This window comes from Telopea speciosissima, chromosome 6 (genome assembly GCF_018873765.1).
Source record: "Telopea speciosissima isolate NSW1024214 ecotype Mountain lineage chromosome 6, Tspe_v1, whole genome shotgun sequence".
NCBI lineage: Eukaryota > Viridiplantae > Streptophyta > Magnoliopsida > Proteales > Proteaceae > Telopea > Telopea speciosissima.
Window position 1 is genome coordinate 13,686,164 of NC_057921.1, and position 144,179 is coordinate 13,830,342.

The 144,179-nt window shown below is 41.2% G+C and overlaps 4 protein-coding genes and 3 long non-coding RNA genes across 10 annotated transcripts; 5 read left to right on the forward strand and 2 right to left on the reverse strand.

Annotated features, from left to right (window-relative positions):
• The first annotated feature begins 33,332 nt into the window (after positions 1-33,332).
• LOC122663990 lies at positions 33,333-43,575 on the forward strand. Its single transcript, XR_006333258.1, has 2 exons — positions 33,333-33,381; positions 43,326-43,575. It is a non-coding gene; the product is annotated as an uncharacterized LOC122663990 (long non-coding RNA).
• Positions 34,565-52,015, reverse strand: LOC122663989 (inactive poly [ADP-ribose] polymerase RCD1-like). Of its 4 annotated transcripts, XM_043859656.1 has the most exons (8): positions 51,924-52,006; positions 46,193-46,352; positions 44,872-46,092; positions 44,012-44,253; positions 43,398-43,498; positions 40,511-40,699; positions 40,315-40,410; positions 34,565-34,744 (listed from the first exon to the last, which is right to left on the reverse strand). In XM_043859656.1, the coding sequence occupies exons 3-8, from the start codon at positions 45,984-45,986 to the stop codon at positions 34,691-34,693; spliced, it is 1,797 nt and encodes a 598-aa protein (XP_043715591.1). In that variant the 5' UTR covers positions 45,987-46,092; positions 46,193-46,352; positions 51,924-52,006; the 3' UTR covers positions 34,565-34,690. The 4 variants fall into 4 exon arrangements, 3 of the variants coding, with proteins under 3 accessions (XP_043715591.1, XP_043715592.1, XP_043715593.1); XM_043859657.1 differs by lacking the exon at positions 46,193-46,352 and having other exon boundaries at positions 51,924-52,015; XR_006333257.1 differs by lacking the exons at positions 34,565-34,744; positions 40,315-40,410 and adding an exon at positions 41,598-41,772 and having other exon boundaries at positions 40,568-40,699.
• On the forward strand, positions 44,587-45,091 carry LOC122663991. Its single transcript, XR_006333259.1, has 2 exons — positions 44,587-44,695; positions 44,827-45,091. It is a non-coding gene; the product is annotated as an uncharacterized LOC122663991 (long non-coding RNA).
• Positions 52,016-52,841: 826 nt separating the features above from the next.
• Positions 52,842-55,019, forward strand: LOC122665459. Its single transcript, XM_043861608.1, has 3 exons — positions 52,842-52,850; positions 54,002-54,406; positions 54,657-55,019. Exons 1-3 carry the CDS (start codon positions 52,842-52,844, stop codon positions 55,017-55,019), a joined length of 777 nt encoding a protein of 258 aa, XP_043717543.1.
• Positions 55,020-57,976: 2,957 nt separating this feature from the next.
• Positions 57,977-58,654, reverse strand: LOC122665460 (golgin subfamily A member 6-like protein 2). The gene has a single exon (XM_043861609.1). It carries the CDS (start codon positions 58,652-58,654, stop codon positions 57,977-57,979), a length of 678 nt encoding a protein of 225 aa, XP_043717544.1.
• A 23,732-nt stretch (positions 58,655-82,386) lies between these two features.
• On the forward strand, positions 82,387-86,062 carry LOC122665461. Its single transcript, XM_043861610.1, has 4 exons — positions 82,387-82,536; positions 82,828-83,431; positions 83,533-83,553; positions 85,932-86,062. Exons 1-4 carry the CDS (start codon positions 82,387-82,389, stop codon positions 86,060-86,062), a joined length of 906 nt encoding a protein of 301 aa, XP_043717545.1.
• Positions 86,063-92,652: 6,590 nt separating this feature from the next.
• LOC122663961 lies at positions 92,653-111,235 on the forward strand. The gene is made up of 4 exons (XR_006333252.1): positions 92,653-92,664; positions 100,661-100,753; positions 110,679-110,685; positions 111,226-111,235. It is a non-coding gene; the product is annotated as an uncharacterized LOC122663961 (long non-coding RNA).
• Positions 111,236-144,179: the final 32,944 nt, after the last annotated feature.

Sequence of the window (144,179 nt, forward strand, 5' to 3'; positions counted from 1 at the left end):
CGTAGAATACCCTATTCATCATGTCCATGAATGCAGCTGGGGCGTTGGTTAATCCAAACAACAACACCAAGAATTCATAATGTCCGTATAGAGTTTTTAACGTAGTCTTGTGAATGTCACTGCTCTTGATTTTCAACTAGTGGTACCCAGACCTAAGATCACTTAAAGAAAACTCTTGCACCTTGTAATTGATTGAACAGGTCATCGATGCATGGCAATAGGTATCGATTCTTGATCGTAAGTTTGTTCTTCACAAACAATATGGGTGCTCCCCAAGGAGACACAATTGGTCGAATAAGTCCCTTCTTCAACAAATCTTGCAATTGGACCTGCAATTCTTTTAATTCTATAGGTGTCATTCGGTAAGGTGCCTTGGATACAGGTACTGCACCAGGGATTAAATCGATCATGAACTCTATTTCACAATTAGGTGGTAGCTGGGTCAAATCTTCTAGGAAGACGTCAGGACGACGTTGAGTTCTTCTAATGGATTAATCTTTGCTTCAGTATCTATTACCATGGCCAACTAGCCCTAACATCCTTCATTTAATAGTTTTTGTGCCTAAAGGACGGATAAGATTACCCTTTTGGACTTTTTCATCGGTTCACTTTGGTAGGTGAAAATCGAGCCGTCATCCAACTTGAATGTGATCTTCTTTGCACACATGACATTCGCTCTATAGGTGGATAGCCAATCCATGCCTAGTATCACGTCAAAGTCCTTCATGTTGAACTTGATTAGTCGGGCAGTTAAGTTCTTCCCGTAAATTTCCACTAGACAGGGGTCGTAAACTTCCTTCAGGCTCACGACACTGCCAATTGGTGTGCTAACTACTAAGTCGTGCCCTATGTTCCATGGTTGGATTGTCATCCTATCCACAAAAGCATTAGATATGAAAGAGTGGGATGCACCCAAGTTGAATAACACTCACGCAGGGGTGCACAAGATAATCAAGGTACCTAGGGTTTGTATAAAATAAGGATGCAATTAAGTTTTCTTGCATCCTTAAGGTGATTCCTACAATTTAGCAGCGTTAGGTGGACTTACCTGTCATCACCTCAGGATTCACTTCCGCCTCTTCATTGGTCAACGCAAAAACTTTTATCGCGTCCGATTGTCCCATGGTTGGAAAGGTCGAGTGTGGGACTGGATTGGCGGGTATGTGTTGTATCTGTGTTGTATGCATTCCCTGGCCATGTGTCCTGCTTTGTGGCACACATAGTATTTGTGGACAATGCGGCTGGAGAAGAGGCCTAGCTTGCTTGGCTCATTACAAGTTGGGACAGTGCAGCTGCAGTTGTCGCTTGGCTTACAGTGGGTTGGGCAGGTCGGCTGTAAGAGGTGCTGAAAGGGGTTTGGTCCACATCTTACCGTCGATGTTGAGTCGGGTTGGGGCTCGAACAAGCTCCTTGAAAAACTTTGTTTGGCCACCCAAAATTTTGATAGTTGCTTGGCCTTTTGCCCGAGCCAGGAGACACTGTAGCCTTCTCTTTCTCTTTCAATCTGTCCTCCATAGTCTACATCTTGTCGACCATTTGACATAGTCTTGGATGTCCAGGACCGATAGAATAGACCCGATCTCTGGTTTGAGTCCTTTTTCAAACTTCTTTGTTTTACTAGCTTCCCCCTTCATATGCTTCGGGGTGAAATGAAACAAATCTTCGAACTGTTGCTGGTAATCCAGCACGGTCTTGGATCTTTGCACGAGAGCAGAGAACTCGGCTTCCTTCTTATCTCTAAAACTCTTAGGGAAATAATTCTTAAAGAAGACTTCTTTAAATTGCTCCCAGGTGGGATTAGGATGAACTGCTTCCAAATTAGGCTTCGTTGCCTTCCACCATGCTTTCGCCTTGTTTTGTAGCTGGTAACTGGCACATATCAATTTTTGCGTATCCATACATTCAAGTACATCGAATGCTTTCTCCTAGGCGCTAATCCACCTTTTTGGTTGCATTGCCTCAGAATTTAGTTTGGAAAATGCAGGCGCTGGAGCTTCTTGAATCTGTCCATCACTTTAGTTGTGGAGCTTTCCGCTGTGTGTTGGGGCACAGGTGGTGGAAATTGTATGGGTCGGTTGGGTGGTCGTGGTGGTACTACTCGATGTTGTATCATGGCCGCGAATTGTGTATACATTTGGCCTAACAACTCATGTTGTTGCTGCATGGTTCGCATCATGGTGGTCATGATGGTGTTCACCTCTCCAGCTGCCATACATAGTTGAGGTGCAGTAGCAGTAGCTTGGGCAGCCATCGGTACCAAATTTGGGATGACTCGTGGTACCCTCAGCGAAGTAACTGATACTTCAAAATTCTGAGCTTCGGCTCCATCCGGTAGCTCAACTTCTGGAACAAATCGAGGGCGTCTCCCATGATGACCACCCCAGTTGGATCTAGTATTGACCATGATTGATTTCTGAAAGGAGCTTTGTGTTCAATATTCCCATACCCTTAACGGGGAAAATTTTACAATTTTCAGCTAACACATATAAGTTATCATTTCTACAATTCTAGTGTGATAATGCTAGCATTTCAGTAGGGAGTGATTACTACCAAGACTGTTCCCTACTAAGTTACTGTTGCTAATAGTTTCATGTATGAAATGTGTTTTATGTGATGGTATTTTATGTAAGGTGACAAATTAAAGGTTCATGTTAATGAGCAGTTGTTTGGTCTATACCTGTACCTAACATGCCAGTCGCTCCAGCCTCTTTTTGGTCATAAAGGCCTGAATGTATAGGTATCCTAAATCACTCCTAACCTTGTCTGCTAGGGCAAGGTAAATGGCTCGATCCTCTGCACCACTAGTATCTGCGAGTGCCAGGTAAACAATCAGTTGCTTCTCTGCCCGAGACTGAATTTCTCAAATCCAAGATAAACACTTTCTCAGTCACCTAACGTAGAGCATGTTGCTGGGGTCTCCAAGCCCGAACAACACAATCAGACCCTGCCATGGAGAAGTTCTGGGTATTAAGTTTCTATGGTAACCTTATCTCATTAAACATACTTAACACTACAGGAAGTTAAAACAACATAATTAGGAAGTTAAATGGATCAGCTCAAGGTTGTACACAAAACCACAATATCCTATCGAGTCTAACACACCACTCAGGTAGGAACATGTCCAGTGAATAAACCATCTATTTCTCCCTATGACTTATTGTGCTTTAACCTTAATTCAGTTAGACTATAGGTATGGTATGACCTATATGTAGGGAGAGTGTATCTAAAAAAAATTTTGTAATACCACCACTGCTTATGACCATACATCCCCATGTACCTATGTTTGAGTTTCCATACATATCACCCACACAGAGGTTCATACAACCAAAGTTATATACATTACTTATGTATAATATTTATACCCGTATTAGGTTGTAAGAACAAAAAAAAAAAGTTTCCTTTTTGTCTTGCATTTGCTTAGTTATCCGACATGCTTCTTATTATTGCCTAATTACTTGTTCATCATTCATTATATGCATAAATGTATATTAGTATTATTATTTATATTATAATTTTTTTTTTTAAGTTTATCAATATTAACAGCGAGGTGCCCCCAAGGGACCCAATATGCCTCCTTAAAGCAAGAAATCATAAGGCCATACAGTGAAACATCCATTTCTACTGTTTTTTCATTCTCTGGGTGTTTTACTGAGCATTTGGCTCAATCACCCAATGCATCGCCCAGAGAATCAGGGCACAGTTATAAACAGTCCGAGAGCTCATCTTCTCATTTCTATTTTCATTTTGAAGCTCTAAACCTCCAAGGGGGTGTTTAAGAGTGCTACTAGGCTACTCCACTTTCATTTCCAAGCATCCAATCAAGTTTCCCTGCGCACATACGCAAGCCCTAAGTAAGTTTTACTACATTTCTACTTCTATTTGCATTGTTGTCCTCATTTCCTCTTTCTTTTGTTTGATTTTTAATGTATATGCCTTAATTCCCTGTTCTCCTTCTTCTTGCCATGTTGCATCCATGTCTTCAAGTGGTAAACACAGCAAGGCAAGGAAGGCAGTGACCTGCAAGCGCCTACGGTCAGACCCATTGTCGCCATCTCCATCGGCAGTGCCATCTCCATTACCCAAAGATGATTCTTCTCCCGAGGAACTGAAGTTTGATAGATACTAGTTCTCCCGGTACGAGCATTCTCAGGATTGAGTGAAGTTCTCTTCCAAGAACATAGTGAATGGTAGGGTGGTGCAAGTAGATGATTTCCATCAATTTGGGCTCTTTACGAAATTCAATGCCCTAGTTTGGGCACCGATATTGTTCCCTACACTGCCATGTTACCTGAACCTGGTTTGGTACTTTTATTATAATCTTGTACCAGCTTATGGGGTACAAGGATTTGGTTTAGAGAGCAGGGTCAAAGGGGTGGATGTGAAGTTCACTCCAACCACTTTGGCCAAAATTTTGGGGATACCAGATACAGGTGACAAGTGCTACTACAAGCCTGGGTTAACATTTCTAACATGTTTTCATTGGAGACTAGGAGAATGGTCTTCAAGGCTCTGACTGGGGTTGAAAGGACTCCAAAATCTGAGGGGGATTACAAGCCAATTGTGAGGATTTTGAGTAGGTGCATCTTCTACAACCTCTATCCCAAGGGTGGGGACCGGGGCAGCATTTTTATGCTTCGAGCATATATCACCTATTGTTTGCTGAGAGCAGGCAAGGGGGTCCAGTGATCAACCTTCCTTATCTACTTATGCAGATCATGCTCTATCATACCCAGAACCCTTCTGATGGGAACCTGCCTTATAGGAGATTCCTGACCCAGGTGTTCCTGCATTTTGGGGTTTCTCTTGGTGGTGAGTATGAGGGAGGAGATGGGTTGAAGCCTATCAGCAAAACCTCCATCAAGAAAATGAAGATGTTAGGGGAGCCAGAGAAAGACTCAGAGTTCGAGGAGGAGGAGATGGAGAAGGGACACGAGGTAGTAGAGGGAGCTAGTGGGTGAGTAGCAAGGTAACCTAGTGGATCCATGCACACAGTTTAAAGATTTGTCTCCCTATGACCTTACGGGAGCTTCTAGTTCACAGGTGCCACCTCAGGCACCTGAGTCTTATGGTTGGGTAGACATGATGGCACAGTTCTGAGGTCTTGACACTCAGCTTGCCCAGATGTCTACGCGGATGGACTAGGGTTTCACTTCCCTGGAGGGGAGAGTAGGTTCTGTTGAGCAGTGTCTTGATTTCTGGGATTCCTAATACCAGGTTGACTCGTGACAGGCTCAGCCTCCACAGAGCGATGATCCTCCACAGGAGTAGTTCCTCTGGCTTCGGTGTCTTGCTTAGGACTTGGTCTTTTACTTTAGCTTTACTTCCTACAGTTTTTTTTGTCATGTTTTACGTAGTTTTTTTTTATCAGTTCCTATCTTTGTTTGTTTCCTACTGGGTTTTAACTGGAAGTAGTACTTCTAACTTTGGAAATCATTGTAATGGCCTTTGCCATATTTCAAACTTTATAGAATGTTACTTGCTAGTGTTCTATCTTTCCTCATTGTTTATTATTTACATTTTGTCCCCCTTGTTAATTATATTATCATATGTTTAGCTTCTTGCAAGTTATTAATCCTATTCCGCTATCTGTGAATGTAAGAAGAGCTTCTCGCTCTGATACCAAGCTCTGTCACACCCCAAACCACCCCTTGGGAGGATTAGGTAGGTGACCCAAAATGCTCCACAGCAATCCACCCCCAAGGATCTAGAAGCTATTAATCCATTCACAAACACACCCATCCACAATAATGCAAGATGTAAAGCACAGAGTGTTGTGGAAAGCTAATATTTACATTAACCTCTTAAGAAAAGCCACAGGGAAAGCATATATACAACCATCATTGTTTAGTTATCTCTCTCTCTCTCTCTCTCTCTCTCTCTCTCTCTCTCTCTCTCTCTTTCTCTGAACAATAGCAGTCACAACTCTATCCAACCCAGCTTTACAAAAGAATATAAACAGGGCAAGCAACAAAATGAAGCTATACAAAAGAGGGATCCCTAGTATAACCAGAAAGAAATCCCACAGTTCAAAATAGAGTCAGTTGCACACCCATCACGGGTCCTCGTCAACTATCACCAAAAAGACTCGCACCAGAGGTATGACCCCCGTCTGGGTCCACACCAATACTGTCATAATAACAATAGCCCATCTCCGCGAGATGAACCTCCCCGCCACAAAGACATCCACTTGCAGGATCATCTAACAAAAGCATATACAAAAGAGTATGAGCTCCACCGAGCCCGTGAATGAAATATAACCATGTAAGCACATGCAATCACAACCATATGGGTCCTACATGAGGTGCAGTTCATTTTAATTATTAGCCACCTAACATCACAACTAAAGCGGGTAAGTGCTACTACAATCCCCAATACATGTATCCCTGGTGCGGGCTTTTAACCCCTTTCCATGATATACCCATTGAGTTGTCGGAGAGGACCGATCAGCTCCCGCATCATTCACCAAGGTCAGCCCGAGCAGCCCTCTGGGATTTACCTGTGAGGCATCCATCCTCATTTCAATATAACATATTTCTTTTGCTGGCTCATAGCCTCATAACCACCCTTTCGGTACATAACATTTCCATCTCTTGTATCACGGGAAAGGGTTAAAAGCCCGAACTGGGGATACATGTATTTGGGATTGTAGTAGCACTAACCTGCCTTAGTTGTGATGTTAGGTGGCTAATAAATAAAATGAACTGCACCTCATGTAGGACTCAAATGGTTGTGCTTGCATTTGTATGCATGGTGATATTTCATTCACGGGCTCGGTGGAGCTCACACTCTGTTATATATGTTTTTGTTAGATGATCCTACAGGTGGATGTTACTGTGGTGGGGAAGCTTACCTCCTGGAGGCGAGCTATGGTGGTTATGACGATATTGGTATGGACCCGGATGGAGGTCATACCGTTGGTACGAGTATTTTTAGTGGTAGCTGAGGATGACCCGTGAGGGGTGCTGTTGACTCTGTTTTGATCGTAGGACTCCTTTTGCTTTTGTTTGAGATCCCACCTTTTGTACAACTTTACTTTTGGGGCTCGGGTTACCTTGCCTTGTTTATATTCTTTTGTATAAAGTTATATTTGATAGAGTTAGGAGCTGCTTATGTTCTGGGAGTAAGAGAGAGAATGAACTAAAACACTATGATGTATATATATTTTCCTTTCTTTGTTCTCCTTTTTAAATGTTTAATGTAAATATAGCTTTCCGCAGCACTCTGAGTTTTACATTATGTATTATGGTGGATGTGTATGTTTGTGAATGGATTAACTACTTCTAGATCCTTGGGATTTGGCGGATTGCTGCAATACAATTCGGGTCACCTACCTAATCCTCCCAGGGGTGGTTTAGGGTGTGACATTGGCTGCATGCAAGGCTTGATTTACATATATTTGCATGAAATAAGACTGGTCTTATGCTAAGGTGTGAAAGAATCTTATTGCATGCAGAGATCCATGCCCAGACAGCATGATCTGGGTGCAAGTCTATAGTGCAACACTTCACAGAGACTGACTTCAGTCTCAGCTGCAGAAACCGCAGCATATCATTCCATTTTATGATCAGATCTTGCATGAATGCTTATGCATGCAAGATCCCAAGCTTCCCTAGGCATCCAAGTGGTACTCTAGGCTCTACTATTCATAGACACACCAACCTGGCCAGAGAACTGTGGTCTATCACAGTGAACAGCAGTGTACAGGGACAGAGATCTTACCTTTGATCTTGTATGCAGGCTGAGATCAATAGCAAAGGCAGCTCTGGTCTCTCCTTCCTCTCCTTTCCTTTTCTTTCCCTCTCTTCCTCGTCCTTCTCCTTCTCTTTCTCTCTTTCTATTTCAGTAGCAGCAGTAGGAAACAAATGGGAGCTGGTCCCTTCCTATTTATAGTTTTAGGACAATTAGCGCTTGTTTGGCCATAGGTCCCTATTCCCAAGAATGCATTTTTTAGCGCATTCTGGCTGCACTGGTGGGGTCCACATGATTCCAGAGATGGGTAATGATTTCTAAAATTCCCATTTACCCCTAGAGGGTGTTCATAGGCTACATGCATGGTTCTCATGGGTCTGGAGTCCAATAAGAGAGTTTCAGGCACTTTAGGCATTTCACTGGGCCTTTGGGCCAATCGCCCAATGCATAGCCCAAAGAATGCAATCTTGTTGTTTTTTCCTTGGGCTTACATAGGTGTCAGGCCTATCACGGGCATTGCACCAACACCCCTTCCAAGGCCAGTACACATCAGAACAGGTGTGGGCCCCACATATTTGGGTAGGAGAGAGAGTACCTGGAGCTGGAACTATACATCAAGCTATGAGCAGTGTCATTGCATGGGTCTGCAACCCATCTTCTTATAGGTACACTAGATGACATCCTCAGAGGTTCTCCACAGAATTTAACCACTGGGGTGATGCTCTACAGTGTGTTTAGGTGACTGGTCACAGGTTCCTGTCCTTCATTCAAAATCCCAATCAGTCTGGGGCAGGTTTAACAGTACGCCAAGTTTAGTAAGTGTGAATTTTGGCTACACCAAGTGGCATTCCTAGGTCACATCGTCTCTGAGAAGGGTATAGAAGTTAACCCAGGGAAGGTGCAGGCGGTACTGGATTGGGATCACTGAAGAATGTGGGGAAATTCGAGGTTTCCTTAGATTGGCTAGTTATTAGAGGAGATTCATCGAGAATTTCTGTCGCATATCAGCACTGATGACTAGACTGACTCGAAAGGGGATAAAATATGAATGGTCAAAGGCATGTGAGAAGAGCTTCCAAGAACTGAAGAAGAGATTTATCAGTGCCCCAGTTCTGATACTTCCATTAGGTACTGGTGGCATGACTGTCTACAGTGATGCATCTAAATTGGGGCTTGGATGTGTCTTAATGTAAAATGGCAAGGTGGTTGCTTATGCTTCTAGACAACTTAAAGACTATGAGAAGAACTACTCTACCCATGGCTTGGAGTTGGCGGCGGTAGTGTTTCCTTTGAAAATATGGCGTCACTACTTATATGGCAAGAAAAGTGAGATTTTTAGCGACCACAAGAGCTTGAAGTACTTCTTCACTCAGAAGGAGTTGAACATGAGACAGAGGAGATGGTTAGAGCTGATGAAAGACTATGACTGTACTATCTAGTACCATCTAGGCAAGGTGAATGTTGTAGCTGATACACTTAGTAGGAAATCACAAACTTTCTCCCTAGCAGCGTTGACAGCCAATGAGCGGCTTATAGAGGAAGCCAGAAGGATGGAGTTGGAATTATTAGTTGATAGTACCACTATGTCACTTGTCGCCTTGTCAGTATAGTCCTCTTTAGTAGAGAGAATCATGGAAGCTCAATCCACCGATGCGGAGCTACAAAAGTTGATGGATGGTATTCAGGGAGAGATGCAAGAGGAATCATATTTTACCTTGCCTGGGGATAGAACACTTTGATTCAGAGGTAGGTTGTGTATACCCAATGATGACCAGTTGAGGAAATAAATTTTGAACTAAGCCCATTGTTCTCTGTATTCTGTACATCTCGGCAGCACCACGACGTACAAGGATTTGAAATTACATTTTTGGTGTAGAGGAATGAAAGCTGACGTGGCAACGTTTGTGTCGAAGTGTCTCACCTATCAGAAGGTTAAGGCGGAGAGACATCGACCCTATGGGCTTTTACAATCACTTCCAATTTTGGAATGGAAATCGAAACACATCACCATAGACTTCATCACTGGATTGCCCCGAACAGGTAAGGGGGTTTATGCCATTTGGGTGATTGTTGATCGGCTCACCAAGACCGCATACTTTATGTCGATAAAGGTGACCTATCCTATGGACAAATTAGCAAAATTGTACATGGACAATGTTGTTCGCTTGCACGGAGTCCCAGTGAGCATTATTTCCGATCGTGATCCCAGATTCACATCAAGGTTTTGGGGTAGTTTCCAACAGGCTGTGGGAATACTACTGAATTTTTGCATGGCCTTCCATCCACAAACCAATGGTCAATTGGAAAGGACTATACAAACACTGGAGGATATGCTCAGATCTTGTGCCATCGATATGAAGGGTAGCTGGGATGAACATATTTTACTCATTGAGTTTGCTTACAACAACAGCTACCAGGCTACTATTGGTATTGCACCGTTCGAGGCATAGTATGGTAGGAAGTGCCGAACATCATTGTACTGGGACTAAATGGGTGAGCAAAGGATATTGGGGCCTGAGTTGATATAAGCTACATGTGAGAAGGTAGACTTGATTAGAGCCCGAATCAAGGTGGCATAATCGAGACAGAAAAGCTATGCAGATTTGAAGCGCAAGGATCTCGAGTTTAGTGTGGGTGATAAGGTATTCCTTTGAGTATCGCCAACAAAAGGAGTGTTATGATTTTACAAGAAGGGGAAGTTGAGTCATAGATACATTGGACCATATGAGATCCTAGCAAGAATCGAAACCATGGTATATAGGCTGGCCCTGCCCCCTTCATTGGCGGGTGTTCATGACGTGTTCCACGTATCGATGTTGCGGAAGTACATTCCAGATCTGACCCATGTCTTGACTTATGAACCACTTGAACTCTCTGAAGACCAGACCTATGTAGAAGAACCTCTGAAGATTCTCGAGAGAAATGAACACAATCTCCACAATCGTGTCATCTCTTAAGTGAAGGTTCAATGGAGTAACCACTCTGAAAGGGAAGCATCTTGGGAATGTGAGAGCGAAGTTCGAGCAAAGCACCCTCACTTATTTTACATGACAAGTAAGTCTCAATTTTGAGAATGAAATTCGGGGGATGTTAAATCCGCGCCCAAAACCCGGTTTAAGGCCCGGTCTAACCTATCTAATTGAACCTGTGTAGAATCGACAATGGCATACTCTTAAGAACTATGGGTGATGATACTTAAGCCGTCTCACAAGATCATTGACCTTGAGATGGGGGAGGTTGTCGAGGATAGGTTCATCAACAAGGACAGGGGGAAATTTTTCGATAAAGGCATATTCTGGGCATTCCCTCTACAGGTGAACCCGTAAGGCCCACACCGGTTCCCTATACCACTTTACGACGACTGGGCGTAAGCTATTATTCATGTGTTCCACTTCAAAAAATAATTAATATTACATATAGTTAGTTGATTGGGCTTGGATATGTAATACCCTTTTTTAATTTAAGAATAGAGGTGGCCTATGGGCCTCATTGAGTTGTAAAGCCCAATGACCTAAGCTAAGAACCAAAGTCTATGCCTACCCAAACATGCCTTATCTAAATAAGACCTAAGGCCTTAGACTTAACCAAACACACCCTAGATGACTATGTGAGATAAATAGAGGTAAAACCACTATCCCCTTCTCATTCTAACCTTAAATCAATTTGGGGAAGGAAAAGAAGAAGAGAAGAGAAAGAATGAAGAGAGGAGGGGAGGAGGACCTACTCTAAGGGTGTCAAAACAAAACCGAAACCGTTTACCGAAACCGAACCGAACCATTTAAACCTGAACCGGCAGACTGTTTAAATAAATGGTCCGGTTATGGTTCTGAAATGCCACCATTTAACTAAACGGTTCAGTTTAGTTTTAACCGGTTACTCCAACGGTTTTAGGCCAATTAATCAGATTACAATCGATTATAACCAAACCGTTTTAAAACTTTTTTTTTTTTTGGTACTACTGTTTTAAAACTTAACTACTAAGTTACTAACCACCCTCTCCACATCTCCACTTCTTCAATAAATGCTTGCCTTTTTTTTTAAAAAAAAAACTACTAACTAATTAGTAATTAGTAAATGGAATTATGGAAGGTAAACAGTTTTCAATCAAAAATAGAAAAAACTGGGTAAACCGTAATTCTCTAAAGTCCTAAATGGCCTAAACAACAGTGTTCTTCACTTCTTCATCCGTTCCTTGCCCTGTGGCGTTGCCGCCTTGCCGGTTGTTGTCTACACTCTACACTACACTCTAGAGTCTTGACTCTACACTTCTACAATCTACTGCTCCATTGCCGACTTGCCACCGGGAAGGTATGTCTCTCTTTTTCTAGTTTTCTACTTTTTTAAGACTATGATTTCCATTCTCAATACTTCTGAAATTCAGATTTGAGAGTCTCTCAACTCCAAACCAGTAAAGCCACGCTGTTCTACTTCTGTTTTTTTTTTTTTTTTTTTGTGAATATTCTCCTTGTGTTCATGTGTTTGTGAGATGCAAAAATCACTAGTGCAAGTGTGCAACGTAGTTCTTCTTCTCTCAATCTTATTATTTCTTCTTCTTCTTCTTCTAAATATGATATGCAGTGTTTAATTGTATTATTCCAAAATCCATATCAGAATTCTTACCCCACATATGTACTAATGAACCCCACCCACATGCTATTTTTTAGATTTTCTTTACTATTCATCGATTTTCTTTAAGAGATTGTAGGCTTGTAGGTTGTAGCTATTGCTTTATGTTCTTATATTTTGACCAATAGTATTGGCTGAAGATTGTATCGATTAAAGAGTTCATGAGGTCAAATTCTATTTTGACCAACATTATGGCTAAATATGCTGACTAACATTATTGGCTGATATGTACCCCATGAAGTAATTTTCATGGCCCACAATTGCAGGATTTGCAGGTTCTGTTTTGATTAGTTTTTGTCTATCGAGACAAAAGTCATACATAAAAAAATGGCTTTGATATCAGCCCTAAAATTTGGTTATGTTCTGATCAATATTTTATTAATTCTTTATTTTGTTTTTTTTTTCACTCAATTTTTTTTCTTTCTTGACGATCTGACTAGTCTATTCTTTATTTAAAGGCTTTCCAACTTAAGTATTGTGATTCGTGTTGGTATTGTCTATTGAGATTGTTGTTAATTTTTTAATAAATTTATAATCATTTTGTAGGTGTTTCACATATTTTATTATCTAGCAATGATGAATACTATAGATGAAGAGTTTGAAGTTATTGAGTCAATTGGTGGTACTTCAATACCACAAGAGCTCCCTTCCATTGGCTTAGGGTTAGACTTAATGGAGGATAAAGGTGGAGGTGGGGATGGAGGTAATATCAATAAAGCTGGAGGTAGTGTTACTATTGGTGATTCTAAGAAAAGGATCAGAGCTAAGACAGCAGCATGTTGGACTTCTAATTTTTTTAAAGAAATAGATGCAAAAGATAGTCCAAATGGAAAGTCAAAAGCTCAATGTAATAAGTGTGGACAGATTTTCATGGCTGATCCTTCGAAAAATGGGACATCAACCTTGAACAATCATATGAAAAGATGTCCTAAATGTGAAAGCAAGGACATAAACCAATTGTTCATGCAAAAATCTAGTGGAACAGTGATTTTGAGGGATTTAAAGATTGATCCCAAAGTTGTGAAGGAGATGGTCTTGACCTTAATTGTGAAGAATGAACTCCCTTTAAGATTTGTTGAATATGAAGAATTTAGAAAATTAATGTTATATGTTTATCCGGATTATAGTCCCATCAGTAGAGGAACTCTATTGAATGATATTCTGAAAATATTCAACAAGGAGAAGAAGACATAAAAAATTCTTCTGGGAGGATTTCAGTTACCACGGATTTGTGGACTTCCATCTCAAATGATGGATACATGACACTCACGGCCCATTACATTGATAGGTCGTGGGTTTTGCACAAAAGATTGATTAAATTTACTGTTTTGACTCCTCCATACTCAGGTGCACACATTTCTGAGACAGTTAGTTAGATATTAATGGAGTGGGGAATGGAAGGAAGGTTGTTTTCTGTAACTGTAGACAATGCTAGTGCTAATGATTTATTTGTTTCTTAGTTGAGAACAAATCTGAATGGTAAGAAGGCATTGTTGTGTAAAGGAGAATTTTTCCATGTACGTTGTTGTGCGCATATTTTAAACCTGATAGTGCAAGATGGCATTAAATTGATAGATAAAACAGTTCAAAAGGTTCGAGACAGTATCAAGTTTGTTAAAAGTTCTCAAGCTAGGAAGGTGGGGTTTGCAGAGAGTTGTGAGAATATGGGATTGACCACCAAGAGGGGTTTGCATGGTGATGTGACTACAAGATGGAAATTCCACATTCCAAATGTTGGATGATGCTCTGTTTTATAGGCAAGCATTTGAAAACTTCGAGAACTTGGACACTAACTGTAAATGTTGTCCTACATATGGTGAATGGGATAAGATCAAACAACTTTCAACATTTTTGAAACCTTTTGATGATATTACAAAGTTGTTGTCTAGATCAAAATACCTAACAGCCAATTTGTATTTCTCAAGTGTAGTGAAAATTCATATCACTTTACAGGATGAATATTTGTTTGGGGGTGATTTTGTGAAGGAGGTGGTATATTCCATGAAGGAAAAGTTCAATAAATACTGGGAAAAGTATTCATTATTTTTATCAATTGCTGCTATTTTGGATCCACGCTACAAGATGGAAATTGTTGAGTGGGCATATGATAGGATCCATGGTGGAGATAGTGCCTTAGTTAATGAGGTTGTTGATCGTGTGAAATCATCTTTGGTCCGACTCTATGGTGAATACAAGAGCATGCCAAAGGAGCTGTAGTCTTCAACTATTGATGTTCAGTGTTGTTCAGATCAAATTGATGCGGTAAATTAATATTTCTGATTTCATTGACATCTTTTTTTATAAATTTTAGTTATTGTATTTTTTATTTAAATGCTTGTTCATTTTTCAGGAATTCACCAGTTGGTCACAAAAAAAAAAATATCAAAACCAGTGATAAATCTGAATTGGATCGATACCTTGAAGAACTAAGAAAACAATGGGAAAAGGATTATGATGTTCTAGCATTTAGGAAGTCATCTGCGATCCAATTTTTCGATTTGTCTCGAATGGCCCGTGATATCTTGGCGATTTCAGTGTCCACGGTTGCATCTAAATCAGCATTTAGTGCTGGGGGTAGGGTGATTGATAAATATCGAAGTACATTGCTCCCTAAAAATGTTGAAGCTTTGGTATGCTTGCGTGATTGGATGTATGATGCAACTTTTGGAGGTAATCTTGTAGCATCTAATCTCATATTAAATTCCTATGATTTTGTTAATTTCATATTCTAAATACTTGTTTCCTTCCTTTATATAGCTGATCCAGATCAGGATGGAGAGGACTTATTTGAAGCCTTGCAAGATGTGATTTCACAGCCTCCTACTCCTCCAATACTATCACCATGACTAGTTGATGTGTTTCCTCCAAAGAACTTGGTATCCACATGAACTCAATACCCCATTTAAGTCTTTCCTATTGCTTATTTCTAATTTTATGAAGATAACAATTGAATCTTTCCATTTTATTTTCTGTTATGCAGGGGAGTACAATTTAGGTCTTTGCAAGATATTAGTTGAAGAGGATATTTGTGTGGAGAAGAAAACATCGATGCATGCTATTGGTTTTTTTTCTTCCAATTCCTTGTTTGGTTATTTTATTTGTGGAACATGTTAGAGGATTCTCAATCAGGTTTTTAAAGACGATGTTTATCAATATAACAATATCTTTGTTAAAAAATGCAGCAGGTTAGGGATTGTTGAAGAGAATGCTGATCAATATCTTTATTGGTTGATGGTTTCTTCTTGGGAAAGCCTCTTTCTTAACTGGATAGTTTTGTGATCATGAACTAGCCTTGTCCATAAGTTTATGGGGTAGAGCATCATTTGCATATCAACTTGTTTACTTAGCCTATGAAAGGAAATCTGCTTCTTTTAATGGGACCCAACTCAATTTAATAATGGAGGATGCAAAATTACAAATTGTAGCATTTTCATGGGGTCCATAAGTCCATTGAAAGATTAATAGAAAGCCCAATTTTGATTAACAAAATGCACGAGGTTTGGTTTGAAAGCTATAAGTTATTTAGTAAATTAGGAATGTTATTCATAATCAGCTAGCCTAAACCGTGTAAAACCGCGTAATAACCATGGAACCGAAACCATGTAAAACCGCGTAATAACCATTTAACCGAAACCGTTTTAAAACTATATAACCAAAACCATTTACTAAATGGTTACGGTTTTGGATATGCAACCGTTTAGTTAAATGGTCTGGTTACGGTTTCTACCCTCAAGCACTCAAAATCGAACCGAATCAGACCGTTTAACCGAAACCGCACCATTTAACACCCTTAACCTACTCACCTCACCACCCCATTTGGTAAGTCCCTCACCTAACCACCATCACCCCTTTTCATTGCCATCAATCTCTACACTTCAGATTTTAGGGTGGTGACCTACCATTAATGGTTTCACCAGCCTATTGGAGGAACCATTAATGGAAGGTGCTAATGCCTTCTTGATGGGGTATGTGACCATAGATGCTCCATTTTTCCCCATTAAATGACCTAGACCATCAATACCAACTCTAGCACAATAATGAGGAAGCTAAGGTTTATTGATTTCAAACCCATCACCCATTTCATGTTTAAGCTTGGGTTTATAAACCCTCTTGATTAGAAGACCTAAAACCCTAGATTAGGGTAATATTCCTAGCGATAATTGCATGGTATAACCCTAGAATATACCCATTTGAGCCAAGAAACCACAACCCCAAGCCAAGTGTTTAATATGAGCTTATTTATGTAAAAAGGTAGATGCAGTAGGGCAAAAACGGTAGGAGCAGCCCAGGTGCCTTCCTACCTTTTTATGCCCTGCCTTCCTACATTTGTCTCTCGGTTAAAAATGGTAGGAATAAACAGTAGGAACAGTTCAAAAATCTTCCTATCGTTTTATCAAAATGTTCCTACTGTTTTACAAAAAATTACCTTTTTGGACCCCTATTGATTCTTATCCTTTTGGGGACCTTAGTTGTAGTCTTTTGTGTGTCTGAATATGTATTTAGGGCACCCAAACATGGGGGTCAACTCACATTTTAGAACGCCGGATCACTCATGGCTCGATCGAACCAAAACTCAAGATGAGGAAATCGGATACCCAAACCTATTTTGAAATGTGTTATACTTCATGGTTGTGGTTTACATATATGTACATGCTTGAATGATTGTCGAGATTGATTGATTTATGGACCATGTGTTGTAAGGAACATGTTGACTGCAATGCTTGCATGTTAAGTGTATATGCTAGGGTATATTTTAGTTTCAATCTTTCTACTGCGATGCGACATTGGAAATGAGAACATGCGGTGTGTGTTGATATGGATAAGGATATGTGAGGAGGATAATCATAGTAATGTGTGTCAAGAGGGCATGGATGTGTGATGTGGACAGACATGGATATGCATGAATGAGAATGAATTGGTTATGTATGTGAGAATGGATGTGGTTTTATAATGAAAAGCGGGAACAGTTTAATGATTATAGAATGTATGAGAATGACAGGATCCAAGTGTTGTAGTGTGCGCCGGGCTTGGGATCAATAAATATATTGTGATTGTATGTGTGCGTATAAAGCTAGAGGGTCTGAGAGGATAGCGAGAATGGCGGAGGGACTATGGACTCGGCCCCTGGCCTACACGTGTGCATACCCCTTTTAGGCATTAGATGTTGTTGGTTAGGTCGATGTCGTACCCCGTGCTACGACCCTTGCCAACATGGATTTACATGTTGGATTATCCTCCATAGGGAAACCAATGATTCCGACTGAGGACTGGGAGCGATGATTCTGATGTAGAATCGGAACAGTGGCAGTGGGATTAACTTTGGGGGTTTGCCCAGGTAAACCAGTGAATTCCGATCGAGGTTCTGGGACCAGCGAGTCCGATTGAGGACCAGGACCGGCAGGCTCCCAGTGCAACTCGGGTTTGACATTTCCCAGATAAGCCATCCACGTGTGAGAGATGGAGGGCCGGGGATGCTCCTTAGGGTGTTGCAATAGTACTATACCTGACTTAGAGGTTAGAGTTAAGTACACATGTAATCATTGCTTTCTTGGATCATAATATTATCATTCATGCATGTTGTAACCCTTTACATGATTTAATTTGCTCATTGGGCTTAGTGGAGCTCATCCCTCGTGGAAACTTCTTTTTATATGGTTATACAGGTATGGTGGAGCCAAGTGGCTCAGAGATTATGGCCCTTGAGGGCAGCAGTGGCGAAGACTGGTGGACCGCTAAGGAAGGGGAGCATGGACCAAGTTGCTACTGCGAGGCTTACTACCTGGGAGAGTAGCTTAATGGGATATTAGGCCGGTGGCCCCTTTTTGGATATTTTACTCTTGATTTGGATATTTTACTCTTGACTTGGATACTTACCATTTATCACTTTGGGGTCCCGTTATGAATGATGTATTACTTATATATTAATTAATACATAAGTCCTGATGAGAAGATAATTTGGATTCAAATATTGTTGTAACCGACTGATGAACATGGATAATCAACGACTACTATGGTATTTATATTTATCATATAGTATTTGGATACTCTGAATTATTATATTTATATCTTCTCTTACTCTATTATGTCTTGTGTGGTGTGGATGAGTTGGCTTAACTATTGCATCTGTAATCCTGGCAGTAGTGCAAGAGTGTATTTGTATGCTTCGATCACATATTCAAGTGGTTCAGAAATCAGGGTGTGACGAAAGCAGTTAAGGAACTTGAAGCAATTGAATCTCAAAGAACAGTGGAGGCCTCTTCAGTTCTCAAAGAAATTGGAAAGAACTAGAATAGAATCAAGGACATAACCCAAGAACTAGACCATACAAAGGAACTGGAGAGCAAACTGGCTACTACGATTTCAGATGTTAAAGTCTTACAGAATGAATTGCAACTAGTTAAGCAATGGATCAAAGGGATGAGAAGACTGAATAATCAGGTGATTTCAGAATACATGAGGGAAGGGAAGAGGAATCATAAACTTCATTATTGCAGTCAATTACTGAAGAATTTGATACAACAAAGAAAAAATAAGCCCATATCAAAGAAGTAGGATATCAATTAATGGCCTCCATGGATATCATACGAGATGAACTCAAGCAAGTGTCTGAAGAAAGTGCTCAACTGAGGACTTTAGAAGGGAAAATAGACTCGCTTGTTTAGAACCTAAAATCTAAGCTCCCGAAGGGCAAATCCAAGTTGGAAGATGCATATAGAGTTGAAGATAAGGCAAAAACAATTGTGTCCAATCCTTCAGAAACACTACAAAAGTTACAAACAGAAACAAAGGATGCAAACAAAAAGAGGGAACTTTTTTATGAAGAAGTTGCAAGAAACTGAACAGAAATTTAAAAGATTGAGAATGATAGTAAATTAACAGAGGTTATGTTACAAGCTGCTATGAAGGAGCTTAAAGTGGTCAAAGCATCAGAAGCTATAGCTCTGGAGAGTACAAAGAAAATCATGAAGGTAAGAGCATTAGAATCTCAACTTAACTCTTTAATAACCATCACAAATTTTGAATACCAGTACTTCACTAGCTGTGCCAAAGGTGTTAAAGAAATTGCACATAAGAAGGTTACTGCATCTCAAGCATGGATTGAAGAACTAAGAACCTCCGAGTCAAGTTTTTTGCCAGGAAGAAAATAAAAAATCATCTCTAATCATTGTTATCATATACAGGGGCTCTGGTTTGCACTCTAGACCGGTAGGGGAGAGAGGTTGGAGCACGGTGTTTGGTTCACAGAAAATACCAAGAGTGTGAAATCCGTTCACAGTAGGGTATCGCCGATAGACCGAGAGAAGTTCGTAGCAGGGTCTCGCCGGCAAACCGAGGGAGGTTCATAGCAGGGTCTCACCGACAAACCGAGGGAGGTTCGTAGTGAAAACCTTGCACTCACAATGGCAACAGTTTAAGAGAACCCATATAGTTGAATACGGAAGATCTGCAAGCAAAAGGTGAGAGACGAAACTGACTGCATTGAGACAAGAGTTTGAATTGAAGGCTTCAAAAACCAAGCGAATTGGGACCCTTGAAAGAGGAATGGAAGGATTTAACACTTGGAACTATTGAAGAACCTACAAAATCAAATCTATTCTGACTGGTAGAAGTAATGCTGAGATCAAAATCAAAATCAAAGTTGAACAAGGAACTATAATAGAGTCATATTCTTCTCTCCCTGTGTTAGAAACTGAGATCAAAAAACGTAGAGGATAATGAGATTGCCTAAGTCGAACGATTAAGTTCTGTCCTTAAGATAGTATTTGTACCCTTATTACTACACTGGGTTACAACAAATCTACTTCCCAAGATAAGTCAGGCTTGATTGATTACTGATTTGCAGAGACAGTAATCACTTGAAACTATGAGAGAATGATTTCTTGTTACTGCCAAATGGCTGAATTCCTTGGCTATATAGGGGCTGGCATATGGCTGATATTGGGCTTGGGCTACACCCATTGGGCTCAACATTTACTCCAAAGGTTGCGCCCTTGGATCAGACACCGATCCAATGGTGAGATCCAAAATATCACACTAGTACATCAATCCAACGATCCAGAAAATGTTAAGGCACCTCATTGCGATAATACGTACTTACAAAGTGCAAAGTGCACCATCAAAGCGCCACATTGCGCCTCACGCACAAGTACGAGTACGCATTTGGACGGTCACCGTCCTTGCAAGTGCACCTTAGGATCTCTTCTAAATATAACATATGATAGTTAAGTATTAGCACATATAACCCATATAATTACTTTCTTCGTAACCGATGTGGGACTAAAATCCCACATCAATTATTTGAAAATTCCAATAATTTTTCCTAATTTTTTTTAAAAAAAATTGAGTCTCAGTCTATAGCCTCTCTGTACCTCTAAATCATACTTACATATAGGTGTCTTTCGACTTGAACCTTCATGTTGTCATAATACATCAGTACTTGTCAAAATCAAAGTAGCCGTAGCCTTGAACCTAGAATTTTACAGCTACAAATCTAATGTACTAGACATATGATTTTCTTGAACATAATTCCAATAATACCCAAACATTTATTAGCTTGTGCTTTCATCTTTGGTTTTCATAAGTGCCTTAGAGACAAGCTTTTAATCTCACAGAAACGGCCCCACTTCCTGCACTTATATAGGTGAATCTATGAAATATAAATATATGATTTGCAATTCCCATAGGACATAGATTTATTACAGGATTGATCCTATCCTCTATTAGTTTATTCATATAAACATGTACTACCTTGAGATGAGAAGAGATTTTATCTCTACTAGTCAAGTGCATAACTAGTTATGACTACAAGTATTTTTCCATTGAGCTAGTTGACTAGATGTTGATCTAGTGTCTAGTTGGTTTCCACTTGCATATTACATCTCATTTAAAAGCTTTAAATCCATCTCCCTGGAAGTCTTTCATACAACATCCCTACCTAGGCCTTTGTAAATGGATCAGCCAAATTTTCCTTTGACTTTACATAACTAATAGTCACAACTCCTTTGATGAGTTGTTTCCTTACATAGCTATGTCTTAAATTGATATGTCTTGACTTTTCATTATAAATTTTATTATAAGTTCGTGATAATGTTACTTCATTATCATAAAATATTGATATGGCAGACATTGGCTTAGGCCATAGAAGAATCTCTATTAATAGGTTTCTAAGGCACTCTGCTTCCTTTACTGCTATTGCTAAAGCAATAAATTTAGACTCCATAGTTGAGTGTGAAACCATAATTTGTTTCTTGGATTCCCAGGAAATTGAACCTCCACCCAAGTTAAATATACAACCACTTATTGACTTTGTTTCATCAGATCCTATAATCGAATTTGCATCTGTGTATTCCTATAGCACTACGGGAAAATCCTTATAACTTAATGCATAATTCACTATACCCTTTAAGTACTTAAGTACTCTAGAAACTGTATTCCAATGAATTTATCTAGAATTATGAGTAAACCTACTCAAAACACTAACTGCAAAAGCTATATTAGGACGAGTGCACAGCATGACATACATTAAGTTGCGAATGATACTACAGTATTCTAATTGAGATACACAAACCCCTTCAATAAAAGTCAATTTGATAGAATGATCATATGGGGTAGCAACTGGTTTACAATCCTTATAATTGAATTTCTTTAATATTTTTTTATGTAATGAGACCCTGTTAAAGAAATAGAATCAGAGGATCTAACAATTTTTATTCTCAAAATTATATTTATTTCATCCATATCTTTCATATCAAAACATGAAGATAAGAAAGTCTTTGTCTTTGATACAATGTTTGAATTAATACCAAATATTAACATATCATCAACATATACACATATTATAACACTATGTCCATTTTTTGAATTTAGAATAAACACATTTATCAGATTCATTTTTTTTAAACTCATTTGCTACAATCTTTTGGTCAAATTTATCATGCCATTACTTAGGAGCTTATTTTAGACCATATAAAGATTTGATTAGTTTATCAAATCTATTTTCTTGACTTTTCAAAACAAATCCTTCAGGTTGTTGCATGTAAACTTCAACTTCTAAATCTCCATTTAAAAAAGCAGTTTTAACATCCATTTGTTGTATGAAAAGTTTATTAATTTTTTTTCAATAAGTTAAGTTAAAAAAATAATCTAATTGTACGAATTCTAGTAACTGGAGCATATATATCGAAATAATTAATACCTTCTTTTTGTTTAAAACCCTTGACTACAAGCCTAGCTTTAAAGTTATTAATGATTCTATCAGCTTTAAGTTTTTACTTAAAGAACCATTTACAACCAATAGGTTTAAATCAGGGAGGTAAATCTGTTAACACTCATGTTTATTTTTCATGATAGAATTCATTTCATCATTTATAGCTTCTTACCAAAATGCAGAATCTTGAGAATTCATGGCTTCTCGAAAGGTCAATGGATCATGTTCAACATTATACACATAAGAATTTGTAACTTCATTTCTATTTCCTTCTACCAAGAATTGATAAAAATTTGGACCAAAGGATTTTTCTACACTAACTCTTTTACTTCCTCTTGGTTCAACACTCTCATCATTTTCAGAGCTTGTTTAAGCAGTTCCTTGATCCTCTTGTTTGTCTTCATTCTTCCGTTTCCTAGAGAATGAATCCTCAAAGAACTCAGCATCTCTAGAATTCAAAAATGTATTTTGGCTAACGGTCTCTGTAGATTCTATCGTTAGAAATCTATAGGCCTTGTTATATTGGGCATAGCCAATGAAAATACATTCAACTGTCTTTTTCACTTAGTTTAGGTCTTTTAAGATCAATTAATCTTACTAAGGCTTTACATCCCATACTTTGAAATATCCAAGAGAAGATTTTCTCTTCATCCAATGTTCATAGAGAGTGATATTAGTCTTTTTATGGGATATATAATTAAGTATATAACAAGCAGTCATTAATACTTCTCCCCATAAATTTTTAGGTTAGTCAAAAGTAAGTAAAAGAGTATTCACCATTTCTATTAGAGTCCTATTTTTTCTTTCTGCTACACCATTTTATTGAGGACTATAGGGTGCTATTGTTTAATGGATAATTTCATAAACTTCACAAAAATCATCAGTAGAGAAGTATTCTTCCTCTATCAGCTCATAAGATTTTAATCGTACGATCTAATTAATTTTTCACTCGATTTTGTAGATTTTGAACTTTTCCAAAGTCTTACCTTTTGTCCTTAATAGGTATACATGTATATATTTTGATCAGTTATCTATAAAAGTGTTAACAAAACTAGAATTGAGAGAATGGCTAGAATAATTGATGTGATTATTCAGCCCTCATATTTATAACTTGTATAAAATAACAGAATTACATAAATAACTCTATATAGCCGACCATATTGGCTATAGGGAAATAACAACAGAAAAAATATCAAAAATATCCTTATAAGATCGGGTAACACATCTCAACACTCCCCCTCAAGTTGGGGCATAGATATCACACATGCCCAACTTGACTAGACTAGGATAAAACAACTTTCCACTCAACCTTTTGGTGAAGACATCAGCTAGTTGATCTCCAGACTTCACAAAAGGGATACAAATCTGCCCACTCTCTAACTTCTCCTTGATGAAGTGTCTGTCAATCTCCACATGCTTAGTACAGTCATGCTGTACTGGATTGTGGGTAATGCTAATCACAGCTTTGTTGTCGCAGTACAACATCATTGGAAGATGAACAGAACCACAGATATCTAGGAGTAAACTTTGAAGCTATAATAACTCACATATGCCCTGGGCTATGGCACGGAATTCAGCTTCAGTACTTGATCTTGCTACAACATTTTATTTTTTACTCCGCCATGTTACTAGGTTTCCTCCAATAAAGGTACAATAGCCGGAGGTTGATTTCCTGTTTGGATTAGCACCCCAATCAGCATCTATATAAGCCTCAATGCGAAGATGGTCATGAGGAGATAAAAGGATCCCTTTTCCTGGAGTTAATTTCAAGTAAGGAGAATACGGAGAACAGCAGCCATATGAGTGGAATAGGGATCATGCATGAACTGAGTTATTAGGCTCACAGCAACGGCAATATCTGGTCTGGTGTGGGAGAGATAAATCAATTTTTCCACCAATTGTTGATATCTACCCTTATCAACAAGTTCACCATCCTTCTCTTGTAGACGAGTATTAGCTTCCAAAGGAGTGTCACAAGGATGACAGCCAAGCAAACCAGTTTCTAATAGTAAATCTAGAACATACTTTCTTTGGGAGAGAAAGATGCCTTTTGGAGAACATGCAACTTCAATCCCAAGAAAATATCTTAGCTGTCCTAGATCTTTTATGTCAAATTTCTGTCCCAAGAAAGCCTTCAAGTGAGAAACTTCATCTGCATCATTACCAGTCACAACTATGTCATCAACATAAACTATAAGAAGAGTGACCTTTTCTCCCTTTCGCTTGATGAATAGAGTGTGATCAGCATTACTCTGTTTGTATCCATAGGAGACCATAGCTTTATGAAACCTACCAAACCATGCCTGGGTGATTGCTTTAATCCAAATAGTGCCCACTTTAGTCTATAAACTTTTCCATGATTCTTGTCAGAGGAAAAACCTGGAGGAACTTCCATATAAACCTCCTCTTCTACCTCTCCATGTAGGAATGCATTTTTTACATCCAATTGTTGTAGATCCCAACCAAGATTGACAACACAAGACAGTAAAACCCTAACAGTGTTCAACTTCGCAACAGGGGCAAATGTTTTCTGGTAGTCGATCCCACAAGTCTGAGTGAAGCCTTTGGCCACAAGCCTGGCTTTATATCATCCACTGTTCCATCTGGCTTCTGCTTTACAACAAATACCCATTTGCACCCGACTGGTCTCTTACCCAAAGGAAGAACAACTAGCTCCCATGTCTCATTTTTAAGTAAGGCCATCATTTCTTCCATCATGATTGCTTTCCACTTTGGATCTGCAATCGCCTCCTGCCAATTCTGAGGAATAGAAACAGAGGAAAGAGAAAAAAATAAACGCACGATAGGAAGGAGATAAAGCATCATAGGAGACAACATTAGAGATGGGGTGTTGGGTACATGACCTAACGCCTTTACGGACAGCGATAGGTAAATCAAGAGAAGGATCCTTACCAGGTGATGTAGCAGGGTCTGAATCTGGATCAGGTGTAGACGATTGTAGAGGTGGTATAGTGGTGGTGGCACTCTCAACTTGTCCTGTGCGCTCCCGGGTATATACTTTATCACCAGGGATTTGACTGACTGGTCTATGCCCCCTAATGAGGAACCACTGTAGGGGTTGAAGTTACAGAGGGCTCCCCCTAAATAGGAGCCGGAAGAATAGTAGACACGTCTTCAAAAAACTGATCCTGCTCCCCCTGAAGAGGTGTCTAAGGATAGTATGGCAAGGATTCATGGAAGACATTATCCATGAGACAAATGTACGGCGAGTAAGAGGATGGTAACACTTGTATCCTTTCTGGGTCGTAGAATAGCCCAGAAAAATACACCGACTACTCCGTGGATCAAATTTCCCATGAGGATGATGATTGCGGACATAGCAGACACAACCAAAAACTTTGGGGGGAACCACAAAGGATGACGAACCCTAAAGGAGAGCAATGGGGGAACGACCATCAAGAACACGGGTAGGCACACGATTGATGAGGTAAGCAGCGGTAAGAATGGCATCACTCCAGTACTGGAAAGGGACCTGCCATGCAAACATAATGGCCTGGGCTACCTCAAGGAGATGTCGATTTTTACTCTCAGCAACCCCATTCTGGGCAAGTGTGTCAACACAGCTGGTCTTATGGATAATACCATGGGCAGCCAAATAATGTTGGAACTGACCCTCCATGTATTCTCTGCCATTATCACTATGTAAAATGCACAATGTGGCATTGAATTGGGTCTAAACCATACGATGAAACAACTGAAAATAGCGAAAGACCTCACTTTTAAGGCTCATCAGGTAAACCCAAATGGTACGAGTATAACAATCTATAAAGGGGACAAACCATCTATGACCAGGAATGGAATTACAATGGACAGGGCCCCACACATCATAATGAACCAAAGCAAATGGAAACTCACTTCTTTTATTTAATGAAGAATAATTGGAACGAATCTGTTTGGCCAAGACACAAGCCTCACATAAAAACTCATTCCTATTACAATTTATTAGTAAGTTTAGAAACAAAAAAGCTAAGGTACTAATGGATGGGTGACCAAGCCGACAGTGCCAGAGATGAAGGTCAAGTGACGAGGTGGACTGTAAATGATGAGCTGTAGAGGAAGCCGAATGCAGAGGAGAAGGCTGACCCGTGTCAAGGACGTAGAGACCACCTTACATCTTACCAGCCCCAATCGTGTGCCCCATCTCCAGATCCTGTATAACACAATGAGAAGGGAAAAATGTCAGTTTGCAATTCAGATCTCTAGTAAGACTACTAATAGAGATAAGGTTGGTAGAAAATGAAGGAACATGCAAAACATATTTTAAGGAAAGGGTAGGAGAGCAGCGTATGGAACCCTTCCCATTAATAGGAGAAAGGGAACCATTAGCTACTCGAACACTGTCTTTGCCAGAAGATGAAGAATAAAGATGAAACACATTGGAAGAGCCAGTCATATGGTCAGTAGCACCAGAATCAATAATCCAAGGATTGGATACAGCTGATGCACACAGACTATTAACTGGAATACCTGAGGCAAAATGAGAACCAGGATTGGCAACAGGTGCAGGTGGCATAGTAGGAGCAGCGGAAGAGGCCTAAAGCATGTGACGGAAAGCTAGGAGCTCATCCTGAGTAAGCCCAATGTCAGATGAAGAGGCAGCAGCGGCAGCAGTAGCAGAGTTAGCAATATGAGCCTTGGGTTTGGACTTCCCACGGCCTTTCTTTTCTTCAAAATCAGCAGGCTCCCCATTGAGCTTCCAGCATTGAGCTTTAGTATGATAGAGCTTGTGGCAGTGCTCACACTTAACTGAGCCTTTATGGGCAATAGTACCACCATCAGTAGTGGTTGAAGAAGAAACATTAGAAGCAACTTGCAAGGCAGATCGATCAACAGTAGAGGAATGCAACAACCAGCAGCCCAACCCTAATATCGATTAGTGTCAGGGTTTTGAAAAAAACCCTGAGAAGAGAGATCGATAAAGGGGAGGAGTCTTCAAATAGGCTGATGAAGAGAATGGAGGCTGAGAGGACTATCAGAAGAAGATTCTCTGAGGGAAGAAGCAGCCGAACCACTTGTAGAGGCCTGATCTTCAGAAAGAAGGCAAAATCTTCAAATTGTAGACAGTCCTGCAGCTCCCATTGATCTAAAAAAATGGTGGCATACTTGGAGGTAGTTAGGGCAACAGCTAGAACATTGTGATCACCCCCTTAGTGCTGCCCTGATGTGAGAAAAAGAACCAAAAGAAGAAGAGGAGAGAAGCTTGAGAGAGAGGGAGGAAATTCGAATGAGGGGAGGGTGGTGGGTTTTGAAAAACTCGATCAGAGGTTATTTGGCTCTGATGCCATGTTAACAAAACTAGAATTGAGAGAATGGCTAGAATAATCGATGTGATTATTCATCCCTCATATTTATAACTTGTATAAAATAATATAATTACATAAATAGCCCCATATAGCCGACCATATTAGCTATAGGGAAATAACAACAGAAAATACCAAAAATACCCTTATAAGATCGGGTAACACATCTCAATAAAAAGTGATGAAATATCTTTTACCACCTCTAGTTAAAATACCTTCTAACTCACACAAGTCAGAATGTACCAATTCTAAGAGTTGTGTATTCTTTTCAACTTTCTTAAAAGATTTTTTAGCAATGTTAGACTTGATGCATATAGAACATTTTTCTTGACTAGAAGAAGTGCATTCCAATATTAAATCTAATTTAACCATATTTCTCATGCACTTATAATTAACATGCCCAAGTCTAGAATGCCAAGTATCAAAAGTAGAAACAATATAAGCAGAAGATGGATTTCCATTAATCATATTAAACTTATACATACCATTCCATGCATATTCTTTCCCAACATAAATTCCCCTTTTGGACACTATGATGTTGCCTGACTCAAACAGGATATTAAATCCATGTTTGTCAAGCAAGCTTACAGAGATTAGATTCTTCCTAATATCAGGAACATGAAGTACATCATTCAAAGTAAGCTTCTTTTCGAATGTGAAATTCAGAACCACTGTGCCTTTTCCTATGACCATAGCAGTTGAAGAATTTCCCATAAGAAGATCTTGTGTTAAACCTGCCCCAGACTGACTAGAACTTTGCTTGAAGGATATGAGCCTGAGACCAATCACCCAAGCACAATGTGGTGTGTCACTCCTGTGGTTGAATTCAGTGGAGAACCCCCAAAGATGTCATCCATCATACTTATGACGAGATGGGTTGCAGACCCATGCAGCTGCTCAGCCCACAACCTGATGTACAGCTCCAACTCCAGGTAATCTCTCTTTGACAAATACATGGGGGTCATGCCCATTCAGATGTTTATTTTTTCTTGGGAATGGTATTGGTGAAGTGCCCAAGTGGAAGCCTCAACCCTTATGCAAGGCCAAAGAAAATACAACAGAGGTCCATTCTCTAGGCGATGCACTGGGCGATTGACCCAAACGCCCAGTGAAATGCCCAGAGTGACTACAACTCATATATTTGATTCCAAACAAATGGGAACAGTGCATACAGCATGTGGACACCCCCTAGAGGTAGATGGGAATTTTAGAAACCATTACCCACCTCTGGAACCTAGTGGACCCCACCTACGCAGCTGACATGGGCCAGAATGCACTTAAAAATACATTTTTGAAAGAGGGACAGCACAGCCAAACAAGCCTTAAGACCATAGGGACTATAAATAGGAGGGCCCAGCATTCTCTATTTTGTTTCTACTATTCCTACAGTAAAGAGAAGGAAACAAAGAGAAGGAAAAGGAAGAAGAAGAGAAGGAAAGAGAAGAAAGGAAGGAAGAAGGAGTAAGGGATTGGATCTGAGCTTGCATTGAACACCTTCGTAGCTTGAAGGTAATATGATCTAGCTCACAATACTGCTGTCCATTTGATGTTGCACCTGATCCTCGTGTCTATGAGTGAAGTATCTAACCAGTAGTGCTAAGAACAACACAAAGGTGCTTAGAGGAACTCTGGACCCTTCATGCATGAACATTGCATGCATGATCTAGCCATTAAACTAAGATTGCAAGCTGTTATTGTGTAGGAAATAGAAGTCAGTCTTTGAGATGAGCTGAACTATAGAGTTACACCCAGATCACGCAGTATAGGCCTGGATCCTTGCATAAATACGAGTTCCTTCATGTCTGAGCTTAAGACCAAGCCTGTTGTAGGTAAACATAAGTGATCCATGCCTTGCATGCAGTCAAATTCGAATCCAAAGCCTGGGCATAGCCATGACAGACCATTCTCTGTGATGTCAGAACCCAACCTAGCTCCCAAATTGATAACCAGACCTTGGATCCCTTAAACCCAGTCCATTTAGCTTAATTTTCCCCCTAAGGACATCCATGATTGAGATCTTGGCCAAACCAGCAGCCAAATCCAAGTTTTGGAGCCAAAATTAGTGTTTAACAGGCACTGGCCAATTTGGAGCCCAAATCTATTTCCAGCCTTTTGGACCTTCACCAACAGGCCTAGAACAATTTGGAGAGAATGAAAATAACCTAGAAACCTTACCCCATTAGTCCTTGCTGTCATCCACACCTTGGATGCTCAAGTGGGCCCCAGAGCCAGGAACCCACATACAGACTAGCCCAACATAGGCTGGGAACCTTAGTACTATTTTATGGGATTGAAAGAGCCATGCATAGGCAAACCTTGCTGTAAAAATACATAAAAGATGAACTCTGCATCTCTGGATGATGCACCGGGAGTTTGACCCGAAAGCCCAGTGCAAGACCTAGAGAATTGTAAATGATACTCATGTGTTCGAAGCTAAGTCCAACTAAACCTAGACCAACCCTAGGACATTAACATACTTTTAAACTTTGTTTAACATACTTTAATGATCCGGTTAACTTAGGCTTTAACCCCAAGCTCGAGGTACAGTGTCAAATACCGGCTGAGACCGAGCTGACTGCAGAGCAAGCGGGACTAGTACAAGGTGATTGGAATTACACCGTGTGTGTAAATGTAACATGACTAATGAGTCATGACAATTACAACAACATTATTTACTGTGTTCAATTACTTTAATTGTTTTATGATCTATCTAAATGTTGAATTCTCATCTGATGAATATTGGGAATGGATAATGATGATTGTATGTGAAACTGCTAGATTAGATGTCGTAGCTAGCTTGGAAATGAGACCTGTGGTAGCCCATAGATTGGGATGCGGTTGACACCACCTGACTCATACTATGCCATATAGAATGCATAGGGCTAGAGTATCATCACCAGTGCTACAAACCCTTGTCAACAGGGGTTAAGGTGTTGGATGTCTATGGGAGTACCTATAGAAAAGACAAAAAGGAATACAATTGTGTTACACCAAAAAGGTGATTTTGTGGCTGAATGCCAGAGAAAGAAAATGTTATACCGGAATGGTGATGGGTGACTACACAAACTAATCCCAAAGGGCTGGTCGGGTTGACCTTGGTGATTGATGCGAGAGCTGACTGGTCCTCTCCGACAACTCAATGGGTTTATTGCGGGAAGGGATTAGAAGCCTGCACCAGGGATACATGTATTGGGGATTGTAGTAGCACTTTTACCTGCCTTAGTTGTGATGTTAGGTGCCTAATTAATAAAATGGACTGCATTGCATATAGGACTCATTTGGTTGTGCTTGCATGTGCATACATGGTTATATTTCATTCACGAGCTCGGGAGACAGAGCCTTGCACACGTAGGGCTTCCCTGAGACGATCTCGGTGATGCTAACCTCACATTACTTGTCGACCTCAAAATTCAAAAAATTAACTGAACTGCAAGTAGCGGCCCCCATGATCGCCAAAGCTGGTTGCTTATAGTAAGTCCCTGAGGACAAGGCCTTTCTGCCTTCCTCCTCCTTGAGGAACAACTCATAGCTGGTTGCCTGGGCCACCAGCTAGCCGAGGTCTGGTAATTGACCGGCAAAACGCTTTTGCAACTCAAAGGAAAGCCCGCCTAGAGCCATCTTAGCATATTTTGGCTCCTGCAAAACAATCGGGCACTTGTATCGCACCGACTTGAACCTATTAACAAACTTAACGACTGACTCATCAGGCAGTTGGCATATGCATGCTAGATCCGCTATGGAGACGAAGGGGTCAATCCGATAAAACTGAGCATGAAACTGGTTCTCCATCTCACACCAAGTTTGAATCAAGTCAGCTGGTAGGTTAATGTACCAAGTAAACGCTGAACTAGTTAGGAAATTTGAGAACAGCCTAAGTTTCATGACTTTGTTAGCCCCTAAACTTTCACACTGCCCAACAAACCTCGCTATGTACTCGACAGTAGACGTATTGTTTTCCCCTGAGAACTTAGCAAACTGTGAAATTTTTTAAGTATACCCAAGATCCAACTGATCATAATGCTCTGGATAAGGCTTTCTATACATCGAGTGGGTAATAGGCCGAAACAAGGGATTAATTTTCTCTTGGATCAATCGAATCAAATCCTCCTGGTTAACAAGTACCTGATTGGCCTGCTTCGCAACCACTAGCTGCCTCGGTCGGACCTCTGCCTACCCCTCGTTGGGAGGCGGTGGAAAATGACCAGCATACGGCCATTCTGGCTCTGGCATATTCATCCTGGGCACCGCCGGCCTTTGATAAAAACTCGTACTCGCGTGCCCAATGCACTCTCCTGCTCCGATCTAGAGTCCTGCTGTTGGACCAATCGTGGTGACGGGCGCGGCTGGGTTCCCTATCTGTAATGCCGGAGCAGTAGCTCCATTCTGAGGGAGCAAGGTTCTAACCGTTGTGTCGCTTGGTCGTGTCGGCTGGCTGGACGAACTACCTGCCTGACTGAAAACACCGGGGTAGACTCCCTAAGCCGTTGGCATACCGGCTCCTGTCTCAATCGAGCTGCCAATTTGAACGGCCGGGTCTGATCGATACAGAGTTAGGTAAATGAGGCAGTCACTATTGGGCTAGAAACATCGTAACCAACTCTTCGAAACGGGCCTGGGTGCCATTATAAGCCTGGGCCATGGAAGCCACGATAGCTTTCATGTCCTCTATCCCCGATTGCAGGCACCCTTGTGTTTCAACGATCGTGCGAGCCTGCCCCTGCAACAGTGTAGCCACGAAAGGGGGTACAATAGCATCCAACTGTTGTTCACCTTGCGCAACTAACTGATCAGCATTTCCACCATCAGACTCATCAGTACTGCTATCCTTGTTACGTTGACTCGCTCTAGTCTCAACCACCATCGCTATCGAGTGTCCCATCAGGCGTGCCAAAAATGTTATGCTAAATATCTTTCAACTAGCGTAGTGTGGCTGGAATGGAGCAAGACACCCTGCTCAGTCGCGGCGGTCTAGGGTTCTACTCGTGCCCCGATATTCTGAGGACTTCTCAAGGATAACAAACAGATAAATGGCCCTGACAGTGGACTAGAATTGCACTTTGGATTACTTGTCGTGAACGATCTACAGTGCAAATCAAAAGGGTTCATAAAGCAAAACAAGTAAACCTTAAGTTCACACCATCATGAAAGGAAAGGAAAACAATACAAGGAAAGTAAAGATAAGTAAAAATGCAAGTTTGTTATGTGTTTGATTGATGCCCTTTTCATTGCTCCTGCTTATTTATATAGTAAATATAACCGTAAGAGACGATTTCCTTGATTATCGGTCATAACCACGCCATGTTCAGGCAACCACACCTTCCCCAGTCCAAACTGCAAAGAAACTGCCAACAATGATAACTACCCACCGCTTTGGCCAACACCTTGCTTGGCCGAGCTGCCCTGTGGCCAAGAGCCCCTCCCTGACCGAGAAAGTGTAGAGCGAAATCTGGGTGCAAACAGTAGCCTCTCTTGAGACATGAGTGGGAGGAGTACAGATAGAGAGACGGAAGAGAAATTTGTGAAAGAGGAGAGAGAGAGGTCATGAAAAATGAAAAAATACATGAAAGTGAATAAAAAGTCAAAATTTTCAATCGAAATTTGGCCATTGGATCTAGATAACACGTTTATCCCTTACAATTCCTGCCCATCCATCTACAATTCCTCTCATAGGAGGTAAAAATGACCAGCCTACCTCCTATCCAAAAACACTGCCCAGGTGGGGTCCACCTCCACTATTATAAGAAGGCCTTGGAAAAATGAACCGACCGGAAAATTGGAGGAGATAATTTTTCGGCTCAGCAACAGCAAATGTTTGAAATGATCGAGTCCAATATTTGACTAGCACTCCCCATCCGCCCTGTCGCCATCATTCAGGAGCCTGCTCGCATCGCCATATCTCAAATCCCAATCACACACTCCAAGACCCACATGAAAGATAAATCCACAACTTAAAATAGTTGTAAAAGGAGAAAAAGGATTGAAGCTTGGAAAAAGACAAAGAAAAAATCTAAAAAGGACATTAAGTGAATTCCAGACTGGCATCCAGAGAGCTGGAGATTAGGATTGGACAAAAAGGAAAAGTTGGACATTTGATTGGTTTAACTTGTTTACCAAGTCACCCATTTTTCCTGTCAAAGTCTGACCACTCAAAAAAGATATTGGTACAGTTTTACGGTTTTACCAACAAAAAAACAAAGACGGCTACAGCCAATTCAGATTTATGTAGGGCGACCGGTTTATTCCCACCACAAGCTGGTTCATGTACATCTACTACCAAAGATGAGGATAAGGCCTTCTGACCATTAAAAAGATCAAATCAACTGGAAAGTTTATACCACAATGCTCAGCAAATTGTAATTTTAACATGAGTCGCGATACAAGAAAGGATAAACTTGTGGCAAAGATTTAAGATTTCATTTCCAGACGAAGGTGTCTCAATATTTGAAGTGTAGCATCTGACAACCTTTTGCCTTCCATAGTCGCACTTCAAAAAGAGATCGAAAACATGACCGGGTCTTATCAAGGGAAAAAACAAACATGACAGAGTAAATGTATGGGTCATATTAATGGGCATATTTCATCACTTATATGGCGAGGCCAACTGATACTAGGTGGTTCACACCATTATCAGACGGCAAACATGCCACAGAAACAACAATAGTTCCCATTCCTACTTAAAAGCAAAAGGTAATAATTTATGTATAGCAGCAGTATTGCCAAATAACAAACTAGAAACAAATTCCATTGATCTATAATCCAGATTCCCGCACCAATCGCATGCTAGTTTGTCATTCACATCATGTCGACACATTTCAAATGTTGCTGCAGCAGCAAATTTAGGACACACTTAAGCTTCTTCAACTTGGTTTTGTGCTTCTGAATCCTCCTGCTTTGAAGCCAACTACAAATACAATCAACGAGAGGAGTTACTGGAACAGAAGGTCCAGGAACACAAATAAGTGACATGTAAAGCACAGAGAAATGGGTTATATAATAGGTCCTTATAAACTGCAGCACCATAAACAAGAACAATAATTCAAACACTGAGAAGAGTTTAGGCAAAAGCACCAAAGTATGAAGCAGATTCAATGATAGAATGACTAATTGGAAACATGGTCATGAACAGATGCCTTGTACATTTCCTAAACCTGTGTAGAAAGCTTTCTTCAAACAAACTTAACAACCCACCACATCGCACAACTGGTCAATCTTGAATCTTGATCATGATTCACACAGCTTGGAAAAAGATCATAAATACAGCCAACCACATTTAGCTGGGATAATGCTTTGTTGAGTTGAGTGAAGAGGGGGATCACAACAAACAACCAAAGATGTTTATGCAAGAATGATTAGTTGAACCAAGAAAACCCAACTGTACTCTTCATAGAGAATATTACATTAACTATTTCTGCAAGAGCCCAAAGACGGAATTTTATAGCAAATCTAATGCAGTTAAGGATGTCCAATGGGGTTAATTGGTATTCCAGACCTAATTTCTTATCTTCTCTACTGGTCTTTCTCCTCTTATCTTCTCTTTTTCTCCGTTGATAACAAAAGGTTAGTTTCTGCAATTCTCTTCTCACATTCATATCAATTTGTTCATAGAATAAAATCCTTTTTTTATGGTTTCTTAAATTCCTACTCCAACTAGGAATTTTAAGAAACTTTAATTCTAACTATTGGATTTCAATTCTGCTACCATACTTAACAATTTGTTTGTTCTGATCCTTCTTACAGATTTACTATTTGTCTACAAGAAGTCTGAATTCAGTTTTAATTAATTTTTCTAGTTCTGTTTTACAAGTTTGATCTCAGAATTCCTACTATCATCAGGCTTCTAATTTGGTACCAAAATCATCTCTAATCTGGTTTTGTCTGAAACCTTCTATTGATTCTCAGATTTGGGAATTCCTTCTTCAAGTAGGAGCCTTCAAATCACAAGAATCTGACAATTGAATCAAGCCTGATTTCTGTTATTATATATTCTCCCATCCAATTAGAGCCTTTGACTAGAACTTTGTCTGAATCATTCTGTCATTAAAATTCCTTCAAAATCTGGTTCTATTCTTTAGGTGCAATCATTTTGCAAGCTTGATCCCCAATGGATCTCAATGGTTCGAGATTAGCACTGCATTACAATCTTTTCGGAAACAACCACTACATTCAGAGATATTAGACATGAAACAGTAGAAAACTTTGACAGTAAAACCCAAGATGACTATTAACCCTTCTTACAGTGGAAATAAATAGCCATCTTATAGGGATGGAAAATGTAAAAATAAGAGAATAGATGATCCTTTGGAGAAGAAAACCTTGTTACATCAGCTTTCACCATACACACACACACACAGTCTATTGGTTTGCTAATTTATTGCCTTTCTGACCTTGATATTGGTTCTTTCTTTTTCTGGGTGGTACAAGTATAATTTTATTGATTTAAAATGAATCAAAGAACAAGGTAAAATATAACAGCAACAACAAAGGGATACAAACAAAAGCCCATAGCTAGAAATGACAGCAAAACCCAATAAATCCCCAGAAAATAAAGAAGGTGGCTTCTGCAAATCAAAAAGCAGGCCTAACAATCCCTTTGTTTGCTAGCTCATCCGCCTACTCATTAGCACTTCTTGGATCCCATTGAAAACAAATCAACAATTAAGAGGGGTTAGGGATCTATTGATCTGATCAGTTGTGAGCAGAGCCACAGTTCTCTCAAATTATGCATCCCTCAAAAAGCATATTGACCTTATTACCCGCAATAATAATTTCATGAATACCATAACAGAACAGCATATCAAACCCCCAACCTCAACCCCACATCCAAAAAAAAAAAATACTACACTGGAATTGTTTAAACTGCTAATAAGAACACCAATTCTTGAAGGACCCAGGTTACCTAAAGTACAACTATACACATTCACTTTATATATACCCTTCGGAGAAGGCTCCCATCCATTCACCATTCTACTCATCCTGATATTGGTATTCATTTAGTTATCAACTTCATTTCATTTCATGAAATTTCAACAACTTCGTTTTGGTCATCTAATAAAAAATTGTATGTTTTATTTATTTATTTTTATTTGGGGGGTGGGGGTGTCTTCCATTTCATATCAGAAAAGTGAAACTACAGCTATATTTCAGGGTTTAGAATTTAAAACATCTTTTTTTTTAGCCAAAGTTAGAATTTTGGCTGAAATGGAAAACCACCAGATTAAGCTATAATGGACCATGGACTTTGGGATTGGGTTGCAAAGGATTAAATTTAGTGAACAGGTTCACCACAAGATCCCATGCTCACACATCTTCTGGCAAAATGGAGTTTTCCAACCGGCAAAATAGAGCTTTGAGACATCCAGAACTACAGGAGAGTGCACAATAGTAGCAGTCCCATAAGCACGTATGGAAATATATGGTAATGCATATGGTGAACCATGAGTCTGCCATTCAATGCATGGTCTATCCAGACCACCCAGTCTCTACAGAACAGTTAGAACCACCACATCATTTTGCCATGTGGAAGAACCGAGGCCAATAGCGGACACAAGCTTGTCTGCACTGACCGTGTAATTGATCTTGAAAAAAAAAAACCGTTGTAACATATCTTGATGCAGTTATACACACGGTTAATTAGGGATTTTTCCTTTTTTTTTTTTGGAGTTATTTTTGTCAATTTGTATTCCTTATTTTATTCTTGTTTAGCCGTAATAGGAGTCCAAGTTAGTTTGCTCTATCTTCAGTTTACATTTAAATTAGGAAAAGGACTTCTTGGACTATGGAAACATTAGATTTGGATGCATGTAACCAACGAATCTATGTGTTGTAGCCGTAATAGGAGTCCAAGTTAGTTTGCTCTATCTTCAGTTTACATTTAGATTTGGACTAGGATTTCTTGGACTCTGGAAGCATTAGATTTGGATCCATGTAACCAACGAATCTATGTGTTGAATATGGAATGAAAGTTTTCATTAGTGTTGCTGCCAAGAGCTGTGAGTGCACAAGTACTGCTACTACCACTCCCCTGATCTTCTCTTGCTTCAGGTACGATCCACCAATACTATTTACTCTATGCCCTTCCATTAAACTTCTATTTTCTTCTTCTGCTTTCCATTTCCTCCTCTTTGTTAAGTTCCTTTTAAGTTATCGCTCATGTACCCTGTTACCAGCAGTACCTGCTACCAAGTAGATCGAGTCGATCTCTAGCGATCCTAATCATGTTACCTTAAGATTTTGTGCAAGGGTGAATCTTATAATGGCAACTTAGTCTGTCCAATAAGGAGGCCCATAAGAATCTTCTCTAGCAGAATAATACATTAATGTTGGGACTGTTTTGAGATTACCAGTAGACCTGGTTTCCTTCACTAAATGTTATAATCTTGGATTATTATTTTTGGTTAATTTTGAATCGTTTTAAGGGTCCTTAGGGATAGGAATCCCCATCTAATATTCCAACTTGTTTGGATCTTACTCCATGAAAACTCTCAATCGGAAAAGCTACTCAACCGCTGTCCTGTTGTCACAAGGTTGAAGAGTCAAGTCTTCTTATTTGCATGCAAGGACAAGGGTTTGAACAATTGTACCAAACCCCTTTAGTTCTGATTCCTAACATTCTCCATTACTGATATTCAAATTCAGGAAAGCACCTTGTCTTGATTTAATTACCCTTAAAGCTCATATTCTGTTTGTTTTCTTCAGAAGGGTTTTAAATCATTCTGAAATTTATGAAATTGCCCCTGATCATATTATTGTAAATTATTTATTACTTGTGGGCTCATGGCAAACCCATAATCAAGATTATTGAACCCCGTATCGCATCATATCTCCTAGGACTGCAACATTTAGTCCTTTTATTAGGGAAATGGTTGGTTCAGTCCGGTTTCGGTCAATCCAAATCGGGGTGTTTTTTTTTTTTTGGGGCATTACCAGCTCAAACCGAATTCGAGCCTTTATGGTTAGAATCAGATTTGCGCTTTTTACGGATTGGCTTAACAGTGGCTTATCGGTCTGTCATCGGATTGTTCCCGGTTCACTTTAATTAATAATATTATATAGAGATTTTATTGGTTTTTCCGGTTTCATTCGGTCTTAATGGTCCTTCCGGTTGGTTTTGTACCAGTCCAAAAAAACCCAAACTTAACACGACCGAAAAGTGAATTATTTTGGTTCAGTTTTCCCCGGTTGGTCCTACCGGTTCAGGTTGGATTTTCACACCCCTACTTTTCCTAGTCGGAGCCTTTGCAGCTAGTTGAAACAAAAAATTGTATATATAATTATATCTTCCTTGAATTCATCTAATTAGATTCTAGATAATAAGGTTACATTTTACTGGAATCCAGAAATTTACACAGTTTGCCCTCAATTTAACCTGGTAAGCGGTCTTGAATTGAAACATTCCTTGTCTCTATATATTTTTTTAGATTCCTTATCATCAAGAATTTTCTAGTTTAAAACATTTTGTAAATATTATCAAATAATAATACAGACATAATCTTAACATCATATATCTTCTTGGTTCAGTAGAAGACAAAGTACTGTTCCTGTGGAAATATATATACTCTTAAAATTTTTTGCTTCTAATCCATCTTTTCCTATTCTATCAGATCTGAACCCTTTTTTTTCCCTCCCTCTAGAATCATCGAAACACACATTTCCTATTTACCTTCGTTTCCAACTGCACTTCCATGATTTCCATCCATCAATAGATATCTGATTTGATCTAATAACTAGCAGAATCCTAATCTTCAACACCCAAGGTTCTAAGACTTGTATCTAGCGATGAATTCCTACAGACACGTAAAATGCATTGTGGTGCAGCATTCATCCAGGCAATTACCAGCTAAACTATTAATTGATGAAGCCTACAGTAGCAAGTATCCATGATATAACATTAATTAAAATAATGATAATAGGTGAATTATGCACAAATAGCTAAAGAACCAAGTCAGTCAGCTACTAACCCATCAGTGTAAGAACAAACAACATAAATCAATATAGATGCACCTTAACTTGCACTTCCCACCCATCAATAGATATCTGATTTGATCTAATAACTAGCAGAACCCTAAATCTTCAACACTCAAGGCTCTAAGACTTGAATCAAGCGATGAATTCCCACGTAAAATGCATTGTGGTGCAGCATTCATCCAGGCAATTACCAGCTATACTATACATTTGATGCATCCATAGTTATCAAGGCGTCGCCATGGCGTCCAGGCTCCTTGGTCGCTTGGCGGTCGCCTTGCCGCCATGGCGGGGTCGCTTTGATTTTTGACCCTCTAAGACGCCATGGTTGCCTTCCCGCCTAGATATCTATGGATGAATCCTACAATAGCAAGTATCCATGATATAGTATTAATTTAAAATAATGATAATAGGTGTAAAATCTATACAAACAGCTAAAGAACCATATCAGTCAGCTACTAACCATCAGTGTAAGAACAAACAAAATAAATCAAAATAGATGCACCTTACCTTGCATTGCAAACTTGTTATCGTGGATCTCAGCAGTTTGTCCCCGACTATATATCTCAACTTTTTAACAAAATCGTCCCGATTAATAACTTTGCTCTGATAAAAATTCCGTTACAGAATGAAGCATAAATATAAGAAGAACCTTTAGCAAAACAACAGAGAAGTGAATATGATAAACTTGTGTTCTGCGACATACCCTAAATTGGTCATAGTGTATATTCACTAACTTCATATCTTTAGGAGCCACCTTGTTTGAGATGGCCGCAAACAACATGGGGAAAGGCATCCAAGGAGATTTGGGAGCCTTTGGAACATTTGACCCAACAGGGAGGTTTTCAGTTTGAGATCTCTTTGCCAAGCCTGGAAATGTACGACGATCTCCCACCTAAAAAGGAAAAGATTATTTCCTGAGAAACTAGCAGCAATAAACTCAATAGTATGAGATATAGGGAGGGGGGGAGGGACATCCCTACTCACAAGGCTTAAGATATGCTCACATCTCTCTTACCTAGACACTTCATGCACCCATGGAGTAACCGTGTTAGCACGACATGATACGACATGACATTGATATGGGTGAGGATGGGTATGGGACAAGCGTCTGACACACACCATAAGGTGGGCACTTGGACATGACTGTTAAGGAAAAAAAAAAAGATCAACCCCTTTATTGTGACACATTAACCCATCCCTTTACGACACATTTTTGCAAAGCCTATGTACCATACAAATTTTAGAGACAAATACCCCATATTCTATGTTCTGCGAGCAGGAGGATCCAACTCCTCAGCACATACCCATACCCATACCCATACCCAAACCGTTACCTGAACCCATGTAACATAGATCTAAAAAGATCTTTTATTTGGAGAAAATACTCAAAATCATTACACCAGCAAAGGTGATATTATTTGGCTAGCAACAATATAAGTTCTCAGGTAACATGCACTGGAAACACCAAGCAAAGATATACATGCCACATATGACATGGCATCAAGAACACCACTTGATGAGTACCCAAAAAATTTCTAGGTAAGTACTAATCAAAGAATCCAACCATTCAATCAAGTAGACATATAAATGAGATTGAATGCTTAGAATCACAGACCATCACAAAACTTGACTTGGAAGATACTCTAGATATGCCACAAAATAAAATAAAAAAGTTCAACAACAATACAAACCTGGTTAAAACTCCCTTCCTACAGGGCTAAAATCATACATAATCAAAATTAAAATTAATCGTACTTATCCTTGCGCCAGGGGAAAGGGTTCATACTAACCTCTCCACAGCATTAGTAAAGTGGAAGGGGAAATCAACTTTATGCCCTACTCGATTCGCCTTGAAGACAAAGTAGAGTGCTACTGGCAAGCAGAAGTTGTTTGCCGGAACTCCATGCTTCCAGCATGTCCATTTGGAAATTCCATTCATTGCAAAGGTGTCTTCAGTTCCCGGTGCTGGCAGGGGTAATTTGAGTTAGTTTAGACAAGGGGAAATCAACTTTAGGCCCTATTTGATTCGCCTTGAAGACAAAGTAGAGTACTACTGGCAAGCAGAAGTTGTCTGCCCGAACTCCATGCTTCCAGCATGTCCATTTGGAAAGTCAATTCATTGCAAAAGTGTCTTCAGTTCGTGGTGCTGACTTTGAGGAATCAAAAGACCCCTATTTTTCCACATACTCCTCTAGCAACCTGTGCTCCTACTGGCACAACCTCAGTGTTTGTGATGGCTGTGTATCCAGTTGGCAGTAAACTCTCCAGCACACTATATTGTGAATTGCTTCTTTAGCAGCTAGTGTTTCATAGCACAGCCTCAGAGTTTCCAAGGCTGAGTAACAGGAAGCAAAAAAAGGCCTTTATTTTTTCATTACTGCTTTAGAGGCCTGTTTTCCAACTAGCAACCTCAGCATTCCTGACAGCTAAGTAACAAATCACAATAATCACTCCAAAACCTATTTTCTGAATCACTCCTTCGGCACCCTGTGTACCCACTGGTAAAGCCTCCGTGCTTCAAATGGCTAACCAATAGCAGGTATCTTAGCAGAACCTATGAGCAGGTTTTGATCTGCAGACCTCGCTTCAGTGCCGCCAAATGCTCCATCTTCTATAAAAAAGGGAAGACCAAGACCAAAAGTGAATGGTAGGAGCTGACCTGGTTCTGCTTCCAATCTGGGTATATCTGCATCTCTCGGATTCAGAGTTGGAGGTGATGATACAGAGGTAGTAGTGAGAGTCGATTGGAACTTGGTGGCAGCAGTTATTTTAATGTTTTCCCTAGTTGATTAAGTAATATTTTTTATGTTTAAATCTGATATATAAGAGACCCAAAGTTACAAACTCAACATAAGTTAAAACAGTAGGAACATGCCCAAAAAACATACGCTAGAAGTACCACCAACACATGACAATGATAATCTTAGGGCCCTGTCATCTTGATGCCAAAAAAAAAAATATTAAGCAAAAAAGTAAGACAAAGTTGCTAGAAAAAAGCCACCAAGTTGAGTAATAAAAAAGCCCAAGTTGAAAATCCTACACACATCAACTGTTTTTAATAATTCCATCTTTCCAACCCCCCTCCCCCCACAAAAACAAAAGCTTCCAGTTTGAATACAAAGACAAGTGTCCTTTGATTTGCCACATGGATGATCAGTTAAGACTCAATTCAGCCAAAAGGCAACTTCTGTTTAATAAGTGAGACCACGACAAGTTTACGGAGGACCAACCTCGACAAGACAGGTCCATAGATCACATGCAGCCAAACTTAATTCATGGCAGGAATTTGCCAAATGGATGATTAATTAAGACTCAATTCAGCAAAAAGGCCACTTCTGTTTAATAAGTGAGACCACAGCATGTTTACAGAGGGCCACCCTTGACAACACTAGACCACATGCAGCCAAACTTAATTAATGGCAGGAAGAGTTCAAGGAACATTTTGGTAGGCCTAACTCAGGAACATTCCTAGAAATTCTAGCCCTTCTACTGATCGATTGAAGTATAACCACTTACAGAGAAGAGAGAGAGAGAGAGAGAGAGAGAGAGAGAGAGAGAAGGGAGGAAGACAAAAGGATAAAGAAGCTTACCGAATCAACTAGACAAGAATCTGGTTGAAGTAGACCTTGACAGCAAGTAGAATTTGTGACTCCACAAACATTGACTTTGCTTTCTTTCCCAACTAAATAACCTGAAGGAACACAAACAAATACTACATCTCTAACTAAAACATGCTTGCAGCAAACAGAGCTAATAAACTACTAAAATTAAACAAAAGCATATTCATGATTATTTCTACACCCTACAATGTTATTATTCATCACGAAAAATAAAAAATACTGCTACACCTTGTAAAGTAGACATGGCCCGTCAACTCACCAATCCAGACAATTCAATTTGTGCAGTATCTTTTTGGATAGGGTGTAGCCAGCCAACACATTAAACAAGCTGAGAATACTCCCAACTATAAACATTAAAATTACTCATCCAAGTCTCACAATAAGATTGATGGTCGATGTGTTCCGGCAGGCCATACTTCAAAGGTATGCTCCTTCCAAGGCATTAAAAATTGATTGAAGAATCCAGATTGTGTCAATGAGTCAAGTTTATGGGTATAGGGTGTCAAGAGAATCTTCCTCAATATTCCTAGAGATAATGATGTATCAATCATCAAACAAATTAAAATTAGAGGGGCAAAAATCACCTTCAGCGTTGGGTGGCATCCTAAAACTGACGACATATTCCGGAAAGATGTGAGTATTCATATTCATGTTCCATACTATATAGTGCTTTGGATTTTGAAGATCATCTACACCACTATCAAAGTGTTTGTTACTTGGATGAAACTGTTCAGATACAGAATGAACAAGTTCCATGTTTCCCATAATTACACGGCACAACACCAAATGCTGTACTCCATTTTCGTCAACATCACAATGACTCGCACTGTAAAAAAAAAACAAAAAGTGAATTCTAATCCAAAATCCATTAAAGAAAAAGAAATAATAGTTGCTGGATGAAAATAGGAATCCTTAGACAATCTTCCAACTGTCATTGTCTTTAGCATGCCAATGGCAGGTAGGCAACCGTACTCAACAAGACCCAAATCACAGTAAGAAGCAGAGAAACAATCCATTTAGATGGCTAAAATTAACATAGCAATTTTCTACTAATACAGCCAATTGGCAAGTCTATTAAAAATTTCTATGAATAGAAGGTTGATACCATTCCAACAGATTGACATTTTCACCCTAAGAAATCACCAAAGTCCAGAATATGTGCAAAACCTCTGACACTCTCATTTTTAAACCACATCAACAAAATCTATTTAAACCATTATATATGGATTTCTTCCAACCTTCGATTGGAAGGTAATATATATGCACATGTAATACATATATATATATATATATATATATATATATATAGAGGGAGAGAGAGAGATAGAGAGAGATAGATAGATAGATAGATAGATAGATACATAGATAGGTAGATAGATAGACAGAGAGAGAGAGGGAGAGAGAGAGAGAGAGAAGTTAATTAACTCTGAAAGAAAGAATATACCTGATATAGGTGCAGTTCGCTGGTGCGAGATGAACACCAACACCATACATCGGCTTAGTTTTAGGGAGTTCATTTAAACCAAGCCCATGCTCCATTACTTGGGATACTGCTTCTTTGGAAGAGGCAAGCCATGCATATCTTATATTTGGATTACCCCGATACTTTCTTGTAATTTCAAACTGCTTTTGAAAAAGCTCCAAACGAGCTTGCAATAAATTACTTGAGCCACGGTATACCTGAACTATGTCCTGTGCACCCAAGTTTAGGCCCATACCCAAAAGGAACATGTCTTGCACAGCATCAGAGGTCAATTCATCAAGTCCAGTCGTCTGAAAAAGAGAGTTGCCACCGAAATGTCTATTCTCCCCAATAGCTTCTACAATCTTTGCATCTGATTTGGCGTTGGTACTATCATTTTCTTCTTGTCTGTAATGGTCACTGGGAGATTTTTCTTTGATTTTAAGGCGCTTAACACGAGTATATGATTCCTCACAACAATCTTCCGACTTTGCATTACCAGCCCCAGTTATTTCAATCTCAAGTTGCAACTTGATTTCACGGGTCCCATCAATTTCTGAATATACATGTGAACAATCTTCCTCCAGCTCAGGCTGAAAACAGCTACAAAGTTCCTGGTCATCAGAGTATGATACTGGAAAGAAACAGCCACCTGCTTCATCAATCCAAGCAATTTGCTTTTGTAAACCCGTTTTCAGATCAACCTGAATCATGTCTATAAAATTCAGCAATGAACGACAACCCTTGAATTCAACTTCAATGACTGCCTTCTTTTCCTGAAAATCTTTCTTCACCAGCTCAAGAAAATCCTTCGGAAAATCCATCCATTCATCATTGTGGTAAAACATCAGACGTTGAAGCAACCCACTCTTCATAAAATTTGAATAATTCTTTATTATATATTTCTTAGAGTGAGGGCCTGATTTGTTCTTGCATGCATTTGACCCAACCCGCTTGCAAAGCTTGTTAGATAGGGAATCAAATGTGGGTCTCCGTAGCACTGCCGTACGAGCAGCTGCAGTGAAATATGCTGCACATTGGGATGCACGCTTTCTCTTCAAGTCAACAATTATTCTATGAGACTTCTTCACCTCCATTTCTACGTGGTAAAACTTTACTCCAAAGTCCAAAGTTAACAAAAATTTACAATAGGTCTTGGAAAAATCTCAAAGAAACCATGCCAAGGAAGATGATTTGTAAGCCCTGGAAAAGACATGTCCATACAAATGAAAGAACAGTCATGTTATTTTTAATTTTCTGGTAATATAAGTCTACAACTACAATGTAATATATGAAAGTTTACCATTGATATATGCCCACATCCAGACATATAGAGTACAAGAAAGAGTTAGACAGCCACCACTGTACATATCCTACTATGAGACATTTGGTCTAATTTGTAGTTCGTTGACCACTGAGCTAGAGTTGGAAAACACAATGCAACCTCCTTGACCAAGAACAACCTGACAATGCAACAGAACCTTTTGTTATAAATGAAATTCCTAAAGTTTGGACAACCGACAGCAACTCGGAATAAAAAAAAGCAGATCTCAGTCAGTGGGGCTTAGTTACTAACCCCAGGATCGACAAAGAGGACCCAAGACATAGCAAATCATTCAAACCTCCATGAGTGCTGAATATTTTATTTTTATATTCATGTGCACTGCTGGGTTGCTGTTAAGGTACCATTTAACAATGTTGGAACTCTAGGGTTTGAATATGTCCATAGACACACCACAGGACAAAATTCATAAATGAGATATTTACCTAAACCACCACACCAATGGTTCAACAGATGAGTACAAACAATCTGAACATTTGAACTAGATAGTGCATTGCACAGTAAAAAGTTTTCAAAGGAACTCCACTCCTCAGGGAGCAATAGACTGTTCAGGCCTGGCAATATGCACTCCAAACAGTTCAATGTGAAAATGCTAACTTCATCAACTCATGAAAAGTTTATACGAGGATCAAGCATGATTTGAAATAGAAAACTGGAGAGGAAATTGAAAACCAAAAGCATTAAGTAGAAAGATGTAGTCTTCCATGGCAAAACTTAAAAAACAGGACAGAATAAAATTGGCTCCAAAACATGGTTCAAAATCTCAGTCGAAAACATCAAGATTCCACGAAATATTTCAGTTCCGACGGAGTTCAACACAAAACTGGGTGCAACTCAATAGCGACCAAAATATTGGCATTTCGGCCAAAGTTTCGGCTTCGACTCGATTTCGTCTCGGTTTTGGTACAAAACAGTACATGTAAAAGCACTGTTTCGATTGAAATTTTGGATTAGACTCAGTTGTGATTCAGTTTCAAGCACTTTTGCCTGAAATCTCGGATAGTTTTTGCTACATTTCTTGGTGGAATAAAGTGTTGGGGACTACTACAACACATCTACAGCAATGCTTTTTCGTATTTGAGCAAGATTTATGTAAAATTTAAACTCAGAGAAATACCTTTTTCCCCAAAGATTTCAAGCCTTGTCAGAACTCTATTGTGGTACCATTTTGGGTGTGCTTTTTTACCATCTAAATTGACGAGGTTGTGCTTTTTTTTTACCATCTAAAGTGACCCGGGTGTTTTTTTTGTTAACCATCCAAAGTGACCTGACTATAGTGAAAAGTGAGCAAGGATTAGCTAGTGTGTCTCCTCTAAGAGACGCGCCATGTCGGCACCCAGATGCAATGACAAGTAGGCAAGGGTGCTCACACCGTGGACTAAGTGCGGGTAAAAAAGCTAGTCCAAAAGCATAGCCAAATAGATTTCTTCCTAACTAGAAGGTTCAATAGATTGTTATGTAAGTACTGTAAGGTTATACCAAGGGAGAACCTAACCCCACAACATAAATTAGTGGTCATAGTCTCATAGATATGTGCCTCACTACACAAAATCGTAAGAAAGGTGAGCTTATTTGCCCTCGGATAATGTGGTGGAGCTTAAAAGGAGATCCTTTGAAATCATTCACTGATAAGTGGTCAAACAAGGAAAGTGGGACTTTGAGGGAGATACTAATACGATGTGGGATGCGATGACTACTTGTATTACAAAAATTGCTAAAGATGTCCTAGGCAAATCGAAAGGGAAACGCCATTTCTTTAGAAAGACTTGGTGGTGGGATTACGAGGTTCAAGTAGTCATTAAGACTAAGAAAACTAGTTTTAAAATACATAGCAACGAACTAAAATTAATATGTGAAGGATCTACAAAAGTATAAATTTGCTAGAAATGAAGCTAAGAACATGGTGGATAAAAGCAAGGGTGACGAAATACAAAGATCTTTATAACAATCCGATCACAAAGGGGAAAGGAAGAGTAGAGATCTAGACCACATTAAATGTATTAAAGTTAAGATGGTAAAGTACCAACAAGGGATGAGGACACTAAGAAGATATGGGAAGGTTATTTCTGCAGCCTACTAGATAAAGACACTTTAAGTAATAGTTTTCCAGAAGACAACATTAACCATCAAGACACCACATGTCATAGATATATACGAAAACTTAAGGCGTTTTTGAAGTAAAAGAAGCTTTAAGGAGGATGAAAGTAAGCAAGGCACAAGGCTCAGATGAGGTCCCAATAGGAGTGTAGAAGAGCATAGGAATATGTGGTCTATCTTAGCTAACCGAGTTGTTTAATAAGATTCTGAGCACAAGGAATATGCCAGATGAATGGAGAAACATCGTGGTTCCGATTTACAAAAATAAAGGTGATATTCAGAGTTGCAATAACTATAGAGGCATAAAACTAATGAGTCATACTATGTAGGCACCCAGACTGCAAAGTGATTATTTTAGGTATATAGGCTCAATCATAAATAAAGAAGGTGATATAGAGGATGATGTTTCACAGGGAATTAAAAAAGGATGGACTAAGTGAAGAGGTGCATCAGGAGTATAATGCAGGAGCATAATCAGTTGTGGTTCAAACCTGGTACAACTGACTGAATTATTTATAATGTCCAGATTCAACAAATCTGGCCAGAACACATCTCAGTTTTCTAATCTTATAAGGAAACTCTAACAGTCTATCATGGGACCCATTTGGATTCTTCCATACAGCTACGATTATGAAAACTGGTCATTCTAGGAATCTTATACCCAGCAGATTTATAAAGCTTGCGGTTCCTAAATATCAGGAAAATTATCACCAAGTTCCTGTCGAATGATTTCTTATTTGGGTTGTTATTATTCGTTTATTTAATGTTTTAGTTGTTCACACACGCTAGGGCATGTCCGATCATGGTCAAAATCTAATTCTTTTATTTCATTAAGTTTCCTAGTCAGCACATGACTATTTGTTGCGTCCTACGATTGGAAGGTTTAGATAGACTTTATTTCTGTTTTTAGTTGAATTTGTTTAGGGCTCTTTTAAAGATGGTCGAATGGACTAGTGTTTCCCAGTCATAGTTTGTTGCTGTCTGCAATTTTATTTAAATATATAAAAGGCATAGCCTACTCAACGATTTTGAATGAATGGAATAATTTTTTGTTTGGTTTTGTCTCTCTCCTCTTTTTTCATCCAAGTACTATTCACCGTATTGTTCACAGCCCTGGAACTAGCCCTTATCTTCTCTTCCTTCTTCAATAAAAAAAAATTCTCTTAAGCCCACCATAGCAGATCCATCTTTGATTTGCATCAACTTGGTGTCAAAGCCGAAATCTTCTACTTTCAATAACGATCGGCCATGAATTTATTACTATTTTGAAGCGGTTAGAAGATGTATTGTTATATATCAAATCAAATTTTCAGGATCTTCGATCAGATTTGCGAGAGTCAACCAAAAATATCAAACGCAGCTGTGATAAAGTGTGCAGCATGTTAAATGCCTTAGAGGACTGATCAGTGGTGATGGAAGAAGTGAACAAGAAGAGTGGTGAACAAGTGGAAGTGAACAGTTCGATTAAAATTGGAGTAGAAGAATTAATCGACGGTATGATTGTGAAACCCCCACGACCCGATTTCCATTGAAGAGATATTGTTTTTTAATGGCCATTAGAAGATCACGATGGTTGGTCGTGAGATGCATTGAATATTTGGATCATCGCCCATCAAAGCTGTTGATTGTGGATGTTGATTGAGTAAGTGGTATTGATCTTCTCGTTTTATAAAACTCGTGGTTGAGTTTTTAACAAAATGGGGGGAATAATGCAGGAGCATAATCACGTTTCTAGTTCAAAACTGGTCCAACTGATTGGATTATTTCCTAGTCAGCACATGACTCTTCATTGCATCTTAGGATTGAGAGGTTTAGATAGACTTTATTTGTGTTTTTAGTTGAATTTGTTTAGGGCTCATTTTAAGATGGTCGACTAGACTAGTGTTTCCCAGTCATAGTTTATTTCTGTCTGCAATTTTATTTAAATATGTAAAAGGCATAGTGTACTCGATGATTTTGAATGAATGGAATAGTTTTTGGTTGGTTTTGTCTCTCTCCTCTCTCCCCTATTTCCCCATCAATTTCATCTCGTCTCTCTCCTCCTTTTTCTTCCAAGTTACTGTTCACAGGTAATGTTCACAGCCCCTTATCTTCTCTTCCTTCTTATATTATTCTCTCTTAAGCCCACCATAGCGAATCCTTTTTTGATCTGTGCATCAGAGTATTGTGTGATTGGCATATTCCTTTTAAATTTAAAAGGAAAATTTATAAGACAATCATACGACTGGCTATGATGTATGGTGCAAAATGTTGGATAATTAAGAAGCATAGAAAAACTCAAAGTAGCGGAGATGAGGATGTTGAAATGGATGAGTGGCAAAATTAGAAAGGATAAAGTAAAAAATGATCATATTAGAGCTGATTTGGGAGTAACTATGATACATGATAAGCTACCAGACAGTCGTTTGGGGTGGCATGGCCAAGTTCAGCGGAGGACTTTGAATGCTCCGGTATGGAGGAGTGATACGATTTAGATTGAAGGAACTAAAAGAGCCAGGGCACACCTGAAATGATCTTAGGAGATGTGGTGAGGAAAGACAGGCATAGCTTAGGCCTTGTAGCAAGGATCCATGTAGCCAAACCAATTGAGTTGGGATAAGGCTTTGTTTTTTACCAACTAAAGTTTCCATTATGTTTAGAAATGCTTAATTATGGTATTGCTGAAGCTTCAGGCTCAAATACGGCCACTTGACCACTGAAATGGTCAGTCAAAACATGCAAAGTTTTGGTCAAATTTCAGTTGACACCTGAAATATTTCGGTTTCAACAATGGCAAATGAAATGGCCAGCCGAGTCTCAAACCTTGCTCCAAAATCAAGTACAAAACATGTCTTAACTTTGAAGAATAAGTTTAGTTTGGTTCAAACATGCCAGTTGAAACCTGAAATATTATGGTTTCAACCATGGCAAACGAAATGGGCAGCAAAAGTCTCAAACTTTGATCCAAAATCAAGTACAAAACATGACTTAACTTCGAGAAATTAGTTTACTTTGGTTCAAACATGCCATACAATATTTCAATGGTGCTGATCACTGGAGTACATACAATACCAGATTGAGGGAATGCTGCCAGGATCCCTATTTCCGTGTCTAGTAAAAGAACAACTGCATGAAGAGAACCATTCTTGTATATGACACACACCACCAAAATTGGCTTGGGCTCAGTTTCAGGTACAAATTAATGTCCAGAGAGTTGAATCAAATGATAGATACACAGTATAAGCCTAAGTCACATTTCCATAAGCATCCTCTTAGTGCTGCCAAGGAAACAGGATGGTACTATAGGGAGTATAAGACGCCAAAACACTCCAAATAACAGAAACTTTAGTCAGGGTTTGAGAGACTGGAATCACCATCCAATTTGACCTGCATCGGGCATAAATCTGCAGGAATTGGCCAAAAGCCCTAAAAACCCTGAACAACAGATTCCTCAAAACCTGACTATGGTAGTTATGAATCTCAACAAAAAAATAACACCAATAATTAAATCATGTCCAGTTGACAAAGCAATCATCAGAAAGAAGCACAAATAAACAAGTCAGCGACCCATTGCAAAGGCATGCCAAGCTAGAGTTTTGCAAGTATGAGAATATACCCAACAGTGCCATCAGTGGAGCTTTTGTACAAGTTCCTCTTCATCCCTGGCCTCAAAAAAACATAAGCCATAAAAGGAGAAAACAATATAAAAAGGGGGTGGGGAACAATTTTATTAGAAAACGAAAAACAATAGGGTAAAACAAATCACATAACCAGGCAATTAATCTCAAACCGAAAAACAAGGGTTTTGCTTTTTGGTATAAAATTTATGAACATGAACCGAAAACAAATTGGGTCCCATAAAATCAAGATTAAATCTTATTTGGACAGATCTAATGAAGAGGACAGAATAAACAAGAAATACCTTCTAACTTGAACAGGCAAACGGTTCAAACGCAGATCTGGCTAAAAAAGCCAGTCATGAACAAAGAGACAGCACTCAAAATCAAATAGCGTTAGATCAATCAAAATTTACCTGAAATACGAAAGAGAAGATATCAAGTTCGACTAAACGATGAAATCCAAACTCAAAATGAACCAAATAAATTCATTTAAAGAAAAAAAGAGACATAAGCTCCAATAAATCTTACCTGTAAAAGTTGGAAAGTGAAATTCCAGGCGAGAGAGAGAGAGAGATAAACAAGAAGCAGTTCAAGAAAGTGAACGATTTCAAGAGCGAATTGATTTTAGACCGACTAGGAAGAACGGACTTAAGCCCTTGTCGTACCAGATCGCTTTGAAAGGCGGTTGCACTTGGTTCGATTTGAGTCAAATGATATACAAGATGAGTTTCTACCAAGATGGAAGCTTACCAACTACTAGATTTTCCTAGTCACCGAGAAAAAGCCCTAATCGCTTCTAGACTCCCGGAACCCAAATTATATTTTGTCTCCTATGTTTGGAATCTAAATTTTTCCTTTTAAACGAGCCTTTCGCCGACCGATTTGGCAGCGGAGGCAAGCGCTGCTAGTGAGACATGGTTCTGGTTTGTTTGTTCGTCGAAATCTTCTGTCTAAGGGATAACGAAGAACAGTGGAAGCGATTGACGCCGTTCAAAGAAGAGTTTTAACGTCCGTAAGTCGGCCGTATATGAACACACTGGTCTTTCTTGCGGGGAAAGAAATATCCAACGGCGGCCCTTACATTTTTATTCAAACTTGGTGGATCTAACGATCAGGATCTCTTCAAGCCGCAATTATTAAACGTTTTATAAGTGTGGAGTCTAAGGCCTTTATTATAATCTAGGGCTTCTAATGACTTTGCCGTTAACTTTTCTGTTTAGAGACAGGTGGCGTGGATTAATTGGTTACGAAAATATTGTACCGTGACGACATAATGATAAGTGGATTCACATCCTCTACTTCCATCGATGAACTTCCATCCTACTTCCACGCATTCTGGGAGTGACACTTGTACTGACAACCATCCAAAGGTTGTTAGTCCAAAATTTTAAATTAAAGTAGAATGGGTTTTGAACCATATTAAACCCAAAAACAACCCCAACCGATCCAAACGATCCAAAACCAAACCCAACCCATTACACGCAAGTGATAAGGTTTCAAAACGATTTGAATCCCAAATCTCCCAAAATCTTGACCTTCTTCTTCCCTCGCTCTCTTCTTCCCCAAACCTGCCTGAACCACATCGGAAATGGGCGACATTGCAGCGTCCATCTGAGCCACAGCAACCATCTTGGAGAAAAAGTGAAACCCTACAAAACCCTACTCTGCAACCAGCGTTACCAAGAAGGAAGCAATCGATTTCTGCAACAAAGTGGAAACCTCCGTAGATCTGAGCCCACTGAAAATGGGTGACATTGCAGCGTCGATCTGAGCCGCGGCAACCAGCGTGGAGAAAAAAAAAATCCAAACCCAAACCCAACCCATTTCACTTTCCCCTACCTTCTTCATCCCTCGCTCTCTTCTTCCACCAATCTGCCGAAACCACACCATTGAAACCCTATCTCTAAACTCCATCAAGTTTTGCTCTCTCTCTCTCTCTCACTCGCTCTCAACCCTGTGTGTGGTTTGACACCATTCAGTTGGGTTTCTAAACCCCAAAGCAGCAGAGCATAAAGCAAAAAAATAGAGCTTTCGTTCTCCTTTCTGTTGCTTCTTCCTTTTTCGTCTGCACTAGATCTGTCAAGAAGCTCTGCAGCTCCTTCGAAGCCACCAGTTAGATAATTCGGAATCAAATTCCATCGGCGAAGGGAAGGTGAAGAAATTGTACAATTCGTTTGAATCGTCGGCAGATCCCAGGGAGAATAATAATTCATCGATGAAGCCCCTCTGGAAACACATGTCGGAGGAATTGCTTTTAGCTGATATGGATCCCAACGTGGTTTCTAGTTTCAGACGGGCTATGTCGTCTAGGCAACTGGGTATGAATCAATCGAAGATATTGAGGCCGCTTGTGGGTTCGAGCTCTAGGGTTTCACCTTTATCCGATTATCGTAATCGATTACCCGGAACAGAGGATAAGATTGTTGTGTATTTCACCAGTTTACGGGGAATTCGAAGGACTTACGAGGATTGTTGTGCTGTTCGTAATAATTTAGTGGATTGGATGAGAGAGATATTTCTATGGACTCAGCTTATAGGGGAGAGCTGTAGAATGTGCTGGGGTGGTGATTAGAAATTTTTCTTGGGTTCTCTTTTTCTATGTAAATTGCTTTCCAACAGGGCATTCTTATTCATCATCTACCTGAACATAATAAAGAAATAAATTGAATTTTTTGATCGGCTATGTTACCATTATTGTGTAGATCTATATGTGAAGTTTAAATTTCCAGTTCTGGAAGATAGAAATTGAAGTTCATTTTTCTGATAATGCAATGTCACCTATTTCCGGTGGGTTCAGATCGACGGAGGTTTCCACTTTATTGCAGAAACCGCTTGCTTCCTTCTTGGCAACGATAGTTGCAGAGCAGTGGTTTTGTAGGCAGAAGGATGGATTGCGAAGTAGGGTTTCACTTTTTCCCCTTGATGGTTGTCGCGGCTTAGATGAACGCTGCAATGTCACCCATTTCCTGTGTGGTTCAAGTAGATTTGTGGAAGAAGAAGAAGAGAGCGAGAGAAGAGCAAGGTCGAGACTTTGGGAAATTTGGGATTCAAATCGTTTTGAAACCCTTGTGTGTAATGGCCTAATGGGTTGAATTTGATTTTGGGTCGTTTGGGTCGGTCGGGATTATTTTTGGGTTTAATGTAGTTCAAAACCCATTCCATTTTAATTTGAAATTTTGAACTTACAACCGTTGGATGGTTGTCAGTATAGGTGTCGCTCCCTAAATGTGTGGAAATAGGACGGAAGTTCCATCCATGGAAGTAGAGGATGTGAATCCAATGATTATGATAAGTACAAAGGATTTTTTAAATTACTAAACTACCCCTTACCATCTGATCTAATCAATAATTAAACGAATAGATACGGCTTTTTAGGCAGATTATAATAATACAGAGGTAGTAGACCAACGTTTTCCGATCACATTCAGTGATGGGACCCACTCCCATTCTTCGCTTGTGGGTCCCACAAAAAAGAAAGGTATAAGATGCCTTACAATTTGCCAATTTCACATTGATATTCGTGCGCGTTTGTTTACGTTTACCGATTCCTTCTTTAGCACAGCACAGTGAGGAGCCTTCTTGAAACGATAAAAGGATGGGGACAGGGTAGGGGAACGGCAAATTTCACTCTCACCTCTTCCTTCGTACGTGTCACTGGTCTTGTCACGTTGACAGTAATGGGTGGATACCCTTTTTTTTGTTGGGTGAAATGGATGGATACCCTTGAGTCTTGTTCATGAATGATCGTTCATTGACTTTTTTTGGCATTTTTAAGGGAAACAGTTTTCTGTACGAAAGTGTGGTCTGCACTTTCACGTGTCTATCTCTTTTCACCTTAAAATAAGGGGGTAGAAGTGTCTTTTTACATGAAAAGAAGAGAAATAGACTCATGAGAGTACTGGCGCAAGCCACACTTCCGGAAAGAAATCTTTGTCTCTAAAATATTATCAATATTATTCACCTCCGGTGTGGGTGGTGGAGTATTATCTAGATGTACATGGTGGAAATTTGAAATCCATTCACGAATCACGATGGGGGATGGGGTTTGAGCTGTGGGAGTATTCTTTGTAATTAAAGAGTGTTAATGATTTAAGTGCACGATATCAGATCTGGATAGGTTATCTTGAAACTCGATACGGATAACAGGATTGGATATGGATTTGTCAGGTATTCATCGATACACAAAGTATATTTTTTGGGTTAAATACACATACCCCTTAAAATGGACCCAATATTCCTCATGCATTCTTAAGGTTCTGACAATTCTAAACACTCCTTCAAAATTTCATATAAACCCCCTATTTTTTAATCTAAAACCATTTAAATCAACGCGATTAATTTCATGTGTTAAATGCTAACATGAAGAAGGTAATGTACAGTTATACCTTTCTTAGGGCATAATTATCAAAGTGCCCTCATCTTCCCCAAATCATTTCCCCAAAATCCATCAATAGAGACTTACCAACGGTCACTGCAATTGAATAAGAACGGAGAAGAACAAGAGGGTAGGTGCTAGGATTTTTCACCAGGCAAAGAATCAATCAATGAAACCTATCAGGAACCTGAAAGCACATAGAATCCAAGGTGATCTTTGCCGGTTGCATCAGATTCGTCTTCGACTCAAAATCCAGATTCAAGTTCACCAGAATTCCTATGGCTTCTAACCCAATGGCATGGAAAGTGAAAAGGACCAAGTAGAGAGGAGATCAGGTTGACACCACCTTTATCCACCACCACCGCCACCGCCACCCACCATCTTCCCCAAATTATTTTCTGCGGATCTGTTTCAGATGTCTTTTTCTTGTACACTTCTGTACATTGATTGGCATCGGGAACCATCTCATAGGAACACATCGGTCCGTTTCCTTTCGTTCCCTGATTTATTTCTTTTCAAGAAGCTAGTTTTTGAATTGTATTCAATCGGATTCAAATATGAAAAGTTCTGCCCGGTTACCTAAACATTATGTAAAGCATATCTGTTGTTCCCTATAATCTAAACCTCCACTTCATGTAATAGATATCCCCAATCTCTTAGTTGTGTCATTGATTGGTACCTTTTATTTGGGTCTTCTAAAATCCCAACTCCCAATCTCCATCAGATCTAAATTCTACTCTGTGAGAGCGAATCCAAAACTACCAAGTTAAATCCCCGCACTTATTAAGGCCCACAGGCTCAAATAACATTAGGTTTGTATTGCACCAACCTTACCAAGGTGAACCATTTGAGAATGTTGGATCTCTCATAAGTCTGACCAGTGCAAAGGGTCACAGGGTCCTACATAGGCTCAAGAGAGAAAGGGCAAATGAAGACCGAGGGGAATGATTGGTGGTGGTAGCTGCGGCAATGGTGGGTGGTGGTGGTGGATGCGGCAATGGTGGGTGGTGATGGTGGTGGTATTGGGTATCTATAATTGTAAAAGAAGAAGATGAGTTTGGGAAGATGAGGGTTGGGCAAAAATGTCTTTTCAAATTACAAGAGTGGTTAAAAGAAACGGTAGTTTGGCCAATAAAAAAAATATTTTTAGTATTTAACGCTTGAAATTAACGATGTGGACTTAAATGGCTTTAGGTTAAAAAGTAGGGGGTGTACGTGGAATCTTGAAGGGGTGCGTGTGGAATTGTCAGAACATTAGGGGTGCATGAGGAATATTGGGTCCATTTTAGGGGTGTATGCGTACTTAACCCTTTTTTTTTTTTTGGTATCGATCGACTAAGGTTTTAGTTAGAATTATAAGAAATTTCAAAAAATCTCATAAATAATAAATTAAATATTTGGAAGAGAAAAAAAAACTATAAAATTAATCAAAGAATATACCGAGATTTGAGGTTCAAAACCACAAAACTAGAAGAAAAAAACATTGAGAATTTCTCTGTTTTTAAAGAACTTAAGTGATAGGTTGGTATAGGGGATCGCTGAAACAACCGATCTACAAAAACTCGAGTGGGCTTCAGTATGTTGCCCTAATTGCTACGAGCTCTGCAACCTCCCCCGCCGTAGCCGCCCCTATTGTGTTATCTCTCCGCCCCTGTGGTGTGTAAGCTCTCCGCCCTAGTGGCGTATCTCTTCCTTGTGAGGTTTAGTCTCAGTCCGCCGCCATGATTCTGGGTGTTGTCGACACCGCCGCTGAAGCCAACAATGACGACGACGATCCTCCACATCGCCCTCACCACCACCTCTCTCACCCCCACCCCCCCTTACCGCCACCTCCATCGCCCTCACCGACGCCCCCTGCCCACTACCCCCATCCTCCATGCCATCGCCCTCACTGTTCCCATCCTCCACGCCATCGCCCTCACCGCCATCTCCCTCACTCTCACCGATGCCTCCACCCTCCACGCCATCACCCTCACTGTTCCCATCCTCCACACCATCGTCCTCACTGTTCCCATCCTCCACGCCACCGCCCTCACTGCTCCCATCCCCCTTGCCATCGCCCTCACCACCATCTCCCATACTCTTAACGATGCCTCCGTCTTCTCTGCTTTTCCTTTTCTTTTTTTGCTTGTGGTTGTGCAGTTTTTGCAGGTTCCACATTTGTGATGCCTTGGATTTGGCCAGAATCGAAGTCCTTCCCCCTTTCGATTGGGCAGTCACCGTTGCCGGCGATGGTGGAGCTACTTGAAATGTGAGCCCTGGAATCGATGCAACGACCATCAAGAACTTCATTGGACCACGTGCATATTGTGACTTTCCCTGTATCCCAAGGGCTTGTCTGGCATGCGGCATTAAAAATGATGTCTTCTTTTTGTTTATTGCTGATGTATTCCTTTTTTATGGCACGTTCGTGCATGCGCTTCATTATGTATGTTGTGTCTACAACGAGTTTCTTTAGGATGTGGTTGTTACCCATTCCCTCCCCCGATCGGTCCCGCCTATGACATGTATGTCAGGACATGTCTCTCACTGGTTTCTGAACCTTGTCGGTTTTGAAACCTTGTGTATCACATGTCAGCTATCTGCATTATGTTTCTTGTTTTCTTTCTTTTGGCATTCGGCGTGCATGAATGAATAGCCCTGCTTTCTACAAAAAAAAAAAAACAACCGATCTATCGATTTGGATCTGATACCTAGAATGAGTTGGTGTATCGATCAGGGAGCGGTCAGTATGGCCGAGAAAAAATCTTGTGCAATGCTTTAATCTTGCGGTGACTTGCCATTCAGGTCTGAGAGCTTGACACGTGGAAGATGCGACATCCAACTATGCCAAGCTCGAAGAGAAAGAAAAAAAAATTGGGTCAATCGTGCTCGAACAATTGGATGAAGCATCTTCCACATGTCGAGCTCTTAGGCCCGAACTACAAGGCACCGCAATATGAAGGAATTGCAGAGGATTTTAATCCCTATAGCCAATTTAAGACCAATACTTCAAACCATTGGTGTATTTCGATAATAGAATCGATGATGAGTTAAGTCTTTTTCTTGAGTCCTCTTGGGTGTCACTATGCCTAGTGAAGCATTTACTTCATTATAACATTTTTACTCTAACAAATACTTTTGTAGGATTGAAGTAGAAGGATAATTCTTATAAATTCACTTTAAATGAATAATTGCATCCTCTCTCTCTCTTGCCCCAATACCTTCCCCTCTGTCGTGAGCCTTGTCACCCCCTCTCTATCTCCACCCTCTTTCGTCAGTCGTATAGGGCTCAATCCCCCAATCTCTTGTCACCTCTGAATTATCAAATCTCAACCATTATCGTATAGGGCTAGCAGTTACAAAAGTGAATGATGGCCATTAACCTCAAAACATCCAACAAAAATGACATATTATGATCATGTTTTTACCCCCAAAACAACCATCTATTAATACCTTTGCCCAATATCCTCAACGGGAGAAACAAAAATATAGGCCCCATAACGAGCTTGGTGGAAAATGATTTCTCAGGCACCACGATGATGCAAACTTTCTTACACATGGGAACGACTTTAAATCTTCGACCCTCAAGCATGGTAATTTCAAGGCAAGGTTTGAAATTTCAAAAATCTCCAAAGAGTAGTTAGTTAAAGCAAATTTTTATCAGAGTCTCAAACAAAATAGAATTGTGATTATGGAATAAGTGTTGAGCATAGCGTGCATTGTATTGTTGCTGTCATTGTTGTCAACACAATCAGCTAGGAAGATCATTTAAGCAATGAGCTTGCTGGTCAACACCCTCACTCAGTTGAGCTGAGATGTAAGCATATGGATGGCTTGTCTAAAGATGAGCAGAGTTAGCACCACTGGAAGCCTATGAAAGTATTGATTGTCATCAATTATAGTTTGAGACTACAATGAGCAACTAGCTTGTGGGTTGATATGGCCGACATGATTGGATAGTAAGCAGTGTAGATAGCTTTGATTGTTGTACAGTTGCATGGTGAGTAGTCTTCAGAGATGGTATGGTAGTTGAGGAGTTTGGAGATGGGATTGTAATGTATAAGGGTAGTCAGCATGTGGTAGTGTCAGGAAATTGTCAGTGTCATTAAGATGGATGATTTAGATGCAATAATTGGCAATTAGCAGTAGGGCTGGTACAATGGCATCATCATGAGTTGACTTTCGACATATGTGTTCAACATGATGAGAAGGAAGGTGCATAAGGAGATGGAAATTCAGCTGTATCGATTGTGTGGTCTATTGGATGTAGAAGACTAAGCTTCTGCAATTTGGTGATGGTACAACAAATTACGTAGAATAGACACCAGAAGCTTTGGGTTCAATGTCGATGTAATATCTTTCAATGTCGAGTGAAGCACATGAAGTATCGACTGATATATTAGATATGATCGATGCTTGTCACATTCTATTAGACACTTTCATGGGAATGATTAACGCCGATGACACCACTGTCGATGTCGAATGAGATCAGGAAAATGGTGATGTCACAACATCTTCACGCGTGTTTTGAGATTTTCTTTAGTTGGATCTGTGGAAGCTTAATGCATGAGGAAGCAAGATCTCTAAGTCAGCTTTCCAACTATTCAAGTTTATATCTATCCAACATCGGAGTTGGAAGTTTTGGAAATAAAATCCAATATGGTATGTCTGCTTTAAGAGGGCAGTGCTCTGTACATCAGTCGAATTTAAGGTAATTTTTCAGCCCATACCCCAAATATGGATTGAAGCTCAAGACATGGATGTTTCATTGCTTCAAGTCTTCTTATCCAATACTGCTAGAATTTGGTCCATCGGAGTTCGGACAAAGAAGATATGGCCATTTAGGCAAGGGTGGCTCTGCTAGTTTCGATGTTAAGCAGGATAATATCAACGTCTAGTAGAACAGTTTCAATGTTGAGTGGAACCTTTTTTGTGTCTAAAAGAACCATTTTACTACCTAAATCTATTTGAGGTTCGTAGCCATATTAAAGGCTCTACTAGACACCAAGGTAGTGTTGATAGGCACCCTGACAATGTCGACATGGGCCATTGTAGTGTCTCAAACTTTCAACACTTGACATTTTGGGTTTAAGTCATTGTTGGCTATAAAAGTTCCAGAAATGCCATTTTTTTAGTACGCAAAAAAGAGAGAAATCTCAAAGAAAGAAAATGAGAGAAGAGGAGAGCTCCAAGGAGAAGAATCCCAGAAGTGTAATGCCCTCAAATCCACCTAGGAGTTTAGGTCGTTAAAGGTCTACAAGATCGATAGTCTTAGTGAAAAGAAACTTGAGTGTGAACCAAATATAAATCATCATAACTTCAAATTACAATAGCAGTGTACCTAATCATAACCATGCACATAAACACAACAGAAGTCTTTAAATTCAAACAATTATCTTTGATCCAAAACCCCAAAGTCTAACCATTACATTGTTCATTAACCATAATTAAATCAAAATTACAACCTCAAAACCTTAAATCAAAAGTCCATAAACCAAAACTCGTCTCAACAAAATTTTAAATGAAATCAAGTAAAATAAACATTATTCACCATAATCATATGCCACGTCCTCATACTTCTCAACATAAGTCTACTCATACTTAAGAGGTCCTTCATCTAAAAATATAACGAGGGGTAAGCTAGGGATATCATACGATCAAAGAACCATGAGTAACACCACTTCAATCCTACTCAAGTTTTATTATAACAGAATCCAACATGATAAATCTTAACGTCATCCAGAGTAGCTATACTCATAATGTATGCAAATAAAAAGATGCATGAGCTGTACAACGGGTCATTGGAAAGAAAAATACGCCTAATCCGTACAACAGGTCATAGAAATTAAATGTGACCGATCCGTACAATGGGTCAAGAATAGAAATAGAAGATGCCCGATTCATACAATAGGTCGTTGAAATTAAATGATGCCAGATCCGTACGACGGGTCATCGAACTGAAGCAAATATGAATGTATAATACATTGTCATAACATCACGAAAGAAACAATAACTCAGATCAAATCATAAGAATGTTGGAAAGACTGTATGTCACGCCCCCATCCTGACAAGGAATAAAATACATTAAAGGGGTGACTAGGATGACACATGTCATCTCAACAAGCTACCAAGATCATGAATGCAGTGCCCTGATACATAGTCACTGACTAACATTAGTACACAATAATATCAGAGTGCGGAAGATAAGGAATATTATATTCCAAAGATCAGGAAATACAAGCGGAAGCGTTTACCATAAAAGTCACATCATGTTCAAACTACTGAGTGATAGATATAGTTAATAGTTTCCATCTTGAGCTGACCACAAGGTAACTACACAAAACTTTAAGTAAAACAGACAATGTTATTACAAGGCTCAAGGCCCCAAAAGACAAAATATAAAGGGACCAAATCCCAGTCATCAGTATGCCCCGAAGGCACCGTCATTACAAGGACATCCATCACAGTGCTCCTCAGTCATCGCCTCTGGATCCTCAGTACCAATGTCATCATAATCTAAGGACTGTACCTCGAGACCAGTGAGGTAACTATCACCTGCATCAACATCTAAAAAGGTGTGCACAAGGGGGTTAGCTTCACTGAGCTAGTGAGGGGATGGGGAGTGTACATATAAATAATTCACTTAGTCTACGATGCATGTAATTATTTGTTCATTTTTCACCTAACACACAAATCTAAGTTGAGGGTATATGCTACTACAATGACTCGGGAGACACTATGGGTCACTTAGCCTATCGACACAGTGAAACCTCAATCGTTGCCATGGGGCTGGCACCGTCCGTAGCCCTAGTACCACCCAGAGGCAGAGCCCGATAACCAATGACTATCCTTGGCCTGGCCTCTCTTGCACTCCACAGGCGGCAGGTGTATTGGTTACCCAACACCTAAATCCCTGTTGGTAAAGGTCGTAGCATAGAGAACTGAACCTACCATAGTTATACTACATGAGTCCTATCATGTCGAGAGGTATTCCAGGTGTATCAGCATCCCATACCATCTAACACCTGGGTACCAGCACAATACGGCACATACAGATCATCATGGCATGCAATAGAAATTAACATATTTTTGGGGATTCCGATGCCGGTACCATCCGATACTGTAGCCCAAAGTAAGGGTTTACAATCCATATCAACATCACATCAATCAAGTAAGAGATAAAATGCAAGATGCAGCATGCATAATAATGATGCGAACAACATAAATATTATATGTTTAATAATGTAAACAAACTCAAACAATCACACAAAACCCACTCACCTTGGCTAAGAGCTATTTACTTGAAGGACTACTGGTCCTCAAAAGCACTTTGATACGCGTCGCTGGGCAAGTTGTTATAGCCTAGGGTTAATTAAATCAAACGCAAATATGAATATATATGTAAACGGCTATGGAGTTCAGAGGTACCCTTGGTTTAAGTTTTAAACCAACGCCAGACTCAAATTTGGAAAGACCGCAGTGGTGGTCAATTGGTATTGGTCCATCCAATGAACCAGTGGCAATGGACCAGTAGGGCTACAGCAGCAAAAATCTAGAAAGGTTCATGGTCTCACACCAAGGGGGTCCCTAGGTACTGTTCTAAGCAATTCCCTATGTTAAGGTTAGGTTTTTCAATCAAGGTTGGTACTGGTTGATTGGACTGGTCTATCCAATGGACCAGTGGCAATCAAACCATTGTTCAAAATACAAGAATAGGACTGGAATGGCATGGTTCACAATATGGATCACACAAATGACTCTTAGCAAGATGTTCTAGACCTTGGGGTAGGTCAGAGGCAACACAGGTCCAAGATCCCTATAGTGGTCGATTGGTACTAGTCCATCCAATGGACCAGCGACAATGTGTTGAGGTAAAGTCCTTACACATCATCCATTATGATTTTGATGATAACAAATAAGTCTTGTGTACTAACTTGTGTTAAGTTGCATAGAGAGACTTCACAAGAGTAGAGCATCAAGTAAGGGGGAGTACCGAGTACTTACAAGATTGATGCTCAAAGCAAATTGAACCTTGCCCAATCTTTCATAGAATCATGAAGAATGAGGAACAAGTTTTGAAGACAAAGATCAAGACAACTTAGAGGAACTCAATTTGAAGACATTCATGTAAAAAAATGAAGTTCAAGACTTAAAGAAGATTGAAGACTTAGAATTGTACTAAGTTGTATAATCATAATTAAAGTCACAAATGATATAATGCATACACACAAGCATGCATTCATTTAGATGGACTTTAGGAGGTTTAATTAACCCGATCCATATGACCAAACCAATTTAGAATCATGCAAGTAAGTCCAACAAAGGACTTAACATGGTTCAGCAGAATTTGTTGATCCGGTATGTCGAATCTGGAAACGGCATGCCGAATTTGTTTTGGTATGTTTAATACAATCTCAAGATTTGCTCACAGAGAGCAAACGAAATGTGCCGAATCTGATCTGGCATATCGAATCATGATCCAGCATGCCAAATCATGATCCAACATACCGAATTAGAATTTAACTGTTATGAATTAACCGTTGGGCAACGGATATATTCCATGATCCGGCATATCGAATTAGGAAATGACATACCGGATTATGATAGATTAGTATCCGAATTTAGCATTAAGTCTTAGATGCCTTGAGCACCTTTGCCTATAAATAGATAAGCTCAATTAAACTAATTACAATTAACTAAAGTTAATCAAAGGCATCAAAAAGACATTGGTACTTGATCATTCAAAGTATTGAAGTGTGCACTCTTAATCAAAGAATTCATTCAAGTACATTTCCTCTCTTGCTACTCCACCTCAATTAGCTTCAAGCTTCAAGCTTCAAAGGTGAAAAGTAGTTTCATACATCTAAGGTTGAGGTAATCCTAATCTTAGTACACTGTTTATTTTATATGGTTATTTAAGTCTTCTTGCTCGAAATCAAGAGTAGGTTGAGTCCTCTTACTAAAAAATCAAGATTAGTTGTTGTTGAGTTCTCTTGCTCATTTCTCAAGATTTGTACGAGTTCTCTTGCTCATACTCAAGATTTGTTTTAGTGAAATTCTCTCTAAGATGAGAGGAGTGAACGTAGGCAAGTATTGGCCGAACCACTATAAATCTTGTGTGTTATCTTTGTTGTTTGTTTATATTTTATTGATAACTTTTTAATTCCGCATTAGTTGTTATATTCAACTACCTTCACCTATTCACCCCCCTCTAGGTGAATTTATATTTAGTATCAGAGCGGGAGCTCAAGACCTTGATTGTTTTTCAATCTAATTAAAGAGTTAAAGACCATGGGATCCTCTGTCAATCATAAGGTTGAAGGATACAACATTACCCGATCCCCCTTCTTTGAAGGTGAAGGATTTTTCTATTGGAAGAATCGCTTCAAGAACTTCGTTTGTGCCAATAACATTGATACAAGGGAAGTCATTGAGAATGGACTAAACAATATAGACAAACCCAAAGAAGAGTGGACTCCAGCTGATAAAGAAAAAATCCAACTCATCTATGTAACAATAAACTACATTCAATGTGCTTTGGGAGAAAAGGAATATAATAGGATTTGTATATGTAACTCCACTAAGGAAATGTTTGACAAACTCGTTGTAACCTATGAAGGTACTTCAGGGGTCAAACAATCTAAGATTGACATGCTTGTAAATGAATATGAACTATTTAAGATGAAAAATGATGAAGATATATATGCCATGTTTACTCATTTTACTAACATTGTAAACAAGTTGAAAGGTTTAGGGAAGATCTATTCCAATGGTGAAAATGTTCGAAAGATTTTGAGACCTCTCTCAAAGGAATGGAGACCTAAAACTACGGCAATTAAAGAATCCAAGGACATCGACAAATTAAGCCTAAATGAGTTGTTGAGATCACTCCAAACCCACGAGATGGAACTTAAACTTGACATCAAGGAGAATGAACCAAAAGAACATAAGAAGAAGATTGTAGCGTTCAAATCATATGAAATCAGCGATGAAGAAGAAGAATTGTCTGATGATGAGATCGCTTATTTATCTAAGAAATTTCAAGATTCTTGAAAAACAAAAGAAAAGCCACATTCAACAAGAAAAGATTCTCAAAAGACCAAAAAGGTAAGAATGCTCCTAAAGAAAATAATGAATCTTCTTCAAAAGACATTGTGTGCTATGAGTGTAGGAAACCAGGACACTACAGGGGAAACTGTCCAAAAATAAATAAATACAAGAAGGCCTACAAAGCTGAAAACTCCTTTGATTCAAGTGATGAAGAAGAGGATGATGAAGCACCTCAAGAAGAAGAAGAAGAAACCAATCTAGCACTCATGGCTATCGAAGATGAAGAAATTCAAAATGAGGTAACCCCCACTTCTCCATCTCATAAAGATAAAGACTTTTTAGAATTGAAAGAAGGCTTTGAAGACCTCTACCAAAGTAGCATGAAATTAGCTACCACAAAAAAGAATCTCTTAAAAGAGATAAATATTCTCAAAGACCAAAACACAACTCTAACTTTTCAAGTTAACAACTTGGAGGAAGAAAAAGAGAAATTGTGTAAAGCTTTAGAATTCTTTACTAACGGGAAAAAGGCTCTTGACATTTTACTTGAAAATACTTCCAAAGCATCTCTTAACAAGGAAAGGGTAGGCTATGATGTAAACAACAATTCAAATCTAGCCGAAGAACCAAGTACAAGTAAAATGACAAGTGAGAAAGTAAAGAAGAAGTTTTGCACTATTGTAGGAAGAAAGGGAATTCCATTGAGGAATGCTATTCTAAAAAGAAAAGTTCTCAATTTAGCAAACCTAATCCCAAAGGGAAGACTCCATATATCCCTCAAATTGTTGTATGTAATAATTGCAATAAGAAGGGACATACTATCTGGGAATGTAATCACATGAAATAATCTTTCCACCATCTTAGAAGACCTTACAATGGTTAAAATAGAAGAAGTCATCCAAAGGTGCAAAGACCAACTAGAACTCCACCTAAGGTGCAAAGACCACCCAAAAACCAAGGTTCATATAGGATACCCTAAAACCAAAGACCTTGGAACCCTTAATCATACCCAAATTGGTATGGCAACCAAAAGACAAATGGTGACCGAATGGTTTGGAGACCAAGAGAAATGTATGATACTAACAATGACGGACCCAACATACAATGGGGACCAAAGTTTTATTAAGTGTCTTTGTTTTGTAGGTGGATATGAGCAACATGGAATGGTATATCGATAGTGGCTGCTCAAAGCACATGACATCTAATCCAAAGCTGTTTTCGGAGCTCAAGAAATAAAAAGGAGAATGGGTATCTTTTGGAGACAACAGCTGTAAAACCCGTGCCCAAAAATACGGGCTAATTTAAAATTTTGTTGAAGGTCCAAAACCTGAGGTCAATGGCACCAGTATCTTATAGAGCGTTGAACGAATGGTCGAGAAAAATAATGTAATGTAATGCCCGCATCTTTATTTTAAAATTTTCCCCATTAACTTTGGTTGCCAACTAGTGCATCACCGGTCTAACCTGGCGATCGGTAAACAATAAAATAACTTATATTTGTAATATAGGGGCATTATGATAATTATACCAACTCATGAAAAGTTAAGTTTTGATAACGTGAAATAATTCTTAGGATCAATAAATTATTGAGAAGAACCTTAAAACGAAACCTATACAATTAACGAAAGTCAATTCCGGGTTTCCTAGACAAAATGTTGATCAAAACAGTAAGAACAAAAGGATAAAGTAATTTATTCTTCAAAAGATGGCAAATTAAGGTCTTAACCCAACTGGTTGTTACTTTGGCTATTTAAGTGGGAAGTTGTAGGTTCAAATCTCCACCCACGTATACTTTTATATATACATAAAAGTTTAAATAAGTTAAATAAAAGACATGTGGTGAGGTGGAAATTTAATTTTAAAAACAAATATGCATGTGGGGCCCACCTAAAGTGGTAGCCACGTGGCACACTTAAGCAGTGACATATATTGTATGTTGAACATGCACACAATAGTTGGAGGCCACATGGCATTCCATGTGGAAGGATCCTATTGGTGAGAATTAAGAAATCAAATTAATAAATAGATGGCAAGTTGGGATAGGTTAGATATAATTGAAATAAAACATAAGACTAATGGGTAATCAAGTCTTTTCACTTTATAAGGGTACCTTAATCAAAGAAGAAGACTAATCACTATTGGTGGAAAATGGAGGCCAGGAAGGGTAGGACTGAAATTTCATAGGTTTAGGACTTAAAAACTTTTCATTTAAAGTATAGGACACATTTAGATGGGTACCCAAGATACTAAATAAAGAAAATAATATATTGGTTATACAAGGATAAAGAAGGGGTAAAATTGTATTCTCATAAATAAATAAAAAAATAAATAAAATAAAGTATAAAAGGGAACCCATATTTGTTGGGTTTAGTTCAGCAAAATTGAAAAGAAAAGAAAAGAAGAAGAAGAGAAAGAGAAGGAGAAGAAAGAAGAGAAAGAGAGCGAGAAGAAGAAGGAGAAGGAGCCTTGCTCACCTCTTGCTCTCAAGCCCCAAGGTAAGCACCACTAGAATCCGACCTTCTCATCTCATAAACCTTTCTTATAAAATTTTGTTTTGGGAAAACAGTTACAGAATTGAACCCAAACTCCTACCTTGCATGCTACCATGTATGAAATGCTTAAATTAGTATCTAGGATGCATGATCCTCTTGCATAACCTCTCCCTCCTACCTCCTACTTTCTTCTCAAATGTAGAATGTACTTGAACTTAAGTTCCAGCCATGATTTGGCTAACCATCATGCTAAACTATGAATGTAAGCCATGATTTGCAAGATAGAACCATGGATCCTTGCATGCATGCCATGGATTCTATGTTATTGCTCTTCATCCACATTCTTACAAACCCAGAATTTGCTTAGACCTCAGTTCCACCATGAATATAGCTTAGTTTTATATCAAACCATGTGCATGAAGCAAGAAATAGTAGGATAGAACCCAATTCCATACATACATCTTAAATCCCAACATAAATGACAAATTCTGCTAATTTACAGATTGACCTTCTCTTAGTTAAAATGATATAACTCCATGACCCAAACTTAATTTTTATTGGTTCCAATTTTGTTAGAAACTAGACTCATTGGGATTCATTTTGTTAGAAGACACTATTACCTAGTTATGTCTCTAAGTTAAAGTTGCTATCAAAATCGGATCCTGCTGTCTTGACAGATTGACCTTTGTATAATAAAAATAGTATATCTTCATAATCCAATCTTCATTTTCTTTGATTCTAATTTTTCTAGAAACTAGATTCATATAGATTCATTTTTTTGGAAGGAACCATGATCCAATTATGCCACTAAACGAACTGAAATTTCATTTCAATCAAAACAAATTCTGCATATGAATTCTTTGGGCGATAGCACTGGGCGATGCACACATCACCCAGAGAATTAAAGTGGGCTATTTTGCAAATCTAAGTTTGGGGACCTCCACATATGGACTATAAATAGTGTAAGGAGGTGAAAATGACCAAAATACCCCTCCTTACATCTGTCCATAATTATGAACACTTTGGGTACCCAAGTGGGCCCCGCAGGGCTTGGAAACCTGGTTTGTGTTGGTGTTGCAGCACTGCTGACCTAGGGACTGTGATGTAAGACTATTGTGACCTAGGAACATGAACTATAGTGGTAAAATACCATATTGACCCTAAGTCACATTTTCTGGATGATGCACCGGGACATAGACCTAAAGCCCAGTGCAAGGCCCAGAGAATTCCAAGTGATCTCGGATTGAGCACCGAGTCAGACCAGTGAGCCTAGACCAACACTAGGTTATCCAAAACAGTCTGAATAATTAAAATAACACATTTTTAATTTATTACTTTAGGATTTGATTCCGTGCTCGAGGTGCATAGCCAGGTACCGGCCGGAACTGAACAAACAACTGAACCGGTAGGATCAAACCAAGGTGAGTAGAATTACACCATGAGTGTAGGTGTAACATGACTGATGGGTTATGATAACAACAACAACAATATTTATTGTCTTTAATTTCTTTAAATTTTTTTATGTTCTTATTTAAATTCTGAATCTTATCTGATGGACATTGAAAATAGATGATAATGCTTATATGTGGAATTGCTAGATTAGATGCCATAGCCGGCTTGGAAATGAGGCCTATGGTAGCCCTTAGAATGGGATACGGTTGACACCACCCGACTCATACTATGTCATATAGAATGCATATGGCTAGAAAATCATCACCCGTGCTACGAACCCTTGCCAACAGGGGTTTAGGTGTTGGATACCACAAAAATGTCAGGCCAATGTCCTAAAGGGCATTGTTCGGTCGGCTGACCCATCGTGATCATTAGGACTTGATGGTAGCACAGAAATGTGTGAGGCCAATGTCTCAAGAAGACATTGTTCGATTTGATGCCCACTAGTCAATAGGGCTGGTGGTAGCACAGTGGTAACCTTGAGGGCCAGTTGGACTGACCTTAGGAAGGGATGCTGAAGCCGACTGATTTTCTCCGACAACTCAACGGGTGTATTGCGGGAAGGGGTAACCAAGCCCGCACCAGGGATAAATGTATTGGGGATTGTAGTAGCACTAACCTGTCTTAGTTGTGATGTTAGGTGGCTAATAAATGAAATGAACTGCACCTCATGTAGGACTCATTTGGTTGTGCATGCATGGTTTATATTTCATTCACGGGCTCGGTGGAGCTCACACTCTTGTATATTCTCTTTTAGTTGATTTTACAGGTATGGGTTTGCCAATGGACGAGGAAGCTGTTGATGGAATTGTAGATCTTCCTCATCTCGTTGCTTAGCGACGATTTTGTTATTATTTAAGTTTCTTTCTTTCAACAAGTGTATTACAAAGATAATGTACTTATTGGACATATTATCGATGATATAAATCATCTGTGGGTAGTCTGATATTTCGTTGCACTCTGATATTCTTTTACTATCTTTTTACCCTCATTGTGTGGTTTGTGACGTGTAAGTACTGCTTCTTGATCCTTGGGGATTGGCGGATGTCGTAGGATATCCGGTTACTTGCCTAAATCCTCCCAAGGGTGGTTTGGGACGTGACAACAGCAAATGAAGAATTATTGAAAACGGATTCATAAAATTTGGAGGTACAGTAATTTCCAATGTTAGCCTAGTTGATAACCTTAAGTATAATCTACTTAGCGTAAGTTAATTATGCAATAATGGATACTTTGTTAATTTCAATGCTTCTAAATATGAGATTAAGGATTCTAATGATAATATGATTCTTGAAGGATGTAGAAAGAACAATGTTTATACTTGCATATTTAGTGTAAATTCTCATGATTCTTGCCTTATTTTTAAATCTGATGATACTACCTTATGGCATAGGAAATTGGGTCATATTAATCCTAAGATAATTAGATCCCTTTCCTCTAAAAATTTGGTGAGAAATCTAGCTAAGTTGAAATTTGATAAGCAACACACTTGTGGAGCATGTCAAAGAAGTAAACTTACTAAAGCTTCTCACAAGGCCATTAATGCTGTTGCTACCTCTAGACCTTTGCAATTACTTCACCTTGACTTATTTGAACCTATCCAAATTACAAGCCTAGGAGGAAAGAAGTAAAACTTTTGTTATTGTAGATGACTATTCCCGATTCAGTTGGACCCTCTTTCTCAAGCATAAAAATGATACATTTAAGGAGTTTGTATTTCTACAAGAGAATACAAAATCAGAAGGGTTACTTGATCACTTCTATAAAACGTGACCATGGTGGTGAATTTGATAACATAGATGAATTTGGAGACTTTTGTCGAAAACAAGGTATAACCCATAACTTTTCGGCTCCTAGAACACCACAATCAAATGGTGTGGTTTAAAGGAAAAATAGAAAGATCTAAGAAACTACAAGGACAATGCTCAATGAGTATTCTTTGCCAAAGTATTTTTGGGCCGAAGCTATTCATATGGCATGTTATGTGTTAAATCGGGTTTTGATAAAACCTATACTCTTGAAGATCCTATATGAACTCTTTCATAATAAGCTTCCTAAAGTTGATTATTTTAAAGTTTTTGGTTGCGCATGCTTTATTCTTAATACTAAAGACAACTTAGGAAAGTTTGAAGAAAAGGCCGATGATGGTATATTTGTAGGCTACTCCACAAATAGTAGAGCTTATAGATTATTCAATAAAAGAACTCTAGTTGTGAAAGAGTCTATGAACGTAAAGTTTGATGAATCTATGGCCAAGGACAAGTATAAAGACTTAGAAGAAGATGATGAAGATGGAGTACTTGAAATTAGAAAAATAGTTGAAAATGTCTCTTTCGAAGAACCTAATGATCAAGTACATCAACTTCCCAAAGAGATAAAGACTGTTAAAGATCACCCTCTTGACCTTGTCATTGGAAACCTAGAGAAAGGTGTACAAACAAGAAGTAAGATTCAAAATGTTTGTTCTAATGTAGCCTTCATCTCTACTATTGAACCCAAGAACATAAAGGAAGCTCTTTTGGATAGCAATTGGATAATTGCTATGCAAGAAGAGCTAAATCAGTTTGAAAGAAATAAAGTTTGGGACTTAGTGCCAAGACCCTCGAACACCAAAATAATTGGAACTAGATGAGTATTTAGAAATAAACTTGATGAAGATGGTAACATAATTAGAAACAAGGCTAGATTGGTTGCACAAGGCTATAACCAACAGGAAAGCATTGACTTTGATGAGACATATGCACCTATAGCTAGACTTGAATCTATTAGAATGCTACTTGCTTTTGCTTATCATAAGAATTTCAGGTTACAACATTGGACGTGAAAAGCGTATTCTTAAATGGCTTCATAAATGAAGAAGTGTACGTGTTACACCCGTGCCCAATTTTACTATTTAATAATGTTTTCTCTCGGGTAACGTGTAGATTCTGCTACCGTGTATGCTAGTGAGTTATTTTCACTTGTGGTCAAACTTAGTCACAAGATTTTTGACCACATCACGGGCCTACCTGTGGAAGAGAGGTTCCTTAACCGGCAGTGGGGAAGATTTATCGATGGTGATTTCGTCGATCATCCTCCCAGCATAAGTTCGCAAAGTGAGGAGTATCGAAAGGCTTACCCGGTGTCCCCGCAGTTAGATACCACCTTTGGAGATGAGCTTAGTGTTGCGATCAAGAAGTTGTTCGGAATCACGAAGGACATGTCGTGACGGTTAAGGGGTAAGATGTAATCTTGTAGATGATACTGAGTCTTACTCTAGTCAACCCTGAAGCATGGGTCAAAGCCCGACCCTTTTCCCTTGTGTTTTTGCCCTTACAGCAGTAACGGACGCACGAGCGGACTCATCAGCACTGCATCCATCCGTTAGTCCGCCCGTGCTGTCCTTGGGTTTTATGTATTTTCCTTGTGTGGGACCTACACCTTGTACTTCAGACACTCTAGTTCTGTCTCTTGGACGAGGGTAGCCTTGTTCTTACCTTTCCTTGGGGTATAGGTGGCCTTTGGGTGGACCCATAGGCTATGTAAGCCCTTTTAATGAGTTTTGCCTCATTAAGCTCCAGGCCAAACGGACCTTAGGAGGGAGATTAGCTTTAAGACTAAAGCTTAACCCTAAAAAACCACATTACTTCTCTACCTACGCAAATCGTGGAGCTGAGGGAGCATTGGAGGCTTAGAGAAGAAGGGACTTGAGAGGCTGTGGAGGTGGAGAACATCGATTGGTTCAACCTTGAGGTAATGACCTCACCTACCTCTTCCTCTCTTCCCTGCTGTTCGAAGGAAGGGCAGCGAACGAACGATCGGACTCACTGTCGTGCATCCGTTCGTTAGACCGCTCAGCCTATTATGGCTTTCCTCCGGAGCGGAGTTATGAGCGGACCCACCTAAATTGAATCTGCCCGAAACTCAGAATCCTAAGTTGCTCTCGGGTGTGTCTCAGGGTTGGAACGGATCTACGAGCGGACTCATGTTCCGCATCCGCCTGTGAGTCCATTTCATATAATTTTCTGGGCATGGCCTGGGCGGATCCACGATCGGATTCACCCGTCTGGTTCCGTTCCTTCATCCGTTCTAGTTGTCTTGGCCCAAATCATCTTCTTTTGTTGGGATCTTTTGTGGGATCCACTTATACACTCCTAACACCATTTTCATGCATTCTCAGACCTTGGAATCTACACGAAAGAGCGTGCCTTAGAGCAAACCTTTTCAAACACCCCGGTGGACAAGCAAGCAATCGGTGAGTGGGCCTTGGGTGATGATTGGGATTGATATATATATATATATATTTATAGGGATGCATTAGTTGGAATTATATATTGATTTCCGTGTTTATATTCATTCTTGCCATGTTGCATTTTACATATGAAACCTACGGATATGATTTGATGAGATGTGAGCATGATGCTTTATGTTGTGATATTGGGTTACGTTGCCGGTTGCACTGGTATTGGAACCCCGTGATTCTTATAAATATGATAATTACTTATTTGCCATCCTGGTCTGTATGTTCCGTGCCATACTGGTACCCGGATACTAGATGGAATGGGACGTTAATCCACCCAGAATACCTCTCGGGACGATAGAAATGCATGTAGTATATCTGTGGTTAGGATTCTACTGTACCCTATGCTACGACCCTTGCCAACAGGGGTTTAGGTGTTGGATAGCCTGAGCACCTGTGGTCTGTGGAGAGGCCAGGATAGGGGTTGTGATGGCTATTTGGGGTCTGCCACTGGGTGGTCATGATGGCTTCTACTGGCGCAGGTCCCTTGTGATAATTGAGGTTTCACTGGGGCGATAGGATAAGTGACCCTCAATGTCTCCCGAGTTATCACAGTAACATACGCCATGACTTAGATTGCTTGCTAGGTGAAAAATATGAATTTAATATTGCATGCATCATGGACTATGTGTGATTGTATGTATGTGCACTCCCCTTTCCCCTCACTGGTTCAGTGAAGCTAACCCCCTGTGTACACAATTTCTTTAGACTTTGATTCAGGTAGTGGATATTCGGCTGGCCTGGATGTACAGCCTACAGACTGATGGGATTGGTACAGAGGAACCTGGTTACGTGTCGGAGGAACACAACGACGGTTGCCCCTGCGATGATTGTGCCTATGGGCACTGATACTTTCAGGGATAACTCCCAATCTTTTGATTCTTTTGGGGCGTCGAGCCCGTTATGAACTCTTTTGTATCAACTTATTATAATTTTGAGTAGTTATGCCATGGTCAGCTAACGCCAGTACTATTATTATGTTATCACCTAGACGGCTGAACATATTGTAACTACTTATGTAATTAATGCTTCCGCTCATCATGACTCTGACAGATATTGGAATTATATTTCCTTTTTACTCAATGAAATTATTGGGTAGGGCTTGGGTGTTTATCAGGCGCTAGGACACTGTGTCGTTGATCCTGGTAGGTTTGGGGTGACGTGTGCATCCCAATCACCCTCTTGACTGTGCTTGTGGTATAAGCACAGGGATAGGGGCGTGACAGCGTGGTATCAAATCGTGATGCTCTGCACTGGACCTGATTCACCAAGGCCTCTTGATTTACTCCACATAATAGGATCTAATTAAAAGATTGTAACGAGCATAATTGGAATGTGTGCAAAACATAGGGAGAGGACTAGTTAGGGAGCAACACGGAAACATAGCACATAATAGGAACAACATGTGAGTTAAGAGTTATATATATATATATGTTAATTTTAGTTCCTACTCTCCCGCCAATTCTTCCTTTAACCTCCTGTAGAGGCAAACAAACTACAAAAAGGATCCAAAATAGAAAGTCTAAGATACCAGCAAGTAGGACTATACATACACATGATCATAAAAATATATATATATATATATATATATATATATATATATATATATATATATATATAAAAGATAAGCAAAATAGAAATATTGTTCATAGACTTCCTCCATACACAAAAGAGCTGAGATCAGAAAGGGCCAACAAGAACTCCATCTGACTTGGGGTCTAGTCCCCCATTCCACCATCCTCCTCCTCGTCCTCGTCATCACCATCCTCGTAGTAGAGGTATGCATTGATGTTATGAATGTCCTTCTCCATCCTCTCCAAGCGATGGTTGTATGAGAAAATTGCCCATGGACACTTGCAAAACCATCTAGCATGTCTGAATTTAGCCGGGTCATGTTGAGGTTCATTTGGTTCAGGGTACTCAGAATAGCACCCATCTCTGAAATTTCGAAACTAGAAGCACCAGTAGTGTACTCTATGGGTCCCTCCTCCTCCTCATCACTAGCGTCTCCACATGTACCTTCACCACCTATAGGAACCACTGGCTCCCCATCACTATTAGTAGTGACAATGATCTTCATCTGAGCTAGGGAGTTTTTCCCAAATGGCTCCTCAAAACTTTCACAAGGTGGCTCATCACTTAGATCAATTTGAAAGTGCTAAAAGATACGGGATAGAACCCTCTCGTAAGGAAAAGTTTTCTCAATCCTGGATTTAAAAAGTACTTGCTCCATGTGCTTGATGATGGCAAAAGGGAGACTTAACTGATGTCCTCGGTGCAGACAATACCCTAGGGTGGCGGCCATAAGAGAGGGCTCAGTAGCATGTCCCTTCATTGGCATCAGATTTGCCTTGACTATCATGGTCAGAATCCTTTGGGAATAGCCAAACTTGGTTATGTTCCCCCTACTTGCATGTTTGTCCTTGGTCATGGTCTTATACAGATGTTCATACTCTGCCAAGGACATGCAGGACAAGGGATCCCTGGTAGGTGGGTGATACATTCGAGCACCCATGGCACTAATTCCCAGAATTGCCCCCAGCTCCACCTCATTGAAGGTAATATGGACCCCCTTCACAAAGGAATGGATCTTGAGCATTTCCATGTTTTCCTGCTCCACTGTTAGGTTGGCATAGTAATGCCCAATCAGCCTGGAATAGTAGTATTGGGGTAGAACCAACATGTTGGACCACCCTAGGTACTCAAACCTTGGCCCTACCTTAAAGGTCGCTAGTTCTTCAACGATGGCATCCCCTACCCGTCTCGATCATTCATTTTCGTAGTATCTGGGTGTATAAAGCTTCGGCCTCCACGGACACAAAGAAATTGGCAGCGAAGGGTACCAGGTCTGGAACTAGCGCTAGTGCTACAACAACTGCTGGGGCCCTGCTACTCCTTGTCTTGGGACCCATTCTCTTCGCACCTACACAATTTATCCATAAACCAAAAAAGGAATAATGTGTAATGTGATAAAGAGACCATGCCAAGATTAATAAAATAGAGAGATTTAAGATCAATGTACACAAATTCAACTAAGAAATTAGATATTCCTCTTTAGAGCAAAATAGGAAATCTCCCCAAAGTTCAAAAAAAAAAAAAAAAAAAAGGGGATTGGCAACACTCTATGAGGGATCGAAATTTTTATACACCCAACCTATGTAAGGGGGGAGAATAGATGTTAAACTTCATGTGTTAGAAACCAAACCACCAAAACAAGTGGGAAAAATTCGGTTTTTGCAAGGGTTTGGCTAACCCTAGCCCAAATCGATGGGAATGTATATGGTTGGACATGATGACAATGGATTAGAAGTAAAAGAGAACAAGATTATGATGTATCCATGCATTTTGATCAATCCAACAAAATATAGAAGCATAAGGACGAAGAACTTGAATAAAACCCTAGAAAGGAACTCAATCCATCCAAGAAGTTCAAAATGGGGGAAGGAAGTTCATACCTTGAGATTGGGAGAGTGAGATTTGAAGTAGAAGAAGTCAAATCCACGATTTAAGGGTAAGAAGGTGGGGCGGATAAAGATTGGACACCCTTGTTCTACTCTTCCGCTCCTAAACTCTCCTTCAAAATATGAAAATGAATGGAGCGGTTTCAGTTTTTTGATAAAATCTATCGAGCGGATGCATGACCGGACTCACTTATCGTGAATCTGCTCGTGGAACCACTGAGCCTATAGATTCTGACCTTTCATCTTCTGCGCTGAGAGGACGAACGGACGGAACCATGACATAAGGATCCGCCCGTTAATCCGTTCGACCCCATTCCTCTCGGCCTTTGAACACCCTAAGAACAGACGAAGGAGCGGACTCATGTTCCGCATCCGTTAGTAAGTCCGCCCAATTTAAATTTTTGAACGGACTCACGATCGGACTCAAAGGAGTTGATCCACTGGTGGATCCGCTCATGTTCTAAAGGGCCATTGGCCTATATTTTGGGCCTAGCCTCCTTTTTAGGACTCTTGTTGCCTCCGTGTGTTGGGACACACAAATTTTTGTGCAATTATTTATCCTTTCTTTAAATTTGTGTTTATTTCTCTTGCTTGTGTTAGCGTGTGAAGCATCTAATGAAATCAGGTGCTGAAACATGGTTAATACTCACAATCGAAATCGTTCCCCTCCTAGAGATGACCCCAGTGATGTTTTCGAGGAAGTTTTGTCAGCACTGCCTCCGGTGAATACAAATGCAGATGTTGCAGCGCTCTTGGGAAATATTCTTCGTGATATGCGGAGAGAATAACAAGATTCCCAAAATGAGCAGCGCGCTTTTATGCGTGATGTGGCTGCCCAGCTTCAAAATGCTGGTAGGGAAGGGCCAAGAGTACCACCTCGGGTACATGAAATTTCAAATCCTCTGGCTAATGTCACTCCTATTATTCCTCCTCCGGGGCCGGCTGCAATGAAGCCCCTGCGGCTCAAGTGAACCAAGATCCACCTCCCCCTCCTCCGGCTGCTCTACCGGTTAGAAATGTAATACTGGAATGGGTTGATGCCTCCAAACTCTCTGAGAGATTTCTAAAGCACCATCCTCCCACTTTTTATAAGCTGGTCTATGACTCAATGTTTCCAGCTACTTGGCTTAGGGATCTCGAGAGGATCTTTGAAGTATTACCATGTAATGATCTCGAGAAGATCCGGTGTGCTACTTTTCAACTCCGAGGTGATGCTGATGTGTGGTGGCGTTCCTCGAAGGATCATTTTTGGGCAAGATATCCCAATGCTACTTGGAATCAATTTAAGGAAGCTTTTCTCGAGAATTACTTTCCAAGAAATTTTTGGGAGAAGAAGGAGATTGAATCATGAACCTCAGCCAAGGATCCAAATCAGTCCTTGAATACCAACAACAACTTTTTGAGGAGTACTTCTATTTTGCTCCGACCCATTTGAAGACTGAGGGCGTGAAAGCAAGATGGTTTGAAAGGGGACTTAGGGCTAGCTTGAGTACAACAGTGGTATTGCACAAGTACCCCACCTATACTGAAGTGGTTGAAGCTGCTAAACTGATAGAAGACCAACAAAGGGAGAATTATCGGGCCATCTAGGGAGGCAAGAGGCCGGTATCATCTCACGACTCTAGGGGACCTAGCAAGTTTCAAAGAAGAGGGTCTTATACCAATGCGGCTCCAATTCATTTCCGCAGGCCTGATTCAACTCAAGTGCCTAAATCTGTACCTGCATCTCACTATGGAGCATAGACTCTCATATGTTACAACTGCAAGGAGTCTGGGCATATGGCCAAGGATTGTCCTCAATCACGACAATCAGGTTCGTGGTCGGTAGCGACTTCCAAACCATCCCCGGCAAGGGCTGCTATTCGTCCACTTGCTGCTGCTCTAGTGAGCAAGACTCAGGGGCGAGTCTATTCTGTCACCCATAAGGAAGCCCTGTCTGACCCCGGTGTTATCACAGGTACTACACCTAACCACCTTAGTCAATATAATTAATTTTAGCTTACCATATTTGGCAATCCGGTGTCTGTCAGGCATGATTTCTATGTGCTCCTTACCTGCTTATGTGTTATTTGATTCAGGAGCGTCACACTCCTTTATATCCCCCTCCTTTGCTGAGAAGTTACCTTTTGAGCTGGTCTTATTGGAGCAAAAGTTAATGGTTACTACGCCGATTGGAATCAAAGTTGAGCTAGATCGATCTTTTCACTCTTGCCCTATTCGAGTGAGTGACCATGGGCTCAAAGCCAGTTTGATCATCCTAGACATGAAAGATTTTGTTGCGATTTTGGGAATGGACTGGTTATCCATGCATGGGGCTAGTATGATTTGTGCAGAAAGGAAGATACTTTTCAGGGCAAGAGGGGAAAATGAGTTTATGTTTAAGGGTAATAAAAGTAAGAAACCCAAGAACCCGATCATATCAGCTATCCAGGTCCAGAAACTCTTGGCACAAGGCTATCAGTGTTACTTAGCCTCAGTAGTGGACGTTGAAGCCAAGATTTCACTGATGGAAGAAATAAGTGTGGTAAGGGATTTCCCTGATGTCTTTCCAGAAGACCTTACACGCTTACCACCGGATCGAGAGACATAATTTATGATCAATCTGATACCCGGTGTTGCTCCAGTGCCTAAAGCACAGTACAGAATGGCCCCGTCAAAACTGAAGGAACTTCAGGGACAACTAAATGATTTGCTGAAGAAGGGTTTTATTAGGCCAAGTGTTTCCCCGTGGGGTGCGCCTATTCTATTTGTGAAGAAGAAGGATGGTAGTATGCACCTATGCATCGACTACCATGAACTCAACAAGTTGACAATTAAGAATCGATACCCATTACCTCGGATCAATGATTTGTTTGACCAATTGCAAGGTGCTAGGATTTTCTCTAAGATTGATCTCCGCTCGGGGTATCACCAGCTGAAGATCAGAGGCAGCGACATTAGCAAGACTGCGTTCAGGTCGCGATATGGCCATTATGAATTCTTAGTTATGTCTTTCGGACTAACCAACGCCTCGGTAACTTTTATGGAATTGATGAACAGAGTATTTCATGATGTATTAGATAAGTACGTTATTGTGTTTATCGATGACATCCTGGTCTACTCAAAGGGCGAAGAAGAGCACACTGACCTTCTTCGATTTGTACTTCAGCGGTTGAGAGAAAAGCAGTTGTATGTAAAGTTTAGCAAGTGTGAGTTCTGGTTACAACAAGTGGCTTTTCTAGGCCATTTGGTATCTGCAAAGGGTATTGAAGTTGACCCCGGCAAGGTACAGTCAGTAGTTGATTGGGAGACACCTAAGAATGTGGCAGATATTCACAGTTTCCTTGGTCTGGACAGTTACTATAGGAGATTCATCGAGAACTTTTCCAAAATCTCTGCTCCTATGACTCGATTAACCAGAAAGGGAGTGAAATTCGAGTGGTCGGACGAATGTGAAAAGAATTTTTAGGATCTGAAGCAGCGACTGGTCTCTACTCCAGTACTTACTATACCAAATGGTACTGGGGGAATGGTAGTCTGCTATGATGCGTCAAAGTTGGGACTTAGTTGTGTGCTAATGCAAGGTGATAAAGTAGTGGCCTACGCTTCTTGTCAGTTGAAGGAATATGAGAGGAATTACCCAACTCACGATCTAGAGTTGGCAGCTGTGGTCTTTGCTCTGAAGATCTGGAGACATTATCTGTATGGAGAGAAAAGTGAGATTTACAGCTACCATAAAAGCCTCAAGTATTTCTTTACTCAAAAGGAACTTAATATGAGACAGAAGCATTGGTTGGAGCTCATGAAGGATTATGACTGCACTATTCATTACCACCCAGGCAAAGCAAATGTGGTAGCAGACGCTCTTAGTCAAAAATCACAGACCTTATCTGTCGCATCCCTGGCTGTCAGCAAGGAACTTATTAAAGAAGCTAGGAAGATGGATTTGGAATTATTAGTAGAAGGTGCTACCCTGTCCTTAACATCTTTAGCGGTGCAATCCACCTTGGTTGAAAAGATTAAAGCAGCTCAAGCTTCAGATGAACATTACAAGGAAATCATTGAAGCTATCCAGGGTGACACACTGCGTGATCTGGACTTCACATTAATGGAGGGTGGTGTCCTCATGTTTAGAGATCATCTATGTGTTCCCAAGAACAACCAGCTAACGAAGGAAGTATTGGTAGAAGCACATGAATCCCCTTACTCGATTCATCCAGGTAGTACTAAGATGTACAGGGACCTGAAAGGACATTACTGGTGGAGCGGGATGTAGCAGAATATGTAGCCCGGTGCCTCACTTATCAACAAGTGAAGGCAGATAGACAACGTCCCCATGGACTATTGCAATCATTGCCTGTGCCGGAATGGAAACGGGAGCATGTGACTATGGACTTCGTTACAGGATTACCCCATATACCTAGGGATGTTGATGCTATATGGATCATTGTGGATAGGTTGACAAAGACGGCACATTTCATTACCATCAAAGTCACCTATTCTGTGGATAGATTGACCCGCTTGTACATTGATAACGTGGTTCGCCTACATGGAGTACCAGTCAGCATTATCTTAGATCGGGATCCCAGGTTCACTTCCAAATTCTAGGGTGGATTCCAAAGATCTATGGGTACTTTGTTGAGCTTTAGCACTGCCTTCCATCCTCAAACCGATGGTCAGTCGAAAAGGACGATACAGACATTGAAGGACATGCTCCGGGCTTGTGCCATTGATATGCAGGGCAGCTAGGATGAGCACATTTTACTCATTGAGTTTGCCTATAACAACAGTTACCAAGCTCCTATTAGGATGTCACCCTTTGAGGCACAGTATGGGAAGAAGTGCCGAACTCCCTTGTATTGGGACGAAGTAGGTGAGCGGCGCATTCTTGGGTTAAAACTGATACAAAAAACCTATGAGAAAGTGGATTTGATCCGGGAAAGAATTAAAGCTGCCCAGTCTAGGCAAAAAGGCTATGCCGACCAGAGGCGAAAGGACCTGGAGTTCCTCGTCGGTGACAAGGTATTTCTCAAGGTGTCGCCTACAAAAGGGGTGATGCGATTCAGCAAGAAAAGTAAATTAAGTCCGAGGTATATTGGGCCTTACGAGATTCTTGCAAAGGTTGGACCGGTGGCATATCGGTTAGCACTTCCACCATCTCTCGACGTCGTACACGACGTCTTTCACATATCTATGTTGTGGAAGTATGTACATGACCCCAGTCATATCCTGTCTCAGGAACCACCAGAGCTGGTGGCAGATATGTCTTATAAGGAACAGCCCGAGAAGATTCTAGACAGTAAGGTGGTAAATCTCCGCAACGGACCTATTCATTATGTGAAGGTGAAGTGGTGCAACCACACGGAAGAAGAAGCTTCCTGGGAAGTCAAGGTAGAAATGCGAATGAAATACCCTTCCCTGGGATTTCTACAAGGTACGATAATTTTGAGGATGAAATTCTTGTAAGGTGGGGAGGATGTTACACCTGCGCCTGGTTTTACTATTTAATAATGTTTTCTCTTGGGTGATGTGTAGATTCTGCTGCCGTGTATGCTGGCGAGTTATTTTCACTTGTGGTCAAACCTAGTCACAAGATTTTTGACCACATCACTGGCCTGCCTGTTGAAGAGAGGTTCCTTAACCAGCAGTGGGGAAGATTTATCGATGGTGATTTCTTCGATCATCCTCCCAGCACGAGTCCGCAAAGTGAAAAGTATCGAAAGGCTTACCCGGTGTCCCCGCAGTTAGATACCTCCTTTAGAGAGGAGCTTAGTGTTGTAATCAGGAAGTTGTTCGGGATCACGAAGGACATGTCGTGACGGTCAAGGGGTAAGATGTAATCTTGTAGATGATACTGAGTCTTACTCTAATCGACCCTGAAGCGTGGGTCAAAGCCCGACCCTTTTCCCTTGTGTTTCTGCCCTTACAGCAGCAGTGGACGCACGAGCGGACTCATCAGCATTGCATCTGTCCGTTAGTCAGCCCGTGCTGTCCTTGGGTTTTATGTATTTTCCTCATGTAGGACCTACACCCCATACTTCGGACACTCTAGTTCTGTCTCTTGGACGAGGGTAGCCTTGTTCTTACCTTTCCTTGGGGTATAGGTTGCCTTTGGGTGGACCCATAGGTTATGTAAGCCCTTTTAATGAGTTTTGGCTCATTAAGCTCCAGGCCAAACAGACCTTAGCAGGGAGATTAGCTTTAAGACTAAAGCTTAACCCTCAAACCTCATTACTTCTCTACCTACCCAAACCGTGGAGCTGAGGGAGCATTGAAGGCTTGGAGAAGAAGGGGCTTGAGAGGCTGTGGAGGTGGAGGACATCGATTGGTTCAACCTTGAGGTAATGACCTCACCTACCTCTTCCTCTCTTCCATTTCTGGATTTGGAAATCCTATGAGAATCGATTCCAAGCATGGGGGTTCTCTTGAGAGCTCATGGAACCTCATTATTTTCTCCCTTTGAAGCCTCTATTTCTCTCTTTAAGCCATTTATGGCTTTTGAATGATCTTATACTGTTCTAACATTCTAAACCTAGCTTAGGTTTGCAATGAACCTTGGAGATGGATCCGAATTAGTTAAACCCTAAGTGATTCTTATTGGGCTTCGTGTGGTAGACCTCCAACAAAGGTCTGAGCTCACCTTCTCTACCCTAAAACCCTGTTGGATCCATTAATGAAGGGCTGGTGATGATGCTCTTCCTTGCTGTTCGAAGGAAGGGCAGTGGACGAACTACCGGACTCATTGTCGTGCATCCGTTCGTTAGTCCGCTCAGCCTATTATGGCTTTCCTCCGGAGCGGAGTTACGAGCGGACCCACCTAAATTGAATCAGCCCGAAACCCAGAATCCTAAGTTGCTCTCGGGTATGTCTTAGGGTTGGAATGGATCTACGAGCGGACTCACGTTTCGCATCCGCCCGCGAGTCTGTTCCATATAATTTTTTGGGCATGGCCTGGGCGGATCCACGATCGGATTCACCCGTCTGGTTCCGTTCCTTCATATGTTCCTGCTGTCTTGGGCCAAATCATCTTCTTTTGTTGGGATCTTTTGTGGGACCCACCTATACACTCCTAACACCATTTTCATGCATTCTCAGACCTTGGAATCTACACAGAAGAGCATGCCTTAGAGCAAACCTTTCCAAACACCCCGGTGGACAAGCAAGCAATCGGTGAGTGGGCCTTGGGTAACGATTGGGATTGATATATATATTTATAGGGATGCATTAGTTAGAATTATATATTGATTTCCGTGTTTATATTCATTCTTGCCATGTTGCATTTTACATATGAAACCTGCGGATATGATTTGATGAGATGTGAGCATGATGCTTTATATTGCGATATTGGGTTACGGTGCCGGTTGCACTGGTACTCAAACCCTGTGATTCTTATAAATATGATAATTACTTATTTGCCATCCTGGTCTGTATGCGCCGTGCCGTGCTGGTACCCGGGTATTAGATGGAATGGGACGTTGATGCACCCGAAATACCTCTCGGGACCATAGAAATGCATGTAGTATATATGTGGTTAGGATTCTACTATACCCTATGCTACGACCCTTGCCAACAGGGGTTTAGGTGTTGGATAGCCTGAGCACCTGTGGTCTGTGGAGGTGGGAGAGGCCAGGACAGGGGTAATGATGGCTATTTGGGGTCTGCCATTGGGTGGTCATGATGGCTTCTACCGGCGCAGGTCACTTGTGATAATTGAGGTTTCACTGGGGCGATAGGATAAGTGACCCCCTGTGTCTCCCGAGTTATCACAGTAGCATACGCCATGACTTAGATTGCTTGCTAGGTGGAAAATATGAATTTAGTATTGCATGCATCATGGACTACGTGTGATTGTATGTATGTGCACTCCCCTTTCCCCTTACTAGCTCAGTGGAGCTAACTCCCTGTGTACACAATTTTTTTAGACTTTCATGCAGGTAGTGGATATTTAGCTGGCCTGGATGTACAACCTACAGACTATGATGGTATTGGTACAGAGGAACCTGGTTACGTGTCAGAGGAACACGACGATAGTTGCCCCTGCGATGATTGTGCCTATGGGCACTGATACTTTCAGGGATAACTCCCTATCTTTTGATTCTTTTGGGGTTTCGAGCCCATTATGAACTCTTTTATATCAACTTATTATAAATTTGAGTAGTTATGCCATGGTCAGCTAACACCAGTACTATTATTATGTTATCACCTAGACGGCTGAACATATTGTTACTACTTATGTAATTAATGCTTTCGCTCATTATGACTCTGACAGATATTGGAATTATATTTCCTTTTTACTCAATGAAATTATTGGGTAGGGCTTGGGTGTTTATCAGGCGCCACGACACTGTGTCGTTGATCCTAGGAGGTTTGGGGTGACGTGTGCATCCCAATCACCCTCTTGATTGTGCTTGTGGTATAAGCTCAGGGATAGGGGTGTGACAGTACGTTATTCAACCCCTTGGATTTGAAGACTCAAAGTACTCCTAACCATGTCTACAAGATAAAGAAAGCCCTATATGGCTTGAAACAAGCCCCAAGAGCTTGGCACGACAGGTTAAGTAAGTTTCTGGTTGACAATGGATTTGCAATGGGTAAGATAGATACTACTTTGTTCGTTAAACATGAAAAAAATGATTTAATTATAGTTCAAATATATGTTGATGATATCATTTTTGGTTCTACCAATGAATCCTTTTGTCATGATTTTCGTAAATGCATGAGTAATGAATTTGAAATAAGTCTAATGGGAGAATTAAATTTCTTTCTAGGACTTCAAATAAAGCAGACCCCTAATGGGATTTTCCTCAGTCAAACTAAGTACCTTAAGGAGCTTTTAAAGAAGTTTGACATCAATGGATAGAGATCTTCAAGTACTCCAATGAGTACATTAGTAACCTTGTCCAAAGATGAAGATGGAACTCCTGTTGACCCTACCAAATATAGAGGTATGATAGTTAGATTACTTTACCTAACGGCTAGTAGACCGGACATAATGTTTAGTGTCTGTGCTTGTGCTAGGTTTCAAGCCAAACCTATGCAATCTCATTTAAGTACTGTGAAGATAATCTTTAAGTACTTGAAAGGAACTCCAAGCATTAGCCTTTGGTACCCTATGGACAATGACTTTGACCTTGTTAGCTTCTCCGACGCCGACTTTGTCGGGTGTCATGTTGATTGGAAGAGTACAAGTGGATCTTATCACTTTCTAGGATCATGTTTGGTTTCGTGGTTTAGTAAGAAGCAAAATTTCTTTTGCTCTATCTACCACCGAGGCTGAATACATCGCAGTGCAAGGCATTGACTAGGTTTGAAAGCACACCCAAGTCATAGGCTTCCTACAAGCCTAGTGCTCGCATCATTAGTAGTTGTGTGACCTACAACATCTACCCCAAGGGCGGAAACAGGGGTAGCATTTCTATGTTGAGGGCTTATATCACTTATTGCCTATTGGGAGCGGGCAGAGGAGGTTCGGTGATAAACCTCCCACACTTGCTGCTTCAGGTTATGTTATATCATGCACAGAACCCCTCTGATGGGAACCTTCCATATGGGAAGTTCCTTACCTTAGTCTTCTAGCACTACGGGGTTCCTTTGGAGGACGAGTATGTGGAGAGAGATACATCCAGGCCCATTGACAAGACCTCGATATTGAAGATGAAGGTGCCAGGGGGTAATCCACAGGAGGAGGAGCAGATAGAGATGCCAGGTGATGAGCTGCAGAGAGATGAGGAGCTGGGTGAGATGCAGGGTGAGCATGGTGAGGAGCATGGAGAGGAGTATGGAGACTTCGAGGGGATTGGCACACAGTTCACGGATTTGCCTGCTTATGACGCGACGGGTGCTACTAGCTCGCACGTGCTAGAGTCATCTGAGTGGGCACAGGTGATGTCACAGTTCCAGGGTCTCAGCACTCAGCTTTCTGACATGTCGACTAGGATGGATCAGGGTTTCTCATCTTTGGAGAGTAGATTAGTATCTGTAGAGCAACGTCTGGACTTCTGGGACAGGTTCTACTGTGTTGACTCTCGCCAGCCTCATCCTCCACCGAGCGACTTGCCTCTGCCGGAGTAGTTACTTTCAGCCAGCCGGACTATCGGTTACGTGGTCCAGACTTATTCATCCTACTTTTTTTTATAGCTCATGTATTTTTTTTTGGTTCAAAATGTATGTGGTTTTTTTTTTGCCAGCTTATGTAAATATTGAATGTAGTACAGTCAGTCACGCTTATGTAGTGGCTCAGCCACAATTGTCTTTAAATTAATGGAAATATTGCATATTTATCTTTTAATTACTTCTACCTCCCCTGTAGCTTTTACTTGAATACATGTTTTAATGTTGGTAACTTATTAGACCTAGTCTGCATCCCGTGAATGTAAGAAGAGCCTCACGCTTTGATACTAAGCTCTGTCACACCCCAAACCACCCCTGGGAGGATTAGGTAGGTGACCCGAATTGCATAACGGCAATCCGCCAAATCCCACGGATCTAGAAGCAGTTATTACATTCATGGTCCCACATTCATCACTTTACCATAAGCAAGATCAGAGTGCTGCAGATAAACTACAATTATAATAACAAAAGAGAAAGCATAGTGATACAGGAATGATGATAATATATACATCATTAGTACTACCTGGGTGAATCGAATAAGGAGAATCGTGAGCTTCTGTGAACACTTTCTTTCTCAGTTGATCATCCTTGGGAACACATAGTCGATCCTTGAACATGCGGACACCACTCTCAGTCAATGTGAAGTCCATATCTTGCTGTGTATCATCCCGGATAGCTTCAATGATCTCTTAGAAGCGTTCATCGGAGGCCTGGGCAGACTGAATCCTTTCTACCAAAGTTTTGACTACACCGATAGGGCTGCTAGAGATAGAGTAACACCCTCTACCAGTAACTCCAGATCCATCCTTCTAGCCTCTCCAATAAGTTCCTTACTGACAGCCAAGGCTGTGATAGATAAGGTCTGGAACTTTCGACTAAGCGCATCCACCACAATGTTTGCCTTACCAAGATGGTAGTGGATGGTGCAATCATAGTCCTTCATGAGCTCCAAGCATCACCTCTGTCTCATGTTAAGTTCCTTATGGGTAAGGAAGTACTTAAGACTTTTGTGATCACTGTAGATCTTACTCTTCTCTCCATACAGGTAGTGTCTCCAGATCTTCAGAGCAAAGACCACAGCCGCCAACTCCAGGTCGTGAGCTGGGTAATTCTTCTCATAATCCTTCAGCTAACGAGAAGCATAGGCTACCACTTTTCCATCCTGCATCAGAACACAGCCGAGGCCCATCTTTGAAGCATCACAATAAAATACCATCCCTCCAGTACCATTTGGAATGGTGAGTACCGGAGCCGAAACCAAGTGCTACTTCAATTCATGGAAGCTCTTCTCGCAGTCATCGGACCATTTGAACTTCACTCCCTTCCGAGTCAATCGAGTCATAGGAGATGAAATCCTTGAAAAGTTCTCAATAAACCTCCTATAGTAGCCGGCTAGACCGAGGAAGCTGTGAATATATGCTACACTCTTGGGTGTCTCCTAGTCAACTACCAACTTCACCTTGCTAGGGTCAACTTCAATACCCTTGGCGGAAACCAGGTGACCTAAGAAAGCTACTTGTTGTAGCCAGAACTCGCACTTGCTGAACTTAGCATACAGTTGCTTTTCTCTCAAGCATTGTAGCATGAAGCGAAGGCGGTTAGCATGCTCTTCTTCACTCTTGGAGTGGACCAAATATCATCAATAAACACGATAATGTACTTATCCAGCACGTCATGAAACACCCTATTCATTAACTCCATAAAAGCTGCTCGGGCATTGGTTAGTCCGAAGGACATAACCAGAAACTCGTAGTGACCATATTGCGATCTGAATGCTGTCTTGTTGATATCATTACTTCTGATCTTCAACTGATGGTACCCCGAGTGGAGGTTGATCTTTGAGAACACCTTTGCACCTTACAACTGGTCGAATAAATTGTCGATCATAGGCAACGGGTACCAGTTCTTGGTCGTAAGCTTATTGAGTTCATGGTAATCAATGCACATATGCATACTATCGTCCTTCTTCTTTACAAACAAAGTAGGTGCACCCCATGGAGAAACACTTGGCCTAATGAAGCCCTTCCTCAACAAGTCATTGAGTTGCTCTTGAAGTTCCTTCAATCCTGAAGGAGCCATTCAGTAGGGTGCCTTAGACACTGGAGTAGCACCAGGCACCAGGGCAATCATAAACTCCATTTCCCGGTCCGGTGGTAACCGTGTGAGGTCTTTCGGAAAGACATCCAGGAAGTCTCTTACCACACCTATCTCTTCTATAGGTATAATCTGGGCTTCGGTGTCCAGCACGGAGGCTAAGTAACACTGATAACCTTCTCCTATCAACTTTTGGACTTGGAGAGTTGAAATGATGGTTTTCTTAGGCTTCTTGCTTTTGTTTCCCTTGAACACAAATTCCTTGCCTTCCTTTGACTTGAAGAGTACTTTCCTCTCTGCGCAGATTGGGCTGGCTCCGTGTGTGGACAACCAATCCATTCCCAAAATTATATCAAAGTCCTTCATATCCAAGATTATCAAACTAGCCTCTAGTCCATGGTCGCTTACTTAAACAGGATAAGATTTGAAGACCTGGTCAAGCTCAACCTTACTGCCTGTCAGTGTACAAACTATCAGCTTCTGCTCCATACTTGCCGATCTAATAGGTAGTTTCTCAGCAAACAAAGGTGATATAAAGGAGTGCGACGCTCCCAAGTCAAACAACTCGTAAGCAGGTAGAGAACACACAAAAATGATGTCTGACAAACACCGAACAGCCAAAACATGATAAACTCAACATAAGGAGTTACATTCAAGCGGTTGAGTACAATATCTGTAATGACACCAGGGTCAGCCTGGGGTTCCTCATAAGTGACTGAATACACTTGCCCTTGATTTCTGCTTGCTAGAGAAGGGAGAAGTGAGCGAATAGCGACCTTTGCTTAGGGTGCCTTAGAAGTCATCGTTGGCCACGAACCTGCCTGTCATGAATGTGGGTAATCCTTGACCATATGACCGTACTCCTTGCAGTTGTAACATACGAGAGTCTGGGTCCCATAATAAGGAGCCGATATATGTAGCTTTGGGTTCCTGGGCCACATCAGGTTTACGGGACTAAATTGGAGTTACAGTCGTGTAGGCCCCTCTCTTCTGGAACTTATTAGGTCCCCTAGAGTCATAAGATGACATTGGCCTCTTGCCAGCTTGTATGGCCTTGTGGTTCTCTCTCTGCTGATCTTCAATCATCTTAGCAGCCTGAACCACTTTCTCATAGGTAAGGTACTTGTGTAGCACCATAGATGTACTCAAGTTGGCTCTCAGCCCTCTTTCAAACCTTCTCGCCTTAACTTCCTCAGCCTTCATGTGTTCCGGAGCAAAATAGAAATACTCCTCAAAGGCCTGTTGATATTCGAGGACCGACTTGGATCCCTGGCTGAGGTTCATGAACTCAACTTCCTTCTTATCTCAAAAGTTCCTTGGAAAGTAATTCTTGAGAAAAGCTTCTGTGAACTGAGCCCATGTTGCATTTGGGTAATTGGTCCAGCAGTGCTCCTTTGAGGAACGCCACCATGCATCAGTGTCACCTCAGAGTTAGAAAGTGGCACATCAAATCTTGTCGGTGTCATTACACTGTAGCACCTCAAAGATTCTCTCCAGATCTCTTATCCAGGTGGCTGGAAACATAGAATCGTGAATAAACTTGTAGAAAGTAGGAGGACGGTGCTTCTGGAATTTCTCCAAAAGCTTAGAGGCATCAACCCACTCTGGCATCACATTTTGGACTTGTGGTGCAGCCGGAGTAGGAGGAGGTGGATTTGGTACTACTTGCACCCCAGGGACTTTGACTGCAGCTAGTGCTGGGGGAGGAATAATAGGTGTGGTAGCAGCTGCGGGAACATGGGCTACATGCACCGAGGGTGGTACTTGTTGCCCTTCCTGACCAACATTTTGGAGCTGAGTGGTCACATTCTGCATGAAAGTGTGCTGCTCATGTTAGGCCTCTCGATGCTCCCATTGCATATCTCGTAAAATGCTCCCCAAAAGTGTGGTAACATCTGCATTATTGTTAACTGGAGGCGGTACAGGCAAAGCTTCTTCAGAAACATCGCTGACGTCATCCCTAGGAGGGGAATGATTCCGGTTGTGGGTGTCAACCATGTTTCAGCACTTGTCATAAATAAGATGCTTCACAGGTTAGCACAAAGGACATGGGGAAGCAATGCAAAATGCCTCGAAGGAACTAGTAATAAATTTTACACAAAATGTGTGCAGCAACACATAGGGGAGGAACCAAGGTCCCAAAATAGAGCTGAGCTAGAAAAATAGGCTAAAAGCCCTTTAGAGCGCAGATGGATTCATGGATGGAACTAGTCCTCTGACTCCGTCCGCTACTCTGTCGCCCGAATAGGCTAGACAGACTTATGAACGGATTTGTAATGTGAATCCGTTCGTGTCTCGTTCTCAGGGTGCCCAATTTGGTCAAAACACTGAGCTGTATGGAACTACGGACGGATCCTTGGTCGTGGTTCTGTTCGATGTTTCATATAGTTCAAAGAACGAAAAACTCAACTTTTACACTCGACGGATTTACGGACGGAATCATGATAGTGGATCTGTTCGTGCGTCTGTTCACGAAATTTTCATAAAAAACAAACCGCAAGTTTTCAAAACTCCTTTGGCTTATTTGGAAAGAACGAAAGCACCGAGTAGGGGAGCCATAACCTTCATCCATTCAAAGTTTCTACACCCTCATTTGGTGGATTTGAAGCCTTCATCCTCAAGATTCAAGCTTCCTACTACACGGTATGTGTTCTTCTTCCTATTTTGGCCTCCTAGGGTTTGTTTCTAGGTTTTCCCCAAGGTTTTTGTTGGTTTCTTCTTCCCTTTCTCATTTTATTGTAGTAAGTTGCATGAAGGGAAATGGAATAGTGTTTCTCTTGGATTATATTACCCTCAATCCATTTGTGAACATCCCACTTCATCACTACTTGATCGATTAGGGCACGGGTTGGGCAAACCCCTCCCAAAACCAAAATTTCCCTACTATTTTTGGGCAAATCAATTTTGTACTAGAAAATGTGTTATAATCTTCATACATTTCATGGATGTGTTGTAATTTAGATGTATTCTTACTTGTTTGGCATCATGTCAAAGTTCTAGATGGAAGTTAGGGGAAAACTCCCAAATTTCTTGCTGTTTTTGGGTAGGATATGGTTCCATGACTTAAATGTGTTTATCTCCCCCTCTTTATTACTCTCATATGTGGGCTATTTGCATTGTTTATGCTTGGTTATTATTGTTGAATCGATTTCATGGAAAGGTTTATTGGGTATCCTCTCCTTAAACCCATGTTCAAGGGAGTTACATTCCCTAACAAATTTCTAAATTCCCAAATTAACTAGAATTGTTAAGTTGCAGTAGTTTGCATATGTTCTCTATGTTCTGGTTAAAGTTAAGTAACCAAGCACATGTATTGTCTTCTTTTACTTGTGTGTAGGTGAGTAAATTGAAATGGCTCCTTGGACAAGGGGAAATAGGGCTCCTGCAGTAGCACTAGCACCCTTTGATGCTAGTCTCTTTGTGTTTGCTGAGGCAGAGAGGCTGTATAATGAAAAATTTCATGACCGAAAGATTCTAGTGGGGAGAGAAGTTATCCCTGACGAGCTGGTTGCCTTCAAGGTGAGGCAGCTGTCAAACCTACCCCTGACTGACTAGAATTTTGGATGAAGGATAGGAATCTCTGACCAGTCACCCAAACACACTGTGGAGCATCACTCCAGTGGTTGAATTCAGTGGAGAACCCCCAAGGATGTTCTCCTATATACCTATCAGAAGATGGATTGCGGACCCATGCAGCTGCACTGCCCACAGCATGATGTACTGCATCAATCCAAGGTACTTTCTCTCCTATCCATATTTATGGGGCCCACACCTATCAGATGTGTGTAAGACCTTGGATGAGGTGTTGGTACAATGCCCAAGCCATGGGCCAAGCACCTGTGCAAGCCCAAGGCTTATACAAATCTTCTAATAGGTATGTAGGAAGACTTGCACAGGGTTCCTTCATCGATTTCAACCACTGGAGTGATACTCCACAGTGTGCTTGGGTGCCATGTCTGGGGTTCCTGTCCTTCAGTCAAGATTCCAGTCAGTCAGGAGTAGGGTTTGACACTACTATGGTAATTTGAAGCTATGATAATTTATATTTGGTTCACACTCCAGTTCCTTTTCCCTAAGACTATCAATCTTGTAGACTGTTAACAACCTAAATGATGGTGAGATCCTCATCAACAGCTTTGATGTTTCTATTCTATTATTCTTAAATATCTCTCCTTAATGCAGTCTAATGATGCCCCAAAAAAAAAAAAAAGAAGAAGAAGAAGAAGAAGAAGCTCGTCTATCAAGATCAACAGAATTTATGGCTCGAAAAGTCGGCAGTAGTGTACTCACCCTTTAAACCGACAAGGTGACCAAGGGAATGAAGAGGAATCAAGTGATTGCTGGGGAAATATCTATCCATGGGGATTGATTTTCAATCATTGACTAATCTCAGCCTAGAAGGATGAAATGACCATGCAGAAGAGAAAGACAATGCTATCCATATAGGAAGGGGAGAATGATCTATCCATTCATCTTGTCCATGGCCATTCTACTCACTGGGGTAAAGTTTTACGCATTCGATCTTAGCCTCTCAATGTTTGTCGAGCCTACATGTGTAACAAGGATGTGAATAGTATGCCTGTGTGGAATTGTGCATTACTAAATAACAATATGAATAACCATGGATTTTCAAAATGCAAAGAGGACTCACAAATAATCCCCACGAGTTAGAGAATCCAAAGGTTTTTTTCTTATCACATGTAATTGTGTACTCACCATTTGTGTAGAACAGGTGTTGTGCGATGCGAGTAATGAGAAATATTTGGTAAGCATCATCATCTAATTTGCAGTTATACACATTTGCATAAAAAAATGTGTTTGCAAAAATGGTCTTTTGTATGATATTGTCTTTTTTTTTTTCCAAACAAAAAAAATTATTTTGTTGTTTTGCATCTAAAAACAAAGGGATTTTTAAGTTTGCTCTTCATTTCACTCTTTTTTTCATAAGATCATATTTGTTTCTTGCATCACAAAGAAAACCAAGAAAGAGCATCCTAAAGCCTTTTGCACAAAAGAAAAGAGAATTAAATCCCCCCAGGATGTTAAAAAAAAAAAGTGTCTAGTCATCATCTTCGGAGAACAAAATCTCCTCATCATCGATCAATGGACTAGGATCAATTCCCATAGACTCCATTCGTCTCCATCTCCTCTGTGTAAGCTCAGTTATGATCCTTCAAAGTGTCATATGAAGCCCTATCAAAGGAAACTTTCCTGATCCAAATAGGTGGAGATACCGAGGACAGTGAAGAAGAAGATGTTGAGTCACATTCTGAAGATGAGTTCCCCATTAAATCTGCGACTAGGACCGTAGAATAGGTAAACAACATTGGAGTAGACGACAAAATAGACCTGACCAGTCTCATCCAACCTATCTATCAAGGAGATGGTGAAGGAGGAAGTAGTAATGAAGAAGAAGGATCCCCAGCAGATCCGAGGGGAATCTGGTTTGTTAAAGGGAAAGGCTTTGACAAGTGGAACATGAGCATTTTCTATCAAGTGCAAGACATCCTTGAGCTAACGTCCATGACTCATGACATGTTATATAAAGTTACCTCTTAGTTTTTGAACATGGTATGCGGTCACTTGGCAAAACAATGTGAGAAGATAGAATTATTTGGTGGAAGAAGATTTTCTCTAGAGGACGTTACACGAGCTAAGGAACATGGCCTGGTTGAATTATGCCCTAACGAAGGACTTCTTTGGGAAACCCCCTCAAGATCCCATGTTGTATTCAGATAACTAGCCGTATTCTGGACCCCCAAGGATGGGGGAGGAGCGGGAAACCTAGGTTGGTAATATCAACACTGGAGATCCGTACTTCGATCCAATAGAGGCAATCCACTCTATTGACAACAGTAGAGAAGAAGGGGGTAATTCAAGTGATGAAGCATCCGATGAACATTCGAAAGAGGAAATGTCCCGTGAAAATCTGAACAATGAAGCAATAAATGAAGACGCTGGAAGTAAAATATCTAGTGAAGTGCCTGAAATGGAGATAGAGCCTCCTACCAACAAGTATGAGGAGATCTATGGACCAAGGGCTTTGTACCTCCCATTCAAAGCAAGGAGAATCCTCAGAATGGTGGATAAGATTCACCAAATGCTTTTTGAAATAGGCCCTTCAGATAGAAGGTATCAAGAAGAATTGCGGCCACAACACCCGGCAAATGGCCAATGCTTTGTGTCATGAGAAAATTGGAAGACTCAGTTACCCTGGTGTTCGCTTTGGCAAAAGATTTGTGCAGAAGCCCTCCAACATCTCCAGACCAAGGAAATAAGGAGTATCACGGCTGGATGCAAGCACACAACCGATTCTTCCTCAACAACATCAATATGAATGAGCAAGTAAGAGACCCCACGGAGAATATCTACCCAATGATCTCTAGTGAAGAAGAAGAAGATTCGTTTGAAGGTTCTGATTTAGAAGGACTCGGAACTGAACATTTTGGGTCCCTATCTAAAGCAATGGAATTATAAAAATTGGAAATAAAAACCTTTGAGATGATCCAGCAAATGGTACCTACGGATCCACTGCATCTAGAACATTATCAGCTTCTCAAATAGCTTAATGAAAAGCAATAAGCTTTGTCTAGGATCCTGCAAAGAGCCAGAAATACAATTGCTGTCTTGAAAACGGAGAGACAAATTCCCGACTCCGAGAGAAAGAATTCTGTAGTAAACACTCTTGTGCTAACAGAAAGTGATTTGGAAGATGAAGAGCTGTGTCTAGTGGAACTCATCATCAAGGGGAGGAAGAGACTGAAGCACCAACTAAGCAATGGACCTTTGAAGAGTGACCCATCCCCCTAAGTAGAACTTGCTGCTGGTCGGGCCCTCAAACAGAATTCTCCTCTGAGTAAGTGCAAAGGCATAGGCATACTCATCCTTGTCACCCTCCTCACCCACATGCTCCTCATCAAAAGGCTGCCATTTGATTTGAAAAATATTGTGAAGAAAGGATGGTCAAAATAACATATAAGCAATAAATGGCAAGAAAGGGGAGGACATTACCTAGTCAATAGTCAAGGCATTAAGCTGAAGGTGCACTTGCTTCTCTGTAATGGTAACAATCTTCCCTGCCCCAGCATGTTGCTCTTGGGATATAAAGAGCTTCCATATTTGGCGATATAAGAGCCTGGATCCCCAACACCTCGTAGCACCATACTTGTCAGGAAGGGCAACATGAGGAAGTGTTATATTAAAAAAAAATTATAGAAAAAAAGACATATTTTCAAAAAAAGATGTGTTTTAAAAAAAAAAAAAAACAAAAAAGGGTGTAATCACAATCATGGAAAATGTTTGAGTGACTCCCAGATTGTCTCTACCTAGGTTTTTGGTGATGCCATCACAATTGTGCACTAACCATTTGTGAAGAACAGGTGTTGTGCAATACAAAAATGATGGATATCTCATAAGCATCTATGATCATAAGCATTTGCATAGACGTGATTGTTTCATCTCTTCACATAAAAAAAAATTCATTTGCATAGGATTGTTTCCACTTCTGTACTTTAGATTATGTTTTTGCCACCGTAGTACCTGTGCACTACTTGACTGCTCATGGTACACATATTAGATTGCATTTCAATTTTCATCATGAGTTTGCATGCATAAGATTGTATTGACATATGTATCATTTGGTGCATTGATTATAACAATCGTATGTTGTCTAAACTACGATTTTTGTTGTACTCGCATGCAACTTACTCATTTGATCATCATTGAACTCATGTACAACCTGATCTCATATCAATTGGTTCCTACCACACTCACGTATGGCTTTACCAAACCTCCGATCTCTTCTGTACTCGCATACAATTTGATTATCCAATCACTGCTGAATTCATGAACGATTTGATCTTTCAATCATGCATAGTCCTATTATCATGAATGACTATACCTTTTAATGAATTCCGTTCTCTCATGCAATTTGATCCTTCTAAATCCAGCTATGCTCGTGTATAGCTTGATCTCTCATTGTCTGATCTCCACTGTGCTTGTGTATAGCTTGATCTCCAGTTGTCTGATCCATGCCATACTCGTGTATAGCTTGAACTCCCATTATCTAATCTTTGCTATGCTCACATATAGCTCGATCTCCCATTGTTTGACATCCACTATGCTCATGTATAGCTCAATCTCCCGTTGTCTGATCCATGCCATACTCGTGTATAGCTCGATCTCCCATTGTTTAATCAAGGCTATACTCACGTATAACTCGATCTCTTGTTGTCTGACCTCCACTATGCTCGTGTATAGCTCAATCTTCCATTGTCTGATCCATGCCATACTCGTGTATAGCTTGATCTCCCGTTGTCTAAACTCCACTATACTCAAGTATAGCTCAATCTCCTATTGTCTGACCTCCACTATACTCGTGTATAGCTCGATCTCCCGTTATCTGATCTCCACCATACTCATGTATAGCTCGATTTCCTATTGTCTGATCAAGGCTATACTTGTGTATAGTTCGATCTCCTATTGTCTGGTCAATGCTATACTCGCGTATAGCTCGATCTCCCATTGTCTGGTCAATGCTATACCCGCGTATAGCTCGATCTCCCATTGTCTGATTTACACCATACTCGTGTATAGCTTGATCTCCCGTTGTCTGGTCAATGCTATACTCGTGCATATAGCTCAATCTCTGATTGTCTGGTCAATGCTATACTCACGTATAACTTATCTCCTGTTGTTTGATTTACACCATACTCATGTATAGCCCGATCTCCCGTTGTTTGATCTTTGCTATGCTTGTATATAGCTCGATCTCTCATTGACGTATTGATTTTTTGGTAGCCTCTCGAATATCCAACTGACTAATTAATTGTTTATAACGGATTCCATTTTTCTTTGGCAAATAAGCCAATAGCCATTGACGTTTTCCCAAAATTTTTCGTAGACCTTGCCGTGTCAAAGCATGCTAACGCACAATGGTGCTCTATGATCAGCTCGATCGAGGGTGGTCGTAGACCAGGGGTGGTCTTAGACTAGCTCGACCATCGGGAGAGAGTGGTCTACGATCAGCTTAGCCGTTGCTTCTTTGGTTGTAGATCAGCTAGGGCATGAAACTAGCAAGCACTAGGGCGGAGTAAAGCGGATCTACAAGAACCGTTGCGCTAACACGCGCGCTGTAGTTTTTTAGCTTGGTTCTGGCGTGCGCCTGACTCTCTGTGAGGCAAAAGCGAGCCTTTGGCTCGCCTTGTTTTGGCACGCTAGCCATTGTATATAGTAAGGCCCTTGCTTGGTTCTGGCGCGGCCTTGCTCGCTGTTGGGGGGAAGGAGCTTCTCCAATAGATATTGATGGTATTCGTGAACCTATTTCTGGGTCTCTACTTTATGGAAACAATATTATCTCTGGTGCCATCATTCCTACTTCTGTAGCTATAGGATTGCATTTTTACCCGATATGGGAAGCGGCATCCGTTGATGAATGGTTATAAAATGGTGGTCCTTATGAACTGATTGTTCTACACTTCTTACTTGGTGTAGCTTGTTACATGGGTCATGAGTGGGAACTTAGTTTCCATCTGGGTATGCGCCCTCTTGGATTACTATTGCATATTCAGCTCCTGTTGCAGCTGCTACTGCTGTTTTCTTGATCTACCCAATCGGTCAAGGAAGCTTCTCTAATGGTATGCCCCTAGGAATCTCTGGGAGAGCAATACAAGCGTCGTGCTGCTAGGCGAAGTGGTGGAGTACTGCACCCTAGAAGGCGAGAGTCCAGTAGCCGAAAGCATCACTAGCTTACGCTCTGACCGGAGTAGCATGGGGCAAGTGGAATCCCGTGTGAATCAGCAAGGACCACCTTGCAAGGCTATATATGGATTCTTTAGATCTAAAGAATCTATGCTTCCCCTAGAGCGAGACTCTATCCAGATCTCAAAATGGAAGAATGAGCGAGGTGGCCGATGGGCAAAGAAAGGGGGCGGGCGGGGCCTTGGTGAGACGTTCTTCTTTCGTTTCAAAGCATTTTGCCAAGAGAGCGAGGGCGCCCTTCTGGGGTGGGGGCGTTTCCTTTCAAATGACAACTGCCTCTTCCTGCTGCGGGGGCGTTGTACGAAACCAAATGCCCCCCGCCCGATCAAGTACCAGTTGCTTCGCTGGTAGGCCCACTTAGGTTAGGGGGGCATTGTCCGTCAGTTCTTACCAACCTCCGGTGTGTAATCGACATGTTGTTAGCTGATTATCAGTCGAATAAGAATCTTTGACCAAAAACTGCACAGCAACATTCAGACAGGTGGGTAATGTTGGGGTAAACCAGAAAAGTTTGGGTAGAGCCGGATCTAAGTGTTGGCTAGGCAAGCGTCCTGTAGTAAGAGGAGTAGTTATGAACCCTGTAGACCATCCCCACGGGGGTGGTGAAGGAAGGGCCCCAATTGGTAGCAAAAAAACCCACAACCCCTTCGGGTTATCCTGCTCTTGGAAGAAGTAGAAAAAGGAATAAATATAGTGATAGTTTGACGAAAAGGAAACGAAAGATGAAACATAAATCATGGATCAACTAAGCCCTCTCGGGGGCTTGCTTAAGAATCAGAAAGAGGAATCTCATGTAAATACCAGGGAATAAGGTTTGATCCTATTCATGGGGATTCCATAAATATCCCATTCCAAAAATAGAAAGTTTGAAACATTCCCTGCTCCATACCATAAGAAAGGAAAGCTTGAATCGGAACTACAGGGTGGTCTACGATCACCTAGCAGACTACCTATTTTTATCTACTTACTTTTGCACTCGAGAGACTTTTGAACAGAGGCTTCGTAGCCCATTTTCCTTCCCTAAACATAGGCATTACGAATATCATTCAACCAGGTAACTCAATTATGCCACTTTTGTTGCGCCATAAGCAGCCAAGCACGTTCTGTGAATAGCCGGGATATTGAGGAATATCCAAAAAGGCATTTTGGGAATCGGTCTGATTCTATCTCTGTTCGTTCTGTTTGAAGAAAGGAAGGATCCCAAAGAATCGATCTTTCTTTTAGTTGTTGAATCTCTCTTTGATTGATCAATGTGTGATATTCCGAATCCTCATTACTAATGGAATCGAAACGATCTCTGGATTGGAATAATCTCATTAATAGTTGCATTGAAAATTATCTTCGTTCTGAAATCAGTATTGATAGTTATAGCTCCATTTCAAGTAGTAGCGACAATTACAGTGACAGTTACATTTATAGCTATATTTGTAGTGAAAGTGGAATAAATAGTGAAAGTGGAAGGCTAACTCAAGAAGAGAAGAAGAGAAGAGCCACTAACCTAACCACTAATCACAGCCTTGGTGAGGATAACGGTGAGGACCATGCTCCCAAGCAGAAGAGCAACCCCTGTAGCATACTTAGACTCTGGGGAGTCGGTTAATGCCTTACCGGTGTCATCCTCTTGCGCTACCTCGGCTGCTTCAACAAGACCTTGAGAATCTCCTACCCCTGCCTCACCTTGACTAGACGTGCCAATAACCTCTTGGATGCCCCCAAGATCCACAAAGCCAGCCAAAGCTTGTCTTATTGTCTGACTGAAAAGATCGGGGTCAATGGCATATCCAAGGTATAGGCAGGGTAAGAGTGCTTGTAAAAGAGCCGATAGGTCCATACCACTAAGACTAGAACTTGAAGATGAATTATCGGTACTCGCTGAAACTTACTATTCCCAAGGAATTCCAATTATTCATGTTATATGTTTGTTCCAACCCTCAACCCTCTTTTCTAGGTTCATTGATATTGAATCAATTGAATGCACTTCTAACACCTGTTCCATTTTTTCTATATTTTCAGAGAGAGAGAGAGAGAGTTGATATATGATCTATTTGAAGCTGCCACAGGTATGCGAATGATGCATAATTATTTCCGCGTCGGAGGAGTAGCTGCTGATTTACCTCATGGTTGGATAGATAAATGTTTGGATTTCTGCAATTATTTTTTAACAGTGGTTGCTGAATATCAAAAGCTTATTATGCGGAATCCCAGGGGAAGACCACCTGAGCGGATCGACCGAAGGGACTTAACTTATCCAAACCGAACGTTAGCGGCTTAAGCTAAGCCTATCACGAGCAGCATCGCTGCTTGATCGGCGGGGAGGAGCATCTCAAAGTATGAGGCAAAGGATCAAGCGCTTTGACTTTGTCCCCTGGGATCCACCAAAGGTTGGGTTTGAGAGCCATGTAATGAGTGACTATCCAGCACGGTTCGGAGAGCACTTTTAGTCTGCGCTGGTGAATGGAAGCCCCCCTATCAAGCAAGAAAGAAGGGGCTCTTCCCACGGCGGAGTAAAAAAAATAAGAACTTGAATAACTTCATTTTTCTGGAGGAGTCGTCATTTTCTATCAGGAATGCTATATCATTTACAACCCCGACGTATTTCGGATGCTTGAAGGCCCTGCTAACCTGAAGTGATTTAGAAAGATTCTTCTTTCTCGATGGTGATCGGTCATGGTAATACATCAGCCTGAGAATTTTAGGGACATGGAACTTGCTTAGGCAGTTTGCCAACCACACTCGAGCCCCTCAAACTCAAACATCTCGATGGCTGGACACTTACAAGTCTAGGTTACTACATTCGCAGTTCATGCATCCCTCGCGATTCCGGTCGCTAGGTCGGATCTTCAGGGCAATCAAAATTTTCCTCTCCTTTCCCTAAAATCTTCAAATGACTAAGGACTGAGGCTTTGCAAGTCATTTCGAGCAGACGAATAATGCCGGTTTGCACTCAGGAATACCAAATAAGCCATTTTGCTAAGAGAGCGAGGGCGCTCTTTTGGGGTGGGGGCGTTTCCTTTCAAATGACAACTGCCTCTTCTTACTGCAGGGGCGTTGCATAAAACCAAACACCCCCGACCCGATCAAGTACCAGTTGCTTCGCTGGAAGGCCCACTTAGGTTAGGGCGGCATTGTCCCTTAGTTCTTACCAACCTCCAGTGTGTAATCGACATGTTGCTAGCTGATTATCGGTCGGACACTCTAAGATCCTTTTTCAAACCTATTTATACCAAGCATTCTTCTTATGGCTAGATCCAATCTCTTGGTCCCTGCGAAAAGGAAGAAGAATTTCACGTTCTTTCTTTCGAGAAGGGAGGCTTGTCGACCTATTGATTGCAGCTTTCTCTAGACCTTTGAAAAAACATAAAAAAAAGGCTCAAATGGTACGATCCCTTCGTCACCCCAGAATGAAAGGGGTGATCTCGTAGTTCTTAGTCTGTGAAGATGCGTTGTTAGGTGCTCCATTTTCCCATTGAGGCCAAACCTAAACCTGGGCTCGAGAGATAGACGATTTCAAAGCGGACTTTCTATTCATTAGATAGAGAAGATCGCCAAGATTCGTGATCCACTGCTGAACTTATTCTAATTCCAACAGCTCAGACTCAGATCGTGGGGATTGTCGAGATACTTCGTATCAATAGATACTCGGTATATCAATATCGATTCGATCCAAGATCTCTTATTGAATTGCTCATTCAATGAGCATTCTCAATATTATGCCTTGAAGAGGACTTGAACCTCCACGCTCTAGTATCCATCGTTTACGGCTAGGACTACTGGGGTATCTAATCCCATTCACTCCCCTAGCTTTCATCTCTTAGTGTTAATGTCGGCCCAGTAGAGTGCTTTTGTCGTTGGTGTTCTTTCCGATCTCTTCGCATTTCACTGCTCCACCAAAAATTCCCTCTTCCCCTACCATACTCCAGCTTGGTAGTTTCCACCGCCTGTCCAGGGTTGAGCCCTGGGATTTGACGGCGGACATGAAAAGCCATCTACAGACGCTTTATGCCCAATCATTTCGAATAATGCTTGCATCCTCTGTATTACCATGGCTGCTGGCACAGAGTTAGCCGATGCTTATTCCCGGCAAAGGCATGATTTGCTTTTCCACGGTCGGAGGGAAGTTCTCATTCTTTTTCAAGGTCAGTTGGTAGGTTAGGTCAAGTTGTTGAGGGAGGATCCCTTCTTCCTCCATGTGAAAGGAAGGAAGGTTTTTCAATTCCCCAATCTATAAGATGAAGCAGTGGACCTCTTTCCTTTTTGGGAAGGTTGAAGAGTGATCACGAAAAGAACAATCTCGATGAAAAGAGAGAACCAAGACTATTCTCTCACCCGTACCCATGGGCACACTTCCCGAATATTAGAAAGATAAAATACGCTAAACAGCAATATTATGAAGACAATACATTCTTACGTTTCCACATCAAAGTGAAGTATAACACTTAACCCCCTTTTCTTTCATTTAATGCCTGTTGGTGTTCCAAAAGTCCCTTTTCGTAGTCCCGGAGAGGAAGATGCAATTTGGGTTGACGTATAGTGCGACTTGTCAGACATATTGGGTCATATGGGATTACCCCGTTCTCTCCTCCGATCGAGATATCATTTGTTTCGCCCAATAAAGCAATAAAGATTGATTGAACCATCAAAATTTGGAGCGTGAAGTAGAATTACAGATACACCGCCATGCGCTTTGGCAATGTTGTTGATCAATTCCATGATGAGTACGGTGTTACCCACCCCAGCTCCCCCGAATAGTCAGATTTTTCCTCCACGGCGATAGGGAAGAAGTCCCGCTCCGATGGCCCGACGAGTCATCTACTTAAAAGGACCCTCCCTATAATGCGCCCCTCCTTGAATTATTCGGTCATGCAATACTTATTGAATACAAAGAACAAAATTCATTTCGACCCCATCGTAGTTCTCAATCATTTAGTGGCACCGGGCGTGGCTGAACCATCTACGATGGGGGGATTATTTAACTACTATGTTCACAGAGGCAATAACAGTAAATGGACCAGAACAGTTGGGAAACATTCAAGTACCTAAAAGAGCTAGCTATATTAGAGCTATTATGCTGGAACTAAGTCGTATAGCTTCTCATTTGTTAGAGGTGTCGTCTCATCCTCATAATCACCAAGTTCGATCGAGCGATGCTATCTCATACTCACGTGACTGAAAATGTCCCCAAAGATTCTTTCCATGATACCCTTGTATCCCTTAAAAAATGATTCTCAAAACCCATAGTCTCTGATCTCTCGATCATCCGTAGTCTCTGATCTCTTGATATCCTTAGTCTCTGATCTCTCGATCACCCTTAGTCTCTGATCTCTCAATCACCCATAGTCTCTGATCTCTTGATCACCTTTAGTCTCTGATCTCTCGATCATCCATAGTCTCTGATCTCTTAATCATCTTTAGTCTCTGATCTCTTGATCACCTGCAGTCTCTGATCTCCCGATCACCCGCAGTCTCTAATCTCTGATCACCCTTAGTCTCTGATCTCTTAATCATCCATAGCCTTTGATCTCTCGATCACCCGTAGTCATCTAACCTTTGCTATTAACTCGATCACCCATAGTCATCTAATCTTTGCTATTAGCTCAAAAACCCATTATGTTATACCCCCATTCCAAGATAGGAATAAAGCACAGTCAAGGGGTGACTAGGATGATACGCATCATCCCCTTTCCTACCAGGATCATTGACATAGTGTCCCTGTCCATAGTCAACAGTCAAGGTCAGACATAATAATCACAGTTTACAGAAAAGGAAGGGTAATTCCATATCAAGACAGAGTAATTACAAGCGGAAGTGACTTAAATAGCAGTTACTATATGTTCAGTTGGCTAGGTGATACAATAATAGTTCAACATTGTTTGCCAACTGACTATGACAGAACTACTCAAAAGAATATAAAGTATTACAGACAAATGTTCATAATGGGCACAAAGCCCCAAAAGAATCAAAAGAGGGGATAATCCCCAACATCATCACGGCCCGTAGGCACAAAGGTCACAGGGGCATCCATCACCGTGTTCCTCTGACACAGCCTCGGGTTCCTCCATGCTAATACCATCATAGTCCGCTGGTTGGGCCTCGAGACCGGCTAGGTATCAACCATTTGCATCAAAATCTAAAAGAGTGTGTACACAGGGGGTTAGCTCCACTGAGCTAGTGAGGGGAAGGGGAATGCACAAACACACAATCACAAATAGTCCATGATGAATGTAATGTTAATAGATTTTCCACCTACCAAACAGTCTAAGTTGGGGAATATGCTACTATGATAACTCGAGAGACACTGTGGGTCGTTTAACTTGTCACCACAATGAAACCTTTATTATCCCCAGGGAGCCTACGCCGGTCGAAGCCACCAAGACCACCCAGTGGCAGACCCCGATGATCACTGGTCATCCTTGACCTGGCCTCTCTCCCCCATAGGCAATAAGGATCCCCAATCACCTAACACCTAAACCCCTGTTAGTAAGGGTCGTAGCATAGGGAAGTGAATCCTAGCCGCAGATATACTACATGCAAGTCCTATCATCCCGAGAGGTATTCCGGGTCTATCAACGTCCCATTCCATTTAGTACCCGGGTACCAACATAGCACGGTGCATATAAGGCAGGATGGCAATCAAGATATCTCATAAGCATTTTTGGGGTTCTGGTACCAGCATACCCGACACCGTAACCTGATACAATAATGTAAAGTAAACATATCCACATCACATCCATTCGTAACCAATATAGTTCATATGCAAGGGTGCAACATGTTCATAATGGGTGCAAGCATAAGTGCAATTATATGATATATATATATATATATATATATATATATAACAAACCCAAACATCACCCAAAACCCACTCACCAGTTGTTCGATTGGTGCTTGGGGTGCTTAGTAGGATTTGCCTCAGTGCATGCTCTCCCGCACAGGTTACGAAGTCTAGGGATGCGTGAGAATAGTATTAGAAGAGTATAGGTGGGTCCCATGATGGGTCTCAACAGTTATTTTAAGGTTTAAGTCAAGACAACATGGACGGATCCAACCAGGTGAGTCCGTTCCTGGCTCCGTCCAGGCATACTGTGAAAATAGGTGGGACGGATTTACGGACAAAACCTTCAGGTGAATCCGTTCGTGCATCCTTCCAGACCCTGAGACATTCCCGAGAGAGAACGAAACTACGAATGGAACTACTAGGTGAATCCGTTCCTGGCTCCGTCCCAGCCAGTCAACTAGATTATACCGAACGGATCAATGGACAAAACCACGATGATGGATCCATTCATGGATCTGTCGAGTCTCTTTTCGTGATTTGGAAGGATTTCCACCTCCAGCCTTCCATACATGAGACCACATGGTTCTTAGGGTTAGGGAGGTGAGTCCCAAGCTTGGTTAGGGTCCAAAGCACCTAACCCAACATGGGCCTTAGAAGATTAAAGGGATTTGGAACCATCTTCAGGGTTTCCCAATCCTAGATTTAGGTCTTAAGGCATTGGGCAGCAGCTTAAGCTATTAAAGTCATAAAAGATAATAAGAAAGAGAGGGGTAGGTCTCCATTTGGGGAACCAAAGAGAGGTATTGGGTTTCTAAAAGGAAACCCTGAGCTAAACCGATCAGGGAAGGATTTCCCCAAGTTTGAAATGGAAAGAGAGGGAGAGGGGAGGGGTACTCACCTACTTGATGAGCCAATGAATGGCTTCCACCTCCAACCTTCCTCCCATCACCTCCTTCAAAGCCCTCCCAGCCTAGGTTGGTAGGGGAAATGAAAGAGCCAATAAATGGCTGTGTAGTGCATTTATAACAGGTGCTCCCACTTAGGGCCTATTTTGTTATAGCTTGGCTTTTTCGATCCGAACCCTAACCCGAATTTGATGGTAGGTCCAGAATCTGAAGTTGCAAACTTGTATACATTTTGGAGTATTGCTTTGATATTCGAACGGGTGGAAGATGAAGAAGAAATCTTGGTGGTAACCCGTCGTCTATCAGCAAAATGATGCATACCTCCCCCATACAATTTCAAAATTTACAATCTAGTGTATAAATCATGGAAAGCGACCTTGACCATGTTTGGGTATTTGGGGCATGAAAACATCGCTGAAAATGTGTTAATACACGAAACTGCCAAAGCTTGAGGTGTTCCGAGACTTGGACAGCATATAAAGATCACTCTGGTCGACTACTTATATCAACCAGAGCTACTGTTACTGCAGATTTTCATCTCGGGAGTGTAGGACCTAGTGCCTCGAGTCAGGGATCTTGCTGCCGCATCCCATTTATCTAATTGGAATGTTTCCCCAACAACGTTGGTATGTGGGACCCGCTTAACTAACCTTCGTACACCAAATTGGCCAATTAATTATTTTAGAAATTAAATGGATTATGACCAAATTGCCCCTCTAACCCACTATCTATATAAACAAAGACCCATCACTATTCACTCCTCTTCAACCCTAAATGATAGAAGCTAAGAGAAGTAGAGAGAAACTAAGAAGAAGAAGAAGAAGAAGAAGAAGAAGAAGAAGAAGAAGAAGAAGAAGAAATCTTGGAGACCAAATTCTAGATTTGGTAAGAGATTCATCACCCACTCCTCCCTCCATCTCATCCTAACTATTCCTTCAATCATTTCCTTTCTGTAATCTGTTCATAAATTCTGTTCAGCTTCTATATACATGATTGAAGAGGGAAATCCATCCAATTATCTCTCAGCAGCAACTACCATAAGGTAACTTCTTCCCCTATCCATGAATCCTTCCTTACCATGATCTTTGAGCCAAAGCCATTTTTGATTTGGGAATCTAAACACCCAGCATCATGTGTCTGGATTTACTTGGAAGGTTGCTTAATTTGGTCAAGTCTTCTCCATACATGTTTAAATTCTATTAGGAGGCTTCACTTGGGTCATAGTTTGATGGTGTTACTATCAATTAGCACCCTGTTAAGCTTAACCATGCTTTATAAATTAATTTCCAGCCATGCTTAGTTGGTTTGATTCATGTAAAACTCAGAATTCTTCATGCATAATTGAACCATGGTCACTAACCTAACCCCAATTCCCCAAATTGCCCACTTCCCTAGCCCATTTTGAGTCACAAGAACTCAATCCCATATGTGAGAATCATCCTTGATGTCAATTGGAGAAAACCAACCCAAAACCCCCTTTCAAAACTCTGTTTTCCTTTATAATTTTCGTTTACCATTTGTCTCTGGTGGAAGTCACTAGTCAACCAGAGACACAGACCAATGTTGCTGTTAGGTTTTTTCTTAACTACAAACCTATTCTAAATTAACCCTAACCTATCTTGGGTCTTCAGTAACATTAGAATACCGCCTAACATATATGTTTGGTTGATAAATATTAGGACCTAACTCTTAGGTCATTGAAACTACCGGCAATCGACTCGTGAACTAACCCGGCAGTGTAAAATCAACCATAACAAGGTGAGTGGGGATAGGCCTTGATTTTATTTTGGAGTGTTTATCATTTTAGATTGATTATCGGGAACCGTGCATATGTATGAATTTATTCTTGTTAGAATCTGTCTTATTGATTATTTTGTTCATATTTATGATTATGAAATTATGGAATTACGATGTGATGTGGAATATGATGGAATGTGAATTTTGTATGTTAGAATAGATGCTGTAGACAGCTTGAAAACGAGAGGGATGGTGTACCATAGTATGGGATGCAGGAGCACTATACACCTTGTACTATACCATTTAGATTACATATGGCTAGGAATGTCATTCCTTGGTGTTACAACCCTTACCAGCAGGGGTTCAGGTGCTGGGTGATCATAGTTCCCTACCACTGAGGAGTGTGTGGTACACGGGGATGGGGTCCTGGCTATGATTATCGGGGTTTACTCAAGGGAAGGTATATGATACCAACAATCGGTGTGGGCACCATACAACAATTGAGGTTACATCTCGGGGAGGTGCAGAAGGAACCGAGAATGTTTTTCCGAGTTGTTGGGTAACACAGACTTAGTGACCTAGGTATTGTTTGTTAGGTGGAAATTAGGTTTGAAATTGAATCCATGCATTAGGATTTTTGTTTTGTATGTATGAATGCTTGTATGTGGTCTATCATTTACTTGCTGGGCTCTATGGAGCTCACCCCTGTGGAATGTTTTCTTTTTTTTAGATGATCCTGCAGGTAGATGTGATGGTAGCAGGGAGGATTACTTTGAGGCGGAGGCTGATGGTTATAGTGACTATGTTGGTTTGGACTCAGAGGGGTGTGACCCTTATTACCCAGACGATCAGGGTGTCCCTGGAGAATAGGGACTGATGACGAGGAGCTCGTTTATCTTTTGATGTTATATAATCTTTTTGGTGGTCGTGGTCCACTGTAAATGTTGTTTAGTTTGGTAGTTTCTGGCCCGACGGTTAGGCAACGTACCTTCTGGTAGTTTGGGAGTTAATGACATTGTAAATAACATGTAAATTATCTAGTAAGCTCTTTACTTTTTGTGCACTCTGATCCTGAACATATCTGTTGTTTTTATCATTGTGTTGAGCTTGTGATGTGTATCTACAGCTGTATGATCCTGGAGGTCCTCGAATACATCGGGTATTCGGGTTAACCCACGAATCCTCCTAGGGGTGGTTTCGGGGTGTGACATGTTTGGCTTGGGGTGTTAAGAGTCGTTCTCATTTAAATGCCACCATAGGCCAGTGAGCCCACCTATATAGCACATGCACAATTCAAGGAGACCATGGGTGGGTCTACCTTGTCTGGGAGCTTAGGATAATGCTTGGGGGCATGGGGTGTGGGTCACACACGAGGAAAACACTCACAAGCCTAAAACAGCACGGATGGATCCACGAACGGAGGCAGTCTTATGAGTCTGTTCGTGACTCCGTCGCTGCTGTAAGGGCAAAACCTTAAGGAAAGTTGTTGGGCTTTGGCCCACACTTCAAGTCCATAGAGGGGAGGATACACTAACATACATCATGGCAGTATCTTACCCCTTGACCATCACGACGTGTCCTTTGTGATCCCGAAGAGTTTTCCAATCGCGATGCTAAGCTCATCGCTGAGTGAGGTGTCTAAATGTGGGGACACAGGAAACGCCTTTCGGTACTCTTCACTCTAAGGACTCGTGCTAGGAGGGTGGTTGACGAAATCACCATAAAAAAATCTCCCCCACTACCGATTGAGGAACCTTTCTTCGATAGGCAGACCTGTGAACTGGTCAATAGTCTTATAGTTGGGTTTGACCACAAGTGAAAATAGTTCCCCAGTGTACACGACAGCAGTATCTACATGTCACAAGAGAGAGAAACTATAATTAAATAGAAAGTCTGGGTGCGGATGTAACATCCCCCCCACCTTACAAGAAATTTTGTCCCTGAAATTTGGTATACCTTGTAAGAATCCAAGGAAGGGTACTTCGCTCGCATATCCACTTTGGCTTCCCAGGATGCTTCTTCCTCTGGGTGGTTGTAGCACTTCACCTTCACGTAGTGAATAGGTCTATTGCGGAGATTCACCACTTTGCTGTCCAGAATCCTCTCGAACTGTTCCTTATAGGACATATCCACTGCCAACTCCGGTGGATCTTGAGATAGAACATGGCTTGGGTTATGCACGTACTTCTGTAACATGGACACATGGAAGACGTCACGAACGCCATCCAAAGATGGTGGGAGTGCTAACCGATAAGCCACCGGTCCAACCTTTGCAAGAATTTTATAGGGCCCAATGTATCTCGGGCTTAGCTTGCCCTTCTTGCTGAACCGCATCACTCCCTTGGTGGGCGACACCTTAAGAAATACCATGTCATCGAGGTAGAACTCTAGATCCTTCCGTCTTTGGTCCGTGTAGACTGAGCAACCTTGATTCGTTCATAGATCAAGTCCACCTTCTCACAAGTTGCTTGGATCAATTCTGACCCAAGGATGCGTCGCTCACCTACTTCATCCCAGTACAGTGGAGTCCGACACTTCTTCCCATACTGAGCTTCAAATGGTGCCATACCGATAATAGCTTGGTAACTATTGTTGTAGGCGAATTCAATAAGCGAGATGTGCTCATCCCAGTTACCCTACATATCAATGGCACAAGCTCAGAGCATGTCTTCCAATGTCTGTATAGTCCTTTCCAACTGGCCATCCGTCTGAGGATGGAAGGTAGTGCTAAAACTCAACAAGGTGCCCATAGCTCTTTGGAATCTGCCCCAAAACTTGGATGTGAACTTGTGGTCCTGATCTAAGATGATGCTAACTGGAACTCCGTGCAGGCGAACTATGTTATCAATATACAAGCGGGCCAGCTTATCCATAGAATAGGTGATCTTGTGTCAAACCCTGCCTCTGACTGACTAGAATCTTGACTGAAGGATAGGAACCCCTGACATGGCATCCAAGCACACTGTGGAGTATCACTTCAGTGATTGAATCTGATGAAGAAACCCTGAAGATGTCTTCCTACATACCTATCAGAAGATGGATTGCAGATCCCTGCAGTTGCATGGCTCACAGCATAATGTATTGCCTGAACTCCAGGTATTCTCTCTCCTCTCCATAAATGTGGGTCCCACACTTGAAAATGAGTGCAAAAGACCCTGAGTGACATGTGGGTGCAAGACCCTAGGCCTAGGTCAAACCCCTGTGCAAGCCCACAGAGAATCAGCCTTGCTGAAATCTCTATCTCTGGGCGATGCACACATCACCCAGAGTGGGAAAATGCAGTTTTTCCATGAATTGATCTGTGGGGACCACCCATATTGGACATGGGCACCCCTCATAGGTTGAGGGAAGTCTGAGGGACCACCTCATACCCTTGGATCATTGTAGACCCCACCTGAGCACCCAGAATGACTAAGGATGTAGTAAAAAATGCATTTTCAAAAGGGGCCTTAACAGCCAAACAGACCCTAGTTATGGGCTGGGCTATAAACAGGTGTGCCTTAGGCTCATTTAGAGCTCTTGGCACTATTGAAACCATGGAGGGAAGGAGAAGAAAGAAAAGAGAGAAAAGAGAAGGAGAAGGAGAAGGAAAGAGTAGGAGAAGGAGGAAGAGAGCAGCCCTGCCTCCAAGGCCCTGATTCGTGCAGCCCTAGACCAGTGTAGGTATAAAATCCCTGCCCTTACCTGCTGCCGTACTATTTACCATTCTTCTCCATGGATTTCTATGTTTTTGGAAGCTATTCTGGCCATTGGCAGCCTAGAACAGCTGGGGGCTGCCATGGACCATCTCAGATCCAACATGCAAACATGATGCATGAAGGATCTGAGCATTTTATGGTATTTTTCTTATCTATTTTACATCTGGAACTGAAACTTGGGCTGTGCCAGACTGCACTGCCCTGTTACACTAAGAACAGACAGTTTTGGGTCCAGATTGTGTGCCTTGGCTGCATGAAAGCTAACCCTAGGTTGTAGCAGCCATGGATTTATGTTTTACACATTAATCTAACCTTGCATGCAGTCAAAACCCTGATTTGTAACCAAAGATATGCTGGGTTAGTATTCACTGGGCTGTCTGGGCAGCTCCTGGTAGCCAAGTGGTGGGCCTTAGTGAAAATCCACAAGGACCAGTGCAAAGTAAACCCTTGGGGTCCCAAGATGACCTAACATGCATGGGGAGAGGATCCATGCACTGCCTATGATCAAAAACCTTAGAATCTCAGCCAGATTCCGGTTTTGCAATCTCTGGGCGATGCATTGGGCGATGTAGACATCACCTAGAGACATCGCCCATTGAATGAAATAACACTGTTATGCTGATCTGACCTGGGGATCTTCAACCATAGGCCATAAATTAGTGTTGGGAGGCAGTAAATGACCAAAACACCCCTCCCCACATCTGTCCACATGAATGAACACCTTGGGTGCCCAAGTGGGCCTCGCAGGGCTTGGAAACCCTATCTGTGATGGTCCTGCAGCACTGTCAAGTGGGGGACTGTACTGTGAGACTAATATAACCTAGGAGCATGTACCACTATGATAAATAACCATTCTGCCCCTAGGCCACAATCTCTGGATGATGCACCGAGACATAGGCCTAAGGCCCAGTGCAAGGCCCAGAGAATTCCAAGTGATGACCAACTGTACACTGAGTCAACCCAGTGAGCTTAGATCAGCCCTAGGACATCCAAAAATAGTTTGGAATATTAAATGACAAATTTCTGATTTATATCTAGGATTTGATCCCGCGCTCGAGGCCTACATCCAGACTACAGTCGAAACTGAATTTGCAACTGAGTTCATAGAACCAGATCCCGGTGAGTGAAATATTATCGTGTATGTACGTGTAACAATATTATTATGCCGACAATTAAATTCTTTAATTATAATGTTGTGCTATTTAATTCAGTTCAATTACTCAAAACTATTACACATCGTATGTCTGTTGATCAACTCTTTGATTATATTATGATGATTATGAATGCTAGATTAGATGCCATAGTCGGCTTGAAAATGGGGCCGGTGGTAGCCTGTAGTATAGGATACGGTTGACACCACCTGACTCATACGATGCCATATAGACATGGGGTTAGAGTTTCATCACTCGTGCTATGAACCCTTGCCAATAGGGGTTAAGGTGTTGGTTGACTGTGAGGACTACCGTAAAACCTCTGGAGTTTATGTTGGGAAGCCTCAGCACAGCTGGGATGCCCCAGGGCAAATATGTCGGGAAGCCTCGGGCTATAAGCTTGGGAAGCACCAATAGATGAATCATGGCTATATGCCACATACAAAGTTTATCCTCGAATTACATGTCGGGAAACACCGAAAGGTGAAATTATTATTAAGTCGGTTACCTCACAAGTTTAATCCAGAGGGCCGGTCGGGCTGACCAAGGACTAGTGAGCTGGAGCTGGCTAGTTCTCTTTGAAAACTCAATGGGTGTATCGCGGGAAAGAGTAACCAAGCCCACACCAGGGATACATGTATTGGGGATTGTAGTAGTGTTGGTGAAAAATCCAACACCTACACACAGGGGCACAACGCACGTGGTGGAGGTAGCGCAGGCGTGCCAGAGCCTTTGACGCAGGCCCAAACAGAATTGGAAACGGCCTATCTTAGCTTCCAACCAGGACGAAATGGCCCTTTTAAACTTTAGACAGGGACAAAATGGCCAGTTCTAAATGACTAAATGGCCTGTTCTAACTTCCAGCCAGGTCGAAACGGCTTGTTCTGACTTCTAACCAGGACGAGAAGGGGATCCTTCTATGCCTGAGTAGCTCTAAGGTCTTTTGGGTAAAATCAAATCGCGATGGACAAAGCAAAGGAAGAAGATCAAAGATCAAATTGCTTACTTGCAGTCAATATCCGATTGGAGTCATTACAACTTATGAGATCCGACACTAATGAGATTTAAACTTGGTGTTTACACTGCCATTGTTCTACTACCACATCGTATAATCTCACAAAAATGAATCTGATGAAGCTTCATAACTCTGCCAGCCATGGATTGATGGAGCTTGCAACTTGATGTTAATGGTCGCCTTCTGAAACACGGGCCAAAAGATAAGATTATTGGAGTTGTTCTCCAAGCATCTCCCAAAAATGGTTTTGATGAAGCTTCCATAACTCTGTCAGCCACAGACTGATGAAGTTTGCAACTTGATGATGATGGTTATCTTCTGAAACACGGGCCAAAAGACATGGGTGCTGGAGTTATTCTCCAAGCAAGACCTCCATGAATACCCCTTGAAACACAAGCCTATGAGGCATTGGTGGCTGGAACCCAACTCCAGCAAAAATTACAGAGCAGGATGAATGACTACATCCTGAAAGATAAAAAAGGAAAGGATAAAGTAAAGATAAAAACTAGAGAGTTTTGTTGATCCATTGGATGTCTTTCTATTTTGCTTGGCTTCTGTCTTATATAGAAGATATTCACTTGGTAACTCCCATAACCAACACTTCCACCTGCTTCCTTGTATTGGGGCCACTTTCATTCTAAAGTGCTAATCTCCTGTGCCATGTGGCCATGTGGGGTTTGTAACCTCCCACCATCTATAGTCATGGCGGGTCCCACCTTTCCACTTGGTTATTCAAATTTTAAAGGGTAACTCTTTGATGGCAGCGTGCAATGCTCGGCCTTAAGGCACATATAACTGAATCCCAATTTGTGAATTTGGGTACAAACAATGCCCCTCACAATCCCCTTTGAACGAGGCCACACAAGTTCAAATGGGATTGTGGATATGTTTTTATAGTCTCCAGTTCGGCCTATTGACCGAAAATTGGTTCGGTCTAGGAAACCGAACATAATATTTTAGTAACCAAAAATAGGGTCGGTCTTTGCAAACAGACATCATAGTAATCAAAGAAATTACTTTTTAGAAGCAATAGTTGAACTTGAGCTCCCACTGTGTGGCACGCCAATACTTTGCCCATCAATTCCATATAATGGCAACCATCTGCCGATCCCCCCCTTTTTTTTTAATGGTGAGTCGCTACCCAATTGCTATGGTAAATTGCTGCCCAACTGCTCCCGTCTTGAGGTGGTCCCACATGAATAGTCCTCCTCGGTCTCAATGGGCGTGAGGGTGAACCAGCCTTGAGGCGGTCCCACTTAAACAATCGTCATCGGTCTCAATGGTGATGAAGGTGAATCCACCTAGAGGCATAATTTGCTGATCCACTCCCTCTTCATGTGAACATAGCACGAAATTGGTACTGCCTAAGTAATTAGAATTCAATGTGCTATCTACAGTCTTGATGCTGTGCCCAATGCCACCATGTGTGAGCTATGTGAAAATTGTGGATGGACCCTCCGGTATGTCCCTTCGACCCCCATCTTCTTTCTCGGTCTGGCTCGCAGGATTCATGGACTGCTTGTGTAATAAGGTAGAGTTTCACCGCCGCCGCTTCGACCTTTATGAATTCTGCCATGCTTAGAACAGATTGTTCCAAATCCATTCCAACTGAATCTGCATCTCCAGCTTTGTAGGCATAGCTCAAGCATTTTCCTTTATTGCTAATCAGCTGGGCTTGAGACCAACTTATGGATTTCGCCGAAAAAAAACCAGTCTGGTTGGGAAAATAAACGGCTCTTTCATCGACGAGGATCTCTGTAAAAGGGTATTGCTACCCCTAGTTTGCCTGATTCAGGAATGGGTTCCTTCATCGGCACATCATCACTAAGTCACAGGATTTGCCCCTCTAATACATCCAACAACAGGGGTAATCTCCTCAAGAAATCATGTGGCTGCCAGCACCAATCCACTAGAACGGAAAATAAATCATGCGGCTGCCACCTTCCAACCGAAAAATTTGAGCCATGAAGAAATGACTCTAATTTCTTCATCGCTAAGGAATCTTCTTCGCCGAACAGATCGACATCTAGTTATGAGAGTATATGAGATGGAAGTGGAATTGAGGAAGTGGGATAATGGGGAGATGAGAGAGGAAAGAGAGATTTTAGGATGTTTAGGAACCGTGGAAAGCATGTGAGAGGAGAGAGAGAGAGAAATGAAGGTAGACATTTGTCTCATACTCTCTTCCCACCGATGGAAGGAAAAGAGAGAGAGTCTGATTTATCTTTAACTAACCATGTCTCATACTCCACTGACCCGAGTAAATCGGCCTTTTGCTACCTCTTTTTTATTTTTTAAGAAGGAAAAGTCGTGAGATGTGGCATGTAGAGGGAATTAGAGGTAATTTAGAGAAAGGTGGTGGAAAGCATGTGGGAGAAGAGAGAGAGAGAGATAATGAGGGGATGAGAGAGAAAAGAGAAATTTTAGAAGAGATAAATGGAAATCGTGGAAGGAATGTGAGAGGGGAGAGAGAGATAGATAATGGGGAGATGAGAGAGAATCTAATGGAGGACACGTGTCCCTTACTCTCTTTCTAATGATGGAAGGAAGAGAGAGAACCAAATTTATCTTCAACTACCCATGTCTCGTACTCCACTGAGCCGAGTAAATCGGCCTCTTGCTCTGATTATACCTCAGATTTCCCATTTTTTCTCTTTTTTTTTTTTAACAGCCTACTCTCTTGCAGAAGAAAGTTGCTATGTAGCAGATTTCCGCCACCGCCTTTTTTTTTTTTTTTTTTTGCAAACTGAATACCGAGTCGATCGATATGACGGACACTTTACACCGCTAGAAATGGAAATGAAGGACCATGACTCCGTGGCTTGGTGCCATGAATAGGTGAAGGTCCTCTAGCTCTCGATTTCACACCCAATGGAAACTTTGGTCTGAATTTATTCTGACTCTTTGATGGCATCATCGGCGAAACAAAATTTTAAAAAGAGAAACCGCTCCTGCTTACATCAGGAATGTGAGAATCAACTTCGATTTAGGAAGGTAGGTGAAGCATGATAGGTCACCCGATGCCAATGGATTATCTCGGCCTTAATCCTAGGCACGATGGATTATCATAGCATCAATAGAAAGACTTGCCCCTTGCTTGGTGGCATACCTTCCTCCTCGAACCACCCAAATTCTGTTGGACGTAAACCGTGCCCCTTGTCGATGGGCTATGGCCTCTCAGTGTTCATTGATAGTGAGTTACCCCTGGTTGAGCGCATTCTCACTGCCTAATTTGGGAAAGGATTCCCTTCATCGACATTTCTTCTTCCTCGAACCATCACAATTTTGCTTTCTGGAGTCCCATCGGGAATGCCAAAATGTGTTGGAGAAAAATCCAACACCTACACACAGGGGCACAACGCACGTGGTGGAGGTAGCGCGAGCGTGCCAAAGCCTTTGACGCAGGCCCAAACGGAATTGGAAATGGCCTATCTTAGCTTCAAACTAGGATGAAACGGACCGTTCTAACTGTAGACCAGGACGAAACGGCCTGTTCTAATTGTAGACCAGGACGAAACGGCCTGTTCTAACTTCCAGCCAGGCCAAAACGGCTTGTTCTTACTAGCAAAATAACCTGTTCAAGAGGCCAAAAATGGCCTGTTCTGACTTCTAACTAGGATGAGAAGGGGATCCTTCCATGCCTGGGTAGCTCTAAGGTCTTTTGGGTAAAATCAAATCACGATGGACAACGCAAAGGAAGAAGATTGAAGATCAAATTGCTTACTTGCAGTCAATATCCACTTGGAGTCATTACAACTTGCGAGATCCGACATTGATGAGATTTATAACTTGGTGTTTACACTGCCACTGTTTTACAACCACATCGGATAATCTCACAAAAATGAATTTGATGAAGCTTCATAACTCTGCCAGCCATGGATTGATGGAGCTTGCAACTTGATGTTAATGATCGCCTTCTGAAACACGGGCCAAAAGACAAGATTGTTGGAGTTGTTCTCCAAGCATCTCCCAAAAACGGTTTTGATGAAGCTTCCACAACTCTGCCAGCCACAGACTGATGAAGTTTGTAACTTGATGACGATGGTTGTCTTCTGAAACACGGGCCAAAAGACATGAGTGTTGGAGTTATTCTCCAAGCAAGACGTACATGAATGCCCCTTGAAACACAAGCCTATGAGGCATTGGTGGCTGGAACCCAACTCCAACAAAAATTACAGAGCAGAATGAATGACTACATCCTGAAAGATAAAAAAGGAAAGGATAAAGTAAAGATAAAAACTAGACTGGTTTGTTGATCCATTGGATGTCTTTCTCTTTTGCTTGGCTTTTGTCTTATATAGAAGATATTCACTTGGTAACTCCCATAACCAACACTTCCACCTGCTTCCTTGTATTGGGGCCACTTTCATTCCAAAGTGCTAATCTCCTGTGCCATGTGGCCATGTGGGGTTTGTAACCTCCCACCATCTATAATCATGGTGGGTCCCACCTTTTCACTTGGTTATTCAAATTTAAAAGGGTAACTCTTTGATGGCAGTGTGCAATGCATGGCCTTATGGCACATATAACCGAATCCCAATTTGTGAATATGGGTACAAACAAGTAGCACTGACCTGACTTAGCTGTATTGTTAGGTGGCTAATTAAATAATATGGACTTACATATCATGTAGGAACATGTGGTTTGTGGTTGCATATGCATGCATGATGATATGTTTTGCTCACGAGCTCGGTGGGGCTCACACTCTGTTATATATGTTTTTCTTTTAGATGATTGTGCAGATTGATGCCACTGTAGCATGAAGGCTTGTTACGAGGAGTGTCACGCCCCCATCCCGATGTAAGATATTTTACCACAATAGGGGGTGACTGGGACAACACGTGTCATTCCAATACCTACCAGGATCACAGATACAGTGTCCCGAGCCACAGTCCACCCTGTCATCACCTTTTGATAGCAGACAGGAACGTACCAAATGGAATAAACCGTTCCAAATACAGAGATAATGGAAGCGAAGTTAAATTAAATTATATGGAATTATAGAGCCTCGGTTCTTTAATGATAAAACATAATACAGTTTCAATATTTGTAACCATTCACTACTCTCCTTATAAATAAGCATAAAATTTATACATGATTATGGAATGAGTACAAAAATTAAATAATAAATACTTGCCCCAAGGGCACCAATCTTGGGTGTACACCTACATCCAAGTCACAGTCACCGACTCCACTTGATTAGCATCCAATGGTGCTCATCAAGAGTGGTACATCCTGCATATCAACTAAAAAGGGGTTGCGCAACGGAGTTAGCTACACTAGCTAGTGAGAGAGCAAAGGGAAATGCACATATATCACACAATCAATATCAAGCAGAATGATGCATGCCAATGTTAGATTCATTTTTTACCTAGCACACAAATTCTATCGATCAAGTATATGCTACTGTGATAACTGAGGAAACACTGATGATCACTTATCCTATCACCCCAGTGAATCCCCAATTATCACTAGGGGACCTACGTCGGTAGAAGCCATCATGACCACCCAGTGACAGACCCCGATAGTCATCACTACCCCTATCCTGGTCTCTCTCACCTCTACAGACCACAGGTGCTCAGACTATCCAACACCTAAACCCCTGTTGGCAAGGGTCGTAGCATAAGGGAACAAGCATCCTAGCCACAGATATACTACATGCAAATCCTATCATCCCAAGAGGTATTCCGGGTGCATCAACGTCCCATTCCATCTAGTACTTGGGTACCAGCATGGCACGGCATATATAGATCAGGATGGCATATAATAGTTTTTATAATTAAATAAAGTGGGGTTCTGGTACCGGCACACCCGGCACCATAGTCAGATACAATGGTGAGCATATTATCACATTCATAATAGTTCACATATTAAATAAAAGATGCAACGCGCACAATGCTTATATTTATATAATAGCATGCTTGAGATTTGCATATTATAATATTCAAACCCAACAAAATCACCCAGAACCCACTCACAATAATTTGGATATCATTCGATGTATTTGGTAGGAATTACCTTGATATATGCTCTCCTGCACTGGTTAGGTAGCCTAGGGATACGTGAAACATAAGGTTAGAAAGTGTGGACGGGTCCTAAGAGGAGTCCCAAGTGTTATAGACAAGAAATTCTAAAAAATGAAATCCTTAAGTCAGTCTGATCCCCAGCCTTCTTCTTGAGATCCAACAGCTTCATGAGCTAGGGGAGGGTGTCCTAAACCTTCCTAAGGGCATAATGTCTCATATCATTCATTGGTCTTGGGATATTCCATAGCTTGGTCTCTCCTTAGGATTTTCCATTTCTAGGTTGAGGTCACAAGTCCCTTAGGACAGCAAAGGGATTTTGAGGGCATTAGGGGTAGGCCTTGACACCCCGATAGGTCAATTAATTAATACATTTAGGGGGCACTTTAGGTAGTAATTAACCTCCAATAAGGTTTACTAAGTCTTACACAAGCAGCCACAATGTGGGCGAGGTCACCGGATTAAAGTCATGTTCCTAAGTTGCTGTCAAAATATAATATCTAGGTTTGGGCCCACTTTTGAAGGTCTTTTATTTGGATTGGGTCTACAATTTATGCATAGAAAATGTAGCTCTTCGAGTCTATTTTACAATGCAAGTTGAATTACATCGATATGATATTATCGACAAAGTTATGGCCAAAATACTGAATAAGCGTCATGCTGTAAACTGCAGGCCTATCCACGAACGGATTCTATTTGTAAGTCCGCCCGTGCATCCGGTCGAACCCTGAGACACACCCAAGCAGGAGGATCCACGGGAGGATGCACGATTTTGAGTCCGCTCGTAGCAGAACTGAGTTTTTCAACTTCGAATTTCATCCAAATTGGTTCCCAAGGCCCCCAATGGCTTCAAGGGCTTGTAGGGATGATTTCTAAGGCTCAGTAGGGCACTAATAACCCTAATGGCACAAAGCATTAAGGCATCTATGGTTTATATCCAATTTCTCAACCCAATCTTCTATTTTTGGATGAAATCCTTAGGTTTTCATGGCTTAAGTTGTATAACACACCATTGGAAGGATTAAGGGTGTGCAATGGCACCCAAAGGAACCAAGAACAAGCTCCAACATAAGAGCATTGGGTCCTAAGTGGAACCCAAGCTATTCCCAATCTCAAAATCCCAAACATAAACTAGAAATTAGAGAAATGGAGAGGGAGAGATGGCAGATGTCACTTACCTCCAATGGAGAGCCAAAACCTAGGGCTAGGTGAGCCCCCTTCTTTAACCTCCTTCTTTTCTTCTTCTCCTTCTTCTTCTTTCCTTTTCTTTTCTTCTTCTCTTTCTTCCTTTCTTTCCTTTCCTTTTCTTCTTTTCCTTCTTCGGACAGCAAGAGGAGAGGAAGGAGATGAGGTGTAGGAGGAGAGGGCAGCAGCCTTCTCTCTTCTCCCTTCCCTTCTCTTCTTCTTCTTCTTCTTCTTCTTCTCCTTCTTCTTCTTATCCGGTTTCAACAAATGGGAGAAATGGGAATGAGCTAAAGAGCTCATCCCATAAATAACTAAAATGGGCCTTAGGGCCATGTTTGGTTTAGGTCCTTAGAATGTATTTTATCCCTTAGGCCTTAAATGGGTTTTAGTTAGGTCTTAAGGCTTGTTTGGTCCTAGTCTTAGATCATTAGGTCCCTTTAGTTAGTTAGGGTCTGTTTGGGTTGCACCCTAAGGCCATAGGACTTAATTATCCTCTAAGGTCTGTTTGGTTTAGGTTAGGGTGTATAAAACCCATTAATTACTTAAGTTAGGCCTTGTGGGCCCTACTTCATGGTCCAAATAATCCAATCAATGGTGAGGGTAGGGGTCCATATGGTCCAAGAGTCCAATTAGGGTGTCCGGGACACGAGTATGTGGGTCCCACGGAAAAATAAACTAAAAAGGCTAATGACAGCACGGGCGGATTATCGATCGGATTCACTAGCAGTGGATCCGATCGTGACTCCGGTGCTACTATCATGGCCCAAACTTCAAGAAAAATTACGGGGCTTTGGCCCACACTTCCAAAACTTTGAGAGGATTCTTTTTATAATATTTTAAGTTTAAGGTCATCAGTGTTGACCATGGCCATAGGGCATTACCCTTAGATAGGGTCTAGATTGCCCTGGGGTATTTGGATATATTTGGGGTGCGGGTGTAATATCCCCCCAACCTTATTAAAAATTTTGTCCTCAAAATTTGAGGCAACCTGGTCTCAAGGGCGAGAGCTTGTTGAATAATCAACATCTCTAGTCACCCACTACTTGAAAACTAAGTCAAAGGTCGGGTCAAGGTAAGGCAGTGCCTATTTGACACAATAGGTCAGGTTCTACAATCCTTTTTTCCTTACAGGGTCACATTTCCATAGGAGGTGTGGCTAACAATAACCCTAGGCTCCATTGGGTTTAGGGCTAGTGATCATGACATTCCAGTAGGTCACATCAGGCTTGCACACTAAACTAAGCCACCAGGAACAGAAAGTTCCCTAGGTCTTTCAGATCAGGTGATACCACTCTGACCTTCACTACTCTGGTCATTTTTGGGTTACAGGACTGAATCTGTCCAGTCCCCAACATAGGGTTCATATTATGAATGCTTTAACTTCAGGTTATCTCACTACCTAACCCAACTTTAGAATGATTTGGAATATTGATGGAATCTCCTATTGTTCACTCCCAGTACAGAGGGAATGCATTTGGTGACCCATTACTCCATTCATATCTGTCGTTGGAGAAGGTCTTGTTACATCCTTCAGTTTCCAGCTTTCACAACCTTGCAAGCCTACTACATAGTCATCTCACAGGGGAAAATCCATATTGGTCCTCTTTTGAGAGCCAAACAACTTTTACCAATCTAGGTTCAAGTCAATTTCTTTAATTAGGTCCCATAACTAACCTATTCGGTCATTATTAAACTCATTAACTATTAACATAGTCAACTTTTTATTATCACACCAATCATAGGTATAAGTTTAATAAGTACATTCATATCCCTATGGGCATATATTTGCCACTTAAGTACATCCACAAGGGCAGGTTAGCTCTAGGCATGGTATATTAAGTCATTTTGGGTGTCACCTCACAACTTAGGATTCCCTCTATGAGTCTAAACAAGATTTGGATGAACCAAGTAAAGTACAATTAGAGTTCACCGCTAGTCCGTGAGGTGTCATAAATGACCTCCACACTTACATGGTCTTTATTGATCACTCAGGCTAAGTTATTCCAAATCAGCCTATGATCCCATCTTCTTGTCTGGTTATGAGTTGGGTTCTATATACCCCTATAAGGGTTTCTACACCACTTAAGTTGGCTCCTATCAATCACTCCCGGTTCACTCACTAACGGGGTTTAAGGATTTTCATCCTTAAAGATAACTCTCCTTCTCTCGCATAGGAGGGGAGTTAGTGTACACCAACGCCTGCCATTTCTTCTAGCTGGCCCGACTGATATAGGCCTAAGAATGTAGACACCGTAGTTTACATTCAAGGCAAGCAATAATTATGCAAGGGCCAAGCAAGATGGGTGTCCAACCTAGGGTATAGGCATAAAATCATCATACATGGGGTGGCTAAAAGGGCTCAAAAAATCTGGGCTCAAAACCCTAAAAGAAATCGGGCGGACTCACGGACGGAATCAGTGTTGTGGGTCCGTTCGTGGCTCCTCCGCAAGATAGGCAGAGCGGGCTAACGGGCTGATGCGGAACATGAATCCGTTCGTTCATCCGGTTGGGGAATTTGAACAAAAATAGAACCGCGAGTTTAGAACTCACTTTTGGCTCCAAAGAGAAGGACACATCCATTGGAGAAAACTGCTCCCAGGGACATCCGTTCAAGAATCTTGGCCCTAGTTTGGTTGGGGTTTTTGGTGTTTCAAGCCTCAAAGTTCATCTCCTACACTCCAAAGGTATAATTCTCTTCTCCTTCCTTTTTTCCCATTCTTTCCTTGGATTTGATATGGATAATCCCAAGTTTGTGATCATGTCTTGATTTTATTTGCACTTTCATGGCCACGTACACCAATTTCATGCCAAAATCAGTTTAGGCTAAGGTTTTTGGGTTTGTTTAAGCCCTAATCGATTAATGGCACCATGTTGATGAATCCCTGTTGAAGTATTGCATCTTTTAGAAATTTTAGAAATCCTTGCAAGCATCTTAGAGATTGTTGCTATGGTTGTCGAGTGTAGTTGGAATTATTTTTATTTTTATTTTTTTGAATTGCCCCTAGGTTTAAATTGGGGTAACATTCTCAATCCTTCAATACCTTGGGGAAACTTCTCTAAAGCATGTTAGATTCATTATATGCCTTAAAACCTCATAGAAAATCTTTCTTCTGATAATCCTCAAGTACATTCTCATTTAATTCAAACAACTCACTCTTTTGATATATTCTCAAATATATTATGGGATTATTTGCATAATTCTTGTTGTCTATCCCATTTTCCTCAAATAAATCATTCCTTATTTCTTGTTGGGGTATCTCATTCAATCACTTGCTTGTTTGGCATTGTTTGGGATGTAAAGTAGTCAATTACATATATCATTTACATTGTTCTCATCCCTTCACACCCAAGCATTAAGAGTTTCACATGTATTTCATTTGTATATCAATCTTGTCTCTTTTTATTTACTCCAAACACATCTCCAATGGTATCCATGTTCTATTACTCATTGATCACTCTTTTCATCCAATGATTTCCACATCATCTAGGCATTTTACTTCTTTAAATCTATTTGCCAATCATGCATCATTAACCCAATTTGGCTTACATCCATTGTCCTTCTTTGGTTGGTGCCTTGTGTGTAGGTAACTAGCCATGGGTCCCAAAAGAAAGAGAGACCTATCTATTGTGCCTTCCATCCCTACTGCTTACAATGTGCATCAGTTCACCTCAGAAAAGGCTGAGGGGATTTTCCAAGAGCACCAATTCAACAAGAAGATTCTTGTAGAGAGAGATGTAACACTGGAGGAGCTTTTGGCTTACAAGGTAGGTGCCAGATTTGATAGGTTGAAGTGGAACGGCATGATAGTCTAGCCAGAGCTCTATTACCCCACCTTGGTCAGAGAATTCTATTCAAATCTGGTACTGGCCAAAGAGGGAGATGAGGAGTTCAAGTTGACTTCCTATGTGAAGGGAGTTACCATAGGTTTCACTGCAGCAGAGCTGGGGATTCTCTTGGATACATCCTCAGATGATGAGAGGGTATACTACCCTCCAGGCAGTCACCCAGACAAGTGTTTACATCCAGATGAGAAGCGGAGTTTGTTTAAGGTCCTCTCTAATGACAGGTTCGAGGAGAACGAAGATCTTTCCAAGTTCCCTCCAAAATTTAGGCGCACATCTGGGATCCTACAGGATAAGATCCATAGACTAGGTCCATATACCAAGTCATTTTCAGCATTTCCGGTTGGGTTACCTACAAGTCCTAGGAATAGCACTCCCAAGTGACATGGGTGCCATAGGCTCAGTCTAGAGCACTCAGGACCACTCCCAGTACGGTTACTAATGAGTTCTAAGAATAGCACTCCCAAAGGGACGCATGGGGCCGATACTCAAACTCGATCGACTCACCTAAGTGATGCTCAATGGTCTGGCAAGATTTAAGAATTAGCTCTCCTGAGGTACACCCAGGGCCAATACCGAAATCTCCATCTAACAAGCTTAAGCAGTACTCAGGGTCAGGCAAGATTTAAGAATCAGCTCTCATAAGGATGCTCAGGGTCGACGCCGAGATCTCCATCTGATATTCCTGAGTAGTACTCAGGCAGTGGCAAGATCCAAGCGGCTCTCCCAAGGATTGCTCAGGGCTGAGACTGAAATCTCCATCTAACACTCTCGAGTGGTACTCAGGGTCGAACAAGGCTAAGGATAGGCATACCCAAGAGTATTCGGGGCTAATCTCAGCACTACAGAAAATGAATCTGTACTATGATTATGACAGTGCAAGAGAGCAAGTTCAGTATGGGGATGGTAGAGGGGCCAGAAATGAGGAGGATGATAGCGATGATGATGTGGAGTTCATGGGTTCTAGGCCATTTCAGGCAGGATTTTCAGGTGCACCAGGGGGAGGTAGTGACATTCTGACGGCCATCAGGCTGCTGAACCTATGAGTGGTGGATGGCTTCGATGAGGTCAAGAAGCAACTCTCCGACCAGGCTCGGTGCCTAGTGGGCATAGAGGGGGGAGTAGATGATATCAACACCTTCCTTGGTCGCGGTGGTGGCGATGGTGCAGACACTTAGCCTAGCTTTCTTTCAGCAATCTCTGAAGTTATTTTGGATCAATCCTTTTAGTTTCTTATCTTGAGATGGATAATTGTGGAACTCTTTCATTTTGCTTTTCCCTTAGTTTCCTTGCATTTTCTTTTTCCTTCTCTTTATTAGCAGTTTGGGGACTTTTAAGAAATTTTAATCATGGTGGATTTATATGTCCTGATGTTGGACAGGTGGAATCAGATGTTTGAGTTAGAATAGGTGAAATCTTGTGTTTTAAATTAGAATGAGCACAGTCATGTCCAAACAGGAATTTGAAACAGTTATGGTGGTTGAATTTGTATATCTTTGATTTGATAGGAAGAATTATATTCTTTAGTTGGAATGGATGAATCAAGGATGTTGAATTGAGAGGGACTTAGTTGCCTTCAAGGGAGGATTTGGAACAATTTAGACTTGTAATTAATTATATATATATATATATGCTTATATTTACTCAAATCCCCCTTGTTTAGATCATTGTGGATTATTGTGGTTGGTTATGTTTAATTCATTATTAATTATGACTTATAGTACATACTTGCCCATCTATTACCTACTTAAGACTCAACCAAGCAATTGCATAATTATATTCAACAGCCTATGTTTCAAGTCCTAAGTTCCATGTTGTCTATTATCTTTCTGGGTTCTTGTTTTCACTCCAATCAGTCTTCTTCCTATGTTTGCACACAATCATTTATGTTCTTGAGATTTTTAATTTAGAACCTAATTGTGGAGAGTAAGTCAAGAGGTTACATTGGATTGTGGTCAGTGCAGAGCATCATTGCTCTGATTCCACTCTGTCACGCCTCCATCCCGATGTAAGATATTTTATCACAACAGGAGGTGACTAGGATAACACGTGTCATCCCAATACCTACCAGGATCACAGATATAGTGTCCCGAACCACAGTCCACCCTGTCATTACCTTTTGATAACAGAAAGGAATATACCAAATGGAATAAACCGTTCCAAATACAGAGATAGCGGAAGCGAAGTTAAATTAAATTAAATGGAATTATAGAGCATCGGTTCTCTAATGATAACACGTAATATAGTTTCAATATTTGTAACCATTCACTACTTTCCTTATAAATAAGCATAAAATTTATACATGATTATGGAATGAATACCGAAATTAAATAATAAATACTTACCCCCAGGGCACCAATCTTGGGTGTACACCTACATCCAAGTCACAGCCACCGGCTCCACTTGATTAGCATCAAACAGTGCTCATCAAGAGTGGTACATCCTGCATATCAACTAAAAAGGGGTTGCACAACGGAGTTAGCTACACTAGCTAGTGAGAGAGCAAAGGGGAATGCACATATATCACACAATCAATATCAAGCAAAATGATGAATGCCAATGTTAGATTCATTTTTCACCTAGCACACAAATTCTATCGGTCAAGTATATGCTACTGTGATAACTCGAAAAATACTGAGAGTCACTTATCCTATCGCCCCATTGAATCCTCAATTATCATGAGGGGACTTACGCCGGTAGAAGCCATCATGACCACCCAATGGCAGACCCCGATAGCCATCACTACCCCTGTCCTGGCCTCTCCCACCTCCATAGACCACGGGTGCTCAGACTATCCAACACCTAAATCCCTGTTGGTAAGGGTCGTGGCATAAGGGAACAAGCATCCTAGCCACAGATATGCTATATACAAATCCTATTGTCCCGAGAGGTATTCTGGGTGCATCAACGTCCCATTCCATCTAGTACCCGGGTACCAGCACGGCACGACACATACAAATTAGGATGGTATATAACAGTTTTTATAATTAAATAAAGTGGGGTTCCGGTACCGGCACACCCGGCACCGTAGCCCGATACAATAGTGATCATATTATCACATTCATAATATTTCACATATGAGATAAAAGATGCAACGCACCCAATGCTTATATTTATATAATAGCATGCTTAAGATTTGCATATTTTAATATTCAAACCCAACAAAATCACCCAGAACCCACTCACAATAATTTGGATATCGTTCGATGTGTTTGGTATGAATTGCCTTAATATATGCTCTCCTGCACTAGTTAGGTAGCCTAGGGATACATGAAACATAAGGTTAGAAAGTGTGGATGGGTCCTAAGAGGAGTCCCAAGTGTTATAGACAAAAAATTCTAAAATATGAAATCCTTAAGTCCGTCGGATCCCTATCCTTCTTCTTGAGATCTAACAGCCTCATGAGCTAGGGGAGGGTGTCCTAAACCTTCTTAAGGGTATAATGTCTCATATAATTCATTGGTCTTGGGAGATTCCATAGCTTGGTCTCTCCTTAGGATTTTCCATTTCTAGGTTTAGGTCACAAGTCCCTTAGGATAGCAAGGGGGTTTTGAGGGCATTAAGGGTAGGCCTTGGCACCCCGATAGGTCAAGTAATTAATACATTTAGGGGGCACTTTAGGTAGTAATTAAACCCCAATAAGGTTTACTAAGTCTTACACAAGCAACCACAATGTGGGCGAGGTCACCGGATTAAAGTCATGTTCCTAAGTTGCTGTCAAAATATAATAGCTGGGTTTGGGCCCACTTTTGAGGGTCTTTTATTTAGATTGGGTCTACGATTGCTGCATAGAAAATGTATCCCTTCGAGTCTATTTTACAACGCAACTTGAATCACAGTGATACGATATTTATCGACAAAGTTACGGCCAAATACTGAACAGGGGTCATGCTATAAACTGTGGGCGAATCCACGAATGGATTCTATTTGTGTGAGTCCGCCCGTGCATCCGATCGAACCCTGAGACATACCCGAGACACACCCAAGTGGGCGGATCCACGGGCGGATGCACGATTCTGAGTCCTCTCGCAATAGAACTGAGTTTTTCAACTTCGAACTTCATCCAAATTGGTTCCCAAGGCCCCCAATGGCTTCAAGGGCTTGTAGGGATGATTTCTAAGGCTCAATAGGGTATTAATAACCCTAATGACACAAAGTATTAAGGCATCTATGGTTTATATCCAATTTCTCAACCCAATCTTGGATTTTTGGGTGAAATCCTTAGGTTTTCATGGCTTAAGTTGTATAACACACCATTGGGAGGATTAAGGGTGTGCAATGGTACCCAAAGGAACCAAGAATAAGCTCCAACACAAGAGCATTGGGTCCTAAGTGGAACCCAAGCTATTCCCAATCTCAAAATCCCAAACCTAAACTAGAAATTAGAGAAATGGAGAGGGAGAGATGGGAGATGTCACTTACCTCCAATGGAGAGCCAAAACCTAGGGCTAGGTGAGCCCCCTTCTTTAACCTCCTTTTCTTGTTCTCGTTCTTCATCTTCCTTTCCTTTTCTTTTCTTCTTTTCCTTCTTCCTTTCTTTCCTTTCCTTTTCTTCTTTTCCTTCTCCGGACAGCAAGAGGGGAGGAAGGAGATGAGGTGTAGGAGGAGAGGGTAGCAGCCTTATCTCTTCTCCCTTCCCGTCTCTTCTTCTTCTTCTTCTTCTTCTTCTTCTTCTTCTCCTTCTTCTTCTTGTCCGATTTCAACAAATGGGAGAAATGGGAATGAGCTAAAGAGCTCAACCCATAAATAACTAAAATTGGCCTTAGGGCCATGTTTGGTTTAGGTCCTTAAAATGTATTTTATCCCTTAGGCCTCAAATGGGTTTTAGTTAGGTCTTAAGGCTTGTTTGGTCCAAGTCTTAGACCATTAGGTCCATTTAGTTAGTTAGGGTTTGTTTGGGTTCCACCCTAAGTCTATAGGACTTAATGATCCTCTAAGGTCTGTTTGGTTTAGGTTAGGGTGTAAAAAACCCATTAATTACTTAAGTTAGGCCTTGTGGGCCCCACTTTATGGTCCAAATAATCCAATCAATGGTGAGGGTAGGGGTCCACATGGTCCAAGAGTCCAATTAGGGTGTGCGGGACACTGGTATGTGGGTCCTACAGGAAAATAAACTAAAAAGACTGATGACAGCACGGGTGGATTATCGATCAGATTCACCAGCAGTGGATCCGATCGTGACTCTGGTGTTGCTGTCATGGCCAAAACTTTAAGGAAAATTGCGGGGCTTTGGCCCACACTTCCTAAACTTTGAGAGGATTCTTTTTATAGTATTTTAAGTTCAAGGTCATTAGTGTTGACTATGGCCATAGGGCATTACCCTTAGATAGGGTCTAAATTGCCCCGGGGTATTTGGGTATATTTGGGGTGTGGGTGTAACAAGGAGAGCCCTTGTGATTATGATGCTATTGGTATGGACTCCGACGGAGGTCATGCCGATGAGTCGTGCATTCTCAGTGGTCATTGATGAAGACCAGTGAGGGGCGCACTTGATGCTTTTTGTCTTGGGGACTCCTTTTTATTTTTGATAGGAGTTTATCCCCGTTTCTGTTTCTGGTTTAGTCTTTTCTTTCCTTTTTGGGGTTGAGTTATCTCGTCCTGTATATATATGTACTTTTCTTTTGCTTATGTATATGTCAGTTTTACTTTTCAGTTGTGGGTTGTACTGGGGAATGTTTCAGAACAAACTTATGTATATATATCATCATCATTCTTGTATCGCTATGTTTTCTCTTTCTTTGTTACAATTGTAGATTATCTGCAGCACTCTAATCTTACCTATGGTAATGTTACGAATGTGATACCGTGAATGTATTAACTGCTTCTAGATCCATGGGATTTGGCGGATTGCCGTTATGCAATTCGGGTCACCTACCTAATCCTCCCAGGAGGTGGTTTGGGGTGTGACAGAGCTTGGTATCAGAGCGTGAGGCTCTTCTTACATTCACGGGATGCAGAATAGGAATAATAAGCTACCAACATTAAAACATGTAATAAAGTAAAAGTCACATGGGAGGTAGATCTAATTAAAAGACAAAGATGCATAATTACACTAATATAAAGCAAACTGTGGCTGAGCCACTACAATAAGTTTGATTGAAAGTACTACTTTCAATTTACATAAGCAGACAAAAAAATGTACATACACCATAAACAAAAAAAAAAACTACTACATAATCTATAAAAAGTAAGATAAAAGTCAAAACCATGTAAGGTCAAGTCAGACTAGAGCATATGGAAGTGGGCTAGATGCTACTCTGTCAGTGGTAAATCACTTGGAGGAGGCTGAGACTGGCATGAGTCAACACGGTAGAAGGTATCATAGAAGTCTAGACGCTGCTCTACAGATACCACTCTACTCTCTAGAGATGAGAAGCCTCGATCCATCCTGGTCGCCATATCAGTGAGCTGAGTGCTGAGGCCCTGGAACTGAGACATCACCTGTGACCACTCAGATGACTCTGGCACATGCGAGCTAGTAGCACCTGTTGCCTCATACGGGGGTAAATCTGTGAACTGTGTATCAATCCCCTCAAAGTTGCCCTCCTCTCCTTGCTCATCTCCCTGCTCCTCGCCTTGCATCTCCATCTGGTCACCCTCCTCTGGATCATCACCTGGCTCCCCTGGTACTTTAATCTTCAAGATCGAGGTCTTGTTGATGGGTCTAGACCTGTCTCTCTCCATATACTCACCGCCCAAGGGAACCTCAAAGTGTTTGAAAACCTAAGTAAGGAACTTCCCATATGGAAGGTTCCCATCTAAAGGGTTCTGGGCATGGTATAACATAGCCTGAAGCAATAAGAATGGGAGGTTTATCACTGGACCCCCCTTGCCCGCTCCCAGTAGGCAATAGGTAATGTAGACTCTCATCATAGAAATACTGCCCCTGTTCCCGCCTTTCGGGTAGATGTTGTATGAAACACATCTACTAATGATGCAAGCACTGGGCTTATAGGAAGCCTCAGACGTAGGAGTGCTCTCAGAACCAGTCAATGCTTTGAAGACCTTTCCCCTGGTCTCCAAAGAGAACATATCAGAAGTGTCAACCCTGGGCTTGTAGTAACAGCTCTCACCAGTATCTGGTAGCCCTAGGATCCCTGCTAAGGTGGCAGTGGTCAGTCTAATTTTCACCCCCTTGACTCTGCTCTCCAATCCAAAACCCCATGCCCCAGATGGCACTAGGTTACAGTAAAAATATCGAACCAAGTTGGGTTAACATGGTTCAGTAGGTGATAGCATAGAGGCCTAACCCAAAATGTTGAACCTGGTGTACAAATTGTACTGGTGGAAGTCATCCACCTGTACCATCCGGCCATTTACAATCTTAAGGGACCTAAACTTATCCCAATCCTTAGCATGCTCATACCTAGAGAATAGGAACCGATCGAAATCCGGCTCCTCGGATGACGAATCTTCCCTAGGAGAAGTAGGTGGCATAGAAGAAGAAGAGGAATGCTCACTCTCGAACCGTAGCCTCTTGCGTGCTACAAATTTCCTTGCCGTTCTATGGCTAGTAGACATCTGGCTGCAAAGAGAGAAGAAAAGAAATGGTTAGGGCAAAGAAATTGATAAAAACCCTAGGTAGAACAATAGAAACAAAGGAAATAACCTAATGTAATGGAAAAAGAGTAAAGAATCTCACCTAGGCTTGCGTAGAATCGCGGGGGACCCATGAAAGTGGAAGGATTTGGTGTGAAAAAGGTCACACTAAGCTCCAAAGCTCTCCCTAGGTGTCTAGAAAGTTTTAGAAATGAAATGAAGTGAAATGGGGCCCTCTCAGACTATTATATTTGAGCCACAATTCTCTGGGCGATAGCACTGGGCGATGCATCTAATGCCCAGAGACATCGCCCAGAGATTAAAATTTTGCTGTTTTAGCTTAACAGCTTATGGAACTTTGGTATTTTGCCAAAAATACTTCAATAAACATAAAAACATGAATTTTTATAAAATATTCATATAAAGGAAATAACGTATAAAAAAAATTCATTTAAATTAATTAGTTAAATAAATTCAAATATTACCTAATAACCTATCTAGGAAAGTGTAACCGATGCTTGGGGATTTCTAATGTAAAATATAAGACACATAGGGATTCTAGGAATTTTCTTGCGTATGTGAATAAATAATGGTAGATATGTGTGCCTATGTTTATATGTAAATAGTGTGTGGATAAATATTTAATATTATGTGCCCAATACTATGCGTGTATGAACCGAGTGGTGTGATGCTATGCAAATTGAACATAGATATGTAAGTATGTTGTAATACATATCTATAAAGTTTAGGGAGCGTAGATCTTACCATACCCACAGCCTAGGCCAACCAAGAATAGGATGCAATAGGTTGTCCAGCCAAGTTGAACCCCTGGATGCTAAGATGCCTCGAGCTAACCCATTTGTTTTCCCTACTCATGATTACTTAAATTCCTATAACCATGTACTTAATTCTTTTAATTAAGTATTTATAGTAACTTGATGCCTAGAACCTCTTCATGATAGGACCTACTATCTCAGTCAAGCCTGGAGACCCTAGCATCATGCGATACATTAGGCAACTAAGGAGAAGACTAATCAAGATACGTGAGATACGAGCTCGTGCCGAGAACCAATTAGTAGTTTACTTAGCTCTTGCGGACACTAGTGAACCTGTGGATCGAGCTACCTATCTACATCTAGTAGACGGAGTTAGAGGTGACATAGCCTACCTTTACGTGTAGAACGTTATCACCAATTGGCAGTTACAGAGACTTACCTGTTAGATCCAGGTACATACTTAAAAGATTTTTATATAAAATTTAAAGTTTATTATTTAGTGTCATGCATAGTGAAACACCGCATAAAATACATGAAGAACAAAAATACAAGTAAAAGGGACTTTACAATATATATATACACCTAGCTGGTATGGCAACATAAATCACTGGAACTGTGGAATAGGTGTGTACATGTCTTAACAAGGAATTATTCTGTTGACCCCGAAAGGAAATGTTGGATTATTGGGTGTGTTGCTCTTTTCAGAAAAGGCAACCATGGTCAACACAAGAAGTTCTCGAGGTGGTCGCAAAGGAAAATGCCCTCGTGTTATACCGGAGGTTGGACTGTCGAATGGGACTGAGGCCCAAAATTCTGAAGCATCGGCTGCTTCGTTAGGGCCACCAGCGGCAGCTCAAGCCACTGCTGCAGCACCTCAACTGGGTATGGCAGCCGGTGAGGTGAGTGTCTTCATGACTACTATGATACGGACCATGCAACAACAACAAAAACTGTTGGGACAGATGTCTACACAGTTGGCAACCATGATGCATGAGCGTGCAGCACCACCTCTGCCACCCAACCGGCCCGTACTTTTCCCACTACCTGTGCCTCAACACTTGGTGGAAAACTCCACCGCTAAGGTAATGGAGAGATTTAAGAAACTCCAATTACTTGCGTTCTCCAGGTCAAATTCCAAGGCAATGTAGCCAAAATGGTGGATTAGTGCATTAGAGAAGGCATTCGATGTGCTCGAGTGTACGGATGCGCAAAAGCTGATATGTGTGGGTTATCAGCTACAGAATGAGGCTGAAGCTTGGTGGAAGGCCACTAAGCCAAATCTAGAGGCCACTCATCCGAATCCCACATGGGAGCAATTTAAAGAAGTCTTTTTGAAGAACTACTTCCCAGGGAGCTTTAGGGACAGGAAAGAAGCTGAGTTCTCTGCACTGGTGTAAGGGACCAAGTCAGTGTTGGATTATCAACAGCGGTTTGAAGACCTGTTCCATTTCGCTCCAGAACACCTGAAAGGGGAAGTTAGCAAGTCGAAGAAGTTTGAGAAGGGACCCAAACCCGAGATTGGGTCGGTACTATCAATAATGGACATCTGGGATTTTGCTCAAATGGTCGATAAGGCGAAGACCATGGAAGATAGATTTAAAGAGAAGGAAAAAGAGAAGACTACGACGTCACCTGGGTTGAACAAAAGACCAAATAATTTCCAGACCTTTGGCTGGCCGAACAAAACTTTTCATGGAACCAGTTTGTACCCCAATCCGACTCCGTACTGCAGGCCGAACGTGGGTCAAAACCCTTTCTACCCCACCTTTAATCGACCTACTCAACCAGTTATGAGTCAAGCGACAACGGTAGCTTCGCCATCCCGACCAGCCACAAGTCCAGTGATCCAAGCCTCGACACCAGCTGTTTCACCTTACAAGTACTATGTGTGCAACAAAGAAGGGCACATGGCCAAGGAATGCAGATTGCCTGGGTACAACAATAACTCGCCGAACCAGTCCTACGCTAGACCTTTTCAGCCACGGGACAATCGGACACGAGGAAAGGTGTTTGAGATGACAAACAAAGAAGCTGAGGCAAACCCCGATGTATTGACAGGTAAGTCCACTGAACACTGCTAAGTTGTAGGGAATAATCAGTGTATTCATAACTCAAGTTATATACAAACCCTAGGTACCCTGAGTGTCTCAACCATCCCTGCATGAGTACTATTCGACTCGGGCGCATCCCACTCTTTCATTTCTATCACCTTTGCGAGTAGGATGAAAGATCAACCGAGAGACATCGGGCATGACTTAGTAGTCAGCACACCGACGGGTACTGTCGTGAGCTTGAAAGAAGTCTATGACCCCTGTTAGGTGGGAATTTTTGGGAAAAATTTGACCGTACGGCTAATAAAGCTCGATATGAAGGACTTTGACGTGATATTAGGCATGGATTGGCTATCTGCCTATGGAGCAAACGTCATGTGTGCAGAAAAGAAGATAATATTCAAGTTGGAAGATGGGTCAGTCTTTACCTATCAAAGTGAACCAAGGAGGAAACCCAGAAGGATAACCTTATCCGCCCTACAAGCGCGAAAGTTGCTGGATGAAGGATGTCAAGGCTTTTTGGAAACTATGATAGACACAGAGGAGAAGATAAAGCCCTTGGAGAAACTTGACGTCATCAGAGAATTTCCTGATGTTTTTCCAGAAGATCTGACCCAGCTACCACCCGATTGCGAGGCAGAGTACACGATTGACCTAATTCCTGGTGCAGCACCGGTATTCAAGGCACCATATCGAATGGCACCTATTGAATTGAAAGAGTTGTAGGTTCAATTGCAAGACCTGTTGAAGAAAGGTTTTATACGACCCAGCGTATCTCCCTGGGGAGTACTCGTACCATTCGTGAAGAAAAAGGATGATAGCTTGCGGCTGTGTATCGACTACCGCGAGCTGAATAAGCTGACCATCAAGAATCGATACCCGTTGCCACGCATTGATGACCTATTTGATCAGCTGCAAGGAGCGAGAGTTTTCTCCAAGATCGATCTTAGGTCCGGGTACCATCAATTGAAGATCAAGAGTGGTGATATCCACAAAATGACATTTAGAACTCGATACGAACATTATGAATTCCTGGTCTTGTCGTTTGGGTTAACTAACACCCCGACAGTGTTCATGGACATGATGAATAGGGTATTCCATGACATGTTGGATAAGTTCATCATCATATTTATCGACGACATTCTGGTGTACTCCAAGAGTGAGGAAGAGCACGCTCGGTACCTTACCTTCGTGCTGCAGCGATTGTAGGAACACCAGCTTTATGGGGTTTAGCAAATGTGAATTTTGGCTTCACTAGATCGGATTCCTAGGACACATCATCACCAAAGACAGCATTAAAGTGGACCCAGATAAAGTGAAAGCGGTTCTCAAGTGGGAGACACCGAAGAGTGCCACTGAGATCCAAAGTTTCTTAGGTTTGGCCGGGTATTACTGATGGTTTATTGAAAATCTCTAGCGAATCTCGACACCAATGACAAAGCTAACAAAGAAGGGCACCAAGTTTGAATGAAATGAAGCATGCGAGAAAAGCTTCCAGGAGTTAAGAAACCGGTTGGTGACGGCTCTGGTTTTGACCATTCCAGACGGCACTGGAGGAATGGTAGTATATCCTGACGCATCCAGAACAAGATTGGGTGGCATCCTAATGTAGAAGGGTAAAGTGGTCGCCTATGCCTCAAGACAACTGAAGGAACATGAAAAGAACTACCCCACTCATGACTTAGAATTAGCAGCAGTAGTTTTCGCGCTAAAAATATGGCGACATTACCTATACGATGAAAAGAGTGAAATCTTCAGCGATCACAAAAGTTTGAAGTATTTCTTCACCCAGAAGGAACTGAATATGAGACAGAGGTGGTGGCTAGAACTGGTAAAGGATTATGACTATGAGATCCAATACCACCCTGGCAAGGCCAACGTTGTAGCGAATGCGTTAAGCAGAAAATCTCAGACTGCATCCGTCGCTTCCTTGATTGTAAGCGAACAGTTATTAAAAGAAGCTCGAAAGTGTGATCTAGAACTTGTGATCAAAGGAATGGCTGTACAATTAGTAGCTATGGATCTACAGCCATCGATACAAGAAGAAGTAATTACAAAGCAACCATTAGACCCCGAGTTGGCCAAGATTATTTGGGAAGTATAACAAGGAGTCCACAAGGACCCAGATTTTTCATTGGCCCATGATGGTGCATTGATGTTCTGAGACAGATTGTGCATGCCTGACGATTATGATGTCCAAGATCGAATCCTTAAAGAGGCACACAACTCACTCTATACAATCTACCCCGGAAGCACGAAGATGTACAAGGACTTGAAGAAGTACTACTGGTGGATTGGGATGAAAGAGACCATAGCAATATACGTGTCTAAGTGCCTCACCTGTCAGCAAATTAAAGCGGAGAGACACCGACCGTATGGATTGTTGCAACCACTCCCTATACCTGAATGGAAGTGGGAAAGGATTACTATGGACTTCATGACAAATCTACCCAACACCAGGAAGGGGATGAATGCGATATGGGTAACTATAGAAGGACTGACGAAGGTAGCTCATTTCATACCAATCAAGATAAGTTATTCAATGGAGAAGCTTGCCCAGCTATATATAGAAAATATAGTCCGCTTACAGAGAGTGCTTGTCAGCATAGTATCTGATAGAGATCCTCGATTTACTTTAAGGTTTTGGAGAAGTTTACAAAAGGCATTGGGATCATAACTAAATCTTAGTACAACTTTCCATCCGCAGACGGACGGACAATCAGAAAGAACTATCCAGACGCTGGAGGACATGCTCAGAGCCTGTGTCTTAAAACTGAGTGACAATTGGGGTGACCACATAACCTTGGTGAAATTTGCATACAACAATAATCACCACTCCATCATTGGCATGGCACCATTTAAAGCTCTCTATGGTCGAAAGTGTCGAACCCCTCTATACTAGGATGAAGTTGGTGAACGGATATATCTTGGGCCAGAGAGGATACAAGCATTCTGTGATAAGGTGGATGTCATTAGAGAGAAAATCAAGGCAGCTCAATCAAGACAGAAAAGTTATGCCGATAATCGAAGGAAGGACATTGAATTTAATGTCGGAGAAAAAGTATTTCTTCGAGTGTCTCCAACAAAAGGATTGCTATGTTTCAATAAGAAGGGCAAGCTGAGCCCAAGATTCATTGGTCCATATGAAATTCTCAACAGAGTGGGACCCGTAGCATACCGGCTAGCATTATCACCATCTTTGCAAGGCGTTCATGAAGTTTTCCATGTGTCGATGCTAAGAAAATACATCAACAACCCGACACATGTACTCTCAACTGAACTTGAACAATTGGACGTGGATATGACCTACGAAGAACAGCCTACAGAGATATTGGACAGAAAAGAGCATAATCTTCGTAACCATACGGTCGCCTTTGTAAAGGTTCGATGGGAAAACAATCCCATAGAAGAAGCTTCCTGGGAACGTGAGGAAGAAATGAAAGAAAAATACATCCAACTCTTTGAGTTACAAGGTAAGCAAATTTCAAGGATGAAATTTTTGTAACATGGGGAGAAATGTCAAACCCTGCCCTTGATTGACTGGAATCTTGACTGAAGGATAGGAACCCTTGACATGGCATCCAAGCACACTGTGGAGTATCACTCCAGTGATTGAATTTGATGAAGAAACCCTGAGGATGTCTTCCTACATACCTGTCAGAAGATGGATTACAAATCCCTGCAGTTGCATGGCTCACAGCATAATGTATTGCCTGAACTCTAGGTATTCTCTCTCCTCTCCATAAATGTGGGTCCCACACCTAAAAATGAGTGCAAAAGACCCTGAGTGGCATGTGGGTGCAAGACCCTAGGCCTGGGTCAAACCTTTGTGCAAGCCCACAGAAAATCAGCCCTGCTGAAATCTCTGGGCGATGCAGACATCACCCAGAGACATCGCCCAGAGTGGGAAAATGCAGTTTTTCCATGAATTGATCTATGGGGCCCACCCATATTGGACATGGGCACCCCCCATAGGTTGAAGGAAGTCTGAGGGACCACCTCATACCCTTGGATCACTGTGGACCCCACCTGAGTGCCCAAAATGACTAAGAATGCAGTAAAAAATGCATTTTCAAAAGGGGCCTTAACAGCCAAACAGACCCTAGTTATGGGTTGGGCAGTAAATAGGTGTGCCTTAGGCTCATTTAGAGCTCTTGGCACTATTGAAACCGTGGAGGGAAGGAGAAGAAAGAAAAGAGAGACAAGAGAAGGAGAAGGAGAAGGAGGAAAAGAGTAGCCCTACCTCCAAGGCCTTGATTCGAGCAGCCCTAGACCAGTGCAGGTATAAAATCCCTGCCATTACCTGCTGCCTTACTATTTACCATTCTTCTCCATGGATTTCAATGTTTTTGGAAGATATTCTTGTCACACCCCAAACCACCCCCTGGGAGGATTAGGTAGGTGACCCAAATTGCGTAATGGCAATCTGCCAAATCCCACGGATCTAGAAGCAGTTATTACATTCACGGTCCCACATTCATCACTTTACCATAAGCAAGATCAGAGTGCTGCGGATAAACTACAATTATAATAACAAAAGAGAAAGCGTAGCGATATGGGAATGATGATAATATATACATACATATGTTTGTTCTGATACATTCCCCATACAACCCACAAACTAAGAAGTAAAGCTGACAAGAACAAAAGCCAAAGAAAATACATACATATATATATACAAGGTGAGATAACTCAACCCCAAAAAGAAAAGAAAACTAAAACTGCGCCACAAATAAGACGGGGATAAACTCCTAACAAAAACAAAAAGGAGTCCCCAAGATAAAAAGCATTAAGTACACCCCTCACTGGACTTCATCCATGACCACTGAGAATGCATGTATCATCGGCATGACCTCCGTCGGGGTCCACACCAATATCATCATAATAACCAGGACTCTCCTCCTCGTAATGAGCCTCCATGCCACAGCGGCATCCACCTACAGAATTATCTAGAAGAAAAACATGTATAACAGAGTGTGAGCCCCACCGAGCTCGTGAGTAAACATATCATCATGCATGCACGTGCAACCACAATCCACATGGTCCTACATGATATGCAAGTCCAAATTAATTATTAGCCACCTAGCAATACAACTAAGTCAGGTTAGTGCTACTACAATCCCCAATACATGTATCCCTGGTGTGGGCTTTGTTACCCCTTCCCATGATATACCCATTGAGTTGTCGGAGAGGACCAGTTGGCTCCAGCATCTCCCTACCCAGGTCAGCCCGACCAGCCCTCTGGATTAACTCCTGTGAGGTAACTGACTCAATATTAATTCACCAAACCGGTGCATAATCATCATATGCGGCATTTTGCCAAAAATCCACCTTTTGGTACTTCCCAAGCTTATAGCCCAAGGCTTCCCGGCAAATCTGCCCTGGGGCATCCCAACTGTGCTGAGGCTTCCCGACGTAAACGCCTCTAGGATTTTACGGTAGTCCTCATAGTTATCCAACACCTTAACCCCTGTTGGAAAGGGTACTTAGCATGGGTGATGAGACTCTAGCCCCATGTCTATATGGCATCGTATGAGTCGGACGGTGTCAACTGCACCCATACTACGGGCTACCACTGGCCTCATTTCCAAGCCGACTATGACATCTAGTCTAACATTCACAATCATCAGATAAGAATCACAATGTCGATCAACAGACAATCAATGTGTAGTAATTTGAGTAATTGAACAGAATTTAAATAACACAACATTTATAAATTTAGAATTTTAATTGTCGGCATAGTAATACAGTTACACATACATATATGATAATACTTCACTCACCTGGGTCTGGTTCTAAGAACTCAGTTGCACATTCAGTTTCGGCTGCAGTCTGGCTGTAGGCCTCAAGCGCGGGATCAAATCCTAGATATAAATGAGAAATTATCATTTTAATATTCCAATATGTTTTTGGAGGTCCTAGGGTTGATCTAAGCTCACTAGGTCGACCCGGTGTACAATTGGTCTTCACTTGGAATTCTTTAGGCCTTGCACTGGGCCTTAGGCCTATGTCCCGGTGCATCATCCAGAGTTGGTGGCCTAGGGCAAGATGGTCATTTACAGTATTGGTACATGATCCTAGGTTACATTAGGCTTATAGTGCTGTCCCCAACTTGACAGTGCTGCAGGACCTAACACAAGTAGGGTTTCCAAGTCCTGCGGGGCCCACTCGGGTTCCCAAAGCATTTATTGACATGAACAGATGTGGGGAGGAGCATTTAGGTCATTTTCCACCTTTCCACACAGTTACATGGCTAATGGGTGAAGTCCCCCTAGTCAGATCATCAAAATAGCAATATTTCATTCATTGGGCGATGTCTCTGGGTGATGTTTGCATCGCCCAGAGATTTCAAAAATGAGATCTAGCTAAGTTTCCAGGGTTGCTAACCATGGGTGTGAATTCACCTAGAGGGGGGTGAATAGGTGAAGGTTGGAAAAAAAAATTATGCGGAAAATAAACGAGTAAAGATAATCAATTGACAAGCAATAATTAAAGAGAGACACAAAAGATTTATAGTGGTTCGGCCAACACATGCCTACGTCCACTCCTCTCAACTTAGAGAGAATTTCACTATAAGAATCTTGAGTAAGAGCCGGAGGACTCGTACAACTACTCTTGAGAAATGAGCAAGAGGACTCAACACTGCACTTGATTTCGAGCAAGAGGATTCAACCAATCTTGATTCCGAGCAAGAGGACTCACTACTCTTGATTCCGAGTAAGAGGACTCAATTAAAACATAAAGTAAAAACTACTAGGAAAAGGGTTACCTCAACCTTAGTAGGAGTGTATGCTACCTTCCACCCTTGGAGCTTGAAGCTAGATGAGGTTGAGGAGCTTGAGTGTTTGAGCTTGTGATGATTGGATGCTTGAATGCTCACTTAGGCTATTGTAATTAGAGCTTGTGATGAAGTCTCTTAATGATGATTCTTAGTAGTCATTAGAGCCTTAAACAAAAGGATATTTATAGGCTAGGTAGCTCTAATCAATATGGAAACTGTCTTAAGATAGGATAGATTTAGACAGCAATAATCCGGTATGCTGGATTCTAATCCGGTATGCCGGATTACCTAATTTCCATATTGAAACAAGGTGCAACGATCAAATTACAACAGTTATAAAGTGATCCGGCATGCTGGATTATGATCCGGTATGCTGGTTCATGATCCGATATGTTGGATCCTTATCCAGCTTACTTAACCAAGCTACTGTGACCATTTTCCTGAGATCAACAGCTGATCCGGTATGCTGGATTTTAATCCGGCATGCTGGATTCTCAAATTTTTGCATTCTCATTTAAGTCCTTTATTGGACTTACAAGGGAGATTCCAAAAGGGTTTGGTTTGGGGGGTTCCAAAACTCAATAGTCACATGTTTAGGGGTCCATTTAACCTCCTAAGGTCATTCTAAATGAATGTATGTGTGCGTGTGTGCATTACATCAATTGTGACTTTAATAAATGAATTAACAACTTAGTACAATTCTAAGTCTTCACTATTCTTCAAGTCTTGAACTTCACTTC

Excerpts from the sequence above, each read along its gene's own strand:
- LOC122663989 (XM_043859657.1), bottom strand. The coding sequence starts at position 45,986 with ATGGAGGTGAAGAAGTCTCATAGAATAATTGTTGACTTGAAGAGAAAG. Across the intron at positions 44,254-44,871 it reads GCGAACTGCACCTATATCAG|TGCGAGTCATTGTGATGTTG; the intron begins GTATATTCTTTC and ends TTTTTTTTACAG. Across the intron at positions 40,411-40,510 it reads TACACTATGACCAATTTAGG|AGCAAAGTTATTAATCGGGA; the intron begins GTATGTCGCAGA and ends AATTTTTATCAG.
- LOC122665459 (XM_043861608.1), top strand. Across the intron at positions 54,407-54,656 it reads CTTACGAGGATTGTTGTGCT|TTCTGGAAGATAGAAATTGA; the intron begins GTTCGTAATAAT and ends TTAAATTTCCAG.
- LOC122665460 (XM_043861609.1), bottom strand. The coding sequence starts at position 58,654 with ATGCCGCATGCCAGACAAGCCCTTGGGATACAGGGAAAGTCACAATAT.
- LOC122665461 (XM_043861610.1), top strand. The coding sequence starts at position 82,387 with ATGGACTTCGTTACAGGATTACCCCATATACCTAGGGATGTTGATGCT. Across the intron at positions 82,537-82,827 it reads GCTTGTACATTGATAACGTG|TATGGGAAGAAGTGCCGAAC; the intron begins GTTCGCCTACAT and ends TTTGAGGCACAG. Across the intron at positions 83,554-85,931 it reads TTCTGCTGCCGTGTATGCTG|GTAGTGGATATTTAGCTGGC; the intron begins GCGAGTTATTTT and ends ACTTTCATGCAG.